General features: G+C 39.0%; 1 pseudogene; it reads right to left on the bottom strand.

The window, feature by feature from the left end:
- Positions 1 to 23888: 23888 nt before the first annotated feature.
- On the bottom strand, positions 23889 to 113466 carry LOC149163699 (serine hydroxymethyltransferase, mitochondrial pseudogene; annotated as a pseudogene).
- Positions 113467 to 144179: the final 30713 nt, after the last annotated feature.

Raw genomic sequence — 144179 nt, forward strand, 5'->3', positions numbered from 1 at the left:
GTCAATCCTTTCACAAAGTGGGTATTGATTTTATGACTTGTAACCTGGCTTTGGCGAAGGGTCACAAGTACATTATCGTAGTAGTGGACTAATTTACGAAGTGGGCTGAAGCTATGCCTACTTTCGGAAACGATGGTGAGATAACAACTCTTTTCCTTTTCAACCAAGTCATTTCTCATTTTGGTATTCCAAAGAATATTGTCATTGACCATGGCAGTCATTTCCAGAATAAGATGATGTCTAAGTTGGATTTAAAATTGGCATTTCGGCAGGAGCATTCGTCTCTGTACTATCCTCAAGCTAATGGTCAAGTTGAAGTCGTGAATAAATCCATCAAAATTATCCTGCAAAGGAAAATCAATAAATCTAGATCCAACTGGCACATCATGTTATATCTTGTGCTTTGGGCATACCAGATGTCAGTTAAGACCGCCACGGGTTTTACTCAATATCAACTAGTTTACAATTTGGAATCAATATTCCCTGTAGAATGTGACATTCCATCTCTTAAATTAGCAGTCGAACTTCTTCCAGACACATCTAGTTTTGAAGAACACCTTATTCATTTGGAACATCTTGATGAGAAGTGTCGAGATGAGGCCACAATAAACGAGGCTCATAAAAAGAGAGTAAAAACCCAATATGAAAAGACTCTGCATCCTATAGTTTTCTCTCAAGGTGATCTTGTCCTAGTCTATGACCAAGATAAAGACATCTTGGGGGCAGGCAAGTTCAAACCTATGTGGTATGGTCCATTCATCATTAAAAAAAATCTTGAAAAAAGGTGTCTATGATTTGGTTGAATTTAACATAAATATGTTGTTGGAGCCTAGAAATGGGCTCTATCTTAAGAAGTATTATGCCTAGGATATTGCCTAGCATTTTCTTTGTTTTGTAAATATTGTACATAGTTTTTTTCATTTCTGTCTATGGGTCTCATGGTGATGTTGGTATTTTGGTCTGTTTTGGCAGGTGCCAATGGGTGATCTGGTGTATCTAGGATTCGTCGATGGTGCTAGTAAACATATTCAAAACTTAGCTTTCACCACTTGGGTAATATATTATCCATCTAGTCAGTTGTTAGTCACAAGAGGCACATGTATCGGTCCTGCATCTAATAATATGGCTGAATACAGTGTTGTCATTAATTACTAACTAAGAAATTATCTTTTGGTATTGAATCATTAGAAGTTTATTTGGATTCACGACTGGTGGTGTCTCAATTAAATAACATATATCGTGTGAGAGATACTTTATTACATCGCCAATTTCTGAGAGTGAGATTATTACAAACATAATTATTTTTATTACTTTCATTCATATTCCATGATCAGAAAATTCATTTTATTATTCTATATCTAACCAAGCATTAGATTGGCACATTAATCATTCATCACATTAAAATAAAAGATACCATGAAATCATATGTATATATGATCAAACAATCGAGAAATTGTTTGTATATAGATAGGAGTAATATGTTCAAAATATTACAGAATGTGGACAAATGTCCTACAAAAATAGGGCTTAAGCATGATCATTTCCATAAAACATCAGTCATATAAAATACAAGTTTGTGGGCCTTGCCCTGGATGAGTGTCACGGAAGAAGACGATGGTATTTGCCACCCATTGGAAGAGTCGCACACACTCTCATGGTATGCCTACCACCCACGTCTAAATGACATTAGGGAGATCCTCTATGGCTACAATTGGAACCTAGTGAGTCAAACTCTCCAAGTTCCTCTGCACTGTATGTAGGAATCTCTCGGTCTTAGTTTTTGCTCTCTTCGTGTCCCTCCCACGATGCCTATGCTTAGGAAAAGCCTCAGGTCTCACTGGCCCAACATCTACATCATGATTAAATAATCTTGTAAGATTTTTGTTTCACGAAAATTATTTTTAACTTCTTAAATATCATATTAAAAAAAAAATCAAATAACATAATTAAAAAAATTATCCATCTCGCCCCATGCATTACCCTTAGGAAGGGCCACATTTGGGTCCTCTCGGTAGTCTATGCCTGGATAGGGATAGCCCTCTATAACTATGATTTGTTCCTCCCACAAAAGGAAGAACTAATCATCGAATGTTGCTCAAGTGACCTCGCCCACGCCTAGTCACCTAATCAAATCTGACTATCTAGGCATTCTTGGATCTCTAGGACTCTTGATGGTGGCAGACACTCTTGGTCGGAGTGCTAGTACTCTCTCAAAGAAGAAGGAGCAAAGTATGTGACCATATAAAAAATTCTTCATATTCCCTCGTTTCACTTAAGTTAGTTTCTTTTTCATACAGGTCAAGAGCCCTGTGCACCAATCAAATACCTTCAAATGAGGGCACTCTACTGCTAAGAATATGGTTATTCGAGATGCCTCGTGTAGATTTATTGAGTCTTCCACTCTAACAATGGTAAAGAGAATTATTTTGATTGGCAAGCTTCTCACCTCCTTCATCAGAATTTGAGATCTGACCTTGTCTGTCCCTAGGTTGCAGTAGATGTCTATGTAATCAGAGACATTTAGACCTCCTCGGGCCCTCTCTTTTAGATCAACTACATCCCCTTTTTGGTAAACCCTATAATGAATTAAATATCTTCTACATAAATTGGTAAAGGCATTTGATCTATCATAAATACCTCCTGGTTTGGGTCCCAGTAAGATAGGCTAGGGAATGTTATATTTTTCATTCCCTAGGACATATGACCAATGCTTTATCCTCGTGACTTGGAGAGGAGTGAATTATTAGAGAAGTTTCCTAATTTCTGTTCCCCTTATGCATCCAAATCCATTCCCACAAGGAGGCCAAAAGGTCGACTTATCCTCATCACATCTAAGGGGTCGGGATAGTTCTAGAATTCTATAGCCTAAGTTAGAGATTATTGTTTGATCCAGATATTTTACTTCAAGGATGCATATAAAATTTCTTTTTAAAAGACCATGTAACCAAGTGACATAAACACATAAAAGAAGTATAAATAAAAAGAAAAAATGAGATCAAACGAACATAAACAACTTGATAAAGAGTTCACCCAATGTGGGTCATGTCTTCGGGCCCTGCTCAATGTGGGAGGCCTCTTTCATTAATTAGCAATGAATCAAATTACAATAAATTACAAAATGACACCTTATACCTCCACTTCTGAGGATGGCCTAATAATGTAGACCTATGTTGGATAAATAGACTACATAGTTGGATTCCTTGCGAAAAATGGTGAAAAATGACTAAAAAGTTGGCCCAGTTCTGTGCAGGAGGCCTCTAGAGCTCTAGGGAATATTTTAGATTGCCTACAAAATTCCCCTACAAGTATATTCCAGGAATAATAACATAATATGCTAGGAATATTCTTGGTCTTGGTTACTGTGCACGCACGGTTCTAGCCACAGTTCCACCACCTGATTCCGCTCTGTCGTTTGGTTCCCCCGACACCGTGCGTTGAGTTGGATTAAATAAATGTTAGACGTGGAGTTTACAAAGGAATACCTAGAGGGCATGATGGTTATGGTGATTGAGTTAATATGTTGACCGGCCGGAGGTCATGGGTTAAACTCATCAGACCTGCCCGTCACATTGATTTTTATATGAAATAACGTTAACAGTCAGTTGGAAGTTCCACTAGCTTAATCATTGGCATTTGTTGTGTTTTGGTTGCATGTCATGTGTTGACCGTCGATGGGTTAATGGTTAGCGGTTTATCTGTCGGCGGGTTCGACTCCCACCAACCCAACTGCCAATTGTAACATAAAGTTGGTAGGTCTGCCAACTTGGTGGCCCACCAACCATACTTGGCCATACGTCAATCACTTGACACATTTCCGCCAAAATTCCTCTCGGTTTATCCCAACCATTGAATTGGTTCTCGCTAATTCCTCCACTAAGTTTGGCCCGATCTAAACCAACTGGCCAATCTCAGGTGCCATGTGGCACCCTATGATTGGGCCACGTGGTGACCCTTGATTGGGCCTTATCTGACCAATCTGAGCCTACCATGTGGTAGCATCAGATTGGTCCAGAATATTCTCCTTGATGCTCTGACTGAGTTGTACGGCTGTGCCATGAGGCACTATACAGGCAATCCATGTGGAACCCGTGTGTCCTACACCTGTAAAAACTTTATTGTTTCTCAAAAACTTCAGTGAGCCATAACTTATTCATACAATGCTGGATTTAGGTGTCATTCACGCCATTGGATTCATAACAACAAGGTCTTTGATTTTAGACTAGTTTTGTTGCATTTCAAGGACTCTGGAAACTTGGCCTTTTAGTATCCTCCTGGATCATTCCTCCCCACTAATGATATTTTGGGTCGCCAAAAGATTTATCATTCAATTGGATATCTTCACGAAGATACTCCACGTCTCACCATTTTGAAGTCATATTTCTCCTATCAATAATGATATCTTCAGGTAGCTTGTCCAAGTATTCAAGTGCAAAATCATCCAATGTAGGAATCTGTACAACCTCTACGGTGTCCATTATCAAAGGAGGCTCATAAAGCTTCAAGTTTTCAACGTTCACCATTGAGTACATCTGCATGTATGCTAGCAAATCGAGACAAAAATCATTGTCTCCAGTCTTTTCTAATATGGTGAAAGGACCATATCGGATTGGTCTCAACCTCTTTCCTTCCCCTTTTATTATGTCTTTGTTGATGTGGAGCCACATCCTATCTCCAACCTAAAATTGTTGATCAACCTGGTGCTTGTCATGTCGAGCCTTGTATTGAGCTTGACTTTTCTCCAATTTCTCCTGCAGGGCTTAGTGAATCATGTGAATTCGTTTAATGGACTTTTATGCTTTTTCCTTGTCACCTTGCTCACTAGAATCTTCATCTCTCCCAAATACCATGTCTAAGGGGTCCTTTGGAAAATATCCAAAGCATGTCTCAAATGGTGAGCTCTGAGTGGATGAATGCAATGCCCTGTTGTATGCATGTTTTACATAAGGAAGTTTCTCGTCCGACAACTTGGGATGATTGGCACAATATCCTTGGAGTAGATGTATCATTGTGCAGTTGACAACCTCTGTTTTCACATCGGTCTGCAAATGAAATTTCGTACTCCTCTTCATATTAGTGTCCATTATTCTCTACAAACTTGTCCATAACTCTCCAAGGAAACGAGAGTCCTGATCAAACACTATGGATGTGGGAAACCCAAAGTGGACCCATACAAATTAGAAGAAGAGATGAGAATTCTGCTCTACAGTGATCTATTTTTTACAAGGCATTAGGACATACATTTTACTAAATCGATCCATAACAACATATAAATAGTCAATACCTCTTCTAGACAAAGGAAAACAGCCAAAACAAATCCATTGACACACTTTCCCATGGATGACTTCAAATACGGAGTGGTGTGTAGAGCCCAAATTTTTTATTAGTGGGCTTGCAAACTAAACACAACACACATCCCTTTACATATCGTGTTACATTGCTTTTCATCTGAGGCCAATAACAAAACCTCTGCAAATGAAACAAAATTTCCCCTACACCAAAATGACTCGACACAAGAGAGAATAGAAAATTTTAGGGGCGAATCTTAGCCCATGGGAAAAATTTAAGGGGTTTTGAATTTTAGAAGGGCAAATTTTTTATATTAAATTCATTTTCTATAGTTCACCCAAAAAATATTTCAAAAATAAATAAATATTATATTTTAGACACCAATATTATGAAAAATAACAGAGATAAAAGTCGATTTCACCTCCCCAAATTTCATTTCAACCTTCCGATTCGCCATGTTTGTAGGTGGGATTGCTCCCAATTGCCCCTGATTTCTAGCAACCGTGTTTCAAGCTCCTGATTCACCTTGAAAATATGTTTTCAAGTGTCATTTCTCCCAGTTTCTCTCGATTTCCAGCAACGATGCCATGTTTGCAGGTGGGATTTCTCCCAATCACCCCTGATCTCCAGCAATCACATTTCAAGCTCTCGATTTATCTTGAAAATATGTTTGCAGGTGTGATTTCTCCCAGTCACTCTTGATTTCTAGTAACGGCACTAGTGAGGGGCTATCTCTACCATCGGTGTTTAAGAAAAGAAACAGAATGTCTCTTGTATTTGAACAGGATACAGAAACCCTTCTCCTAGGAATGAATAGGATGACATACTTCAACCCATAAGTGACAACAATAGAGACATAGCAAGCAAAGCCAGGCATCGGAAAAACAAGACAACAAGCTAGTGTCAGGTTCATCAAAGAGAAGAGAACGGAGTTGTTCACTTTTGGTTGTGCAAGAAGTTTCTTAGCCAGGAACCATAGGAAGGAAGGAACTTGATTACTGTCCCTATTATTTTCTTCTAACCACATATAGTTTACAAGCTCAATACTAGGGGCAATACCAAATTTCATATCAAGCTCTAGCTTTGCCTTGAAAATATGTTTGTAGGTGGGATTTCTCTCAATCACCCCTAATTTCCAGCAACAACACTGGTGAGGGGCTATATCTACCATCGATGTTAAGAAAAACAACCAAATGGAAAAAAACTAAGGGAATTACCAATGCAGTGAATGGAAAAAACTAGGGGTATTACCGAGACAGTGAATGTGGGTGTAGCAGTACAACCAGATTGGGATAATCGAGAGTTTTAGTCTTCCTTGGCTCTCAATGTTCATCGTCTTTTCAAATTTCTACTACAGTTTGGTATGCGGATTTTTATTCTTATCTCACTTTTTTGGCTCTGAAAATTTGGGGTTTTTTATATTTTGCATCTGGCTTAGAATGGATCTGGGTTTCATATCGGTTTCTATTATTATCTCACTTTTTTAGCTTTGAAAATTTGGGGTTTTTTTTGTTCTGCATCTGGCTTAAAACAGATTTTGGTTTCATATGTTTAGTATTAAATGTACTACTAACTTTTATCTATGAAGACAATTATGCAATGGATCTATAGAAATCATGTGTACTTTAAATACAAAAACCTATATTTTCCAATGAAATCCCATGTACTATAAATACAAAAACCCATATTTTCCATTGAAAGGGAATACTTTTAAACAGTCTCATCTTTGTCTTAGTTTATATATGACAACTTTACATGATGATCTCCAATATGGTCTTCAAGGTCTTAGTTTCAAGAACTAACACATACGCATCTAGACCTCCATTTTATGCACCTCAAGGCCATGGAGTTCTTGATTACAGATCTCTTGAATTTCAATATATGATATATTGCTCATTTTGTGAACTCAGATGTGCATTATGTAGCTAGAAAGTGTGAAACCTTGATATGTATATCACACGCTGGTTAAGATGGGTCTGTATTAGTGTTTGTATTCAATTCACACAATTCATCATCTAGATTCACTAAATCATTTCACATACAAACACATAATGTGTTGATATATCCCCTGCCTTATTCTGGAATGTTGAGTAATTCTGTATAGGTCAGTGATCATTGAAACATTGGCAAGAACTTGATTTTCAATAGAGGTGAAGAATTCATATCATAAAGAAAAACATACCCACAAAAACTAGGAACTTTTATCTTTCAAAAAAGAATTTTATGAACATGCCAATTCTCTTGGAACTTTCTCTGTGGGAAAGCTTAAACAATAGAAAACACATGGGGGCAATCCAAATTTTGTTCAATGTCACAGAATTTCAGGCGATGTTAGCATCCTTTTTCACATTTGGAGGATCCTAGAACTCACAAATTGTTGTTCCAAACCATTTAATCTCTGAATCAGTGGACAATGGATCCATAAGAACCCTATGCCTTTTTGCAGCAAGAGAATAAGAATGTAAATGGCCACACAATGCAATCACCGATAAGATTCTTTGTAATAAATGCATTAGGGAAAACTTGGTGGAACAACACCCAACACTAATAATCATAAGGATTTCATATAAATAGTCTCTCCTTTGTTTTTCCATAACAAGGGTTTCATATAAATAGGCTCTCCTTCATTTTTCCAGCACCGAGTTATGAGAATATCGGACTCATTTGGATTTGAGAACTCAGAAGGGGCTAGGACAACACCATCTATTGTACATGTGAATCAAAAGGGAGAGATACATGTAGGTATTCATGCCAAGGTATTTTCATAATATATTCAGATGGGTTTTCATTCCTTTTTACCCAAGGTCCCATGAAGTTCGAGCAATTACTTCAATTGATGATATAATGTCCTTTATATTTTAGCATTCTGCATTTGGATAAAATTCTTCATATTTACATTGACATCTATTTTACAAAAAAAAGGTGGTGAGGCAACCACCACAAGCTAAAAATGTAAGGAAAAAGGCCTATATAGTTAAAAAAGGCCATGCAAGGTCTCCAAAACTAAAGTTCCATAAAGCCCAAATCATAAGGAAACAAACATATAAAAAACTAGGTCATCGGGCAAGAGTCAGTGGATAGACCATGATATTGCAAGAATTAAACCCATTCGAGGAGGAGAGCCTTCATCCTTGGAAGGAAGCCCCAAACCTTCAGTTGTGGGCTTAGGATTAGCTATCCATAATTGTCATGTGTTGGTTAATCATGATGGCCAAAGGAATAGTCAGAAATTTGTCAAAGTGACAGACCACTTTGGGGCTCTTGTTGGGGGCCAATGTCTTTGTGTCTCTTGACATTCTCTTGCAACTTGACTTAATTTATTTTGATATCATTTCTTGAAGGTTGACATTGTGTAGAGTGGGCAAGATAATATCCTTGAGATGACATTTTATTCATTATGCATTGTCTAGTATCCCATTAGCTCATGTAGGTGGATTATTTCCATCTCCCCCTCCACATTTTCACTTGGAAATGCAGATTCAAATGTACACAAATGAGTGACCCTTCTTACAAAGTACATTGGCACCATGCTAAGAACTAGTTCATACACATATATTTCTTTAGTTGTGGGATTAGGATCAACTATCCATCATTTTCATGTGTGAGTTAATCATGATGGCCAGAGGAATAGTCAGAAAATTGTCAAAGTGAAAAACCACTTTGGGGATCTTGTTGGGGGTTAATGCCTTTGCTTATCTTGACATTCTCTTGCAACTCAACTTCCTTTATGTTGATGTAATTTCTTGAAGGTTGAGAGTGTGTAGAGTGGGCAAGATAATGTCTTTGATGTGGCACTTTATTCATTATGCATTGTCTAGTAGCCCATTAGCTCATGTGGGTGGATTATTTCCAACTCCCACTTCACATTTGCACTTGGATATGCAGATTCAAATGTACATAATGAGAGACCCCTCTTGCAAAGTACATTGGCACCACGCTAAGAACTAGTTTATACACATATTTCTTCAGTTGTGGGCTTAGGATCAGCTATCCATCATTGTCATGTGTGGGTTAATCATGATGGTCAGAGGAATAGTCAGAAATTTGTCAAAGTGACAGACCACTTTGGGGCTCTTGTTATGGGTCAATGCCTTTTCTTCTCTTGACATTCTCTTGCAACTCAACTTACTTTATGTTAATGTCATTGCTTGAAGATTGAGAGTGTGTAGAGTGGGCAAGATAATATCCTTGAGGTGGCACTTTATTCACTATGCATTGTCTAGTAACCCATTAGCTCATGTGGGTGGATTATTTCCATCCCCCCCCCTGCCCCGCCCCACATTTTCAATTGGATATGCATGTTACAGATCCATTTGGGCACATCAACCCCATCTTATAGATCAGTGCTTTAGAGCCCATCAAACCCTAATTCAGTTGTTACATGCCCTAAAGAAGTCAACCATCAAAATTCCTAGCTTCACAAGAATTTCTATGACTGAAATCATCCAAAAATTGTCTTTAAGAGGATCAGCATAGGTAGATACACTACCAAGGTGCGTTGCAGTGCAACCCAGTACACTACCAGGGTGCACTGTAGTGCAGCCTAGTACACTACCAAGGTGCGCCAGGAAAATTTGAGCAAAATCTGCATTGGGGTTTGGAATATTCTTATCCATAAGATGCCCCTATAAGTTTCCTAAGGCTATCCACTCCTTTGGGCTCAAAACTGGATGAGGGAGGGAGTTAAGGAACATCAATCACTTTATCCCTTCCTCCATGGAACTAAATCCTAAGTTTGGGAGGGCATTCATTATCACCATTTATGGCATAACTTCCTTCATTCACCTATAAAAATACCACTCATCTAAGTGATCAGGGGTTGGAAATCATTGAATTATAGGGAGATGTTATTACTATGAGACTTGAGTTGGTTTCAAGTATTCTAATGATGTCAAAATGTCTTTCTTGTTATGAGGAGAGTATGGGATTGAACTGGAGGAGTGGCACTAAATCAAGCAAATTGGGTTGTAACTCTTCCTTTTACTAATAAAGTGTTCAAAGCTTTTTCCATATGTTTTTATTGTTTATTGATGCTTTCATATGTGTATTATGTACTTCGGTTTTTGTCTTCTGTCTATGTGCAGGTACTTTTCAAGTGGATTAAGTATGGAAAGGGCGACAAAATTGGTCAAGGGAGATAAGGAGTAGGTGAAAGCTTCAAGTAGGCTTCTTTACTGTCTTATTTAATCTATTGGTTATAGAAAAGGTAGAGAATTCTTTGCACTATTGTTCTAGACTTAGCTACTAGTCTAGGGGTTTAGGCATTTATCCATAGACACTAAAACTCCCCAAAACAAATTGGCGACTCCGCTGGGGACCAATTATCAATCCTAGTAGCTAATCCACCTCCTTAGACACCTTGACATACTTTGCTTGTTGTAATTCAGCCTTTTGCATTGAATTTTGGTCAAAATTTGAGGTTAGATGACTCTTGAGTGACCTCAAAGGAATCATTGCAGGCTAGCCTTAGAGATAGTGCACTGAAATCCACCCCCTAGTTAGAGACAGTGCACTGCAGCGTGGTTACTCCCTCTTTGGCTTGTGCTGATCTTCCTAGGGTCAGATTCCAACCCTTGGAATTAAATTTTTAGCCAAAATTCTTCTGATTGCTTGTTTGCTAATTGTAAATGGATGTCATGTCTCAGAAAATATGTTTTCATCTCCTTAGATAGCCCTACCTAGACTAGGATTGATAAATGTTTCTTATGTATTTACTTTGTCATTTTCAGTCTATAGTCGAAAGTTAGTGTTTTGGTTGATTGATCTTTGTCGAAAGAAAGTGTTGTAAAATCGTCTTTTCCTTCGAAAATTGAATTGTCATAAAGTCTTAATTCATGAAAGATTGATTGATTGATGTGTGCATATGATTAGTATTCTTGTTGAAAGTGTCGTAATTCCTCATTTATTTGTAAATGAAAGTGTCGTAAAGTCTTCCTTTCCTTGAAAAGAAATTGTCACAAAATCATCATTTTTATGAAAAGAGTTTATTGATCGATTGTGCATTAGTTTTCCTTTTTGTTCATTCACATTAAGGGAAATCGAAAAGAAATACATGCATTTTGCATTATAGATATTGTAGTTTGTGAATGATTGAAAGGAATAGCTAGGGAAATTGCATTAGATGTACTCTTTGCTCTTTGTCAAAAATTTGATTGCTCTATCCCTACTAGCTAAGGATTTTGATTATTAAATTGAATGGAAAGAATGCTTATCATATTAGTTGCATTTTAGGAATTGCAAACATACATCACGTGGTGAAACTTGAAAGGAAAATTCTAAAGAAGATCAACTTAAAATTTATCTAAATTTACCTAATGGAGCATTGTCACCTAACGAAAAACATTTAGTGGTTCTAGGCTAGAGACGTGTTCCGGCATCATAAAACAAAGCAGCTGTCACTAACTTGTCTTCAATACATCCTGACTGTGATACCTCATTCCATGTACATGAGTATATCATAGCTCGTCGACATACCTTTGGGTATATAGGGTGGTGTTACAATACATAAAGTATATGGGAATGCTTTCACTGTGCAGTTTTGCATTAGACAGCACTTATATAGACAGGGCCTCCACGTACCTTCGGGTATGTATGGGAGGAAAACTCTAGGTTGCTATCCATCCTTAAGTAACTGAGTCGGTCACCTTGTAAACTGTGATACACCAAACACAGCATTTGGGGAGATTCTCTGCCTATACTTCATGGTTCACTAGGAGGTATTCTGCAGTTCACAGTTGCTTGGTAAACCTTTTGCCTAGATTATCCCTATTTTGTTTTGTTATGTTACTTTGATTAAAATAAAACTAATTTACCATGGATAACATCCTCCACGCTCACTCCTTAGTTGATCTTAGGTTGAAATATATGGCGATAAATCCGAAATCCACTAATCAAGGAATTTCTTTTGATGGGAATCCTAGTCCTTTTCTTCCTTTTGGAAATATTGGTGCTTATTATATGGCTACATTGTCCCTTCTGAGATTTACCATTGGCTTGCTAGTATGGTTTTTTTCAACCTCCTTGGTTCAAAGTATCGTGATTTCTTCGCAATCGATTACACCTGCAACTAGACAAAATCAACCTCCAGTTGATCCTAAAGTTGACCCTTTGCCTTCTTCCTCAGTTGTTTCTTCCTCCCCTTCTTCCTCTTCGCTTGGTGAAAGTATTGGTACTAGTAACCAGGTGGCTAAGAAGAAGAAGAAAGGGAAGAAGAAGAAGAAGAAGCAAATTTAGCAAAGGGGCAACCAAGCAACCATTGCTTTGAATGCAACATCTGATGAGAAACCATCCATCAAGCCTCACAAAGTTTGATATCCATGCAAACTTTGTATGGGAGACCATCTTCTTCGAAATTGTCCTGATATTCCTCAAATCTTAGAAGAATGGTCTTCTCATTCACATCATCCTGTGTCATCAACTTCTGGAGATCATGTTGGTGACACACCATCAACTAGTGGTAGTAAAGTTCATGGAACCAAGGGCAAAGTTAAGTTTCCCTGTAGGTTATGTGAAGGGAATCACCCCATTCACCTTTGTCTCTATCTAGACGAAGCCAAAAAAGTGTTGGATAACTATTCTGCTTCACCGCAGTGACTTCCATCTGGTTACAGGAAACTCTCCCTAAATCCTTCACTAGTTGATGAATTGACTAACCAAAATAAATCGTCGGTCAAACCCACTCTCTCTGAAAGTGAATCCTATGAGTCTATACCTGACCCAAATCAACAGGTCGAGGTAATAGTTGACCCAATTTCACCTTCATCCCATTGTACCTTTCCCAAAGAGAATGAATATGATACCACTCAAGTTCTTTTTATTTCTTCAGGTTCTAATGAGCTTGGGGGCAGTCCTCCTATTACATCAAGACAGAAGGAAAATCCTCTAGTTCTCATAACTCAATGGGTTAATTCTCCCATTTCTACGGTACCCCTCCAAGTAGTCTAGTCACTTCCTTTGATTAGAATCGACTAGCAGGATTCTGTCTTCCTTCTTATGTGTCTTTCTAGATCATAGTACAATTTTGTAATATGATTGTATCTGGCACTATTATAGATGAAGGCACATATGTGAGTATCCTTTCCTTAACTTCTTGGAAAGCACTTGGTTCACCGTCGCTTGTGCCTATTACCCAGAATATGTTGGGTTTTAACAGAGGAACCAGTGAGCCATTAGGGATCCTCCCTCAATTACCTATTACATTGGGAGGAAAAATCATTTATTTGAATGTGATGGTAGTCCCTGGCCCTTTAGATTACAATTTACTACTTGGGCGCGACTATGTTTATGACATGGGAGCTATTGTTTCAACACTCTTTCGAGTGATTTGTTTCTTGCATGAAGGCAGAATTGTCACCATTGACCAACTTTCCTTTCTCGGTCCAAATATGGCTCCCAATCAACCATCTTCCCTAAATGTTCCTTTTGTACCAATGGTATCATCCCCACCACGGGTTAATTATGTGGCAACCTGTTCCATACCTACATCAACTAACGATCAATTTGGTGATGTGTACATCATGTAGTGGGGGCATTGGAACCAGATCTCTCCTTCATGGCCTCTTATGAGTTATGATTGAAACAGTGCCAAAGGGTAAGAGGATAGTTCCTTATCTTGTCTCAACCTCGTTAAAAAATGAAACAAGGGACTATGAGGATAGTTCTTTTACTGTGTCAACCTCATTAAAAAATGAAACAGCTCTTATGAGGATAGTTCCTTTTCTTGTGTCAACCTCGTTAAAAAATGAAATGAAGGATATGAGGATAGTTCTTTTACTGTGCCAACCTCGTTAAAAAATGAAATAGGTCTATGAGGATAGTTCTTTGTCTTGTGTCAACCTCGTTAAAAAATGAAACAAGGAATATGATGATAGTTCCTAGTCTTGTGTCAACCTCATTAAAAAATGAAACCAAGGAATAGGAGGAGGGTTCCTGGTCTTGTGTCAACCTCGTTAAAAAATGAAACAAGGAATTTGAGCATAGTTCCTTGTCTTGTGTCAAGCTCATTAAAAATGAAACAAGGTCCCCTGGAGCAAAGTTCCAAGGCGGGTCTTTGACTAGATCTCGTAAAATCCCAGTCGAGTATTTCACTTGATCTCATAAAAGAACCTTCATTACATCCACCTGATAGCCACGAGTAGTCTACTTAGGTGAATGTAATGAAGCTTGGGGGGCATGCACCTAGTGATAAAGTTAAGTTTCCCTGTAGGTTATGTGAAGGGAATCACCCCATTCACCTTTTTTCCATATCTGGACAAAGCTAAAAAGGGTTGGATAATCGTCCTGCTTCACCACAGTGACTTCCATCTAGTTACAAGAGACTCTCCCTTTCATCATGCTGTGGGCATGGAAACCAATCTCAAGCATAATTTTTCATTTTAAGCTTTTGTAAAAATGAAACTGAATCCAAGCATAGTTTTTCATTTCAAGCTTGTGTAAACATGAAACTAAATCCAAGCATAGTTCCCTATGGTTCAAGCTTGTCTAAAAATGAACCCATTTTCATTTTCAACCCTCGTGATTGCCATTCTATCAGCCTTTTTTGTAAGATGAGCCTTTGTTGTTTTCATCCCATCGCAACCATCCCTTTGGCTGATGATACGCTTTCACTTGGTTGTTTTATCCTTTTATGAGGAACAGTTGCAATAAGTGGTCTTATTAGCCAGCCTCTTCACATCAATCAACATGTTTTGAGAAGTTCCAACATCACCATAACCAGTTGCTATCCTAGACACCACTCGTTCCTCAAGGTGGAGTCTTCTTTAAGCTCTTTTCAGACTCTCTAAATATGAAAAGATTGTTGAGCGCTTGTCCTTTCCAGCTCATTAACGGATTGGAAATGATATCTCTACTGTATTATTTTATGCTTTTTCAAGCTTGAGAGATTAATTTACAAAAAAGAACTTGTGGAGTTTCCTTTTCGTCACTTTTCAAACTCTCTAAACATGAAAAGGACCAAGTTATATTTATCATTAAACTCGTTAAAAACATCAAATAGTGAAAAACTTGTCCATCTAGACAAGACCGAGTTTCACCTTCGTTAGACTCATTAAAACATCAAATAGTGATAGATTCACCTGAAGGGTGGAATTATACAAAAAGCATATGTTATCCTCCTCAAGCTTGATAAAAATAAAGAGGTACTGGTAAGCAATGACTAGGGAAAATGGGAAAAAGGGGAGAACAATTTATGGTAGCAAGTCGCTCTTGAACATGACACTTTCACCTCATCACCATGACTATGTGGGTTGGGTCATTCAGCTTGATCGTTATCACACCGTTGGTCTATCATACCATCCATTACTTTGTTTTGGGTCAATGCTACCAATTCATTTTAGTGTCGTCGACATTTTCAAGAGAAGTCATTTAGTTCAAACTTCATCCTTTGCAATATCGTAAAACTTCATTTTCATGACCGTCGTTCTTAAACCTTATGTCATCAGTCGATTTTCATCTCCAAAATCATTTACCTCATTTTGTGTCATTGATGTGGGATACATCAAAGCCCTCCTGCGACGAGTCACTTCTTGTCGACATCAGCACATTATCCAAGAAGTTGACTTAGAAACACCCCTTCAGTACCTTGAGGCTTGCATATATCAATGGCAGGTTTCTCGCTTCTAGCAATAGGTTGACATCACTGGCCTTCGATTGAAAGACTTTGTATGGTGTTCAACATTAAATCATTTATTCACACCATGCGAAATGTATTGTAGTACCTTGAGGGTCATCATCATTATCGGTGATTCCTCTCACGTCTGTTAATGGATTACATCATTGGATGGTAATCAGATGATGTCTTCCCATGTTCAACTTCAAATCATCTATTCACATGGTTAGATTTGTACTTGAGTGAAAGATTGAACGAGAATGAAGACCCCAGATCTAGTTTCATCCATCCAGGCTGCAATATTTTCAGGAGTACTAAATCAAATGTACAATGGCCTTACATCCATGGTCATCCATTCATGGGTCTATATCTGTAGACGACTATATTTGTACATGTAATGAAAGTTTATAAGCTGAGCATGGGTATGCCTTCCCTCAACGAGTTCATGAGAAAAAAGCAAATTATCATGATATATGTACTGTAATTAATGTAGGTCACCTTCTACTTTGAAACCTCCTCTCCACATAGTAAAGCATTTCACTCGACATACATATTTATGACTTCGTGCTTTAGGGGGCAACTGTTACAAATCTATTTGGGCACATCAACCCCATCTTATAGATCAATGCTTTAGGGCCCATCAAACCTTAATTCAGTTGTTGTATGCCCTAAAGAATTCAACCATCAGAATGCCTAGATTCCTAAGAAGTTCTATGACTGAAATCATCCAAAAATTGTCTCTAAGAGGATCAACACAGGTAGATACACTACCAGGGTGTGTTGCAGTGCAGTCCAGTACACTACTAGGCTGCATTGCAGTGCAACCCAGTGCACTACCAGGGTGCATTGGGCAAATTTGAGCAAAATCTGCATTGGGGTTTGGAATATTCTTATCCATATGATGCCTCTAGAAGTTTCCTAAGGCTATCCACTCCTTTGGGATCGAAATTGGATGAGGGAGGGAGTTAAGGAACATCAATCCCTTTATCCCTTCCTCCATGGAACTAAATCCTAAGTTTGGGAGGGAATTCATTATCACCATTTATGGCATAACTTCCTTCATTCACCTATAAAAAGGCCACTCATCTAATTGATCAGGGGTTGGAAATCATTGAATTATAGGGAGATGCTATTAGTATGAGACTTGAGTTGGTTTCAAGTATTGTAATGATGTCAAAATGTCTTGCCTGTTATGAGGAGAGGATGGGATTGAACTAGAGGAGTGGCACTGAATCAAGAAAATTGGGTTGTAACTCTTCCTTTTACTAATAAAGTGTTCAAAGCTTTTTCCATATGTTTGTATTGTTTATTGATGCTTTCATATGTGTATTATGAAATTGATTCCATTTTATGTTTAATCAATAGATCATTATCATATGCTTTGATTGGTTTTTGTCTTTTGTCTGTGTGCAAGTACTTTTCAAGCAGATTAAGTACAGAAAGGAGTGACAGAATTGGTCAAGGGAGATAAGGAGTAAGCAAAAGCTTCAGGTAGGCTTCTTTACTGTCTTATTTAATCTATTGGTTATAGAAAAGGTAGAGAATGATTTGCACTATTGTTCTAGACTTAGCTACTAGTCTAGGGGTTTAGGCATTTATCCATAGACACTAAAACTTCCCAAAACAATGCATATTCAAATTTACACAAATGAGATACCCCTCTTGCAAAGTACATTGGCACCACGCTAAGAACTAGTTGAAACTTGATACACATATTTTTCTTGTGTTCCATACATGATGTAAGATACCGATTCTAATCTAGTACTATGTTGTGTGAAAATATATGGTCCCAGGGTGAGAATATCCCAATAGGGAAATCTTCTAAGGAATATTACATGAGAGCAAGGAGAGACAAAGCTTAAAATGAACATATTTTCAAAACTAGAACAAGTGCTTCAAGGTTTCATTATTGCCACATAGTTGACTTTCAAGGTTTATAATTACTAGGTGTTCAAGGATTTCCCTATGACTAAGTCATCATGTGTTAAAGACCCATCGAAGTAGGGATTTTTGGGTTGTAACTGCATATTTGAGATGGATTTAATACCACTTGAAGTAGGGTCTTTTGGGTTGTAAGTGCTAGTTTTAGATGGATTTAAAATATTAAAGACAAATCTTCTCCTTAGATTTCATTCTCTAGATGTTTCCATTTTGCTTATGTCAATGCCAATTCCAAAGCTATTTGTAATCATCAACTCAATTGTTGTTCAGAAAACGTTTTCTTTGGTTCCATCTCCAATCTTTCCACCAATTTAGCTATTGTAGAAGGTCAAGCATAAGAAAAAGGTGTTTTAAGATTGAGCTCTGAATTGTTTCTAGCATAATTCTATTTGTAAGACTAAGCTTGAATTTTTATATACGGTTTGCCAATCCTTCCAATTTCTAATTTTTTTGTCATTAAAGTCACCAGGACCCAAATGTGTTTCTTGTGCAGTCTCTTTGTTGAGAACTAGGAGATGCTCGCAAGCAGATTTCCTTGTTGAAGAACTACTTCGAAACATTATACAATGATCCTTGAAATAAATCCTGGCTTCAAGGAAGTCACTTTTCCACACCAATTTGACCTCCCAAGCTTCCCGAGTGCTTTTGGATACAAATGTCTCATCATTTGGCTAGATGTTGGGGTGGTCAATAGATTGTGAATGTTTATAACTTTATATTACTCCATATTTGGTAGCAGAGTAAATCCCCTGAGGTGATTTCTTATCAGATAGTCTCTTTCATGCCTCCTTCCCTTCCACTACTCCAATGGCCCATTTGGCATAAAAATCGTAGGCTTTCATTCAGGTGGCTAGAGCACCCAATCCTCCTTTATCCTTAGGGGTGTAATAGTGGTTGTAGCCAACTATATGAAAACCCTCATCTCCACTAGAGTTAGTGTAGAGAAAATTTTTGAAAAGATTTTCTAGATTGGCATAAGTTTGGGGAGAATGGACTTAATGTGATGAATAATATAAAGTTGGGTAGAAATCGACTTTTAGATACAAATTTGAATTTTCCTATGAGGAATAGAGGGTTGTAGATCTATTTATCGATATTGCTTCTTATAGTTCATCTGGAAAGGGTTCAAAAGAAAAGGGAATACAAAGGAATTTAACACTTGGCCAGATCCTAACCAATCAATTATGGGCATCCTTTTGACTATGTCAATAGCATTGGATTTTTCCAATTATAACTTCCACCTATAAGCCTCACTTAATATTTGAAACAAATCCATGGTGTTGTCTAAATTTTGATTCTCTTCAATGATGTTTATTAAATTTTATTTGTAAAGTGACTATCCATTCATTTATTTCCATATACAACGAGAGAAGACACCTTTGATGAGGTGATGTGCTATTCTACTGTGAAGAATATAGCCAATGGATTCAGTAGACATTACATAGAGGGTTAGGGTGAGTGGGAAACCTTACCTGATTAACTAGAAGAGGCCTATCTTATTAGACTTGGTATGATTGATAGAAAGACAAGTTTCAACATGTGGAAAGAAATTTTCTACCACTTTAACTGAATACAGGCCAAATCCAAGTGCTCTAAGCATGGTGAATATTAATGTCTACTCCACTTTGTTGTAGGCTTTTATCAAATCTATTTTAATGAATAGGGTCTTGAGGGATTTTCCTTGGTTTTCCCTAGAAGTGAATAATTTTATTTTTTCTTGGTTTTATATATAGTATTAGGTTTTTTCTCACACTTTCTGTGAATGACATGGGTGAATTTTATCCTACACCCAATAGGTTATCGATATGTAATTTCGGTAATTTTGATTTCAAAAGATATTTTAAAGAAATGCAATGATTTCATTTGTGTGTTCAATAACTAAAATATTCTAATGGAACTCTACATTTGTGGTTTACCTATATAGGTGCCATGGAGAAGAATCAGTGGTGTGACATCAATTGTCCTCAAGCAGAGGCTTTAGTTTTACTCTTTTCTGGAAGAAAATACTTTCTTCCAACATTTTTGAGTTCCATGAAAAATTTGAAAGTCCTAATAGTATTCAATTATGGGTTCAAGAGAGACATAGTTTTCAATTACGGGTTAAAGATATCCACACTAAACGATCTATCGACCTTATCTTCACTCAGTTTAAGACTATTTGCTTGGAGAGGTTGGATGTGCCCCCACTTCAAGAGCATAGTAAATTCTTGTAGAACTTAGAGAAACTATCTTTAAACTTTTAGTGAAGGGATTGGAAAAATGTATGGGTTCAATAACACCCAGTCAAGCATTAAGCTTCCAATAATGCCAGATTTTAACCTGGAGCACTTCTGTGATTTGGAGGATATGCCCCCTTGTATTTGTGACACGTCTTCAGTTTTGAATTAGACTATTACTAATTGTCATTTCCTTTGAAAGTTCCCTGATGACTTGGGGAACCTCAACTCTTTAATAATGTTAAGGAAGGAAAGAAAGTACATTCTACTAAGTTCTCTTATGATTTTCAAGTTTTTCTTGGATATCGATGACGTTTCAGGTAGGAAAGTATCTTTTGTTAATGAAAATTTGTCTTGACAGAAAGTCCCATTTTCAAATTCTAATGCTTTCAAAAAAATATGTATAGCTATAATGTTTCTGAAAGGACAGCATATTTGTTCAATTTAAGTATCATGATCCCATATTATGATGAAATATTATGGAATGCTATTATAAAATGTTTCCCTTCTAAAATTTATCAATATGGGCCTCAGGTCTCGGTACCAGAATTGGTGAAGGAATTTTTCTATAATTATTCTACAAGTGAAAATAGGGTTGATCATATGGGGAAGGCTATAGATTCAGACAACATCTTGGTTGGCCAACTGACATATTTAGGATCTCACCTGAAGCACCTGAGCAAATGGTGTGTCACTTGTAGGAAGGACCTTCCACCACTCTCTCGGTTGTGGTACTGTGATGAAGAATTATGGTATTCCCTCTCTAAGTCGCGTCTTTCTTTCAGATTTTCCTGCTATAGACTTCATTGTTATTTGTAGATTCCAGTTATTTTCAAAGAAAAAACCTCTCTATTTTTCTGGTTTGAAAATATGATCTTCACTAATTAGGTTTTGAACATGTGATCTTCATTAAGTAGGTTTTGATTTTGAGTCGGCAAAACTCAAGCCTCAAACTTAACTCTATGCTTATTAGGCGCCTGCATGCTCATTATGTCTTGGGAGTTCCATACTGTCCACTTAATTTTTTTTATCATCATGGTCTACCCATTTAGGATGTAGCTCATAGTGGTCCTAGCGAGCTTAGTCATTCTCCAAATCATTATTTCCGAAATAATTTGAATATGTAACTCAGATGGGTATCTAAACAGTAACAAACCATTAATCTGCCTCTACATGCTTGGAAGAAAGGGCTAGCTCTACTCATACCAATGTAAGTAGGCAACAAAGTATGGTAGAGAAGGTGCACTAGTTGTACTATATTACAATAATAAAACATAACTTATATGTTGTTTTACTCCTACAAGGAAATTTAACCATTTATACATATTTGAGAAGCTCGCCAGTGATGACTGAAAATAAGCAGGAGAACGACTCGGGGGACATCATCATCTTGAGGGTTCAGACTTTGATCTGATATTTGATATAAACCTAGAAACTGGAGTGAAAACACACACAACATTTCAATGGAGTTTTGACATTTCTTCTGTGTGTTTTTGTCAATCTAACTATGTTGCAACACTTATATGCCATTAACATCGCTACAGCTAACTCAGTCTAACCAAAAGAAACTTATAGGTGAAAATCTTTGCTATATACTACTAATGTTAGATGAAAATAGCAATGGTGGCATAAGTAAATGTATCCACACCACACAGAAAAATTTGAACTGGAGGAAATTTTTTTGGGTTAAAAATAACTCTATAGTTATATATTACTTGGGAGGAGAATGAAGCAAAGTTTCAATTACAAAGGACAAGGAGGTACAAGATGTCTTGCACCCTACCGTGGCAGCGATTGTTCCATCTCTTGTCCTACATGTTGGCTATGATATAAGGCTTCTCCCTTTCACAAATTCCCCTATCTATGTCACTCCTCTTACCACCATCTTTTCCTTCCTGACTCTTGTCTCCTTAAAAGGCCTAGAGGTATTTAGGTTAGGGCTATCTGTCTCACTCAGCGTGACCTATTCTTAAATTCTTTCTGACCTAATGCTTTAATCATCAAACCTACCCACTTTGGAGGGTTTTTTCCCCCAAAAGTCAATAATTTGAGGACTGTGGTTATTGTTAAGTCTTAATCTCTGGCTCTTGGCTAGGCTCTTGCTCAGCTTCTGCTCTGCCTCTGCCTCTGCCTCTGCTCAAGATTTTCCTAAGATACTTGTCTGCTGCCTAAGAAACAATGGAACACCCATCTTCTTTAAACTCTAGAAATTCATACCTTGCACTTTTCCATCAATTCTCCGGAGTTCGTACAGAGCCTCAGAATACATGTGCCCTAGGTACAGTTATTCAAGAACTTGGTGTTCCAACACTATTGATCTCCATTTTTTTCCGGATATAAACTCAGAAACTCAAGCAAGAGTACTAAAAATTCAACTGAGTTTTGACATTTCCTTTGTGTTTTCATGATCTAACAATGTTGCATCACTTCTTTTCCATTAAAATCACTACAGCTAACAAAGTATGAGCAAAGCAAAATCTTGTAGGTGGACATCTCTGCAATATAAAGGTAAATGTTGTGCATACGATATGTTGCTGATCCAGGTGGATCTCCAGACATGGTGGCATGGAAAAAGCTCAAAATTCAAAGTGGTGGAAAGACTATGAACTTGACATCAAATTTAAGTGCTCGTCACCCTGATTCCAACAGTGCAAGCGGCACTCAAATTCGAGTCCGGATGAAGGAGATAGAGGCAGTCAAAGTTGGGTTGACTTTTTTATGACTACGCAGGCTTAACAAAGACAAAATTTGGCCTTTTCCAATGGACGGAATCCAGCCAACTCTAGTGAGATTCTGGGCAAAATCGTGGCCTGGTTAAAATGGCTCCTTCAGTCCAAAACTGAATTTTCAAAATTTGCACAATTTGTTTTGTATAACAAAAAAATATATAAAAAAAGGGGGTGGCACGCCACCAATCCTACCACCCCAAATCTCATTTTCATATAAATAAAACATTGGTGGAGGGGCAGGCCATGACCCCCAGCCCCTCCCATGGATCCACAAAAGCTCATAATGGACCACCATAAATATAAAGGCGGGAGTTGGGAGTTGGGTGGTGGGCCGGCCCTTAGGGTACAGACCCAACCATGCCCAAAGGAATGCAACAGCCACATGCACAGTGGAGGTGGGTATGATGAGCGGGCCACCCAAGGCGGGCCCGACCCAACCAACAACTTAATTCAAAAATAAATTGTTTGTAATGTACAAAAAAAGGAGGAGGCAGGGTTTGACCACCCGACCTCCTCCATATTAACTAAACCTTCCACCAACTACACTATAACGGTTTCCTTGAAGAATCCACCATCCATTTTTTATTTAAACACAGTTTGTCAGTGCGCTGAGGAGGAGGTAGTGCACCAAGTTTGAGGCAGCATTTTGCAAGAGGGCTGAATTTTCTTTTTTTTTTGATCAAGTAAGAGTCGGACCTTCTATTAAACTAAGTCAAATATACATAATTTACGAGCCACCTGCTCTGTGAGAGTTCAGCAGTCAGTCGGGCAGTCCAAACCACACCAATCTCCCAAAACTAAGAGAACTTAAACTAGAAAACCGGGGAAAACCTCCAAACAAAGTACAAGGAGCATATTAAACCTTGGAACCACAAGAGGTCCCACCATAAGTCAAACTGACAAATAGACAGAGGGACCCGAAGGAAGTTAAAGCATAACGCTCTAAATATTTTTCTGGTTTGACCAACACGCACACACAATCACCACTGTTGATCCACTTATTAAGATCCAACGGTCATCTTGGATATCGGAAGGACAAGAAGCGCGAGAGTTAACTGCCCGATGAGGGCGGTTTTCTCTCTCCTCATTTCGCAACGTGTCACTCAAAGATTAGAATCGGAGCCAAACATAGAAAAACTGGAAACCGTTGAGACCCCACTTGATATATCGCTTGTGGTATTGGTCCGGTTGACTCACGTAAAGGTCCACCCGACCTTTCACCACGTGCTGACCCTTAATTCCTTCCAGAAGGTAGTACTTGGGCCAATCCCGTTCACCTGGATTCTTTGTCAACCACCACCTAAGCCAAATGACGAGGGATACCATTCTTCATTCAATACAAGGGAAACTTGACCTTAGTAAATCAATGACCAAAACGGGTTGGACTGTATGGAGTTCTCCAACCTCCAGCTAGTCTTTAGGTTTCCTCTGATCCTCCCTATTTGTCCATAGTTCCATATCCTGGGTAGCATTACATAGATAGTCCTCCTGCAATTTACCTGGGGGAAGCGAATCCCAAGCATGCCTAGAATCCTTGTCCCTATTTGTGACACCTTCATTCGCCAACCGATCCACTAACATATTAGCCTTCCTTCTCACATGAGAAAATCTGACAATTTTGAGGGTTTGCAGGTGAGAATAGATGTGGTAAAAAACCTACAGGAGCTTCGAGTGCTTGGAAACTTTATCTGGAGAGGTGCCATTACTAATCTTCATAGCCGCTCTAATAATTAATTCCGAATCCACTTCAATAATCACATTGTGTGAACCTGAATTCACCAGGATTTCCAAGCATTACTCTAATGCCATGAGCTCAGTGATGTTGTTTGTAGCCTTCCCCAAGTGGCCATGGAAGATAATCTATATTTGTCCCTGATCATCTCTTATGGCACCCCCAAAGCCCGTTAATCCTGGGTTGCCCTTAGCTGCTCCATCAATATTGATTTTTAAGAAACCAAGAGGAGGAGGCTTCCATATGGTAGCACTCGTGTTTAGAGGGTTCATTGTCTTCATTATTCCCAAAGGATTAATAGACTGGAGCCCTAAGTGAAGTAAAATTCTCTCCTCTTGGGGCAGGGGAGGATCTTTAGGAAGGGTCCTCAGCAAGCTTCTAACTGTGTCTTTGAGCTGCCTTAGAATTTGCTCAATAATGTGTTAGGGCTTGTGATCTTTGTTTTTGAAGATTCGACTGTTGTGTTCTTTCCCTACATTCCAGACGACAAAACCTGGAACCAGAATCCAAGTTTTATTAACTATCTCATTCCCTTAAAAGTTCTTCCTCTAGTTCTTTAGAGTGTTGGATATGCTAAGATTGTCCCTATCAGTTTGTCTAAAGATAGCAGCCACCCAGTCCCACACCTTTGAAGTGAAAGGACAGAGGTTAAGGAGGTGTTCAATCGTCTCCTCATGCACGCCACAAAGGTAACACCTAGAGGGACCAATGAAGCCTTTCTTGAGATTCCCCCAAGTTAAGATCTTCCTTTGATGCACTAGCCAAATGAAAAGCTTTATTTTCATCCAATGCTAACTTTGCCAAAGTTTCTTCCAGAGCTGATCAGGATTTACAAAGTTAAATCATGTGACTTCCCGTTTGGCCTCTTTGAGGTTAAAGTTGCCTTCAGTGTTCTTTCCCCATCTTAATTGATCCGTTGAGGAAGAGACAAGAATCCTTCTCTGCTCGAGCTCCTGGGTGAGGGCTTCTACCTTGGTTTTCAGCCGGTTTTCATCACTGTATCCTAGATCCTTCCAGTCCCTCCATTTTCCATTGTTCCTTCCCTTCTCCCAGAAATCTTTTACTAGAACCATACCTTTGTTGTCTATGTCATTTTTGAGATCTGCATATTCATCCCTATATAGGTTGGGTTCTTGTTGCCATTTTCCTCCCAAAATCTAGCAAGATCCCCTGCTCAAATTTCCCAAAAACAATGGTGCTAAACAATGTTTTTATTATCCTAGGTAAGGTTCCAAATATGGGAGCCCCTGATTTGCCCTGACATTCTAATATGATCCTTTTCATGCCAGTGCTTGGCATATTTTTGTTTCCAAAACTTAGCCTAGGGGGCATTCGGTTCCTTAATCCATCTCCACCAAAGCTTGGCTCCTGAGACTTTGCTAAGGGTCTCAGGATCATGAAGCCCCAAACCACCATGTCTCTTGGGCTTACAAAGCTTATCCCAGGCTAATAAAGACCACTTCTTTTTCTCTTCCCCTATGCCCCATAGAAATTCCCTTTGAATGCTTCTTATTATCTGCTTAATACCTTGAGGAGTAGGAAGAGATGAAAACATAAAAATGGGAATGGCCTGCAAGACCGCCTGTGTGAGCACAAGGCATCCTGCTAGATTTAGTGATATGCATGTCCATTTTTTGATCTTCTCCTGAAGTTTATTTAAAATGAGTTCCCACACTTTCTTTCTTAGCGGTTTGTCAGTAAGAGGAATGCCAAGATATTTGGAAGGTAGCTGTTCTCTTTGAAATCCAAGAATTCGGGTAATATTTCTCTGAATAGCAATATTAGTATTAAATAAAAAAAAATTGGACTTGCTAAGGCTTACCTCAATGCCTGCTGCCATGGCAAAGTCATTTAAGATATTTTTAATCGCTCTGGCCTCCCTGAAAGTAGGTATTCCCTGCAACATAGTATCATCTACAAATTTTGTATGAGTTTTTTCCTCTCCATCTGCGGTAAGTTTGATATCCTAGATTCTTCCTTCATCACTTGCCATCTTAATCGCTCTGCCAAGCCCTTCCATCATGAGGATGAAGAGGAACGGTGAAAGTGGATCTCCTTGTCTGAGCCCTTTGGATGGAGTGAAGGTCCTAGAAGTAGCGCCATTAAGCAGTATGGAAAAATTGGTTGAGGTAACTAATGCCATGACCCATCTTATCCAGTTTTGATCAAAACCATAGGCTTTTAGAATTTCTCTTATGTAAGCCCAGCTCAATTTTTCATAGGCTTTCACGAGGTCCAACTGAATGATCATGCCAGCTTGTTTGTTGCTTTTGAGAGAGTGTACCACCTCATGAGCTTGGATGATATTGTTGAGGATTTGTCTTCCCTCCACATAGCCTGTTTGTTCCTCCAAAATAAGAGAGGGTAGAAGTGGTTTGAGTTGATTGGCTATCACTTTGGAGATAATTTTATACAGCACATTACATAAGGTTATGGGCCGAAAACCATTTGGATTCATGGCCTTTTCCTGCTTTAGGATCAGTGCTATGAAGGATGCATTCAGAACCTTTAATACCTTTTTGGATCTTCTTGAGTCTTCCACCACCTCGAGGATATCATGTTTGACAGTTTCCCAACAGGTTTTGAAGAAGTCTACATTAAATCCATTCGGTCCTGGTGCTTTTCCACTTTGCATTTCATTAATCACTTCACTGACCTCCTCTTCTAAAACTGGCCTGTTGAGATTGTGGTTATCCTCTCTGGTGACCAGCTAAGGGATATATTGAGTGAAATGTTCAATGAACCTAGATCTGTCCTCCAGAGGCTCCTTTGCAATGTTACAGAAGTGCTGAACAAGGACCGATTCCATATCACTATGAGAAACTAGCTCAATGCCTTGAGAATCCTTGATCTTTGTGACTCTGTTGTGTGTCTTGTGAGCTATGGTAGTTTTGTGGAAAAATTTTGTGTTTATTTCTCCCACTTTAATCCATTTTATCCTTGATTTTTTCCTCCAAAAAATTTCTTCTTGTAAGCATCGATTCTCCCATTCTTCCTGCAAAGAGTTAGTTAATTTTTTCCTCTCTTCAGTGAAGCCATCTGTGATGATGATCTAATTGATCTCTTGGAGCTTTATTTTAGTTTCTCTTTTGGCTTTGAAGATATCTCCAAATTCATTTTTGTTCCAAACTTTAAGACGATATTTTATATGTTTAAGTTTCTGTTGGAGCATATACATTTTTGAACCCTGAATATTCAGCCTCCACCATGTCTCAACGTTATTAGTAAAATTAGGATGTGAGAGTGAGGAATTTTCAAACCTGAAAGGTATGTTCCTTGGAGTGCCCATAAAGGTGGCTTCCAACTATACAGGCCAATGATCTGATCCTCCAAAGGGCAGAATGGAGGCTGTCATGGCAGGTCCTTGAGAGAAAGAGGTCATCTAAAATCATTAATCTATCAAGTTTGGAAGCAACTTGATGGACCCCTCCCATTTTGTTGTTCCAAGTGAAGGTTCCATTTATTGTTTTAGTATCCACCAGCCTCATGTTCCTAATGAAGTTCTGGAAGGCCATGGAGTCTCTGCCTAACTGTCTAGTGCCTCCTTTTTTTCCGAAAGAGATCTTATCATATTGAAATCTCCTGCAACGATCCAGGGCAGTGTGGGATGTCTCTCTCTAAGTTCCTCCATGGAAGTGAGAAGCTTGAGCTTATCTGCTAGCTTTTGAGGTCCATAAATATTCGTAATCATGTATGTCTCCTTGTCCCCTATAGGTTGACAAATCATGGAAAGGTAGTCCCTGGATGCTTTAGCATCTAGAATTCCCAATTTTTGGGGGTCCCACAAAGTGAGAATCCCCCCGCCGAATGATCTGCCTTGACCTCTAAATAATCATAATTGAATAACCACTTATTATGAATATCTCTTATATTTTCTATCAAACTTTTTGTATCCTAAATAAAAACCATGTACAGTTTTTCTTCTTTCATTCTGTTACTGAGATTTATTTGTTTCCTTCTATTACCTATTCCTCTAATATTCCAGGTTGTGAACTTCATTAAGAAATATTAGTAAAGGTATTATCCAAAATTCCCAATTTTGGAGGGTCCCACAAAGTGAGAATCCCCCCCGCCGAATGATCTACCTTGACCTCTAAATACTCATAATTGAATAACCACTTATTATGAATATCTCTTATATTTTCCATCAAACTTTTTGTCTCCTAAATAAAAACCATGTCCAGTTTTTCTTCTTTCATTCTGTTACTAAGATTTATTTGTTTCCTTCTATTACCTATTCCTCTAATATTCCAAGTTGTGAACTTCATTAAGAAAGATTAGTAAAGGAATAATTGGTAATATCTTTCATCTTACCTGAGTTGATCAACACTTTTCCACATTCGCTCAGTGGTTCATTCTGCCTCTTTTTTCCTCTGTTTCTACCTGAGTTCTTTGGAGATTGGGCTTGAGGATTCTCCATCATCTTGACCCCACTTGGCTCCTGGCTTTCATGGTTTCTTTTGACTCCTGCTCCCTTCACTTGTGACCTCCAGAGAAAAATCTATTGTACTCTATCATAATCCTCTTTTGGCAAGGAGTCCACTCCTAGCTCTTTACCTTGTTCCAGAAATTTCTCTAGATCCAGATTTTCCTTATCCAGAATCTCATGTAATTCATAGTCCTCTATTCCTACTTCACTTGGAGTCATCTCCTAGTCCCTACTAATCTCCATCAGGCTTGGTAGATTATCCTTTTTCTAGTTTTCTACTATGATATCCTCCATATCAGCTACCCTATCCTACTCTTTTATTACATTATCCATGTCCTAGACTGTCTCCTTGTTCCATTCTTCTTCCTCTAGGATCTTGAAACTGTTGTGTCTTATGTGTCTATCCTCATTTGCCTTCTTGTGTGGATGCTTTCCTCCTTTTCTTTACTCCCAACTTTCATGAAACCCTCATGATCTCTCTCGACAGTGGTTTTTTTTATTATCTTCCCTGTTGATTGTAGGGCAGTCTCTATATAGATGCCCATGTTCATAGCATTTGCGGCATTTGAATGGTATGTGCTCATAGTCCACTGTCTGCACCCATTCTTCATCATATACTTCTAAAATGATTGCTTTTGATAGAGCTCCAGATAGATCCATTTCCACGCATATTCAGGAAAAGGAGGTATATCTTCCTTTTAGAGTTGCCTCTGAGATTTTTAGAAAATGCCCCAGCTTGTTGCCTATGGTTTTCAAAGATTCTGGCAACCAAAAATCCAGAGGAAGGGAATATAGTTTGATCCAAACCGGTACTGAAGTGAATGTTTCACGTTCCGGGACAAAGTTCATCATCCATGGCTGCATGTAGATTCCTGTTGCAGAGTAGAAATAGGGTCCCCCTTCAAACACTCTGTCTTTGTCTTCTAGGCTTGCAAACACAACTATGAAAAAACCCTTAGATCCCAGATGTAAATGTATTTCCCCCTTTGGTTTCCAATGGCTCCTTATCCAGACATGTAAATCCATTTCCATCAGCCATAGCCCCATGAACTTGCATATAATTGCATGCTCTGTCATATGATCTCTATGAGCTTGTATCGTTGGGTCACTTAATACAACCCGAGGAATAATGCCTAATTTGGGTTTGCAGACTCCCGTAGTCTTTCTGGAAGCTAGTTTTTCACTACTACCTCCAATATCCTTTTATTTTCTCATTTCCTATTGATCCCCTTCTTGATCCTGATCTTCGCTTCTTCCAGATGTTCCCTGACTTCTAGTTTCTGAGATCTTGTCCAGTGGTTTTTTGAAATGTTTCTTTCCCATGTTCTGACTTCCTCCTGTGACTGCCTGGTTGTAGGAGGGAGTAGCACTCCCCACCATGGTACCCTGAATCCAAAACCCTGTCTTCAACTCCAACCTTAGCTATCGACAACCGATTTCCCCCTGCCTTCACAATCAAGAGGGCCGAATTTTCACTTTGTCAGATTTTGACAAATTTTATATGGTTTCAGCACTTCTCAACGCCATGAACACAATGGCATTTTCCATTTCTCCATCAAATTTCTGCATTTTTCATCCATTTTTCAGTATGGAGGTGGAACCATGACTGCTGTAGAAACAGGGAGCAGAACCATGATCCTTGGAATTTTCCTGAGGAGGTAATTTTTCTCCATGTCAGAATATAGTCAACTTTACAGTCGTTTTTCATGGTTTTGCGTAGGGATTGTAATGGCGAGGTCAGATTCGCCTTTTGAGTTGCAAATTTCTAGTCCACACATGGAGCAGAATCTTTGAGGAATCTAGGGCGAATCTAAAATATTCCTTGAGCCCCAGATTCTCAATTTCTTAGAATTTAGAAATTCGACGACAATCGATTTTGCAATATGCGACGCCACAAATCTAATGGTGTGTTCAGATCTTTCATTGCTCATTCTATTCTTCAGCGACTTTCTAAGTGGAGTGTAGGTGTCAACATTCATGTGTGAGCAACCATTTGCATGCTATTGATGCCGTGAGATTGATGGCACAAACAGCTTCACCAATTTGACATCTGCTTCTTCAGATGGCCCTGGATGTGAGGTATATGCAGTGTATTCATGTACTTCTTTTGCTATGCACTATGCTGCACAGATCCTTGTTGATACTTGATGTGGGACCTTGTTTCTTACTCATTTTCATGATTCCTACTTGATGTGATGTGAATCATCTGTGTGATGTACTTGTTGTCATGATTCGTCATATTATGTTTTGAGATCCCTTTGTTTTATGTTGATGGGATACTCATGCTGTCATCATGTATGTTTTCATTGAGATCCCTTTTATGCCATGTTGGTGGGATGCTCATCACGCATGAGTTTGTGTCATACTAATAGGAGTCCTTTTTGACTGAGAGTTCCTGTAGTGGAACATATCTTAGAGCCACTCCTACATGAGGGCATTTTCCTTGTATGATAGCGACATCACCTCTTATGTACATCATCACTATTGACAACAATTAATTCAGCGGCCTACACCATCTTGACACCGGGGCCTGAAGATGTAGTCCCTCTTGGACGAACTCCGTTATCAACGGCTTATGTCTTTATGTTTCTAATGATTAACATGTTCCTATTCTTTACAGCATGCACATGTATTCATTCATGTTCTTTCAAAAAATGCAATTTAACACATTACAAAAGTAAAAGGTCTTGGAAGGGTCCTTTGTCACATCCAGACCTGGATCAATTGGTATCGGAGTGGTCTTTGCGTTGATGTGAATTGCAGCGTGAACAATGGAACATGTAGCAATAGAGGATGAAAAAGCGATGTACGAGACCATGCTCAAAATTTCCAAAAGGGTGGAAATAATGTATGAAACTCTATAGAAAGAAATAAAGGAAAAGGAGCGATTGCAGCTTCAGTTGCAAGCCACGGAAGAGGCCCTGGAAGAACTGAAGCACAACAAACATAATCTTCAAACAGAGAACGTTAAATTGAAGATGTGTCTACATGAAGAGAAAGAGGAGAAACAAAGTTTGCTATGATAGCTACAAGCTAAGGACGAGGCCTTGGAAAAGCTGCAGTGTGACCCATGTGAGGTAAAATGTAATTCTCTGAATTCATGTATGTGTCCTAATGATGATTTCATTGTTTTTGAAAATCATACCATGAGAATTGGCTCCAAACTATTAAAGAAAATGGGGTATGAAGGAAAAGGCTTGGGCGTTAATGGCCAAGGCATTGTCAACCCCATCAAAGTAGAAGAATTACCCCATCAGGTGGGACTTGGGTATATCAAAAAGGAATTTGGAGAATGCACCGAGATAGCTAGTGAACCACCAACAACAGATGATGAGAATCCCTATTTAGTTCTTTCTAAATCGACAGAGGAGATAAAAGATGTTGATTTCCTTTCGGTTTTGTCTTCACATAGTATGATTTCTGTTGGAGATTTGTAGATCCTAATTATAGGGACAAACATGAGGCTCCTTACCAGGACGAAGCATGAGAAGGAAGAATAACTTGGTGTTAATAACCAAGGCATAACTCAACCTTTGGAGGTTGTGCATAAACATTGATATGCAGGCTTGAGATACACCAAGGGAGAATGCTCGAAGGTGTCAGATTCTTCCTAGACATCGTCGAAATTGTCGAGGAAAGAGAATGATGGGAACACATTCCCATCATCCCATGGCAGTTCCCATTGCAGGGAAAGAGCTGAGGCAAGCTCTCATCGCCATACTTACACTAGAGATAGCAAGGAAAGGTATAACCACTCTCGACATTCAAATGTTCATTTCGATTATGATCATGTTGTTAATGATGAACGTAAAACATGGAATCAAAAAGCATGTACCTTTTGTGGATTACATAACCATACATTTTCTAAGTGTTGGAAAAGAATGGCAGCACACAAAAGGATGAGGTGTGAAAGACCCTCTCGATAGCAAGTAAAGAAACATGTTAAGCAGATTTGGAGGATGAAAACCTATTGTAGTCATTGCGACATAAGTGGCCATCAAAGAGCCGCTTGTTGGAAGCTCCATCCAAAGCAACACCTTAAAGACAAAGTGTCAGTGCATGAACCAGGTGAAACGATTGTTCGACAAGCAAAACCATCACAAGGAGGCGACCCGTTCACCTTGATAAGTGAAAAATGGTTTCTAGATATGTTAGCGTTTCATGGTCATACTTTTGTAAATCATTTGTTGCATTTTAAAATGTAAAAGTGATGATGTGTTTTCCATCACTTGTTCAACAACAATGATGTTTGGTCTTATTTTGAGTAGCATGATAAACTGTGAAAGTGATGTCGTGTTTCCATCACTTGTCAAAACAATAGTGTTTGGCCTTATGTTTTTAAATCATGTGTTGTAGTGATGATGAGTTTTCCATCACTTGTTAAAGCAACAATGATATGTTGGTCTTGTTTTAGTAGCTGGGGTGTTGCATCCATCTTGTTGTAAACTTGACCACCGAGTATGTGTTATAAACTCGTGGAAAGTGTGGGACACTTGGGTCATTAGTTGGTCATGAAATTAAGCATGTAATTTGCGAAACAATGTACTACAGGTTGCAGAAGTAGCAGGTGTCGGCTCGTCGCTTAAGGCTTTGAAGAACAAAGGTGAAGGAGATGGAAGCGAGACCTTCAAGACGCTTGTGATGCAAACAAGGTACAAAAAAAGTTGCAGATTGTTTTTCATGCTTTTGGAGGACCAAAAGCTCCTCAATTGGGAGGATTGATCCAAGTGGATCTCCAGACACAGTGGCATGGAAAGAGCTCAAAATTCAAAGTGGCAGAAAGATGATGAACTTGACATCAAATCGAAGTGCTCGTCACCCTGATTCCAACAATGTGAACGACACTCAAATCTGAGTCCGGATGAAGGAGATAGAGGCAGTCAAAGTTGGGTTTACTTTTTAATGACTCAACAGGCTTAACAAAGACACAATTTGGCCTTTTCCAACAGACAGAATCCAGCCAACTCCAGCCAGATTCTGGGAAAAATCGTGGCCTGCTTAAAATGACTCCTTCAGTCCAAAACCGAATTTTCAAAATTCGCACAATTTGTTTTGTATAACAAAAATATATATAAAAAAGGGGGTGGTGGTCCACCAACCCTGCCACCCCAACTCTCATCCGCATATAAATAAAACATTGGTGGAGGGGCAGGCCATGACCCCCAGCCCCTCCCACGGATCCACAAAACCTCATAACAGACCACCATAATATAAAGGCGGGAGTTGGGAGTTGGGTGGTGGGTCAGCCCTTGGGGTATGGACCCAACCACGCCCAAAGGAATGCAACAACCACATGCATAGTGGAGGTGGGTACAGTGGGCAGGCCGTCCAAGGCAGGCCTGACCCAACCAACAACTTAATTCAAAAATAAATCGTTTGTAATGTACAAAAAATGGAGGCAGGGTTTGACCGCCCGACCTCCTCCATATTAACCGGACCTTCCACCAACTACACTGTAATGGTTTTCTTTAATAATCCACCATCCATTTTTTATTTAAACACATTTTTTTAGTGTGCCAAGGAGGAGGAGGCAGTGCATGCATTTCGAGGCAGCATTTTGCAAGAGGGCCAAATTTTCACTTTGTTAGATTTTGACAAATTTTATATGGTTTCAACACTTCTCGACGCCAAGAACACAATGGCAATGTCCGTTTCTCCATCAAAGTTCTGCATTTTTAAGCCATTTTTCAGTATGGAGGTGGAACCATGACTGTTGTAGAAATAGGGAGCAAAACCTTGATCCTTGAAATTTTCCCGAGGAGGTAATTTTTCTCCATGTCAGAATATAGTCAACTTTATAGTCGTTTTTCATGGTTTTATGCAGGGATTGCAATGGCTAGGTCAGATTCACCTTTTGAGTTGCAAATTTCCAATCCAATCATGAAGCAAAATCTTTGAGGAATCTGGGAATCTAAAAGATTCCTTGAGCCCCAGATTCTCAATTTCTCAGAATTTAGAAATTCGACAATCGATTTTGCACTATTCGATGCCACAAATCTAATGGTGTGTTCAGATTTTTCATTTGCTCATTCTATTCTTCAGCCACTTTCTAAGTGGAGTGTAGGTGTCAGCATTCATGTGCAAGCAACCATTTCCATGCAATTGATGCCATGATATTGATGGCATGAACAACTTCAGTAGTTTGACATCTGCTTCTTCATATGGGCCTGGATGTGAGGTATATGCAGTGTATTCATGTACTTCTTTTGCTATGCATTTTGCTGCATAGATCCTTGTTGATGCTTGATGTGGGATCTTGTTTCTTACTTGTTTTCATGATTCCTACTTGATGTGTCGCGGAATCATTTGTGTGATGTACTTGTTGTCATGATTCGTCGTGTTATGTTTTAAGATCCCTTTGTTGTATGTTGATGGGATATGCATGTTGTTGTCATGTATGTTTGCAATGAGATCCCTTTTGGCAAGATGCTCATCATGCATGAGTTTGTGTCATACTGATAGGAGTCCTTTTTGACTGAGAGTTCCTGTAGTGGAACATCTCTTGGAGTCACTCCTGCGTGAGGGAATTTTCCTTGTATGATAGCGACATCACCTCTTATGTACATCATCACTATTGACAGCACTTAATGTAGTGGCCTACACCATCTTGACACCGGGGCCCAGAGACATAGTCCCTCCTAGACGAACTCTGTTATCAACGGCTTATGTCTTTATGTTGCTGATGATTGACATGTTCCTCTTATTTACAACATGCACATGTATTCATTCATGTTCCTTTAAAAAATGCAATTTAACACATCACGAAAGTAAAAGGTCTTGGAAGGGTCCTTTGTCACATCCAGACTTGGATTAGTTACTATCAGAGAGAAATAGTAATAGCAACATAAGTAAAGACTTACACACTACAGTGACTATACAAAGTTTGAACTGGAGAAAAACCTTTTCCAGGTAAAAAAAAAATTGAGACTTATATATTACTTGGGAGGGTAATGAAACAAAATTTAAGTTACAAAGTAGAAAGAGGTACTGGATTTCTTGCACCTATACATGGCAGCAAGTGTTCAATCTCCTGATCTGTGTCTTGGCTGATGATGGCTTTCTCCCTTCGGCTACTTCCCCCATCTCTGTCACTTCCGCACCTTTTCCTTGGATTTTATCTACTTAAAAAGTCCCAGAGGTAGTTAGGTTAGGGGTATGTGTCTTACGCAACATGGCCTCTTTCTAACTTGTTTTTGACCTGATTCATTATGGATCGTTCTTACTTCTGGTTAAGGATAATTATTATGTGTTAGCACTATGATATCTTCAATGGTTTGATATTGGAAACATTAATAGTAAGCTAAAAAGTTAAATCGTAGAAGCATATAGATATTAAATACCCGAGTATTTTAATATTTGTGATCATTACTAAAATCAAAATCCTTATTTGAAAATTGTTATGTCCCTATACTACTAGTGTAACCCCTTATTGTTATTAGTACAACCCCCTTATTATATTGTTGCGCCCATGTAGTCCCCATATTGTTATTATTGTGCCCCATAGAAGCCCAGTGTTGTTATTATTGTGCCCTTACATTATTATTGTTATGTCGGCTCTGATTATATTATGAGCCCTTAGACTCCTATATATGGAAAGGAGATCTTTCCATTTGTATTATCCAAGAATTTTTTCATTTGTGTAATGTAAAGGAGCTTTCCCCCTCGAAGAGGCTTATTTATAAGGTCTTTATCTATCTTTTTGTGAGCTGGTTTCATAACATTTGGTATCAGAGCTTTAGATTCTAGGGTTTCGTTGCTCCAAACAAGTCATCATGGAATTTTTGCTATAACATTTTTTCTACGACATTTCAGAAGCTAAAAACAAAACCCATTTGAGACGAAAGCTCGCTAAACCTCGGGTACAAATTTTAGATCTTGTCTCGCTATATTTTTGAAGATATGATCTGAGTAAGTTATGGTTTTTGCAAGCTCCCAAATTTCATCTAAAACAGGTCAGTGTGGAATTTTTGCTATAACTTTTGCGCTACAAAGTTTCAGAAGCTTAAACAAAAACCCATTTGAGAAGAATTCGGTTTGAACCTTGGGTCCAAATTGTAGACCTTGTCTTGCTATATTTTCGGATATATGATATGAGGAATTTATGGTTTTTGCAGACTTCTGAATTACATCCTAAACAGCTGACCTTGGGAAAATCATCATAACTTTCTCTCTAAGCATCAAATTGAAATTTCGTAAGAAGTTACAGAAACAGGACAGACTGTATCTTGTTTGGGTATAATTTTTAGAACCTAATGTTGAAACAGTGACACATGGCATGTCATACAAGTTCACTCTACTGAACTAGTCTATAATTAAGTCATCGCGTGAGATTGGGAAAGAGGACTCAGAGGACTATTACAGACCGAAATTTCAGAACTTAAAGATCTAAAAGTACAGGTTATAGTCGTTTCAAGATCTAGCTCCTAAAAGCAAGAAAAAGTGAGATGAGGAAGTTTGATGGCAAGGATCCGGTAAATTGGATACCACAAATAGAGAAATATTTTGATCTACATGGTGTACCACTATTACAAAAGGTACGTATTGCATCTAATTATTTAGAACCAAATCAATTTTTATGGTATAAAGGGCTTTTTTCCCATAAACCACTTGTCACGTGGTCAATTTTCACAGAGGAAATGATAGCACATTATGAGGATACAAAGAGAAACATCTTCTTTAGGCAATTGATAAATATTAAACAAAAGGGTTCAATGGCAGAGCACATTGAGGACTTCCAAAAATGGAATATAAGGGTAAATGATATTCTAGAGAAGAAAATGGTTGATGTCTTCATAGGGACTTTAATGGATAATATTCAACACAAGGTTCGTCTTTGGGAACCTGATTCATTGGAGAAGGCATTTAGGTTGGCAAGAAAAATTGAAAGCGAAATTATGGAAACAAGGAATCCCACCACTCACGACTATAATTATGGAAGTCTTTTTTCTCCTAGCCTTCCACAACCTACAAGGTTTACACCACAACATGTAGAATTTTGTAGAATTTTTCCTACAAATCAGCTAGCTTTGATACCATGTAGAACTTTTTCTACAAATCAACTAGCTCTAATACCATGCAGAAATTTCCCACCTGCAGATCAACCTAGTAATGCAATGTACTAAAGCAAAACACTTGATCTACTTCTACAAACAATTTAGCGGAAGCTTAATCAACCATAAGCAACATCAATAAGAACACATATAACTGATAAGAAGGAATCAATCACACATATAATAGAAGAATTTACCTGGGGAAAGCACCTGCCTAAAACCCCATCTATGTATTATCATGCAAGTGGAAATATAGCCGGATTACACAAAGCCTTAGATCAGAAGCTATTCAGCTCTCAGTACAATCCCTCTGCTTCTCATAGAGAGTCAAAGGCTTCTCACAAACCTTCTCCTCTACCCTCCAAGCCTCCTATTTCCTTGTGTAGTTTCCTTAGGGTCCAGTGTTGCCACCTGTGTGAATTGGCATCTTCACACACTCACCAACCTCTGATCTAACTGTACAAACTTGAAGGAGATAAATCCTCATCATGGATGAGCTTCCTTTATAGGAAAAATATTCATCCAACTGATAGTACACTATCTCTTCTCTGATCTCAACTGGGTCTCTGTCTGAACTAACATGCATCAGTTATCCATGAGTGAATACATAGTTATCTAAAAATAACAGTTGTCACATGCATGAAAGCATCATCAAACTGTATCTCATTAATTTAACAACTTGTTAAATTAATCTAACTGAGCTTGACTAATTTAAACTAAGTCAACTGATCCTCTCAATATAGAACTCATCCTTAATTCCTCAATCAGTGGAGCAAATCAAGGACACATTCCCCAATCAGTGGAGAAATTATTGCATGTTCTCACAAAGATTTCAAGTTTGATTTTCCTTAACTAATTAACTCATGGAGATTAATTAATTAATATTGTAAACTGCTGGTAAGACCAAATTCGTTTTTACTTCCTATAGTTAGACGAGGGATTGCTAAAAATAGGAAGGGACCCAGAAATGCTATTTTTAGAAGTTTCTATTTTTAGCAGTTTCACCTCTCACCCAAGGTGGCCAAAATGCTTATTGGCTAAACTGCTATTTTTAGACATGTTATTTTTAGCAGATCTATTTTTAGCACTTTCTAAATTTAGCATTTCTTGTTGCACATTTTTCAACACTCCCTCTAGAAAGGCTTCCACTCGAACCCGATCCTGTAACTCTGGAATGTTCTACATGCAACACATCTACCAAGTGTGATTGTTCTAGCAACACTCAAAAAAAAAAACTTCCAACTGACCACTCTGTTGGGCTAGAAACATACTCTAATGTTGAAGCTCTACCTGTTGCTGACAAGTGCTCCCTCTCTGACCTCTGCGCTACTACAACATCTCCATGCATCTCACACCGTTGCACCCTTCTCTGTGCTACCCTGCACTGTGCAACACACTTGTGCCTCTTGCATTGCTGCAGCCTGCATGCTCTGCGCTGTCCTGGGATTCCCTGCACTGTAGCTCTCTCTGCCACTCCATCTGCATCTGTCTCTACCCAATCAATCAGTTCCTGCTACTCCACATCGGGGCTCCCATAGCAAGGTCTCATCTAAGAGGTTTGGTACCTCAAGGATCCTACCCCTCCTCCATGGGATGATCACTCCACATCGCCCCACCTCCTACCTTGAGGTATGGCTGCATGTGATCCCTCTGCCCACCTGGCTCAAAATTTCCCGCTCCTGGAGGTCTCTTCATGAGTAGATGTCTCTACTCGATCTCCTCTCAGCTTCCCTTGTTGTGGCTGCTCCACAACCTCTTGAAGCTACTACACCAATCGTGGCTCCTCCACAATTGTCTGATACTTCTTCTGGCACTGCATGTTGAGAGGTAATATACTCTCCCTCTCAACCACCAAGTCTCTAACCTTTGCCTTTCTCCTCAATGCTTTGCATGCATCTTGTACCTCAAGTGCATACAGGTTCTTGGCTAGCACACCAATCTATTTCCACTTTCACGCCATCACGAAATTTTCTAGAAAAATAGTTGATTTTAAATCAGTGATATCTCCCTCATCCGAACTCTGATTCAGCAGATTTGTTTCTTGAATTTGGGTATTTTTCCACAAGGAATCCAAATCTGCTATTTATTTCTGAAAATTTTATACAGAAATTTTCAGATGAGCTTTGCAAACTCTTGGCCCAAAACTCAAAACTTTGAAATCTCCTCTCAGTATACTGTTCTCTCCTTGATCACCTTTGCTCCAATACCATGTAGAATTTTGTAGAATTTTTCCTACAAATTAGCTAGCTTTGATACCATCTAGAACTTTTTCTACAAATCAACTAGCTTTGATACCATGTAGAAATTTCCCACCTGTAGATCATCTTGGTAATGCAGTGTACTAAAGAAAAACACTTGATCTACTTCTACAAACAATTTAGTAGAAGCTTAATCAACCATGAGAAACATCAACAAGAACACATATAAATAATAAGAAGGAATCAATCACACATAACACAGAAGAATTTACCCAGGGAAAGCACTTGCCTAAAACCCCATCTTTGTATTATCATACAAGTGGAAATATAGTTCGGATTACACAAAGCCTTAGCTCGGAAGCTATTCATCTCTCAGTACAATCCCTCTGCTGCTCATATACAGTCAAAGGCTTCTCACAAACCTTCTCCTTTGCCCTCCAAGCCTCCTATTTCCTTGTGCAGTTTCCTTGGGATCCAGTGTTTCCACCTGTGTGAATTGGCCTCTTCACACACTCACTAACCTCTGATGTAACTGCACAAACTTGAAGGACATAAATCCTCATCATGGATGAGCTTCCATTATAGGAAAAATATCCATCCAACTGATAGTACATTGTCCCTTCTCTTATCTCAACTGGGTCTCTGTCTGAACTAACATGCATCAATTATCCATGAGTGAATACACAGTTATCTAAAAATAACAGTTGTCACATTCATGCAAACATCAACAAACTGTATCTCATTAATTTAACAACTTGTTAAATTAATCTAACTGAACTTGACTAAGTTAAACTAAGTCAACTGATCCTCTCAATATAGAACTCATCCTTAATTCCTCAATCAGTGGAGCAAATCAAGGACACATTCCCCAACCAGTGGAGAAATTATTGCATGTTCTCACAAAGACTTCAAGTTTGATTTTCCTTAACTAATTAGCTCATGGAGATTAATTAATTAATATTTTAAACTGCTAGTAAGACCAAATTCGTTTTTACTTCCTATAGTTAAACCAGGGACTGTTAAAAATAGGAAGGGACCCAGAAATGCTATTTTTAGAAGTTTTTATTTTTAGCAGTTTCACCTCTCACCCAAGGTGGCCAAACTTCTCATTGGCCAAACTGCTATTTTTATACATGCTATTTTTAGCAGATCTATTTTTAACACTTTCTAAATTTAGAATTTCTTGTTGCACATTTTTCAACACAACAATTGGAAGAAAAAGGAGAAAAAGGGCTTTGTTACAATTGTGATAGAAAATACACTAAAGGTCGTAAGTGTGTTGAGAAGAAATTATTTTACATAGATTATGAAGAGGAGGAATAAAAGGATCAAGAAACATCAAAAGAAGAGGATATACATCAGGAACCCACCCTAGAGAAATATGAATGAATCTAACCATACCTTGTAAATCATTGGAAAGAATTACCACTCCTCAAACTCTCAAGATAGAAGGACATATCAAGAAGAAAAAGGTTCAAGAAGTGAAATATCACATTGAGAAAGAAGAAATGAATCCGACCATATCTTGTAATGCATTGCCCAGAATTACCACTCCTCAAACTATCAATATAGAAGGACATATTAAGAAGAAAAATGTTCAAGATGTGAAAGATCACATTGAGCATCAGAAAATGAACCCGACCATATCTTGTAATGAATTGGAAGAAATTACCACTCCTCAAATTATCAAGATAGAAGGACATATCAATAAGAAAAAGGTAATAGTGTTGATTGATTCGGGCAGTACCCATAATTTTATTCATTGTAAAATAGCTAAGGAATTGAATTGCTTCCTATATCCAGCACCAAAGTGTCAAGTGATGGTTTCAAGTGGACGAACCATAAATTGCTTTGGAAAGTGCCATAATATCAAGATATCCATGGGAGAATATGTATTGAATAGCCCAATGCTTTCCATTCCAACGGGTGGTGCTGATGTTTTACTAGGAGTCCAATGGATACAATCTTTGGGTACGATAACTTTTAATTTTCAAGAACTTTTCTTGAAATTTTTTTAGGAAGGAAAGGAAGTTGAATTAAGGGGTATAGAAGGGAAGCTGGGAGAGATAATCAACTCTAACAGCATGACAAATCTTCTAAATAAATAACAACAGGGTGTAATTTCACAATTATGTTCACTAGAGGATCCCACATCGAAATCATGTATTTCTCCAGATCTCCAAAACGTTCTGGACAATCATTCCAAGGTATTTGAGACTCCCAAAGGCCTCCCACCTATTTGTGATCATGATCATGTTATTCATTTGATTCCAATAAGTGTTCCTCCAAACATCAGGCCTTACAGATATCCATGTGCCCAAAGGAGTGAGAACTCATTCAAAAGTTGCAGAATATCCCAGTTCAAACAGTATTGCGAGGACTTGACAAGGAAGGAAAAATCATATTGGAACCTAAAGCAGTCATAGAACCGAGAAACTGACAGCTATGAAATAGATCAATTTCATAGTGAAGAACTTACCCGCTGAAGATTCCACATGGAAGGACAAGAATTTATACAGAAGCATCAAGAACTACTCAAGCGTTGAGGACAACACTTTTTGAAGGAGAGGGGCATGTTATGTCCCTATACTACTAATGTAACCCATTATTGTTATTAGTACAACCCCCTTATTATATTGTTGTGCCCATGTAGTCCCCATATTGTTATTATTGTGCCCCATATAAGCCTAATGTTGTTATTATTGTGCCCTTACATTATTATTGTTATGTCAGCTCTGATTATATTATGACCCCTTAGACTCCTATTTATAGAAAGTAGGTCTTGTCATTTGTATCATCCAAGAATTGTTAATTTGTGTAATGTAAAGGAGGTTGCCCCCTCGAAGAGGCTTATTTCTAAGGCGTTTATCTATCTTTTCTATCTTTTTGTGAGATGTTTTCATAACAAAATTGTTGTGGAAAATTAGTTTAGTCGTTATTTTCTTCGTTCCTAAAGCTTGGGACTAACTTCGTGCTCTTGATTCCCATAATTGGCCTGTATAGGTTTGAATAGTTGGGTATTGGAGTATCAGTACTACGAGAACTTCAAAATCCAAAGTTGATTTATTTTGAGCTAAACCTCGTTGCAAATGCAACAGCAAGCCACCATGATGTTTTTGAACCATATCTAGCCTTTTTGCAAAGAACATGGGAAATTAGGAAGCACTTTGGATTTTTCAGCGACTATACATCTAGTGGAAGCATAGGAAGTCTAGAAGCAAGAAATTCAATGGACGTTAGAACCCCACAAGGAATTGATAATGCAGGGAATGGGCACGTGGATAATAAAAATTTGCAACTCTTGCACTCCTTAATACAATCATTTCCCTCAGTTGAAGAGATGCAAAGATGTATCGGTGATCCTTAATTAATGTTAAAGATTGGTGCATCATGGCTTAATTCCAATGGGAATAATTTCTCTGAAGAAGATTATGCTGAAAATATATGGCTTCCATACAATGTCCTTAGATATGTGTTGTTTACAAACAGGTTGTCAATGAATATCCTTAAGGGAAAAATCAGGTTGAATATGCCGAGTTCTCTCCACCAGTTTGCAGTATTTTATAACTCTAAGAGGGAGCATACTTTGATCATTGGAAGGCAATAGAAGGATCTAACTTTGCATTTCATGGAAGTCATTCATGTAACTGGTACTATATCATAAGGTAATTTAGTTCTGCTATTATTTTATGTTTTCTACATATACTCTATGAGATCTTGTTTCACAAATGAATAACAGAGGAAATAATTTTTTATGTTTTCTTTTATGTGATTTTTATGGTTTTCAAACAGAAGAGCAACTTGACATCCTTAAGAAAGAAAAATACTCCCCACGCTTGAAAATATATCAATTGTATAGACAAAATATGCCTTTACCATGGTGAAAATTGGGATTAAATAGCCTAAGAGATTGCTATCACCCTTTCAGGGTTATAAAACTTCAAAATAACATTTTTCAACTACTTCATTTTAAGAATGATATTTAAAACTAATTAATAGAGAATTCCTTTAATGAAGCCCTCATTAAGTGACTTGAAGCCTAGTAATGATATTTAAGGACAATTTAAGAGTATTTAGGACTTTTTAAACGGTATACATACTTTAAGTCAACTGAAATTCATTTTACTTTTTTGTTTTTCGAAGGAAACTTCCCTGTGGCTTTGCAGGGAGTTTCTATGACTACATGCCATTCATTTGGAGGTCCCCTCATCTGGGACAGTACCTATTTGTACAAGTGGCATTTTCTCAATGGCCATTCAAAATCCTTAGGTGGCTAAGCCCCATTGCTACATTTCAGTTGGGTTCTAGATTTGCAAAGCATAATTGGAGATGATGTAAAAATAGTCACTACAACTTAACAATCCTCACACCGAGTTATTATCAAGCATGCCATTATTTTTCCCCTTCCAGATAAAGTGGAACATTTTGATTCTGCTAAGATTCCATGTAAATTGAATTTCTGAAAATCAACAGCAGTTGCCTCCTACCAACACTGCCTTCCAACTGGTAAGAGCATGCATCATGGAATTGCAGAAACATGAAATTTAATTTTGAAGTACCATGGATTTCAGAAAATCAAAGAACAACTTCAGAAAATAACCTTTTCCAACCTAAGATGCACAAGAGGGTGAAATATGCCCATTTTAACAAGTCATGGACATGTTACCACCCAAACTAGCAGTCTTGTCAAGGCCCATACAAGATACTACGATAGCACTATTGACTCAAAATCTATTAGGTCTTGTGAGATGCCTCACAAGGCAAAATCCAGACCAAGACACAACAATGAGGTGGATGCTACTGTCACCTCAACAATCTACCTCTTGCTCTTTAATGAAATTTCACCACACGGGAGGCTTCCCAGTTTATGTTACCTAAAGTATCTTCTAGGTCTAGGGTTTAAAGGTGACACTTAAATAAGCTTACCCAAGGTACTCATGCTAAGCAAAAGCCTTGATTCCATTGGATAAGGAGTAGTGTACTTATGAAGTAGCCTATAAAGATGGACTTCTAGCCTGGGGTTTTCAATGCGTACTTTCAAAATTAGCCTAACTAGACATACAAGAGAGATAAAATGTTTTCTTAATGATATGATCACAATAGGAAAGTCAAACTTTCAAAATGACCCTAAGTTGAAGCCTTAATGCAGAATTAGTGTTTTTCGAGCCCTATAATTACCTAGGGTTGATGATGTCAGCCCTAAGGAAGTTCTTCCAATCATGTAAATTGCTAGATTTTGGTATTTTAAGGCTCAATTAGGTAGAACGACCTCCAACCAGCTCAACGTCAGGCCCTAGTTCAATTCAGCCTCAAGCCCTAATCCTAGTGGTTTACCTTGAAGGGTCGAAATTTTAGGAGGGAGAGAAAAAGTAAAAGTTTTGTGATTTTTCACCATCATTATGGATGCTAGTCCCTTCTATCTATTGAAAAATGTAACTAGGTTCAGTCTTCATAATGACATGTGTATTTGTGATTTTATGTAATTGATGTAAAGAAGAAAAATTAAATTATTATTGTAATGCTTGTCTCATGGGTTTCATGAGCAAGGAATTTTATTTTTAGTAATGTCTCCCATTGGGAGCCCTTATGATTGGTCATAAAGTAAAATTGAGTTAATGTCATGTATGAAGTACCCTTCTTGGGCATGTTACATTTGTATATGAGTCAATGAAAGAGTCAAATAGCCCTCCAAGACCAAGCTCAAGCATCTCCTTCAAGTCGACCTTAAATGAAATAATAAATTTTCTCCAAAAGATATGTCGGCTCACCCACAGTTCAAGTCATCTTATTATGGATGCTCCAACCACTATAAATAGGGCAACTCAGCCTCATTTCAGAGACAGAATTTCAGTCAAGGAGAAGTCTGCAATAGGAGGTGCAAAGTTCATCAAGGAAGCCTATAACCAAGCAAAGGAAGGAAAAATATAACCGAGGTCATTTTTTATTTCTTTTGGGTTGATCTACTCCATACGTGCGAAGAAAGGGTGTTTTCCACTGCAGAAGAAGCTGAGGTATCATAGTCTCCTTTGAAGGACAGATTAAGGAAGAGAATAAGTTCATTATCAATTCGAGTTGCCAAGGAAGCTACCTCCACCTAAAGCGAAGGGAATCAAGGTTCCAAAGTTGATAATTTATCTCATAATAAAGAAATACTCATGGTTCTCAACTTTTCAATATGAAAAACTACATTTTGAAGTTATAAGTGATTATAGCCTGATTATTGTAACTACCTTTGTTAACTAAAAATAAAAACTTACTTTACTTCGACCTATCAATTGTTAGGCGACAACTGCTAGTTCTAGATCTGTATGATTTAGTCACTAGAGTGGTGCACTTGATGGTAACTAGTCAAGCTCATCTAATTCACCAACAATGTTTTCAAGTTCTTTTAGAGTTTCTTCTTGAATACCCTCTTGGTGCCAAGATACTGCAACAACCCTTGTATTTCTTAGAAATTCACCATTTTGTACTAGTGATTCACCCTGATTTTACAAGATAATATAATTTGGTGGGAGATTCGCCAAAAAATTTATATTTACATATTATATTATTAATAAAATCGCCTTCCATTTTTCCTATGTGTCATGGGGATTCACCCACTTATTGTACATATAAATTTAGGGGGGTTCTTAAAATTTTCCCCGCAAGAGAGGTATACCGTATGAGCCTCTCTGATTACATGTATTCTTTCATTAGTGGGGATACAAAGTTTACCAAGGTGGGGTATGTGCCTCTCTAATTACATGTATTCTTTCATTAGTGGGGATACAAAGTTTACCAAGGTGGTACAACAATTTTCCCTACAAATGGTAATTGTCTACCTACGATCCATGAGTTAGTTTCGCATAAATCTCCTTAAAATATTCATCATCAACATATTGTTCAACATAAATTTCAAAAGATAAAGAGGAATTTTTCAAAACAATAGATGCAGAAATAGGAGGGCGAGAGATCATATTTTCCACTTTGTTGCTACCTCCCTTCTTGTATTTTATTACCAGATGAAACTGTTGAAGGAACCCCATCCATCTAAAATGATGTGTTTGTTGAAGCTTAGTTTGCGACTAGAGGTACTACAAGGGTTGGTGATATTTGTGAATGATCATTCTCTTTGCTAATAAAATAGTGCTTCCACTTCTTCACACTTTGAACCAAGGCATATAAATTCTTTTCATATGTGGGATAGTTCACAACATCTTTGGAGAACTTATTTGAATGGTAACATACAGGTTTCCTTTGCTGCATCAACACGCATTCCCATGGCATACCCGCTAGAATCTGTCTTGATCTTAGAAGGCTATTGGAGATTAGGTAAGGCCAAAACGGGTGCGATACTGATCTTTTATTTCAGTGTATCAAAGGCTTTCTGCTTCTTTCCTCCCCGCTGAAAGGTTTTCTTCACACTTGTCAATGCATGCAAGGGGGATGAAATGATGGAGAAGTTGACAATGCATCTTCTCCAATATTGTACTGCACCCAAAAAGCTATGAACCTCTGTAACATTTGTGGGTTTAGGCCACCTCACAATCACATGAACTTTAGAAGGATCTATTTTTAATTGTCCACCTCCAACAATGTGACCCAAGTAAACCAAAGAGGTCTTACCAAAGTCACACTTATGCATTTTGACATACAATTTTCTTTTTTCAAAACATCAAGAACCTTTTTAACATGACTCACATGATCTTCTCATGTTATAATGAAAACAAGAATGTCATAAAGATACAAAAATACAAAATCATTAAGAAACGGTCTGGAAATGTCAGTCATCACCCTCATGAATGTGTCCGAAGCATTGCACAGTCCGAATGGCATTTATAGCCATTCAAACAACACCTGTTTTTTCTTGAATGCATTCTTCCATACATCTGATTCTGCAATCCTGACCTAATGATAGCCAGTGTACAAGTCCATTTTTGTGACATAGACATGGTTTTTCAATTGATCTAATAAATCATCAATGTGAGGGAGAGGGTACCAATTCTTCACATTTATTTTATTGAGTGCCCTATAGTATACACACATAATCCATGTGTCTTCCTTGTTTGGCACCAATACAATGGGTGAGGCACACGGAGAATAACTTGGCCTTATGACCCCTCATTTCAACAATTCCTAGATGTGTTTCTTTATCTCCTCCATCTCAATGGTTGACAACCTGTACATACCAATATTTGGTAAAGGAGTGTCCTTCTGCAAGTGAATTTCATGTTGGATCTCATGCTTTGGAGGAAACCCACTTGGTTCTTGAAAAATCCCATTATAGTTAAAAATAATTTCATACAATTCTTTTGTATGAGTGGGATCACAACCATGGAAAGCTTCATATGCCTCCTCATCTTTTTCTCTCATAACCATGACCATGCATGTTTATGATAGATTTTTCGGCGAAAATCACATGAGAAATCATTTGTCGACGTGTTTCGAACCAACCAGTGTGGTTCATCGTCAGGACAAGTTGAAGAGCAGATCCAGCTTAGCCTGTTTAAATAGCCAGAGCAGAGACACCAACGGTTACATGACCATGCATCCTTTGCTGGAATTGATCAATATCTTCATCTGACCTGCACTTACAAGCCTTGCATTGATCTTGGCATGATGAGCCCTAACAATTTATTCCACCTCATCTTTCGTGAGATGATAATTTTTTTCATGGTGGAAGAAACTTGCTTTCCTGTCATAAAAATATGGACTCCCCAATACAATGCCACACATATCTAATAGTACAACATCAATATCAACCTCATCTATTAGTTTGGATGCAATCACAAATCGAGCCCTACATTGTTTGGCTACATGTAATTTGGATTTGTCACAAACCCAACCAAGAGGGTAGGGTTTTGGATGAGGCTTGGTCTCCAACCCTAATTTATTAACCAAGTGTTATGTGGGATTTATGACTGCAGACAAAAATATCTCCCCTAGGTCTGGTGGCTAGCCTAGAACAAAATAATGACAAAGGACCCAATGTTTTCCTTAAAGTAAGAAGATGAGGGGATGAAGCCTACTTGGAGTCTATCATATTTTTCTCTCCTTTGGATTGAATTCTCCAATCCTAGCTCCAACTCTCAAAATTAGAACCTAAACAACCAGACAACACAAGCTAAGAAACTATGAGATCTATGTAGCATCATCTATTTACTTTATTCAATAGATCAACATGGTATTGAAATATATGAAATAACGACATCACATATTGGAAAACAAAATAACTCTTTGTATTGATATAAATGGAGTGAGTTACAACCATAAATAGGTGTTGATCTTGTAGAAGATCTCCTCCAATTTATTTACTTTTCCTTCCTTTGTCATAAAGTGCACCTCCAATCACCCTAAATTCGTGAAAGGATAACTCCCACAACAACAACATAAGGGTAGAATCACTTTCCAAAAGCCAACCCCTTGCATATGGAAGGTTGTAAATATATATATGAGTGAGGTAAGTTGGGATTTCTTATCCTTTTACCAATCTTGGGATTGAGATCCACTCTTGATGGGAGGATGAGATCTAACGATAAGGGATGGAAACTCCAAGGTAGGATAGGATAGGATTCAAAAGTTTTATTTGAGGTAAATGATTACAACATATCTTGGAAGCTTTTGGAAATGGAGGCTTCAGGATTCTATCTTTTTTTCTTGAATTTCTAGACCCAATGCAAGTGAAAAGGGGAGCAACATGTAGTTGATCAATGCCGGCCATAGTGGAAAAACCTATAGGTGAACGTTGTCCAGTAAGACACCAGGGTGCATTGGTCCTAAAATTAGCTCAGATGATGGAGTTTGGGGAAAACACACTGGGGAATGAAATAGTAATGCATAGGGCTTTATGCAATGATGGTGTAAAGGGGGAATAGGATGTGAATTATCCCATTAGGAGGCTAATTGATCAGATGAGACAAAATAGCCTATAACACCAAGGACTCTGAAATCAAGTTTACTTGTGAGCCTGGATCAAATAAGGTTTCCACTTTAGTATGTTTCATCACAACTCTAATGTGGGAAAATTCTTTCCTCTTTCGTTCATTAAAAAGAGATGCATTTGAATAACTGGTACTTGCATGCAATTCATAATTTTCATTAGAATGAAGAGAAAAGTTATCTTGTAAGCCCACTTTTTTGATCTGTGTTTCATCATCGAAATCAGATCCAAGGACCCGTTGCACGGTTGCCACCACCTTTTGTTTGCCCTTTCCATCAAATCTCTTTGGCTTCAAATTTGGATGCAACTTCCAACAATGTTCATCATCACAGCCTTCCTTCTTGCAATGTGTTCAAGATGGATTTTCTCCTTCTTCCTTCTTTATTGTAGCTTCCTTCTTGTCTTTTCCCTTGCCTTTTCCTTTGAACTTGCCATTATGAGGTTTGAAACACAACTTATTGGCTTGATCCTCTTTGTCATTCTTGCCCCTACTTTCATGGTGAATGGCCTTCACATTGGATGCATCAATGATAGTAGGCTCAAACAATAACAAAGAATGTCTTAAGTAACTATGTAAAGCACCAATATACTTTGTTACAGTTTCTGGTGAATCAAGTGGAATGCCCAAATTTAAAGCTTGTTTTATAAACTCTTCTATGAAGATTTGTACATTTTGACCCTTTCCTTGTATCAAATATTTCCATTGCATTAAATCCTTTTTTCGATCACCCAAAATATAGAATTGATCTTTCAATGCAGAAACAAAATTGGACCATGAAGAAAGGAGATTACCCATGTTTTTGCTACCTTTCTTCAACTTGCTCTCTCACCAAACAAGAGCGATGCCACTCAACCGAAGAGGTGCTAATTAAATCATGGCCTCATCTTCCTCATTTTGTTGAATCCAGCAATAGACCTTGATTTTTCTAATCCAGTTATTTAACTTCTTTGCATTACATTCTTCATTATATGTGGGTAAATCAAACTTTACATCTAGCTTAAAAAATGGCTTTCTAGATGCATTCCTATGATGCCTGTTAGAATCATGTGAAGAGGAAGAAGAAGATTTGTCACTATAATATGGATAGGGAGGGGGCTCTTCTCCTCCACCTCCATGGTTTACCAAGGCATGATAATATGGCTCCTTCTTCCCTGTCTTTATTGTCTTCTCATATTCTGCAAACAATTTGTCCACTTTCTCTCCCATCGTGTAGAAGAGCTTGCAATAGTTTCGCTCTTCCTGTATTAGATCTTCCTCATTTTCCATGTTCCGTCTTCATGTTGTACACCCTACTTCGGGATCAAAGGATTTGAGTTTTCCTTCACCTCTTTGGAGCTTGTTCTTGGTTAGAATTCACTCATGCAACTCACATAAAGAAGACCTACTCTAATACCAAACTCGATCCATATCTTTTACTTCAAGGATGCATACAGAATTGTGTTTTAAAAGAGCATGTAACCAAGTGACATAAATACATAAAATAAGATGAAATAAAAATAAACCAAGACACCAAAGGCACACAAAAAACTTGCTAATGGAGTTCACCTAGTGTGGGTTACATCTTTGGGCCTTGCTCAAGGTGGGAAGGCCTCTTTCATTAATTGGCAGCGAATCAAATTACAATAAATTAAAAAGTGACACCTTATACCTCCACTTCCATGGATGGCTTGAAAATGTAAACATTTGTTGGAGAAATGGACTACATGGTTGGATTCCTGGCAAAGAATCATGAAAAATGATTATAAAGTTAGCCTAGTTTTGTGCAGGAGTCCTCTAGAGCTCTAGGGAATATTTTAGATTCCCTGCATAATTCCCCTATAGGTATATTCTAGTAATATTCTTAGAATATACTAGGAATATTCTTATTCTTAGTTATGGTGTGCACATGGTTCTAGCAACATTTCCACCGCCAGATTCTACTATGTCGTTCAGTCCCCCCAACATCACGCATTGGGTTGGCTTAAATAAATGTTGTAGGTAGAGTTTGAAAAGGCACACCCAGTGGGCATAGTGGTTATGGTGATTGAGTTAATACATTGGCAGGCCGGAGGTCATGGATTCGACCTGCCATACCCACCCCTCCCATTGTTTTCTATATGAAATAATGTTAATCGTCGGTTGGTGGTTCTGCTAGCTTTTGTTGTGTTTTGGTCACATATCATGTGTTGACCACCGATGGGTTAATGGTTGGTGGTTTATCTACCAATGCGTTTGACTCCCCCCAACCTGACCGCCAATTATAACTTAGAGTTGGCGGGTCTGCTAACTTGGTGGCTCGCCAACCAAACTTGGCCATGCATCTGCCACTTGACACTTGTCCACCAAACTTCCTCCCAGTTTAGCCCAACCACTGAATTGGTGCCTGATAATTCCTCCACTAAGTATAGCTTGTTCCAATCTCACTGGCCAATCGTGGGGTGACACGTGGGGCCTTGTGATTGGGCCACGTGGTGACCCTGGATTGGGCCTTATCCGACCAATCTGATTTTTCCATGTGGCAACGCTGGATTGGCCCAGAATGTTCTCCTTGATGCTCTGATTGAGTGTTATGGTCATGAAACATGGTGTTGCATGGACAATCCATGTCACACTTGTGGATCCTGCATCTGCAAAAATTTAATTTTTTTTCTCAAAAAATTTATTTGTTTATCAAAAACTGCGGTGGGCCATAACTTCTCCATATGATGTCACGTTAAGGTGTCGTTCGTGCAGTTGGATTCAAAATGATGAGCTCTTCAATTTGAGACTGGTTCATTGTGTTTTGAGGACTTCGAAAAATTGGCCTTTTGGGATCCTCTTGGATCATTGTCACTATTATAATCAGAGAAGAAAGGTTAAGGAGATCAAGTTGTGAAGCTAGATGAGAGGTTGTCTTTGTGTATTGAAATTATAATTATTTTTGTAACTCGTTTTGCTATAATGAATATTGATTCCCTTTCGATCATTTTATTGGTTTTCTTTTGTAATTGATATGTTGATTCATGTCATATATGTTGTTTATCGATCATCCATATTTGTTGTGTTCACATTATTGCAGGAAGGCTTGTGGTATAGTTTTGTTGTTTGTTCTATGCATGATATAAATAGTTTTGCATGGAAACCAAGATGGAACAAAGCTTCTAAACTAGGGCTTCCATGTACAGGTTAGTTGTACTGCCAAGTTATGGCGTGCATAAAAGAGATGGGTTGATATCACAACTTGATGGGATCAGAGCTAAGGCAAAATTAATATGGAAATGATAGTTAATAAAGCAATGTGAATCGAAATATGAGACATACCCCTATATTGTAGGTTCAAGAGAAATGTGTTTAAGGTCCAATATATGTAGCAATAAAAATGCCACCCTATCCTCTAAACACCATCCAAAAATATTGGAACCATGGTTAAATCACATAACGAAAGAAATAAAACATGGATTAGGTAAAAACAAGTTAATGTGTGCACACTATCAGGAATAGGCCAAGGATTCCCATAGATGAACTAATGGAGGAGTGGAGGTACCAAATGGCACACCATGAAGGGGGCATGCCATAAAAAGTTGAATTTCCTTATTCATAATAGTGTTATATGGAATGACCCAAGGAAATAAAAGGTGAGTGATCTCGTGAGCTAGTGCAGCTCCTTGATAAGGATTATCAAGACATAAAGGGGGTACAAGACACTTGTTGATAGGTGAATATGAGTTTGACAATTCATTTCCAAGTTCAGAATTAGAAACCCAATACTTAACTCAATCCATGGGTGAAACTTCCAAGGTTGGACAAGAAAATGCCCCCTGGTTCGATTCAAGGTTTTGTTTGCCAGTCTCTACCTTTCCCAATTTTCAGAGACTAGAGACATTGAGTGTAGAAATTCCTTGCAGATTCAAACTGCTAATTATAGTATGCTAAAACAATATACTTGAATCTACTCTACTCATCAGTAAAAACAATTAAATGGTCATGAAATAACGAAGCATACAAGAGAAAGAATTCAATCAACACATTACACAATAATTTCTTGGGGAAATCCAGAGCTAAAAGCCCATGTTATCTGTATATCAACATTATTCATAAAATATGAGAAGATTTAAGTGCTTTTCTCAAGCTCGAGCAACCTTTGCACATTCTCTATCTGTCTCACTGCTTCCTAGACAATCCTAGGTCAATACTTAACTAATTTTCTTCTTGACCAAGTTCCTATTTCCTTGCATTGTTACCTTGGGAATTAACCCCCTATTAATTAGGTAAGTTCCTCAATAGGAATTGCGCAATCCTCGTTGGCCTTCCTCTGACTGCATGCACCACCTATACAATTTGGATGATTATACAACTGATAGTACATTTTCCCTAAACTCCAATCTCAACTAGGTATTTCTCTCATATGACATGCATGAGTTATTTATGAGTGAATCATCAGTTTACTAGTTTATCATTGCAGGAAGCACCACACTACACTGCAGGCAACACCACACTACTAGGTCTCCCACTAGTTCATCCAACAGTTGGAACTATTTTCACTGAATTTAACTTATATAGATTAAATTAACTAATTACAACTCAAAATAAACTCAACCAGGTCTCATATAATGTAGGAGACACTCTACATTACTCGAGTTAGACTCTTAAATGGAATTAACTGGGCCAACTAAGTCAAATTAACTTAGTTAACTAGTACAAGTCGTCATGAGATGTGGAATTACAATTTTATTCCCAATTTAATTCAATGACAAAATTAAATTAGGATTTTCTTGTTGCATTTTCAACACTCCCTCTCAACAAGAAAGAGATTATCTGCTACCCAAATCCTACCTCTGTGAAACTCAATTTTTCATCTTGACAATGCCTTTGTCCAAATATCTACATCTTGTTCTTCTATAGAAATGTACTCAGCAACATGATTCTCCTCTACACACAATCTTGTAGATGGTGATACCGGATGTCGATATGCTTGGACTGATCATGAAAAACTAGATTCTCAAAGAGTTTGATACAACTTTGATTGTCACATTAAATCATTGTAGGATCCATATGCTAACCAAATAACCCAACAAGGATCTTCCTCATCCAAATAACCTCACAAGATGCTTGATTAGCAGCCATGTATTATGCTTTTGCCAAACTGAGTGAAACTGATCTCTTCTTGTTGTTGTACTAAGAAACTGCTATTGACCTAATACTAAAGAATCCCCCTGATGTGCTCTTCATGTCAAATGGAATCCTTGTCCAATCTGCATCTATGAAGCCTTGAAGCTTCACTCTCTGTATATTTGTACCAAAGACCAAACTGAGTGGTGCGTCTGAGGTATCTCAAAACATGTTTAGCTTCCTTCCAATAGAGTTTAGTTGGTTTAACCATTTCTTAACTAAGTTGGTTAAATGTTTAGTCATGTGTTCACTAAATACATAAGTGAACACATAAGCTGCCTGTAAATAGTAGCCTCCACTACTTCACCTGAGGTATCATCTCCCTTCCTCCAATTTCCTGCTAGACGAGTCTCGATGGGTTTGTTGCTCTCCATGTGTAATTCTTCAGTATCTCGTTGGCATACTTTCCCTAAGAGAAAAATAGTTCATCATCTCCTTTCCATACTTCCATACTAAGGAAATAGTGCATGAGCCCCAAGTTCTTCATCTTGAATTCTCTTGCAATATCCTCTTTGCAAGATTTTACTATCTTCTCATCACCTATTACAATTAAGCTGCTGACATATAATACTATTATCAATAATTTACCTTCAACCAAAATATGGTAAAAGTTCGCATGTACTTCACGTTTGGTGAAGCCTAACCTGGTGAAATAGTTGCCAATCCTGGTGTACCAAGCATGGGGTGCTTGTTTCAATCCATACATTGCTTGCATGATTCTGCACACATGTGACTCTCTATTGAAGGTCTCAAATCCTTTCGGTTGCTCAGTGTACACCTCTTCCTCAATCACACAGTTGAGGAATGTTGTATTCACATCAATCTAATTTATCTTCCATCACATTTTTGTTGAAAGTGATAGAATAGATCTAATTGAAGGGTACCTTGATAATGGAGCAAATTTCTCCTCGTAATTAATTCCCTCCACCTGAGAAAACCCTTTGGCAACAAATATGGCCTTGTGTTTCTCCACACTCCCATATGTTGCTTTCTTTACCTTGTAAAGCCATCTGGAACTCACCACTGACTTGTCTGTTGGTCTTGGTACCACTTCCAAAACATTGTTTTTAATAATGGAGTCATACTCCTCAACCATAGCATCAACCCATATTGATTTGTGCACTGCTTCCTCGAATCAAGATGGCTCAATCTCTACAGTCTCACTCATCAAAGCCATGTAGCCAGTGTACCGATTTTGTGACCTCCTCTGTCTGCGATGTGATGTGGGTGCTTCCACTCTCTTCTCCTCCACTTGTGGCTGCTCCACATAATCCTGAGGTTCTTCTTTTGGAGATAAAATATCCTCATCTCCATGCAACTAAATCTCCCTCTCAACGGAACATCTTATGGCCTTCTCTTCATCTAACTTCACACCTCTATGAACCACTTTCATCATGTGAGATGGTAGGTACACCTGATAGTTGTGAGTTGTATCAGTGTACCCCACAAATATGCCCAAATCAACTATTGGTTCTAGCTTTTTCCTTGTATCCTTGGTAACATGATAGTAGAATGATGAACCAAATATCTTGAAGTGTGCCACATCTGGTTTCTTACCTAAAAAAGCTTCTTCTGGTGTACTCATCCCAAGAATCCAATGAGGACTCCTGTTTTGCACATATACAACTGTGTTGCATGCTTCATCCCACAAGTGCAATGGTAGGCCCTAATCATGTAACATTGCCCTTGTAGCTCCCACAATACTTATGGTCTTCCTTTCAGCCACCCCATTCTACTATGGTTTATGGGGTGCTATTAAATCCCGACAAATTCCTTCTGATGCACATAAGTTCTTGAATTCATTCGACACATATTCTCCACCATTATTGCTCCTAAGAGCTTTAACTTTCCTGCCAGTATATTTCTCAACAAGTGCTTTAAATTCACAAAATTTAGTGAATGTCTAATCTTTCTTCTACATGAAGAAAATCCAGCACTTATGAGAAATATCATCTACATATATTACATAATACATGTCCTTGGTCGTGGAGGCTATTGAGAATAGTCCACACACATCTGAGTGTACTCTTTCAAGGATCACTTGCACTAGACTGTCTTTATCATGATAGGTAGCTTTGGTGTACTTCCCCAGTGTACACCATTTTTATGTGTCTCTTTGCTCTAGTGTACCCTTGGGAAGTTCTGTGGAAATTTGTTGAATGATATTCAAAGCTCCATGGTGTAAGTGACCCAATCTTCTATGCCCCAACTCACCGATGTATCGGCTCTACACCTTCTCTTCTTTTGTGCTCAAAGTATCACAGTCTTCTACATCCAATTTGTAGAGGTTCTTCACCCAAACCTCAATCTGCTTCACTTGTCTTGAGTCTATGTGACGAGATATAGCCTTTCCTTTGTTAAATATCACATCATAGCCACAATCCTCCAACGTGGCAACTAAAACCAAATTCTTCTTCAAACCCATAACATACATGACATATTTTAATGTGAGAGGATAACTAGACTCCCTCATAAAGGTAACAGTACCGATTTTGTTCATGCTATACCTCCCATCATCTCCCATTTCGATGTGCATCTAGAGGTCCTTCTCCTCCAAGTCACTGAAGAATTATTTGTTGTTATTCATATGGAATGAGGCTCCACACTATCCTGATACTAGACACTACCTATCATCAATGTCACCATGCAATGATGAGGGTGAAATCTAGCTCGAATTGTGAAGCAAGAGCTTCACCTATTGCTCCTCCTGAGGGCTTCTTGTCGACCTTCTTATGCGAACACTTTGTGGCATAGTGTCCCAACTCGTGATAGTGAAAATATGTAATCTTTGACATGCCCTTCTTCTTGCCACCCTCACTGGAATTTGATTTGGAATGGGATGACTTCCCTTTCCCTTTCTTTTCCTTTCCAGTTAAGGCACATTTCTCCTCATCATCATGCTTGGATGAGGATCCATATTTGGTGTTCTGCCAAATTTCTTCTTGCACAAAGTTGGACCATAAACTCTCCCACTCTGGTAGCTTCTCCCTCCAATTTACTAAGTCCTAGTAGTTGTGTCAGCTCTTTAGAAGGCCTATAAGTGCTAGGCTAACCAGATCATCTTTAGCAACTGTAGCACCAACAATTACAAGCTCATCCCAACATTAGTGAGCTTGGTCAAGTACTATGGTATTGTGTCGCCCTTCTCCATCTTGATTTTCCTGAGCATTTCCTTCAGTGCCAGGTTCATGTGGTCACTTTTGTTTTGAAACAGGTTTGTCAAGGCCTTCCACATTGCATATGATGCCTCCTTACCATGGAGTTTCGAGACAATATGATCTCAAACTCCTTCTAGGATAATCCTTCTCGCCTTTTCCAAACATTTTCTCCACTCTACCAAGCCTTGAGCATTAATTAGCTTAGGAATATATTTGTCTATGAATTCCTTCAGACTGTTGTCCTCCAACACTACCTCCATCCTATCCTTCTAAGAAATATAGTTCAGACTACCCTCGAGGGAATATTTGAATCTCAATCTGTAGAATGACATCTTGTTAGCTCCGAAGTATAATACTGCAAATTAGATTTCACCTACAAAAGACAAACTCATATTCTCCTCTTCTATAGTGATTTCAGCTCTGATAACATGTAGAAATTTGTTGTAGATTCAAATTTCTAATTGTAATATGCTAAAATAATAGACTTGAATCTACTCTACTCATCAGTGGAAACAACTAAATGATACTGAAATCATGAAGAATACAAGAGAAAGAATTCAATCAACACATTACAAAATTATTTCCTTGAGAAATCCACAGCTAAAAACCCTTTTTATTTCTATATTACATTAGTCAAAAAATATGATAAGATTACAATGCTTTGCTCAAGCCCAAGTAACCTCTGCTTTATCTCTATATGGCTCACAACTTCCTAGATAAGCCTAGGTCGATACTTAACTAATTTTCTTCTTTCCCAAGTACCTATTTCCTTACAATGTTACCTTGGGAATTATCCCCCTATTAATTGTAGGAATTTACAGGGTAAGTTCCTCAGATAGAACACCAAAGGACACCGCTCACTAACAGATCATAGATCAATACACCAGTATTCTTGACGTCGTTAAAACCCTCAAAGAGGGAAATAGTCCATGGCCTAAGTGTTATAGACATTTTTGGGCACTTCAACCCCAATCATAAATTTCCATAAACCAAGGGCTCTTAAGTCCCTAAAAGTGTTGATCCAACCTCTAAAATAACAAGGTCAACTGATTACATCTTCTCCCAGAAGTTCTCCATGAAAAATTGCTCAGAACTGGTCAAAACTGGACCATCTCACCTGCTCCATGGTCAAAGTGCACTGCATCCCACCTAAATACAGACAGGAGGTGCGATGCATCTTGAAAATCCCTTCTATGGGGTGCGATGGGTGAGAGTGGACAAATGGCAGGGTCAATCTGCAAGGTGGAGGATCATGGAATCTTCTAGAAACTTCTCCTGTGACACTTGCCTCTTTGCATTCGCCCAGGGATGAGTAAGAGATCATTAATCTCCAAGTGGAATCAAGAACTATTAGAGAGAGGACACTAATCAAATGTCAAAAGCTAACTCACCCCCCTTGCAAACATCTATATATGGATCCCTCATCCCAGAGATCCAGAGGCTGGAATTTTGTATCTTGTAAGGAAGTGCTACTGGTTTCTTGGTGCAATATCATAGTGTTGGGTGATCTAAGCTTTTCATGAGGTGAAGAAGGTTTTTCTTGCTGAGAGGATGATGTTGGGTCAGAACAATTGGTTGTAATCTTCTTTGCTATTTCTTGATTATCAATAAAGCTATTCAAGTTTTCCTCCACATTCTTGTATGATTGATGATATATGCATTTGTGTGGTCAATATATATCTGGTCCTATATTTTTTATGATAATAGATCTATGTTCTTGGATAGTGTTATGCTGCTTTGATTCTACGGGTGCTCTTTGAATCTGGGTAGACGAGGAAGCGAGTGGCAAAGATCTATCAGAAGGGAGAGGAATCAAGCAAGGAACCAAGCGCAAGACAGAGGTTGGTCTCCTTTATTCCCCTCTTATCTATTTCTCATAAAGGAAAACGAAAGTAGTTTTAGTTTGTTTGTTTCTAAGGTAGCTACCAGCCTTAGTGGGACTAGCAGCTCTACATAGACACTAGATTTTCCGATAACAAAATGGCGACCATACTAGGGAGTGAACAGATTGTTTGTTTATCTACATTTGTTTACTTTATAAACTTACAAACGGAGCCTAAAGTTAAGCCAGCTAGCCTTCGAACTGCATTTGCTATGCAAGTGCAAAGTAGATCAATGTTGCTTCAGTCTATCTCTGGGTTTTGTTTATGAACTGAACAATTGATTTACAAGCTCTCTAATTGCCCTTGTGGTGGCTCTAGTAACCTCTTTAGATCTACCCCTATGATTGATTTACTGATTACCACTTGCTCGGCCTAAATCCCTGAACTGAGCTGCAAACTGTGACCTAGAACCCAGTTAAAGTCTCGTCCCTGGTCCAGCGCACTATCTCTTCTGTGAATTCTGGATGCATCGCACTTCCCAAGTGTAGTAGGTGCGCTGCATCTCTTTTTCATTTTGTTACAGGTGCGCTGATCAGACAAGGCCTTTCCTGCTCCTAGATTTTGGTTTCTGTGTTCACTCTTTTCAGCTCTATTCAAGAGTTTTGCTACCTGTAGTAAGTACACCTCTGTTGAAACCCCCTTCCTTGCCATTATTCCGCCTCCATTGTGCAAAGAAATGTAAATTTTTTTATGTATTTTAAGCCATTTTCAGTTCTCTTTTACAAAGAAGTAGCGTAATTGTACTGTCGTTTCTTGATTTGAAAGTGTCGCAAGTGTCGTTTTCAGTCATAGAAGAGAATCTGATTGTTCTTGATAGTTGATTACACTGTTACTCTTGTATTTGATTTGAATTAGTAGTTTTTCAAGTGTTGAAAGCAAGTTTTCAATTCCAAATCGCAAAGTGTCGTCATTGTCCTCATTTTGTCTTGAAAAGAAACTTGCTAGTAATGTCGCTTTGAAAAATAATTCAGATTTGCACTTAGCTTTCTTTTTATCATTCACACATTAAGAAGGCTGAAAACAAATACATGCACGTGCATTTGCATTTAGACTGTTTGTTGGTTTGATTTAGGACAGTGCATATAGTGTGTGCTCTCTGCTCTATGTTGAAAGCAGGGAAAATTTTAAGAACCCCCCTAAATTTACATGTATAATAAATGGGCGAATCTCCATGGTATATAGGAAAAATGGAAGGCGATTTTATCAATAATATGATATGTAAATATAATTTTTTGGCGAATCTCTCACCAGGCATGGCGAATATTTTACTCAATTATAAAATCTTGTGTTTATTGAATACACAAATGAAATCATTTCATTTCTTTAAAATATCTTTTGAAATCAAAATTACCGAAATTACATATCGATAACCTAGTGGGTGTAGGATAAAATTCACCTGTGCCATTCACAGAAAGCATGAGAAAAAATCTAATACTATATATAAAACCAAGAAAAATTCAAATTCATCACTTCTAGGGACCTCGTAACCACCCGGCCAATACACAAGTATGTTCCTGTTTGCAATTAGAAAAATTACCCAAATTACAATCTGTTTACTCCAACATATGTTGGAAAGTTATAGAAGGATGACTAGTGCAATCAATCCATTCCTTTTAGCCCTGGATTTGTTTCAGTTTAAAACAGAAGTATACAAATATACTTGTCCAATGTCTATGCTTTAACCATTCACCTTAAGATGTTTTTACAATATAATTTCCTAAGTCTATTTAATATCTTCATTATCATAAAAGCAACCTATATCCATTTTAACTCCACATCTACCACTCTTAGGAAGATGAAATCTATTTATCCCTCTGAGCATTTGGTAGACCTAGAATTAAGATGGATCTAACATGATAGAATTTCCCCTTTAAATAGTCTATGCGCACATGAATACCATGGTATTACCATGGGTTATAAACTTGGAGCTTAAAAATTACTATTAGTAATTTATAAAAATTAATAAAGTTAATAGTTGATTTTTATTTTAACCAAGCTAAAATGTTTAACATGCATTATTACTATTAGTAATTTATAAAAATTAATAAAATTAATAGTTGATTTTTATTTTATTTTTTATTTTAACCAAGCTAAAATGTTTAACATGCATTAAATTACAACATCCATTTTTACTCTTGATCGAATCAAATATTTTTTCACTCTATGCTAGTTTGCATATCATGATATTTGATACCTCTCGGGGGTTAGTAGATCCACAGTAAAGATGGATCTATGCTGGTTTAATTCCCCCATTTAAATAGGCTACATTCTTGATGAATACCATGGGTCAATACCATGTGCCATTTTTATTTTTATTAATACTAATATTAGGGTTAATAATGTTTTTTTCCATGATATTAATAACAATCTAGTCCATGGTATTTGTCCCATAGTATTTTGCCCATAGGTTTCACCTAAATATAATGCATTTTTTGAGTGTTCGTAAATATAAGGTGACGTATGGAGTAAATATAAAAAAATGTTTTATTTGTTTACCATACCTCTCGTTTATTTATATTTTTATTAATTTACCATACCTCTTTTACAAATATGGTATTTGGCCATAGGATTCACTTAAATAAAACCTCTTTCTTGAGCCTTCATAAATAGAACGAGGGTTATGGACTAAATATAAAAAGAGGTTTTATTTATTTACCATGCGTCTAGTTTATTTATATTTTTATTTATTTACCATACCTTTTGAGTAAGTATAAAAAGACGTTTTATTTATTTACCATACCTCCACTTTACTTATATTTTTATTTGTTTACACCCTTGCATGTATATAAGGTGACTTATGGAGTAAATATAAAAAATCTTTTATCTATTTACCATACCTCTCATTTATTTATATTTTTATTAATTTACCATACCTCTTTTATAAATATGGTATTTATATTTTTATTTATTTACCATACCTTTTGAGTAAGTATAAAAAGACGTTTTATTTATTTACCATACCTCCACTTTACTTATATTTTTATTTGTTTACACCCTTGCATGTATATAAGGTGACTTATGGAGTAAATATAAAAAATCTTTTATTTATTTACCATACCTCTCATTTATTTATATTTTTATTAATTTACCATACCTCTTTTATAAATATGGTATTTGGGCCTTTGGCCCATAGGATTCACTTAAATAAAACCTATTCTTGAAAATGGGCGAATGGATTCACTTAAATAAAACCTATTCTTGAAAATGGGCGAATGGAAGGTTGTAACTCCTAATTTTCAAGGGCTAAATTTACCTTTTTTACCCTCTCCCTTAAAATAAGGTGGGTTATTTGAGGTGATTTGTAAAAATGTACTATGATACAAAATATTCGTCCACTAAAAATTTAAAACCCCTTAATTTCGCCAAAGGGCGAACATTCGCCCCTAAAATTTTCTATGGTTGAAAGAATATCATCTCTCTTTCCTTAGTAGCTAGGATTTTCATTGCAAATAAAATTTTCTATGGTTGAAAGAATATCATCTCTCTTTCCTTAGTAGCTAGGATTTTCATTGCAAAAAGAAGATTAAATGACTGTTTATCATCTTAGATTGCATTTTAGGAATTGTACATCTACATCACGTGGTGAACCTGAAAGGCAAATTTCTTAAGCAAGATCAACTGTAAAATAAATTTAATGAATCTAAGAACGATTTGGAACCTAATGCACAACATTTAGAAGTCTAGGCTAGAGACGTATTCCGGCATCGTAAAGCCTGGTAACTGTTGTTTTCATTGTTGGTTGGGTGATTCCTCCACTTTGAGACGATAAGTGCCAATACGGACTTCTGCTCCCACGTACCATCAAGTATATATTGGGAGACCACAATAGGCTTTATCCTTTATCCATAGGAAGCCATGTCTGCCGCCCTATCGATCGCAATGCACTGAACACAACATTCGGGAAGATTGACTGCCGTACCGTAAAAAGTATTCTGCAGTTTTGCAATTGGTTTGGTAATCCCTCTGTCTAGATTTCTAGAGCAATCTCTTTCGTTCCTTTTTAGACTCCTTAAAGGAAAAGGTCCATCTGAGCACTTGTCACTTTAAGCTCATTAAAAATCGAAGGCAACTAGAGTCATCTTTTGTTTTTTCTCGATTCTTAAAAATTGAAAAAGCAAGTTGTGTCAAAGCGTCTAAATTTATTTTAATCAGAATAAATATCACCTTTCCTACGTTGGTCTTAGGTTGAGAAAAATGGAGCCCACCAACCAAGGAGTTCCGCTTGGGGGAAATCCTAGTCCCTTCTCCTCTTGGGGAGATGTTGGTGCGCCCCATATGGCCACATTGTCGCTTCCAGGATTGAAAATCGGCTTGCCCGTATGGCTCTTCTCAACCTCTGTCATTCAGAACATTGTGATTCCTGAACAATCAAGTCAGAAACTAAACGATACCAGAGTTACCCCCCAACCTTCTACTTCATCCAATTCTTCCTCTCCTCCTTCCTCTTCACTTGATGAAGCTGGTAAAGCCAAAAATCAAGTAACCGAGAAGAAGGAGAAGAAGAAGAAGGAGCCAAAGGCGAAAAGGGGCGACCAGGCATCGTCTAGCGAAAATCCACACACTACACCATCCAGGCCTAAATCTCCATGTGTCATTTGCAAAGGAGACCACTATCATTGAGATTGTCCTTTCATCCCTCGGATCTTAAGGGACTGGTCTCCTCGTTTGCACAATCCGGTGTCGTCAACCTTTGATGATCATGTTGAAGGTACACCGTCAACTAGTGAAAGTGAAGCCCCTAGACAAAAAGGAAGATGTAAATTTCGTTGTAAATTGTGTGAAGGCGATCACACCATCCATGTTGTCCCTTCTTAGACGAGGCTAAAAGAGTTTTGGACGACCATCCAGTTTCACCATTACGGCTTCCTCCTGGATATAAGAATCTCTTGCCGAGTCCGTCACTAGTTGAAAATCCGGCAGACACGCCCTTGTGGTCGGCCGAAGCATCTATTATTGAAGATAAACCATCTGAATCCACACCAGAAAAAAGTCAAAAGGTCGAGGCGGCAGTTGACCCAGTCTTGCCTTCAGAGGAGCCATCTTCAGATGATACAGTCACCGAAGAAAACAAGAACGAAACCGTTCAAATTCTCTTCATAAGCACAGACTCCGATGAACATGGGGGTAGTCTACCCGTTCCTTTACCACAGGAAGGAAGTTCATCAGAGTCATACCCGGTCGTCTATTCAGTCCCACCTCCAAGCAACCTGGTTGTTTCCTTTGATTGGAATCTACTAGGCAGACCCCGTTTACCGGCTAGTGTACCATTTTGAATCATTGCTCAAAAATATAGAATGGTCATGGCCGGTACCATCATAGATGAAGGGGCTTCTGTGAGTATCCTTTCCTCAACTGCTTGGAAAGCGCTTGGTTCGCCATCGCTTTTTCCTGAGATGAGAAATCTAACAGGCTTTGACAAAGGAACCAGTCGACCATTAGGGATCCTTCCCAATGTGCCAATAACATTGAGAAGGAAAACTGTTCACATGAACGTAATGGTAGTCCAAGGACCCCTGGATTATAATCTACTCCTTGGACGAGACTATATTTATTACATGGGAGCCATTGTTTTCTCACTCTTTAGAGTAATGTGTTTTCCGCATGAAGGAAGAGTGGTCAAGCTCGTAGACCAGCTTTCATTCCCCGGTTCACACATAGCAAATAGTCATACACCAACCCTGAATGGTATTTTCACGCAAGGAATGTCTCATCAATCCCCAGTCCGTCCTCCTGATGAGTGCGAGTAATTCAGAGGATATGACTGAAACCCAGGGGGCATGCACCCTGGCCTATTTCGACAGGAAAACCTTGGGTATAGGGTAGGTTTCCCCTGAGGATATATGACTGGCTGACACACCTGTCCATTTTGGAAAATGGGATTAGACCAGAATAATACCTCCGTTAGAAGGTAAGCCTTTCCCAATAGAACAAATGTTTTGTCTGCAAATTGAAGGGTAACCTGAAAAGGTAGGCCTTTCCCGATAAAAAAAATGTTTTGTCTGCAAATTGAGGGGTAACCTCGAAACTCTGCTTCACTATACCTGGGGGCATGCAAACCTTTTGGCATGCAAGCGAAGAGCGACCATTTATTTTTTAAATTTATAGGTCCTCTAACCCTTTAAACTCGTAGGATTGGTCATTTCCTAACTTGCATAAAGAAAGGATGCAGGGAAAAGCTTTGAAAAAAATGTCGTTTTTATATGAGACATCCTTATTATACGACTGGATCGAGCAGTTTTAACACGGAATTCAAGCTCGTTAAAAAATAAACATAAGCAATGAGCAAATGTTCCCCTAGAGTTTAAGCTCATTAAAAAATGAACCAATTTCCGGTAAATAACCTTCGTGAATGTATTATCATCAGCCTTTGAAGCCTTGGTCATGTTCTCATCATCACCTCCACTCTGTATTGGCCGATCATTCACCTCCATTTGATTGTTTACCATTTTTTAGGAATAGCTGCAAAGAGGGATCCTATTAGCCATCCTTGTGACACTTCCGTGATTGGAGAATTCCAAACCTTACCGGGAATTAACTACTACCCGAATTTATCACTCGTTCCTCAGAAAACGAGTCTCCTTTAAGCTCTTTTCAACTGACTCGTAAAATATGAAAAGATTGCTGAGCCATTGGCCTCTCCAGCTCGTTAAAGGGACTGAAAGTACTATCCCTCCTTTAGATTTTAATCTTTTTGGACTTGAGGGATTATTACACAAAAAGATCGAGCGCTTGTTTTGTTCGGCTCGTTAAAAGTACCGAAAATTCATCCCTTTTGTATTGTTTTATAATTTTTCGGACTCAAGGAATTATATGACGAAAAAGGATTATTGGAGTTTTCTTTACGTCCCTTTTTCAGACTCTCTAAAATTGAAAAGGACCGAGTTATCCTTGTCGTTAAACTCGTTAAAACCGAATAGCGACAAACTTGTCCATACAGACAAGAACGAGTTTCATTATCGCTAGGATTGTTAAAACATAGCGATGGGTTGCCCGAAGGGAAAATTATAGAACAAGCATATGTTATCCTCCCCAAGCTTGACAAAAATAAAGAGGTACTGGTCAGCAATGACTGGGGAAAAATTGGGAAGAAAAGTTGAAGAAACTTTATCGGTAGCAAGTCGCTCTTGAACATGACACTTTCACTCCACATTCGAGTCGGGTTGGGTTGTTCCATTCACTGGTCACATCACCATGGTCCCGTCACACCATCCATATTTGGGGTTAATGCTACTGATCCATCATGTCAGTGTCGGCGATATGTTCAAGAGAAGTCGCTCAGAGAATTCACTTGTGTCTCACCCACTGCAATACATTTACGCTCCATTCTTTCATGACCGCCACCCTGAACCTTATATCACCAGATCGTTTTCACCTCTATTAAAATCATTTGCTTCGTTTCGTGTCATTGATGTGGGATTCACTAAGGCCCTCCTATGATGGATCGCTTCTTGTCGACATCAGCTCATTATCCAAGAAGTCAATCTAGGAACAACCCTTTCAGTACTTTGAAGCTTGCATGCCTCAATGGCAAGTTTCTCACTTCCAGCGACAGGTTTACATCAATGGCCTTCGACAAAAAGATTTTTCGTGGTGTTCGACGCCAAGTCCCTTATTCACACCACGTGAATTGTACTGTAGTACCTTCAGGGTCATCATCATTATCGGTGATTCCTCTCACGCCCGTTAAAAGCTTACATCATTGGCTAGTAATCAGGCGATGTCTTTCCATGTTCGACTCCAGAACATCTCTCACATGGATCGACTTGTACTTTAAGTGAAGATCGAATGAGATTGAAGACCCCGGATCTAGTTTCATCCATCCGGGCTGCGATATATATTCAGGAAAATAAAGGCATCAAATGTACATCATTACTGCACGATAATCATCCAACCTAAGGGATGATGGCTCTACCAGAATCATCAGTCTACACTCAGACGATTGTCTGTCTTATGTACATGAAAATTAATTTATAAAGCTGAGCATGGGAATGCCTGCCTCAGCTAGATCATGAAAATATTATGAAGATAATGTATTGTATCGTATCCTATTACAGGTCGCCTTCCAGCTTGAAAAACTTCAGATCCTCATGATAAAGCATTTCACCCGACATCAACAGATTAACGACCTCATGCTTTAGGGGGCAACTGTTATAGACATTTTTGGGCACTGCAACCCCATTCATAAATTTCCATAAACCAAGGGCTCTTAAGTCCCTAAAAGTGTTGTTCCAACCTCTAAAAGAACAAGGTCAACTAATTACATCTTCTCCCAGAAGTTCTCCATGAAAACTGCTCAGAACTGATCAAAACTGGACCATCTCACCTGCTCCATGGTCAAAGTGCACTGCATCCCACCTAAATACACACAAGAGGTGCGATGCATCTTGAAAAGCCCTTCTACGGGGTGCGATGGGCAAGAGTGGACAAATGGTAGGGTCAATCTGCAAGGTGGAGGATCATGGAATCTTCTAGAAAATTCTCCTGTGACACTTGCCTCTCTGAATTCGCCCAGGGATGAGTAAGAGATCTTCAATCTCCAAGTGGAATCAAGAACTATCAGAGAGAGGAAACTAATCAAATCTCAAAATCTAACTCACCCCCCTTGCAAACATATATATATGGATCCCTCATCCCAGAGATCCAGAGGCTGGAATTTTGTATCTTGTAAGGAAGTGCTGCTGGTTTCTTGGTGCAATATCATAGTGTTGGATGATCTAAGCTTTTCATGAGGTGAAGAAGGGATTTCTTGCTGAGAGGATGATGTTGGGTCAGAACAATTGGTTGTAATCCTCTTTTCTATTTCTTGATTATCAATAAAGCTATTCAAGTTTTCCTCCACATTCTTGTATGATTGATGATATATGCATTTGTGTAGTCAATATATATCTGGTCCTATATTGTTTGTGATAATAGATCTATGTTCTTGGATAGTGTTATGCTGTTTTGATTCTACAAGTGCTCTTTGAAGCTGGGTAGACGAGGAAGCGAGTGGCAAAGATCTATCAGAAGGGAGAGGAATCAAGCAAGGAACCAAGCGCAAGACAGAGGTTGGTCTCCTATATTCCCCTCTTATCTATTTCTCATAAAGGAAAACGAAAGTAGTTTTAGTTTGTTTGTTTCTAAGGTAGCTACCAGCCTTAGTGGGACTAACAGCTTTGCATAGACACTAGATTTCCCGATAACACTGAGCCAACGTGGCCACTTCAGGAAATTTATTAATGTAAAAGAAAGAAAATTTACATAAGCTTCTCTCATGAAAGGTCACCCTAAAAAAGACCCTCCATGCTCTTTAAATATAGATCATGGACCAATCAAGTGTTACGTCGTAGATCAAGCATCGGTAATACCGAGGAGAGAATGAACCATCGGATCACTTCATGTCTAGAACATATCATGACCATCGGATTGTAAGTTACAAAAGTACATAGTAAAGAAACACACTTTACCTAACTCTACACTAGAGCAAGTTATACTTAACTATTTCCCATGTGTCAGAATATCCTAACATCCCCCCTTAAGAACAACTTGGGATAGGATTGAAGGATGTACAAATATGACACAGTAGGAGAAGGAAGGAGGCATTAGAGCCTACCCTCCCTAGTGACAACTTCCTGAATGCCAACCATAAATCGAAGTTTAGTAAACTTCGCCTCTATGAGAGCCTTTGTAAAGATGTCTGCAACTTGATCATCGGTTGAACAATATTGCACTTCAAGAACATGGTCATGAATGAGCTTTCTGATGAAGTGCATGTGTATTTCAATGTGTTTTTTGTGCTAATGTTGGACTGGATCTTTGCATAGTTGAATGGAACTTTGATTATCACATCAAAGTATAGTCAGATGTTGTTGTTGAAAGCCAAACTCTGACAAGATCTGACGAAACCATAGGGCTTCCTTACTAGCTTCTATGGTGCCACGATACTCTGCTTCTACTAAAGAAAGAGAAATGGCACTTTGTTTCTTGCAAGCCCATGTAATAGGTCTAGAACCAAGAGTGAAGACATAACCTGTGGTAAAATTATGATCATCAGGGTCACCAGGCCAATCGAAATCAGTGAAACCAACCAATAGAGGAGATGCTTCTACACTGCAATGAATCCCAAACTGAACTATACCTAAAACATAATGAAGTATTCTTTTAGTTTTTTTCTAATGAATTTCATGTGGGTTTTGCATAAACCAAGCAATAAGGCCAACAGCAAAGGAAAGGTTAGGACAGGTATGGGTCAGATACAAATTTTTTTATACAAGCTGACGGTATAAGGTAGAATCAACTTCACGGGAACTACAAGTGACTGAAAGTTTGGATCCACATTTAAAGGGAGAAGGGGATGGATTATAGTCTTCCATGTTAAAGTGGTGTAGAAGATCATAGGCATACTTGGACAGAGAAAGGGAAATACCTTCCTTGGATTGCAAGACTTGAAGACCAAGAAAATAATGCAAGTGTCCTAAGTCTGTCATTTCAAACTTATTTTTAAGGTTGGACTTCACATGTTTTATAAGGTTGGGATCACTACCAGTAAGGATAAGATCATCAACATAAAGAACAAGAATGATAAGGGACTTACCCACTTTCTTGGTGTAGACAGTATTGTCAGAATGACACCTAGAAAAGCTAGTATCTAAAAGAATTCTATCCATTTTGGCATACCAAGCCTGAGGGGCTTTCTTGAGACCATAAAGGAATTTATTAAGTTGATATACAAGGCTAGAGTTTGTTTGTATAAATCCAAGAGGTTGTTCCATATATATTTCTTCATGCAAGTCCCCATGCAAGAAGGCATATTTAACATCCTTCTGATGGACTTCCCATTTGAAAGAGGTAGCAAGGGAAAGAACAAGGCAGATAGAGCTCATTTTGGAAACAGGGGAGAAGGTTTCAGTATAGTCAATGCCTTCAACTTATGAAAAACCCTTAGCAACAAGACGAGCTTTATGTTTATCAATTTTTCCATCTGGTCCAAACTTGGTTTTGTAAACCCATTTGCATCTAACAAGTTTTCGTCCCTTTGGAAGAGGAACAAGATCCCATGTATCATTTGCCAATAATGAACGATATTCTTCATTCATAGTTGCATCCCAATCTAGATGGCTTGAAGATTATGCAAAGGTGTCAGGATCATAATTCACTAAAGCTTGAGCCAGTAAAGAAGAAGCTCTATCAAACTGAAAACGTGTACGTCGTTGATCTATAGGATCACCTGCAAGAGCACCTACTGCATCTCGAGTAGCATGAACCCATTTTGGAAACTGAGGAGCTGAAGGAGGATCCTGAGTGTTATCGGGAAATCTAGTGTCCATACAAAGCGGCTAGTCCCACTAAGACTGGTAGCTATCTTAGAAACAAACAAACTAAAACTACTTTCGTTTTCCTTTATGAGAAGTAGATAAGAGGGGAACAAAGGAGACCAACCTCTGTCTTGCGCTTGGTTCCTTGCTTGATTCCTCTCCCTTCTGATAGATCTTTGCCACTCGCTTCCTCATCTACCTAGCTTCAAAGAGCACCTGTGGAATCAAAGCAGCATAATACTATCCAAGAACAGAGATCTACTATCACAAACAATATAGGACCAGATATATATTGACCACACAAATGCATATATCATCAATCATACAAGAATGTGGAGGAAAACTTGAATAGCTTTATTAATATCAAGAATAGCAAAGAGGATTACAACCAATTGTTCTGGCCCAACGTCATCCTCTCAGCAAGAAATCCCTTCTTCACCTCATGAAAAGCTTAGATCACCCAACACTATGATGTTACACCAAGAAACCAGTAGCACTTCCTTACAAGATACAAAATTCCAGCCCCCTGGATCTCTGGGATGAGGGATCCATATATAGATGATTGCAGGGAGGTGAGTTAGCTTCTAAGATTTGATTAGTGTCCTCTCTCTGATAGTTCTTGATTCCACTTGGAGATTGATGATCTCTTACTCATCCCTGGGCGAATTCAGAGAGGCAAGTGTCACAGGAGAAGTTTTTGGAAGATTCCATGATCATCCACCTCGCAAATTGACTCTGCCATTTGTCCACTCTCGCCCATTGCACCTCATAGAAGGGCTTTTCAGTATGCATTGCACCTCCTGTGTGCATTAGGTGGGATGCATCCCACTCTAACCATGGAGCAGGTGAGATGGTCCAGTTTTGACTAGTTCTGAGTAGTTTTTCATGGAGAACTTCTAGGAGATGATGTAATCAGCTGACCTTGTTCTTTTAGGGGTTGGAACAACACTTTTAGGGACTTAGGAGCCCTTGGTTTATGGACATATACGATTGGCGTTGCAGTGCCCAAAAATGTCTATAACGATTGCCCCCTAAAGCATGAGGTCGTTAATCTTTTGATGTCAAGTGAAATGCTTTATCATGAGGATCTGAAGTTTTTTCGAGCTGGAAGGCGACCTGTAATAAGATATAATACAATACATTATCTTCATAATATTTTTCATGATCTAGATAAGGTAGGAATTCCCATGCTCAGCTTTATAAATTCATTTTCATGTACATAAGACAGACAATCGCCTGTGTGCAGATTGATGATACTGGTAGAGCCATCATCCCTTAGATCGGATGATTATCTGTGCAGCAATGATGTACATTTGATGTCTTTATTTTCCTGAATATATATCACAGCCCGGATGGATGAAACTAGATCTAGGGTCTTCAATCTCGTTCGATCTTCACTCAAATTACAAGTCGATCCATGTGAGAGATGTCCCGGAGTCGAACATGGAAAGACATCGCCTGATTACCAGCCAGTGATGTAAGTTGTTAATAGGCGCGAGAGGAATCACCGATAATGATGATGACCCTCAAGGTACGATAGTACAATTCACGTGGTGTGAAAAGGGACTTGGTGTCGAACACCATGCAAAATCTTTCGGTCGAAGGCCATTGATGTAAACCTGTCGCCGGAAGTGAGAAACTTGCCATTGAGGCATGCAAGCTTCAAAGTACTGAAAGGGTTGTTCCTAGATCGACTTCCTGGATAATGAGTTGATGTCAACAAGAAGCGATCCATCGTAGGAGGGCCTTAATGAATCCCACATCTACGACACGGAATGGAGCAAATGATTTTAATGGAGGTGAAAACGATCTGATGATACAGGGTTCAGGGTGGCGGTCATGAAAGAATGGAGCGTAAATGTATTGCAATGGATGAGACACAGGTGAATTCTCTGAGAAAATTCTCTTGAACATATCAGCGACACTGACATGATGGATTGGTAGCATTAACCCCAAATGTGGATGGTGTGATGGACCAATGGTGATATGACCAGTGAACGGAACAACCCAACCCGACTCGGATGCGGAGCGAAAGTGTCATGTTCAAGAGCGACTTGCTACCAATAAAGTTCTTCAAGTTTTCTTCCCAATTTTTCCCCAGTCATTGCTGACCAATACCTCTTTATTTTTGTCAAGCTTGAGGAGGATAACATATGCTTGTTCTATAATTTTCCCTTCAGGCAAACCCATCGCTATGTTTTAACGAGCTTAGCAATAGTGAAACTCGTTCTTGTCTGTATGGACAAGTTTGTCGCTATTTGGTTTTAACAAGTTTAACGACAAGTATAACTCAGTCCTTTTCAATTTTAGAGAGTCTGAAAAGGACGTAAAGAAAACTCCAATAATCCTTTTTTGTCTTATAATCCCTTAAGTCAGAAAAAGTATAAAATAATACAAAAGGGATGATTTTTGGTAATTTTAACGAGCCGAACAAAACAAGCGTTCGATCTTTTTGTGTAATAATCCCTCAGGTCAAAAAAGATTAAAATCTAGAGGAGGGATAACACTTCCGGTCACTTTAACGAGCTAGAGAGGCTAATTGCTTGGAAATCTTTTCATATTTTACGAGTCAGATGAAAAGAGCTTAAGGGAGACTCGTTTTTCGAGGAACGAGTGATAAATTCAGGTAGCAGTTGATTCCAGGTAAGGTTTGGAATTTCCCAATCATGGCAGTGTCACAAGGATGGCTAACAGGATCACTCTTCGTAGCTGTTCCTCAAAAAGGGTAAACAATCAAATGGAGGTGAATGATCGGCCAATACAGAGTGGAGGTGATGATGAGAACACGACCAAGGCTTCAAAGGCTGATTATAATGCATTCACGATGGTTATTTACCAGAAATTGGTTCATTTTTTAATGAATGAGCTTAAACTCTGGGGGAAACATTTGCTCACTGCTTATGTTTAATTTTTAACGAGCTTGAACTCCACATAAAAACTGCTCGATACAATGGTCATTGATTACCTTTATTTTACCATTGACAATTTTGTTCCTTCAAAGGTTGTACTGCCTACTCATTTGCTTCATCAAACCAGTTAGAAACGAATAATATATGCTTGAAAAATGAGTTAAAACACTAATATTTTACTTGAATTACGTGAAAAGTAATTTAAAAGTTGTTTTTACCTCTCATTTTACCATTTCATTTGAACTTTGGTTTGTTGGAGCTTTGGAGGTGCTTTCCCCCTTGATTTTCACTAGCTGATTCCAGGAGATTCTGTGGACGATTCTTGGCGCCGTCTAGACCAGGTAAGAGCTAAACCTGAGCTCTTCAGTTTCATTCTTTCTTTTTTGAATTCTAAGCATGTTTCCCAATTGATTTTCACTAGCTGATTCTAGGAGATTCTGTGGACGATTCTTGGCGCCGTCTGGACCAGGTAAGAGCTAAACCTGAGCTCTTCAGTTTCATTCTTTCCTTTTTGAATTCTAAGCATGTTTCCTGGTTTTTCTGAGCCCCTGGGGTTTGAAGAATTCGCCCTGGCTCCATCGCACCTTTCCTATATCGAAAAGTGCGATGCATACTGGCCTGGCCATTGGCCAGTCAGCATGCATCCCACCCAGTACACTCTTGAGGGTGCGATGGGTGCAAGGAGGGAAACTTGTGCACAATTTTTCATGGAATTTTTTGCCTGTTTTTCACCAAATCAAGATCCTGACTCTTCTCTTGTTTGTTTTCAGAGATTCATCAGAGCAAAATGCCTGTTACATGGTGAGAATGTGAGCATGAAGAAGAGGACATGCTTGCTTTACATGATCCGGGTACAGTAACTGCACTGCGGAACTGTGGCCTGCTGAAGTTTTTTCGCATCTCTAGCATGAGCCAACAAATCAACTTGTTGCAATATTTTCTCGATGCATGGGATCCTACCGACTAGGTGTTCTAGATTAAGGGCAAATCCATCCCCTTGACTGTCATGGACATCTATTTTTTGACCTTTTTATCAAGGCGTGGTGCCCCTATCTCATTATCAGGTTCGGCCCGTGGGGGTGAATCCGTGAGAGATTACATTCGCTGGTATTGCAGAGAGGGATCTCAGTCGAGTAAGGATGGCAAGATCAATATCCGAGATGTCACTGACAGGTCCTTGAGGACCATTCTGTTCACTTTTGCTAGACTAGCTGTTAGTGTGGCTCTTCATGTGGCCAACAGGTCTTATATGCAGTATGCCTTGGAATGCCTTGAACCAAAGGTGTTCAACTAGTGTGATGCAGTACTCTCTGTGATGAAAGAACAACTGAACAAGGTAAAAAACGGAAGATTGAAGAACTTTGGCTATGGTTCTATTTTGACCACTTTTGCCTTGGAAAAGATCCCACTGATGTAGCCACAGTATATTCCACTTGGTTTACCTCCACCGACTGAGCCATGGATGCAGAGATGGGTTGACTTCATGGCCCAACATGTGGGTCAGTCCCGGATTTCTTTCTCTGATACCTTCTTTGAGTGGTTCAACCGTCAGAACATGGTTTTTTCTGAGTGTCCATATGCCGGTATGGATTTCTGGGGTGATCCGGATTTGGCACTACCGGCTGGTGAGCAGTGGGGTGTCATAGGTAAATTCTCTGACCATAATCATGTTTATTGATTTTCATAATGTTCTTATGTTTTCTTAACTCAAGACTAATCAAAACTCATGTGCTCATGCAGACATTGGACCAGTTTGACCAGCAGTACGTTCAAGAGCGCTAGCTGCCGCTCCAGCAGGAGAGGCTATAGGGAGGGCTATCCTTCGCGACCTTGATGTGGTTGAGACTCTTTCAGCATTGCAGGATCAGGCCGAGGGTCTCACTCTTGGTATTCTGGATGTGAGGACCGACGAGCTGCCTCTTAGGCTGCAGCGACATACTATTGGCTTGCCAAGTCGATGGACTCGGCTTTTACACATGATTGCATAGGTGGTGACTTGTTATCATCAACACCATTAGACTAGGGTGCCCCCTAGCATTTTGAGTTTTGGGTCATCTGACCAATTTTGTCTTGGTTACAGAACATTATGTGTAAACCACAAACAGTTATATATATATATAGATATATATATATATATATATATATATATATATATATATATATATATATATATATATATATATATTGATTTTCGGAGTTTTATTTTGGTTAAGTTACATGATCTTGATGCAAATATTGATGAAATGCTTTTTTAATAAATGTTGCAAATGTCTATCTAACACATAATTTGCCAATGAGTCTGTTAATGTGTTTAAGTTTCTGGAAATATGTTGATATTGAATAGAATCAAACTCTCTTTCCAAAATCTTGACCCTTAGGAACATGCGATAGATCGCTGGATTTCGAACGGAGTAGATACCAGTGAGTTGTAGGATGACGAGTTATGAGTCTAGCCTGACGACAAGTCGGTGTATGACATGTGTGATGGCATCAGAGAGGAGTTCTATCAACGCGCTATATTCAGCGATGTTATTTGTTGACCGACCAATACATAGCCCTTTGAAACTTACTAACTCGCTGCTTGGATCAAAAATGGCCCAGGCCGCAAAAGATAGGTTCTGCGAACTACGACTCGCTCCGTCAGCATATCCAACAAATGATTCCAATAGGTTCGACATCTGCAACAAATGTAAAAAATGGATTACCTGACCAAAACAATTACCCTTAGCGAAAACAAAAATTTAACAAAAGCATAGGGGTTACTACACTGAATCATGCGTAGTAACGCTTAAGATACAACCCGTTATGCGGTTGCGCCAGTGGAATCCCATCATAATCCACTAAATCGTAGGCCCCTTTTGCTAATACACACTTAACAATATAGGGGCCCATCCACAAAGACTTGAATTTACCTGCTCCCAATTTATCGGATTCCTGGTCGTAAAGTAAGACCAAGTCACCTTTTGAGAAGACACAGGGTTTGACATTCTTGTCGAATTGCGCCTTGACTCATTTCTTATGGGCTTTGTTAGCCAAAGCACCATCACAACGGGTTTCATCCAATTGGATTAGTTCCAAGAAACGAGCCTCCTCTTCTGAAGTTCCGGGGAGAAGGTCGACTGTGAGTTTGAGGGATGAGATTTCACACTAAACTGGTAAGATTGCTTCTAGGCCATACACCAGTTGAAAGGGTGTAAACCCGGTTGCATTCCTTACCGATGTTCAGTATTGCCACAAGGCTGAGTACAGGATCAGGTGCCAACTCCTTTTGTGGACTCCAATCATCCTTTGCAGCATCCGCTTCAGGACCTTGTTGATTGCTTCAACTTGTCCAATGGTCTGTGGGTAATATGGAGTAGAGTTGTCGTGGGACAACCGCAATTTGGCAGCCAATTCAACCATCATGTGATTGCGAAAATGCGATCCATGATCTGTGACTATGGCTTGTGGAACGCCGAATCTGGTGACTAGATGATTGAAAAAGAAAAGGGCAGCTGTTTCGCCGGTGTTGTTGAATGTAGGCATCGCCTCAGCCCATTTGGTAAAATAGTCTACCACGACTATGATATACCCATGCCACCTAGTCGAGGTGGGGTTACATGTCATGAAATCTATGCCCCATTTGGCGAATGGCCCAATAGCAACTACTGGTTGCAGGGGTGTGGGTGGTCTTCTGGTTTTTCTATCGAAAATTTGACATGCATGGCAACTTCTGACTGCGGTTATGCAATATTTGAATATTGTCAGCCAGAAGTATCCTGCTCGTAAAAAAAATTGCGTCATAGCGTAACCAACTTGATGCCCCCCACATGCGCCTAAATGGAAATCATTCAGGACTTTTCAGCCTCCTCATGGGTGAGGCACCTCCTCAGAACTGTATCGACACCACGACGGTAAAGCGTATCACCGACGATCATGTAGTCTTTTGATTGGTATCGAATACATCTTTGTTCCAAGCGAGAGGTACTAGACCTATATTTTTGGGTTTGGAGATAGATGATTATATCTCCATACCACATATTGCTTGAAGATATCAGAAACAAAGATTCATCCACGATGGTTTCTTTGGATGTTTCATTGTCGGACGACGATGGGAGATCGCATAGTAATTCCGCGAAAACCAGGGATTTCTTCGATTTGGATTTTACAAATTCCATATCAAACTCTTGAAGAATAGCTATCCATTTTGAATATTTGACCCGCAGCAACTGTCGCGACAATATATAAGTCATGGGGTTGCAATTTGACAAAATGGTAGTTTTTCGAAAGAGGACATAGTGTCGAAATCTCTATATCGCTTGAACAGCTGCAAAAGCCAGCTTTTCAACGTAGGAATACTTTACTTTTTGTATCATTTAAGTTTCTACTCAAATAATATATAGGATGTTCAATTCCATTGTTTTCTTGAACTGAAACCATTGCGATGGTTGTATCCGCTGCAACCAAATACAGGTTAAAGTCTTTTTGATAATCAGGAGCGTACATTAATGATGCTTTTATTAGTGATTCCTTTAAAGCATCAAAGGAAGCTTGCACGACCTGATCCTAGACGAAGGGTACTTCTTTTTTCAATAGACGTGTATAACCTTTAGCAAGTTCAACATAATTTGGAATGAACCTCCTCAGGAAGTTTGCTTTCCCTTGGAGTTTCTGAATCTGAAGAAAATTCGAAGGTGGAGGCAAATTTATGATTGCCTGAACCTTACATGGGTCGAGACGAATCTCGTCCTTTGAGACTACAAAGTCAAGCAAACGACCAGAACTGACACAGAACACATATCTGTGTGGATTGAGTCATACATTGTAGTGTCGGCAACGTAGAAATATCACTCTCAAATGCTGCGGATGATCAGTCTTCTTTCGCGAATGAGCTGAAAGATCATCGAGATATGGTTGAACGATGTTTTTGATGTCATGGAAGGCATAATTCATTGCCCTCTGAAATGTTGCCCCTGCGTTCTTTAAATCAAAGGGTAACTTGCGATATGCAAATGTGCCCCACGGACAAATAAATGCAGTCTTTGACTAGTCCTGTGGGCGGATATTTATTTGATTATACCCGAAGGATCCATCCATAAATGAAAAGATTTCACATCCGTCACATTCATCAATTATCTGGTCAATAAAGGGTGCAGGGTAGTTGTCTTTTGGACAAGCTTGATTTACATCCCTATAATCGACGCACACTCTAATCGTTCCTTGTTTTTTCATTACAGGAACAATGTTCGATACCCAATCGGTTAGAGGAACCAGGTAAATAAAACCAGCATGGAGAAGTTTTTCAACTTCTGCCTTGATGGCAACAGCTTTCTTGGGGTGCACCTGCCGTAGCCATTGTTGTACTGGTTTGACATCTAGATGCATCTTTATTTCGTGTTCAACTATACTCAAGTCAATGCCTGGCACTTCATCATATGACCAAGCAAAGACATCTCTGAATTCGCGAAAAAGAACTTTGTATATTTCCAGTTCTGAAGGAGAACAACATTTGCCAACATAAATATTCTCTACAACCTCTGTTTTGGTCGAGATATTTATGGCGATAGTCTCTTCGATATTGGACAAGTTTCGCTCGGAATCCACCGTGTTTACAGTATTTGATAGGAAATCAAAAACTAAAGGATGATGAAGGTCATCAGGAGTATATTCTTGACAATCCGGAAGATGGGAACGATGGTGGTAATCTTCCCATGGCGCCCTGTCAATTATCATTGACTGAACAATTCTTTCGTCTATGTAATGTACTTGCGACCAAGGATCTGAAGGGGTGCCATATTCCTTAGACCTACCTATCCAAATGCTTGATGAGCGTTGATTTGGGTTTGCCTCCCATGCCAAAAACATTGATTGCTACAATATTTCTATTGGGCTTGGAGGCAATACATGCAGATGATCCTTGCTAATATCATTTTCTGAGATCTTTTGAATAGAAGATATCATATTGCAGGTTCCTATTGTCGCCACTTCTGCTAGATTGATTGGAGGTGGGAGGGAAAAAGTCCCCATTAATATAGGGTCTTTTAGTAGGCCTACTCCGATATTTTGAAGCGAATGGGGGCTTCCATGGATCATCGGAATGATTCCCATAACTTGGGAATTATTGGGGAGAAATTTTTGTTGGTCGACGATTGTAATTCCCCCGTGAAAGGGAAATGCAATCTTCCTGAAGTAGGTCGACACAACCGCAGCCATACCATATATCCAAGGCCTTCCTAGTAGGATGTTGTAATCGAGGTTTCCGTTGATTACTTCAACATCTATTTCTACTGTTTTCCCCCCCAGTTCAACTTGCAAGTTACTTAAAATCCCATATGGGGTATATTTTCGTCCATCAAATGCTTTTAATGTCATCGAAGAATGTGACAAGGTTGGAGATCCTAAAGTTTTCCAGCAACTCATCGACATAATACATGTAGACGCCCCCTCATCAACAATTGTTCGATGAACAGTTTTGTTGAGGGCTTTCACCTGAATGAGGAAAGCTAGTTGAGCTGGTAACTGAGGATCATATCCTTTGTGATTAAAGGACACAAGATTAGAATCCTTTGGGTCAATCCCACTATTGCAGATAATAAAGCCTGCTTTTGGGAGGGGCAATTTTGTAGTACCTCAAATGTCGACATAGCGGATGGCGATTGGGCCAGATCTTCCACTATATTATAATGTTGTGCTGCTCTGGCACGAGGATTAAATTTCGACTTGTGTACTACTCCTTTTGGCGGTTTTATGGTTAGCTCTGGAATGATGGGCGGCACAACTTCTGTCGAAGTTGTTGTCGGACTACTAGATTGATCTTTATCCTTGTTGTTTGACAGCTGTGGATTCCCATAATCTTTATTCCTTGTCGTTATCAAAGCATCATTTTGCTGCTTCGAAACCGACAACATCAGTACTTGTGACGAGGAAGCATTGTCACTGGCAACCAGATTTGTTCCTGGATTTGGAAACGGATCAATTAATACCGCCAAGGTTTTTAGATGTAGCCTTTTTTGATTTCGTGTTTGTCGTACCAATCACGCCATCGCCTGCATGAGAGTTGTTGTTCGATTTAGGAGGAGGAACAGAAAATTCCGGTCTGGGAATGTCAGGGATTTTATCGTAGAGCGTGCCAGACTGAGTATAAATCAAGTATAAATATTGCGCACGAGCAATAACTTGCACTTCAGTGACGACTCCTCCCTTTGCCACATCTTCTATAATGGAAGGTAATAATGACTTAATAAACCATTCAGCTAAAAGCTGATCAGGAACGTACGTTTTTACCATTCTACGACGACGTTGCCACTCATGAATATGATCGGATATGTGAGTGGCCGTCGTTTGCTTGAAATTGGTAAGAAGTTCTGTTCCCATTTCGTACCTTATGGGTAATTGAAAATGGGTTAAAAAGGTTGTGGCTAGGGTACTGAAGTTATCAAACGAAGCTCTAGATAATTCGATATACCATTTTTCTGCTAGACCAGTTAACGTTCTCCGAAAAGGCGAAGCCTAATCGAATCATCGTTTAGGGCGTTTGATGAGCACCACAGATGAAAGGTCATCACATGATTCGATAGGTCTTCACCCGGATTTCCATTAAATTTAGGAAAATCTGACAGAAGTTTATGAGGAATCGCTGGCCACCAAGGGGCGTAAGCAATTGGATCATTCATTAGCCGATTTAGATCCGGTAACTCTAAAGTCGCCACGAAGGGTAACTGTTGATTCAGGTTTGGTGAAGCATACCTAGGATAAGATGGAATTTCCTGAGCAGTTGGTCTTTGCATACCAACATAATGCATTTGATGCTGGTAACTTTGGTAAGGTTGATGGGCATAACCATTATAGAATGGTTGATTTTGACCATTTTGAATATACGGCTGCCCATTATTTACAAAGATTTGTTGCTCAGATCCTTGGTAAACTTGTTGGAATTGCGGTTGTTGATATTGCACCAGCCATGGTTGTGAAGCCATGTGCTGTTGTCCAATACTGGCTATTTGACCAAGATGAGGGGAAATTGTACCCGTTTGGGCCTATGTCATTCCACTAGTTTGCGATTGTGGTTGAGTTGCAAGGATAAGAGGTTGTTGCAATACGACCCAAGAAACCTGAGGTTGACATACAACAGGCAACGCTTGTACTTGCGACACCGTCACAATAGCTGGCGTAGTTGATATATTTGACATAGGTAAACATTATTGCATCGAGTATACAACTCTTGGTTGTTGAGGCAGTATTGGCACCCAACCGCTAGACGTAATTCCAGCATAACCTGAATTTTGTTGTGAATTCTCGTATGGTTGTTCTCCCGAAGGAGACAATGAAAGGGTATATTGCCCCCCATACGGTGGTAATCCGGTACTCAAAGGAATGATTTTCCCTTGAGGACCAGACTGCCCAAATTGACACCGTGAAGGATCAATTTGCTGAGACTCAACATAAGAGCTCTCGGATATTATTCTGGATGAACAAACGGGAATGGACCATACTGTCAAAATAGCCCCTGAGTGGGCCCCATCTAGCGATTGAGAGCTAGTTGGGACAGATGGTATGCTGGCGAACATTGTTGGAGTGACAGCAGGAAGTTTTGTCGTCACTGTGTTAGATGACACAGTCCTAGATGTCGACGGTTGTTCAAACATTTCTAGTCTATCCAAAAGATTTCCTAGCAATTCTACAGGAGCTTCCGATAATGGTAGACTAATTTCTAATGAAGAAGGATATAGGGTGATCCCGACTCCAAATTGCGATGGAGTACTAGATGGAGGATCCTCCACAATCTCTTCTATAGCAATCAGACCAGGTGGAAGAGGTAGACCGTCAGGTCCGTAAAATATTTCTAGTGTCAAAGAAGGTATAGATTCTACAGCGACAGATGTTTGGGGAATAACACCTTCCGAATCAGCTGTAGATGGAGCTGGTTCAGTAATACAAGTGTTTACCTTCACACTAGGATCAACTCTACTATCCTTTGGTGGCTGCGGAACTTCTTCTATAAAGGTAGGGATACCAGAAATGTTTGGAGTAACCGGAGTCTCCGATGGTGTCAGAACACTTGTTCCAACTTTACCAGGGGACTTTGAACTGGTTAAACGAGTTCTCTTTGTCCGTAACAGTTTTGATTCTGGAGACAAAGATGGTTTACTCATAAGCCTCCGCAAATGACGGGGTTTCAATTGACTTTCTTCCATGATTGCGGATTACTCGATCAACTAAAAATCAGGGTGAAATATGTTTCCGAATTAAATGAATTTTAGATGCTTTGACACAACTTGTTTTTTCAATTTTTAAGAGTCGAGAAAAAACAAAAGATGACTCTAGTCGACTTCGATTTTTAATGATCTTGAAGTGACAAGTGCTTGGATGGACCTTTTCCTTTAAGGAGTCTGAAAAGGAATGAAAGAGACTACTCTGGAAGTCTAGACAGAGGGATTACCAAACCAATCGCAAAACTGCAGAATACTTTTTACAGTATGGCAGTCAATCTTCCCAAATGTTGTGTTCAGTGCATTGCAACCAATAAGGTGGCAGACACGGCTTCCTATGGATAAAGGATATAGCCTATTGTGGTCTCCCAATATATACTCGATAGTACATGGGAGCACAAGTCTGTACTGGCACTTGTCGTCTCAAAGTGGAGGAATCACCCAACCAGCAATGAAAACAACAGTTACCAGGCTTTACGATGCCGAAATACGTCTCTAGCCTAGACTTATAAATGTTGTGTGTTAGGTTCCAAAGTGTTTTTAGATTCATTAAATTTATTTTACATTTGATCTTGTTTAAGAAATTTGCCTTTCAGGTTCACCGCGTGATGTAGATATACAATTCCTAAAATGCAATCTAAGATGACAAACAATTGTTTAATCTTCTTTTTGCAATGAAAATCCCAGCTACTAAAGAAAGAGAGATGATATTCTTTCAACATAGAGCAGAGAGCACACACTATATGCACTGTCCTAAATCAAACCAACAAACAGTCTAAATGCAAATGCACATGCATGTATTTGTTTTTAGCCTTCTTAATGTGTGAATGATAAAAAAAAAGCTAAGCGCAAATCTGAATTATTTTTCAAAGCGACATTACTAACAAGCTTCTTTTCAAGACAAAATGAAGACAATGACGACACTTTGCGATTTGGAATTGAAAAACTTGCTTTTGACACTTGAAAAACAATTAATTCAAATCAAATACAAGAGTAATAGTGTAATCAACTATCAAGAACAATCAGATTCTCCTCTATGACTGAAAATGGCACTTGCGACACTTCCAAATCAAGAAATGACAATTCAATTACGCTACTTCTTTGTAAAAGAGAACTGAAAATGGCCCACAATACATAAAAACATTTACAGTTCTTTGCACGATGGAGGCGGAATAATGGCAAGGAAGGGGGTTTCCACAGAGGTATACTGACTACAGACAACAAAACCCTTGAATAGAGCTGAAAAGAGTGAAGAAAAACCAAAGTCTGGAGGCAAAATTATCCTTCTCTGACCATCGCACCTGTTACACAGGGATTCCAGTATGCATCCCACCTACAGCACATGGGAAGTGCGATGCATACTGATATCCTTGAAGAGAGGGTGCAATGGTATAGTGCAAGCCTTTTGATCCAGTTCTTGATCACAATTTGCAGCACATTTCAGGGGTTTAGGCCGAGCAAGTGATAATCAGTAAATAAATCACAGGGGTAGATCTAGGGAGGTTACTAGAGCCACCATAAGGGAAATTAGGATGTTTACAAATAAATTGTTCAGTTTATAAACAAAACCCAGAGATAGACTGAAGCAGCATTGATCTACTTTGCACTTGCATAGCAAATGCAGTTCGAAGGCTAGCTGGCTTGACTTCAGGCTCCGTCTGTAAGTTTATAAAACAAACAAGTATAGAAAAGCAAACAAGCTATTCGCTCCCCAGTGGAGTCACCATTTTGTTATCGGGAAATCTAGTGTCCATGCAGAGCTGCTAGTCCCACTAAGACTGGTAGCTATCTTAGAAACAAACAAACTAAAACTACTTTCGTTTTCCTTTATGAGAAGTAGATAAGAGGGGAACAAAGGAGACCAACCTCTGTCTTGCGCTTGGTTCCTTGCTTGATTCCTCTCCCTTCTAATAGATCTTTGCCACTCGCTTCCTCATCTACCCAGCTTCAAAGAGCACCTGTGGAATCAAAGCAGCATAATACTATCCAAGAACAGAGATCTACTATCACAAACAATATAGGACCAGATATATATTGACCACACAAATGCATATATCATCAATCATACAAGAATGTGGAGGAAAACTTGAATAGCTTTATTAATATCAAGAATAGCAAATAGGATTACAACCAATTTTTCTTACCCAGCGTCATCCTCTCAGCAAGAAATCCCTTCTTCACCTCATGAAAATCTTAGATCACCCAACACTATGATGTTACACCAAGAAACCAGTAGCACTTCCTTACAAGAAACAAAATTTCAGCCCCCTGGATCTCTGGGATGAGGGATCCATATATAGATGATTGCAGGGAGGTGAGTCAGCTTCTGAGATTTGATTAGTGTCCTCTCTCTAATAGTTCTTGATTCCACTTGGAGATTGATGATCTCTTACTCATCCCTAGGCGAATTCAGAGAGGCAAGTGTCACAGGAGAAGTTTCTGGAAGATTCCATGATCATCCACCTCGCAAATTGACTCTGCCATTTGTCCACTCTCGCCCATCGCACCCCATAGAAGGGATTTTCAGTATGCATCGCACCTCCCGTGTGCATTAGGAGGGATGCATTGCACTTTGACCATGGATCAGGTGAGATGGTCCAGTTTTGACCAGTTCTAAGTAGTTTTTCATGGAGAACTTCTGGGAGATGATGTAATCAGCTGACCTTGTTCTTTTAGGGGTTGGAACAACACTTTAGGGACTTAGGAGCCCTTGGTTTATGGACATATATGATTGGGGTTGCAGTGCCCAAAAATCTCTATAACTCTGAGAAGGTGGGGGAGGATTGTCATCATCTGAAGAAGAAATATTTTCAGAAGTAGAAGGGATACAGAGAGGTGGCACATCCAACGAAATAAGCTCATAGGCCGATATATTTTCAACAAACTTTACATCTCTTCTAATGATAACATTTTTGGACTTAGGTGAAAGAAGTCTATATCCTTTGACATCTTTATAATATCCAACAAAAATACATTTTTCACTCTTAGGTTCTAAAGCTTTATATTTCTCATCTGGAATATGGGTCCATGCTTCACTTCCAAAAACACGAAAGTGACTTACATTTGGTTTAATTGAGCTCCATGCTTCTTCTAGAGTGATATTCTTTAAAACCTTAGTAGGAGTATGATTTACTATGTCATTTGCACAGTTAATTGCTTCTACCCATAAATTAAGACTAAGTCCTTTAGATTGAAGCATACAATTAGCCATTTCCTTTAAGGTGTAATTCTTCCTTTTATCTACACCATTTTGTTGTGGAGTATATGGAACAGTATGTTGCATTTGAATTCCATGCTCAGCAAAAAAGTTGATGAATTTGTTGTTAACATATTCTGCACCATTATAAGATTTTAGCTTAATAATTTGATGTCTAGATTGTTTCTCAACAAAGGCCCTAAAGGCCAAGAACATGTTAAATACTTCACTCTTGAGTTTTAAGAAGTATACCCAAGTGTGTATAGAGAAATCATCAATGAAAGTTAAGAAATACTTGTAGCCAGAGAATGAAACAACTGAAAGTGGACCACATAAATCACTATGCACAAGTTGTGAAGGGGTTGAGGCATGCCAAGAGGCACATTTTTCAAAACTATCCCAATAATTTTTTCCGAGTACACATTCGGAACAAACACCATCTCTACAAGATACCATAGGAAGACCTGTCACATATTTTCTTTACATAGATTTTGAAGGGAGCGATAGTTTAAGTGACCAAATCGCTCATGCCAAAGTTTGCTCACTTCATCATTATGAGTAACAAATACTGAGGGAAGTGTTGATAACCCAAAGTTGTTAAACTTATACAACCTTGTAGAATTATCAACAATGACAATAGCTAAAATCTGTTTAGGATCTCTTATGTCCTTAATTACAACATCGTGAGGTGAAAATTCAACAATTTTACCTTCACCTGAATGAGTTAACTAATATATAGATAGAAGGTTGCAGGATAAGGTTGGAACACATAGTAAATTATTAAATTGACCATTGTCTAGATGAATAGTTTCAGTCCCTACAACACTAAGAGATCTATCATCACCAACATATATATTTTTGGTGTTACAATCATTTAACGAAGAAAACATGGCTTTGTTTTTGGCCATGTGATAAGAAGCTCCAGAATCAATGAGCCACTCATGAGAATGAGAAGAAAAAGATACATTTAGTGCATAACCAGACTTAGATGCTTGACAACCACATGCAAAAAGTGTTATTCCTGAAAATGAATTTGAAGTTGAAGAGTGCTCCAAATGGATGTTATGCTTCTTCATTGTTGCTTCCAAGGCTTCCATCTTCTTAAAGCATTTGGATTCGAAGTGGCCATCTTGATTACAAAAGCTGCAATGTCTATCAGTCTTCTTCTCTTTGCTTTTACTTTTCTTATCATTTTGTTGAATTGATTTTTCATTTTGAGAATGAAATTTCTTAAGACCCTTGTTTGGTTTAGGACCATTCTTTTTAGGATACTAATCCTTAGGATTCTTTGAATTTGGTTGTTGCTAGGCAGCTAAGGCTTTCTTAGAAGAGTTTCCAAGATTAAGAAGACCAAGATGTAATAGTTTTTCTTGTTCTCTTATTAAAGAATCACAAAATGCATCAAAAGAGGGGGACTTGTAGTCTTTTCCTTGAGAAATAAAGGCTTCTCTAGTAGAATGGAAGGTGGAAACAAACACAGAGTAGGTTGGTCCCAACATAGTAAGAATGGAATAGATAAGGCTACCATCTTCTTTCTTAACCTTAACACCTTCCAAGAGAAGTCTAAGGGTCTTGAACTTCGAAAAAAGATATTCAATGGAAGAAAAATTATTTGGATCCAACATAAGAAACTCATTTTCGAGTTGATGGGCTCTAATTTCATTTTTAATTCCAAAAACTTTAGTGAGTTGTTTCATTGCTTCATTAGGGGTATCAAGTTCTATGATATGGAATCTAAGGTCTGGAGAAATAGACATCCCTATCATCCCACATGCTTGATCTTGCCTATTTTCCCATTTGGCTACCTTATCTTCACCTTTAGGTTTAGTTTCTTGGCCTGAGGCTATTCTATAAAGACGTTTACTTCTAAGTAAATCCACAATGTAGGACCACCATTGGAAGTAGTTGGTGCTGTCAAGAATAACTTCGCATGGACTTTCCATTTTAACAGAAACTAAAGCTGTAGATGTTGAAAATAAGTGTTCCAATGGAAATATATCGAAAAATTAGGCTGATTAAACAAAAACGGGTCTGAAAATGGATTTTGGATGCAGAAGTTATTGTTGTTTGAAGAAAAGTTGTTGAAGATGCCGACGAAGTGCGTGAATGTGAATGTGTAGAATTGGTCGATGGTAGATAGTAATCTAACTGATCTATTGTGACAATATTTCCTCCATGGGGAAAGTGAAGCACATGAAATGTTGAAGATAATAAAACTGACATGGCATAAAACCAGTTATGACCAAGGAGCATATTATAATCTAAGGTAGCATGTACCACTTCAAAATTGACATAGGTAGATTTTCCCCCTAGCTTGATGGCAAGCTTTGGGAGAATGCCATGAGGAACAAAATGATGTTCGTCAAAGTCCTATAAGGTAGTACTTGACTAAACAAGTGCTAGAGAACCAATATCTTTCCAACATGACACTGACATGATGTGGGTGGAAGATCCTTCATCCACTAAAGTGTGGTGTATATCATGATTAAAAATATGCACTAATATTTGAAAGGCAACCTGATGAGAGAGTCTAAAATGAGGGGCATCAGTGTAAAACATTATCATACTATAATTTGAGGGATCCACCTCTTTGATAAAATTCAACAAGGCTTTGTGTTGCATGGGGAAGGTCTACAAAACCTCCAAGGAAGACATGGAACATGGTGCTTGGGTTATGTATTCAATAATACTATAATGTTCGGAAACCTGCGCATTGAGATTTTGTGTTGACTTTCAAACAACACCCTTAGGTGGTCCAGTCGAAGCTATAGGGATGGTTGAGTCCTTAGAAACAGAACTTGATTTAGAAAGGTCATAGATTTCTCTCTTATGGTCAAAATCAATTTGAGAATGTAACATGAGTACAGGTGCATTGTTATTAGGACCATAATATTATTGCCCTTCATTACCCCCAAGAGGATGTGTAGGGGTTTGTGCAACCATTTGTTGTTGTGGTCGAGTGGGAATTATTGGGAACTGGATCCCCCAAGGACAATTCTGGGGCTAAAAGCCCATTTTTTGGGTCGAATTTTGTAATAAAGTTGTAAAGTCTCTGCATTTTGTGGTAGCGGAGTGCGAAGGTGTCATGAGTCATAAAGGGTTGTCCGCCCTTTTTTTTGTAAAGTAAAGTCAATTGTAGAGATCTACCCATGGTCTGCGGACCATGGGATTGTATAAAAAGAGCTAAGTAAGTAAGCTCTAAGGAGCGATAGATAGTCATAGTTTTGAAGGAGGAAGTCTAAGTTTCGGGTCGTAGCGTAGGTAGAGGCTCTGCAGCTGAGTGCGCAGAGGCCTAGGTTAGAAGTCCACAACTGAGTGCGCAGACCCCGGCAGCTGTGTGTGTAGGGCGGATAGAATCTGTAATAACTTGAAATCAATAAAGAGATTATTTTGCAAATTCTGTGTCTTTATTTCCAGTTAATGCATCTTGTCATATTGTGTATGAATTTCATTTATAATGTTATATGATGTGCGAATGTATGTAACTACATTGGATAAATGAACGCAAATAAGTATATATGTTTACGCAGCACTAACTGTGATTGTTTAATAAGATAAGTAAGACACTTAAACTAGTTTGGGAATCTACACAATATGCTGCCCTAGCAACGTGAAAGTACCTGAGCCACAAGTTAGGGTTGCGCAAAGGTCAATCGTACATTTTCGCGGAGGTACTGAAGGGTGGAATAAAGGGATAGTCTGGCAAAGCCCTAGAACTAAGTGACCTACGCGAAAGCATGAATAGAAGGAATAAACCGACATCACAAACATTTCAGGGTGTGGAAATTTGGTTCCAGCATCCCCCCATACTACTTCAGGTGAGACTTTGGTCCGCGCTCCGCGAGCTGATACCGAAAGGGCCAGTAGTGTAGGGATTTGTTTGCCTAACTAATGTTGAACCTGGGTCAGGCCCCACCAAGCCAAAAAATGGTTTTGTTGCCAAGACTAGAATCTGCATAAGATATATGTGATGTCGTATCACTAGAATCCAACTAAGAAAGAGATCGGAGACTGGTTGTATAGGAAGATCCACGAATTCACGACGCAAGAGAAGAGAAACCTACAACTGAGAAAGGAACAATGGCTGGACAGGTATCTATATACAAAGATCCACGAGATCTTTTTCTATTCCTCTCCAGTTGAGCTATACGAGTGGATCGCGAAGCTAGCAGATAGCCAAGGAAGGTGGAGATTTGATGGTCCTATTGTTTGGACCCCAGAGATAGTACAGAGATTGGAAGCATCTGAGGATAAGATCGTCTGTGTTGTCGATCATTAGCTCGATCACATCATAGGAGGATTTGTGACTAAAGTCACGGTCAATACCTTAGTCAGCTACAGTGAGGCGGAGCGGCACTTTTTCAAAGGTCAACAAGGTAAGTATTTGAACTCTTTGAATACATGGATTAAAATGTTATTGTTTGAAAAACGATTTATGCAACTTCCTTTATGTTCGTAGGTACGTGAAGCAGAAAAACTTACAAGAACGAAGGAAGAAAGGGTCCTGAATATAGTCCACTAATTTCACCTCCACGAGGTGACGAAGAGGGAGTAGTGCAGGCTTCTCCGCGAAGTGCTATTCAGTTAATAAGACAAGGATTCCTGCGACTGCCACCTCCAACTTCACCACCATCGCCTGCGACTTCACCTGTACCACCTCCACCTCCACCGCAGTTCAGCATGGAAAATTTAGTGAAGTTTCCTTTGTTCAAAGGCTTGAGAAATGAGGACGCAGACCAATTCTGGTTCATCGTGAAAGCTGTATGGGAAGCTCAAGGTGTTATGGATGATCACATGAAGAAGGCAACACTGGTTAGTGTTGTTCAGAATCGCGTCCTAACCTGGTACATCAAGTACTCTAATGATAACCCAAACACTGGAATGGAAGACATCTAGACCGCATTGAACAAAGAATTCAATAGGCCTAAATCTGAAGCACAGTCAATTAACGGGTTCAAGGAAATTGCAATGCAACCAGGAGAGACACCTTGGGAACTAGATCTTAGATTGAAATGCAAAATCTGTGAAGCTAATATGAACTTGACAGATGGACAGCACCGCGAATGGTTCGTGGCTTCACTCCTACCACACCTAAGGGTTGCGTTGTCACAACAGAAGATAACGACTTAGGCAGAGGCATTGGAGATTGCAATGAGACTGCATCAAACACCAATGCAAGATTTGAATATGGGGGTTCAGTAGATCCATGCACAATTGAAAAATCTTTGCCTGGAGATGCAAGTTTTGAAGCAGGATAGAACCATTCGACCACAGGTGCATGAAGAGGTATGGTGCCTAAAATGCAAGGGTCAAGGGCATGATAAAGACCATTTCTCGATCTTTGCGAACTATATTGCGGGAGGAGCACTGATTCCTTTGAGGTTGGAAGCTCAAGCACGACCGAGCGTGGGGCTTGCATTGTGGTGTGCTATATGTCAGGTAGCAGGAAAACATGCCACGGATAACTGTCATTTGTTGCAAAAGTTTGTATAGACACCACAACAAATGTTTTGCAACTTTTGTAGGTCAGTAAGGCATGATGAGCGTAATTGCAGAAGCGATGAATTGATGATGGATAAAACTCCCACCTATAGGTTAGGGAGAAACACGGCCCCCTGACCAAAGCACAGGGATGGCGTGAACAGGCTTTCAGGGGCGCGGACGAGGCCGAGGAAGAGGAGGACCTGGCAGAGGCCAGGGATGGCTAATCTGTTACAATTGCGGAGGACCAGGAGATTATGCCCACAATTGCACTAACCCAATGATCTGAAATGAGATCTAAGACAATTAATAAGGTATTACAGACTTATGTGCATGGATTAGTCTATGTCATTATATGTAATAGATCGATAATATTGTGAAATGCATAAACTATGAAGAAGTAGACAAACATAATAGATAACACATGACACAACAAATTTAATAAGGAGTTCACCCAATACTCCTGGGCTATATCTCCTGGTCCAGCCTTCAGTGGTGGCCTCTCTATTATGTCTTCAAGCAGAGTTTTGTTTACAATAGTGAGCTCAATTTGAGTCTCACACACAAACATATTACAATAAAAATATCTTCACTTGAATCCCTCAAGCTTCCTCCGAGTACACAGACTCCCACACAGCTCTCAATTTTCTCTAAACTTTGTCTCGCATTTGCTTGCAACACTGCTTTCCTATTTTCTCTCTCTCTATGGCTTTTAAAGCCACTGCACTACCTGTTCATTTCACATCCTTGGCTCTCAGTCTCCCTGGCCTCTAAATGCTTAGAATCCCCCTGCCAACGTTTCTCAATCATTGTTTAACGTATGGAGGGGAGGTGGCCACCTATCCATAATGCCAGAGTGCCCGGGTCTCTGAAATTCTTAAGACAACCGTGCTCTATTAAAACACAGGGAAATGTATTTGAAATGGAGAAATCCACCAAAAACTCATATATCAGACTTTAAAAGTCCTTAAATATGTTTCATTTCTCTATCGGGTCCGTTCATAGATCGGCAATCGCATATCGGAAGGGCTCTGCCTCTATGTATTTCGTTTAATATGAAACTACACTAAGATGCTGTAAATACCGACATTCCAGACTTGAAATATTGTTTAATGTTTTTGATAAACCCTTTCGGGTCCACAACATCGCATCAACGCTTTTCCCTTTGCTTTTCGTTTGTTCGCAGAAATGTGATTTACAAAAGAAAACATAGTTTTCCAGACTTCAACATATATGCAATCCCGCCTATTAGATTATCGGGTCCGTAATATTGATGCCCTAATGGGTATCGGCCCCACCCCACTACATAGTTCCGATGCGATGCGGCGATGTGATATATCGCAATTTCTCATCACAATAACCCTTGGGCCATTAGAAAGTGCTCCTATACTCCCCCGATAGCGATCCGCCGATCCAATACGGGTCATCGATCTGCGCACTTGATCGACGGTCCTGAATCACTCCACCAATCTCTATCACAATATGTGCATACAAAGCACCAATATCCCGCCTATGGTCTCCACCAATAGCGATCCGCCGATCGGATCTGGGTTGTTGATCGACCAGATCCGACAGCTATGATTTAATATTGTATTAAAGCGCCGATATCGTTGTTCGCCGTCGCAACTATTATGTGGACCTCGCCGATCTCTGCTGAAGGTCACCGCCGATTACAATTTCCAATCCAATCTGGATCGTTGATTGGCCAGATCGGACGGCTACTGTGCATCTCTTTTTCCTCTTGCAATTACTCTGTTTTTTTCACGATTTCACGGGTTTTGGGCCTCCCGATAGTGTTTCTCCGCCCTGCTAAGGGTGTCCCTCCTATGATAATTTTGATCTTTTAAGGTATTTTTTAACCTTGGGCATGATTTTTAAAAGATTCATGAAGACTTAGAGGGCGTTCTTTGATCCATTTGGATCACGCCTTCCCACTGAAAAGGCTTTTGGACCACCAAAATTTGGGTTTCAAGCATCAATCAAGTGAGGATATTGTTGCCTCACTTGTCCAATCTCTATCCATTTTGCATTACTAGGTTTTGAACCTTTGAGTCCAATCCTTAGGTACTCAATATCTCCTCTACGCGTTGTCCTCACCTTCCTATCCAGAACTATATCTTCTTGCAGCTCATTGAGGTATTCAGGGAATAGATCATCAATGGAAGGAAATTGACTTTTCTCTTTAGGATCTTCAATTAATGAAGGTGCAAACAGTCTTAAATTTTCTGTATTTACAACTGAATAGATGTGCATGTATGCTGGCAGATCAAGGTGGAAAGCATTCTCACCAATTTTCTCAAGTACCTTAAAAGGCCCATTCCTTATTGGCTTCAGCTTCTTTCCTTCACCTTGCATTCTGTCCTTGCTAATATATAGCCATACTTGATCACCAACTTGGAAGATGTGCTCCACCCGGTGTTTATCATGCCTTGCCTTGTATTTGGCTTGGCTCTTTTTTAGTTGTTCCTACACTACCTAGTGAATCTCTTAGATCTGTTCAACAAATCTAGTTGCTTTATCCACATCACTGTGCCTAGCAACTGCTATAACTTTTTCAAAGACAAAATGCAAAGGAGACCTTGGTATAAAAAGAAAACAAGTCTCAAAAGGAGATCTCTATGTAGAAGAATGTTTAGCACGGTTGTAAGCATGTTGCACATAACATAAATGTTCATCCCAAAGCTTGGGATGCTTGCTGCAATAACCCCTGAGCAACTGGATCACTGTTCTGTTGAATACCTCTGTTTTGCCATCTGTTTGTGGATGAAAATTTGTTCTTTTCTTTAGTTTGGTGCCCATTAATTCCCACAGACTTGACCAAAACTCCCCAACAAATCAGGAGTATCGATCAGATATTATGGAATTGGGTAACCCAAAATGCACCCAGACATGTTGAAAGAACAATTTCGTTGTTTGTTCAACTGTAATCTGCTTATTACAAGGTATTAAAATACACATTTTGTTGAACCTGTCCACAATAACATACAAATATCATGACCATTTCTAGATTTGGGTAGTCCTCCAACAAAGTCCATGGAAACACTTCCCCAAGGATGGGAAGGTACTAGTAGTGGAGTGTACAAGCCTAGTTTTCTATTGCTGGGCTTACTTTTAGCACACATGGTACACCCTCTTACATATCTAGAAACTATTTCATGCATTCTTGGCCAATAGCAATATCTTTGTAGTTGTGCAATTGTCTTTCTTACACCAAAATGACCTGATATCAGAGAAGTATGTGCTTCCCTAATTATATTAATTCTCTCTATTTGTGGAATGCATAGCTTTCCCAAATGATACAAGAGTCGGTCCTTAACATAGTAATCCAATTCTTCTACCTTTTTTCCATTACTTAAAGCTGCATATACATCTTTAAAGTCTATATCTTGAGCATATTGTTCAATGTAGCTTTCATGCATTACTGAATTATGCTTAAGTATAGTAGATGCATTTATAATTGGTCTAGACAACATATCTGCAACTTTATTGTGTATGCCCTTTTTATATCTGATGACTAAATGAAACTGTTGTAGGAAACCCATCCACCTATAGTGTCTTGATTGTTGCAACTTAGTTTGTGAGTGTAAATATTGAAGTGGTTGATGATCAGTATGTATAACTGTTTCTTTTCCCATTAAGTAATGTTTCCACTTTTTCACACTCTCAACTAATGCATACAATTCTTTATCATATGTAGGATAATTAACTACTGCAGTATTAAAAGTATCAGAATGGTAGCATATGGATTTACCATGTGGCATCAACGCTGCTCCCATGGCATAATCATTAGCATCTATTTCGATCTCAAATGGTTGTTGAAGATTTGGCAATGCTAGTACTGGTGTTGTACTAATTTTTTCTTTCAAGGTGTCGAAGGCTTTCTGTTGTTTGCCTCCCCACTGAAACACCTTGTTCAATCCTGTCAAAGCATGTAAGGGAGTTGCAATTAAGGAAAAGTTAGCAATAAACTTTCTCCAATATTGTGCTGCCCCTAGGAAGCTTCTAACTTTTGTAGCAGACTTGGGTTTAGGCTAGTTTACAATGACTGCAACCTTAGAGGGATCTATCTTCAATTCACCACCCCCTACAATATGACCCAAATAATTCAAAGATGTTTTACCAAATTCACATTTTGATAATTTAACACAAATATTTTCCTTTTTCAAAACATCTAAAGTCTGCTTCACATGCTTTAAATGTTCTTCCCATGTTTTACTGAATATAAGAATGTCATCCAAATATACAATCACAAAATCATCAATAAAAGGCCTGAGTACATCATTCATTACTCTCATGAAAGTGGCAGGAGCATTAGTTAAGCCAAAAGGCATAACTAGCCATTCATACAGCCCTTGCTTTGTTTTGAAAGTAGTCTTCCATGCATCTTGCTCTGCTACTCTGACCTGATGGTAACCACTACGTAGGTCCAACTTGGAAAAGTAAATAGCCTCTTTCAGCTGATCCAATAGATCATCTATGCGAGGAAGGGGATAACGATTCTTGATCGTTATTTTATCCAGTGCTCGATAATCAAAGCACATCCTCCACGAACCATCCTTCTTTCTCACCAACACGATTGGAGATCTGCATGGTGATGTGCTTGGTCTTATGAACCCTTTCTCAAGTAGCTCCTGTACCTACTTCTTGATTTCTACATTCTCAAAAGCGAATAACCTGTACATTCTGATGTTAGGCAATGGAGCATCTTGCTGCAAATTAATATTTTGTTGGCAGACCTTTAGGTTCTTGAAATAATATATCATATTCGGAAACAACCTTTTCTAAATCAGCTTGCTGTTTAGCATCACAACCCTCAAATATATTGGTTTTTTCAGGTTTCTTTTCCTTTACAACCATCAGTAAAAATTGCTTGCATGAATTTACAATTATTTTCATCTGCCTTGAGTTTATGAGAGTATAATTATTCTTGAGTTTATGAGCTCTTACAATATATTCGATTCCATATTTAACGAGTTGATACTTATTTTCAGCTCTATAGAATATGGCTTTTCTATCATACAAGTAAGGACTTCCTAAAACAATCCCACATATATCCAAGGGAACAATATCTAACTCAACCTCATCCACAAATGCTGACCCAAAAGAAAACCTAAGTTTACATTGTCTAGTCACTTGTAGTTTTGCTTTATCACATACCCAACCTAATGGATATGGCTTCTTGTGAGGTGTGGTTAGCAGTCCCAATTTCTTTACAATTGCTTCAGAAATTAAATTTACTTGTGAGCCACTATCAAACAAAGTATCAATCTTTTGATGCTTGGAAATAACTCTAATATGAAAAAGCTCATGTCTTCTTCTCTCATTTTCTTCACTATCAATAGTTTGGGCAGAATTACTAGTAGATGCTTCAGAATTTTTACCTTTTATACATGTGGCTGCAATTGTTGTTTCATCACCTGAGTCTAACCCCAAATCTTTTTGTATGGTTGCAGCAGTCTTCTTCTTCTTGCCATCGAACTTCTTGGGTTTTAGTTCCGGACGCAAAGACCAACAATGTTCATCATCATGTCCATCCTTCTTGCAGTGAGTGCATGAATTTTTGGCCTTTTGTATAGTATTTTCCTTCCTCTCTTTCCAATTCTGCTTCCTCTTTTCCTTGTTTTTGCTTGCAGTGGGTTTTGAGATCCCCCAATCTCTGGGTTCACATTCTTGCCTCTAGCCTCTAGATGTGTAGCCTGAACAGATACCTCATCTATGCTAGTAGGGTTAAACATGAGAATGGTATGTCTCAAATAACTGTGTAGACCACCTATATCCTTCAACAAAGTTTCAGGTGAGTCTAAGGAAATTCCTAGATTCAAAGCTCTCTTTCTAAACTCTTGGGTGTAACTTTGTACACTTTGCCCTTTTAATTGGCGAAGAGTTTGCCAACTCATCATAGCTTGTTGCGTATAAGCTAGTGGATAGAATTATTTTCTAATTGCAGAAACAAATTCACTCCAGACAGAAAGAATTTTACCATTCTTCTTAAAGTCATCTTGTGTTCTGCCTTCCCACCATACCAAGGTAGTTCCTCCAAGGCGTAGGCTGGCCAGCTGAATCTTACTTCTATCTGAGTCAATGCTCTACACCCTACAATACACATCAATCTACCTAATCTAGTTATCCAGCTTCTCTGCATTTAACTCTCCATCATATATTGGAAAATCAAATTTAACATGTAATTTAATCAAAGATTCTTTCTTATTTTTATTTTCAGGGCTATCAGGAGGTGTGGGAAGCTTTTCTTCTTTCCCTTTGCCTTCAGAATGGCCATCTATAAGAGATTCTTCTATTCCTTTGTCTTGTTTGGAAGTGGAAGAATCTTCACTTCGACCTTTCTTAAATTCTTGGTACATTTCCTCTACCATGGCTCTCATGGTCATGAAGCTGTCCATGAACTGAGAGTCTGATTCCAAGGGAATTTCCTCTGTCATTTTACTTTAGGATAGACTCTACCAATTCCTGGGTTAGATTCAACCAATTCTCCTTTTCCTAATTTAAGCTTTGATCTAGTTATCATTCACAAACAGTCCAGCACAAGCCTGTCTAACCTTAGCAACCTAAAGCTCTGATACCACTTGATATGAAATGAGATCTAAGACAATTAATAAGGTATTATAGACATATGTACATGGATTAGTCTATGTCATTATATGCAATGGATTGATAAGATTGTGAAATGCATAGACTATGAAGAAGTAAACAAACATAATAGATAACACATGACACAGCAAATTTAATAAGGAGTTCACCCAATACTCTTGGGCTACATCTCCTGGTCCAGCCTTCAGTGGTGGCCTCTCTATTATGTCTTCAAGCATAGTTTTGTTTACAATAGTGAGCTCAATTTGAGCCTCACACACAAACAGATTACAATAACAAGAGCTTCACTTGAATCCCTCAAGCTTCCTCCGAGTACATAGACTCCCACATAGCTCTCAATCTGCTCTAAACTCTGTCTCGCATTTGCTTGCAACACTGCCTGCCTGTTTTCTCTCTGTCTGTGGCTTTTAAAGCCACTGTGCTGCCTGTTCATTTCACATCCTCAGCTCTCAATCTCCCTAGCCTCTGAACGCTTAGAATCCCCCTGCCAGCGTTTCTCAATCATTGTTTAACATATGGAGGGGAGGTGGCCACCTATCCATAACACCAGAGTGCCCGAGTCTCTGAAATTCTTAAGACATCTGCACTCTATTAAAACACAGGAAAATGTATTTGAAATGGATAAATCCACCAAAAACTCATATATCAGACTTTAAAAGTCCTTAAATATGTTTCATTTCTCTATCCGGTCCGTTCATAGATCGGCAATCAAATATTGGAAGGGCTCCTACTCTATGTATTTCGTTTAATATGAAACTACACTAAAATGTTGTAAATCCCCGCATTCTGAACTTGAAATATTTTTTAATATCATTGATAAACCCTTTCGGGTCCACAACATCGCATCGGCACTTTTCCCTTTGGTTTTTCTTTTTTTCACGGAAATGCGATTTACAAAGAAAAACATAGTTTTCTAGACTTCAACATATATGCAATCCTGCCTATTAGATTATCAGATCCATAATATTGATGCCCTTATGAGTATTGGCCCCGCCCCACTGCATAGTTCCGATGCGATGCGGCGATGTGATATATCGCAATCGCTCATCGCAATAACCCTCGGGCCATTATAAAGCACTCCTATAATCCCCCGATAGCGATCCGCCGATCTAATACAGGCCATTGATCTACGCGCTTGATCGACGGTCCCAATTCACTCCACCAATCGTTGTCGCAATATGTGTATACAAAGAACTGATATCCCACCTATGGTCTCCACTGATAGCGATCCGCCGATCAGATCTGGGCCATTGATCGGCCAGATCTGACGGCTCTGATTTAATATTGTATTGAAGCGCCGATATCATTGTTCGCAATCATAACTCTTATGTGGATCTCGCCGATCTCTACCAAAGGTCACTGTCGATTGTGATTGCCAATCCAATCTGGACCATTGATCGGCTAGATCGGACGACTACTGTGCATCACTTGTTCTGCTTGCAATTACTCTATTTTTTCACGATTTCACGAGTTTTGGGCCTCCCGATAATGTTTCTCCACCCTGCTAAGGGTGTCCATCTTATGATAATTTTGATATTTTAAGGGATTTTTTTACCTTAGGCATGATTTTTAAAAGATTCATGAAGAATTAGAGGGCATTCTTGGATCCATTTGGATCACCCAACATGTCTGTCATGCAAATATTGCACTCTGTTCGATCATCAAAGGGAATATTGTCCTACGCTGATAGCGAGGATGCGTGACAAAGGGGAGTTACCACCTCAGCCGACTTAGAACTTGCAGACGATAAGGTCTGATCCTCGCGAAGAGGATCCGAATGTGAATATAGTGCTTCGAAGTGGAATCATAACAAGAGATGACAAGGGGAAACAACCCAAAGACAACACATGGGTTCCCAAAGCTCTGGCGAAGGAGGTTGAATTTGATTTGGAGTGCGCACGCGAAACATTCATGGAAGCGAAGAAGAGCTTTGCTAAGGCCTCCACCTTAGGGAGCATGGATAAGCCTAATCAAGAGATGCACCCTTCTATGCTTACTACCTTCCTAGAGACCTACATGAAGTTACTACGCGATAGCAACGCTGTGAAGGGATTACATGAGCTTATAAATAGATGCACCGGAAACACTCTGGGTGAACCGCACATGGTACGAAAGATTGGTAATCTTAAAACAAGAACCGGACAAGAGATGAGGCTGGATCCATAGATAGGAGAGTACAAAATGGATCAAGTAATTTTTGACCTAGGGTCAAACACGAACGTCCTACTGAAGCAGACTTGGGAATGGATGGGGAGACCCACGTTGTAGTGGTCTCTGATTTAGCTAAGGATGGCGAATCAGCAAAAGATCATCTCCATGGGGTGGCTGTAAGGGGTGACTATAGATATTGAAGGCGCGAGCATGCTCGCTGACTTTGAAGTAATAGAAATTGTGGATGACAGCAACCCCTACCCTACGCTCCTTAGCATTGACTGGGCTACTGATATGAACGGGGTAATCAACCTAAAGAAGAGAAAGATGATATTTGAGAAGAAATCGCTCCGTGTAATTGTACCCCTAGATCATGTTGAAGGATCTCGCTATACTGAGCCAGTCCACAATTATGAGAGCAATGACGATCTCGACTGTATCTATAAGATAATAGCGCGACACCAAGATTGGGTGAATCCAACAGCGGATGGAAGAATTACATGGGATTGCAAGAGTTCCTGCACCTCAGACTCTGATGAAGAATTAGAGTGCTGGTAGAATCGGTTACATGAAGTAACCACGCTAAGTTGTAACATGATGACCAGGTCGCTACACTCTGTGTCGTCAGAGGTAAGATATCAGCCCACTTATGATGGCCTGAATTATGTAGATATCGTTTTGGATGTATTTGAGAGGGAGGTACCAGAAAAGCAGCGCTTCTAGGCGTTGGACTGGGCACTACGTGCTACGCCCGCAAGATAGTGGGGTACGCACAAGGGTAGCTTTGATGATTGGCGCGAGTGTAGAAGGATGATGAGAACACGCTTTGGGAAGCTGAAGGTACGAATCACGAAAAAATATGATGGGCAGGATGATCTACACATGCACTTAGCCAAATGGGCTCAGGTTTATGGAGAGAAGCCCCAAACTGAATGGGTGCACTTGTTCTATCACACCCTAGATGTCATCTCGATGAACTGGTATGTAGAAGCAGAGCTTTTCCATGGTACAGGTGAATGGGATATTCTGCACGAAGGATTCATAATGACATTCAGCTTTGAAGATAGGTTTGACTGTATTGATGAGGTGCTACAAGAGGTGAAAGTGGAAATATTTAGGATACTGTAGGATCCCTTGGACTCGATTCAACCCGATTGGACTACTCAGTTGAGTCACGCACTGGAATGCTATAATGTACCACTGAAGAAGAGGATGAGGATCCGCAAAAGATTAACATCCCTGAAACAAAAGGTCACTGCGAGATTGAAGGACCGCGGATTGAGAATCCTTATATAACCACGCCACTGAAAATGAAACAAGTAAATATTGGTACGGAGGCAGAGCCCAAATTCATGAAGATTGGAGATTACTGGGACGATGCAATGGTGGATAAGGTCGTTGAATTGCTCTATGAATACCAGGATTTGTTCCCTACCAAGTTTACGGATCTAAAAGGGATAATCGGATACCTAGGTGCTATGAAGATAATGTTGAAGCCCAACGTGAAGCTGGTTAAGCAAAGACCTTACCATCTCAATCCGAAGTATAAGGAGAAGGTCTGCTTAGAGCTAGACAAGATGCTTGTGGCAGGCATCATTGAGCCTGTATAGGAATCTGATTGGGTAAGCCCAATGGTGGTACAGGAGAAGAAGCAGAAGGATGAAATAAGGATATGAGTGGATCTCAGGAAGTTGAATGATGCTTGTGTACATGATCCTTTCCTGACTCCGTTCACTGATGAAGTGTTGGACAATGTAGGTGGCCAGGAAGCATATTCCTTCATTGATGGATTCTCTAGGTACCATCAGATCAAAATCACGTCGGAGGATAGGAGCAAGACAACCTTCGTCACTGAGTGGGGGTGTTTTCAGTACACTGTAATGCCATTCAGATTGAAGAATTCACCTATGATTTTCTCAAGCATAGTCATTTCTACGTTCAAGGAATTCATTCATAAGTTCCTGGAAGTGTACTTTGATGACTGGACTGTGTTTGGGCTAGTGAAACGCCATGTGGAAATTTTGCGCCTGATGCTAGATACCCGTTGAAGATACCAGATCACGCTCAATCTGAAGAAGTTCCTGTTTTGTGTTCCTTTTGGAACCCTGCTGGGTCATGTGGTTTGTAGACAGGGACTAATGGTAGATCCTACGAAGATAGTAGTGATACTTAACTTAGAAGCGTTAAGGGGTGTTAAACAGTTGCGCGCTACCCTACGTCATACAAGATATTACAAAATTTTTATCAAAGGCTATGCCCAGATCACCGCACCTATGGAGAAATTACTAAAGAAGGATGTCACATTTTGCTAGAATGAGGACTGTATGGGAAGCTTGGATGTATTGAAATAAAAGATGGTCACCGTGTCGATTCTAGTCTTCTCGGATTGGAAGAAGGAGTTTCATGTACATGTCGACACATCGTGTGTAGCGTTGGGAGCAGTACTAATGCAGGCTGATAGAGGAGACTTGGACCATCCTATAACATTCACAAGTAGAAGGTTACCCAAGGCAGAGAAGAAATATTCCATCACCGAGGGCGAACGGTTAGCCATGGTATACATGCTCTAGAAGTTTAGGCACTAGTTGTTGGGAGGCCATTTTAAGATGTATACATATCATTTCGCACTGAAATACCTAGTCAATAAGCCTATGTTAGGAGGGAGAATCTGCAAATGGTTGTTATTTCTCCAAGAGTATGATTTTGAAGTTATTGTGAAGCCTAGACGACTAAATGCGGGACCAAACCATCTGTCGTGCATCGAAACAGGGGAAGAACCCACTAATTTGGAGGACGGATTGCCTGACACGCAGCTATTTGTAGTGTGCGTCGTGGATGGTCATTTTGAAAATATCATACACTTCCTAACAACGGGAACTGCCCCAAAAGGATACACTGTCCAATAGAAGGAGGAGTTAGTAGTACACACGGTAGATTTTTCTATCATTGCAAGGCATCTATACAAAATGGGTCTGATGAGATATTGCGACGATATGTACCAGAGTTTGAAAGGAGAAGTATCCTCGTAGATTCCCATGGGGGCACCACAGGAGGACATTATGCAGGGAGAGTGACCGTGCAGAATATTCTATGCGCAGGGTTGTGGTGGCAAACCCTCCATCAGGATTCAAAAGCATACTGCAAAGCCTATGATGTGTGTCAAAGGACTGGCAGGCCATCGCGGAGGGATGAACTGCCTCTGAATCCATATATGACGTTACAACCCTTTGAGAAATGGGTGATAGACTTTGTGGGACCCATTCATCCCCAAGGAAAGAAGACGGGAGCGAGGTACATTATCACCGCGATAGAGTATTTGACTCGATGGGTGGAGGCACAACCTATGAAGGATTGCACAGGGGTGACTACTGCGAAGTTCCTCTTTGAGTATGTGTTGGGCATGGGATCCCCTAAGGCAAGTTTTGGGGCTTAAAGCCCAAGTTTTGACTGAGTCTGATGTAAAGACTCCGCGAGTTGTGGGCATGGAGCGCGAAGTTCTAACTGAGTCATAGGGTTGTCCGCCCTTACTTTTGTAATGTAATGTTAGCTTGAGAGTTTACCCATGCCCCGCGGACCATGGGATTATATAAATAGAGTGAGGCTCTTATCGTAAATGGAGATCAATCCATGTAAGATCTGATGATGATGAATTGAGTCTTGGTGAAAGTGTAAAGTCGTGTTTTGGGTCGTAGAGTAGGAGAAGGCTCTGCAACTGAGTGCCCAGAGGCCTAGTAGTCCATAGCTGAGTGCGCGGACCCTGCAGCAGAGTGCGCAGGGTGATTCGAATCTATAACCATTGGAGAAAATAATAAAGAGAAGTTCCTTATCATTCTACGTGTCTTTTTCATGTTTTATGCATTGAAGTATATTAGGTATGAATTGCAAGTTTACTATTTATTTGATGTGAGAACTTATATGAATGTGTTGAATAAGCGAATATAAGATAAGCATCTTTTTACGTGAAGTTATTTAACAGTTATAAGAAGACAAGTAAGATCCGCATTGTAACTTAGGAAAAAAGTGCAGATCGCTACCTTAGCAGCGCAAAATCACCTCAGCGCCTGATTAGGGTTGCGTGAAGGCGAGTATAACAAAGCGTGAAGGCCTTGTAGGCCAGGAAAGTGCACGAAGTGCCCTACACAAAGGCATTCACAGTTGGACTAAAATGACCCCTCATACATCTCAAAGGTGCGGAAACTTGGTTCCAGCATCCCCCCATACTACTTCGAGTGAGACCTCAGTTCACACTCCATGGGTTGTTGCCGAAAGGGCCAGTAGTATAGGGATTTGTTTGCCTAATTAACTCCGAACCTAGGTCAAGCCCCATCAAGCCAACACTATGTATTGACACAATTTGGGTGTCCAAAGATTTTGATGAGTGATCGCAATACGCACTTTCTGAATAAGACGATTAGCGTGCTGATGAGGGAATTTCAAGTATATCACCAGAAGAGCACACCTTATCACTCATAGGCTAACGGGATAGTGGAAGCATTCAATAAAGTTCTAGAGAACATGTTGACCAAGGTTTTCAATGCTTAGCGAAGTGATTGGGACCTACGCATACTCGCAGTACTATGGACCTATTGGACAACATGCAAGAAGTTGACTGGACAAACACCCTTTAGGCTTGTTTATGGTGTTGAAGCAGTAATGCCCATTGATAACATTGTGCCTAGTCTGCACATAGCGGCACTCATGAGTATGACGGATCACGGAGCCCTGGAAGAGAAGCTTGCACAACTGGCTGAGCTTGAGGAAGAAATATTTCTAGTTGGATTTCACCAACAGGTCCAAAAGCATCATGAAAAAGCATGGCGTGATTGATACATTAAGCTACGCACCTTTAAGGTAAATGACCTGGTTTTGTTATATGACAGTAAGTTTGACAAATTTTCAGGGAAGTTCAGAATGCAATGGTTATGGCCCTATATCATCAAGGAGATTATCGACGAAGGAGCAGTTCAGCTGGTCAAATTGAATGAAGATACCTTCCCAGGAAAGGTGAATGGCAGTCGATTCAATCCATACACCGGTGGTCCAACCATGTGACTATATGCAGGTAGCACAGTCTTAGCACTCCAGGTAGTTGAAAGGAGGCACGGGACTATAAAATACATTGCCCAGGTTGGGGAGCTATCCGATGTTGAAAATAGCAACAAGAAATGATAAAAATAGAATCCAGAAATTCCAATTTTAATTTGTCCTTGAATTAAAATTGTGAATTAAAATCAAATTTAGTCTCACTAGCTTCTTGGAAATAATTAATTAATTCATTATGGATTAATTAGTTGTAGAAATTCAAGTTAGAATTCTTTCTGAAGTCATGCAAGAGTCATCCCTTAAATTAAGGAGATTATCCCTTAATTAAGGAGACAAGATTGAGTTATATTTGAGTTGTAATTAGTTAGCCTAGTTTACTGAGTTAAGTCTAGTTAAATTAGTTCCAAACTATTTGAGGAACTAATTGTGAGTTATCAGTCAGTTGATGCATGCATGCACTCAACCAGTGTACTCCAGATAACTGAAGATTCCCTCATCAGAAACTCATGCATGTCTATTATGAGAAAGACCCAGTTGAGCTAAATGTCAAGGATAGTGTACTATCAGTTGCATGTGTTTTCCTATAAAGGAAACTCATGCATGCAGTCAAGGTAAGGTTCCTTGAGGATTGCGTAGTTCTGACAGTGTGTTAGAGCAGTGTGTGAGAGCAGTGTTCCACTAGGTGAAGGAGAATCATCCTAGAGGAACTACGCAAGGAAATAGGAGCTTGGAGGGTAGAGGAGAAGGCTTGTGAGAAGCTTTGATTTCCTGTGAGCTTCCAAGAGGATTGTACTGAGAGCTGACTAGCTGTGAGAGCTAAGGATTTGTATAATTCTGATGTATTTCCACCTTGTATGATAATACAGATAGTGGGGTTTTTAGTTGAGGCTTTCCCCTAAGTATTTTCTGTGTTTCATGTGCATTGATTCTTCTTCTATTTATATGTGTTCAGCTCGATCTTGCTCAATCTTTTAGCTTCCGCAAATTGATAGTAGAATTAGATTATAGTATTTTTCTTTGGTTATATTGCATTATCGGGTTAATTTATAGTCATATTTTCTACATGGTCTTAGAGCGATATTTGTAGAGAATTTATAGAATTTCTACATGGTATCAGAGCTAGTTGATCTATAGAGAAATTTCTAAATGGTATCAGAGCTAGGTTTATCGGAGCAAGTTTATCGGAGTTGTTAAGAGTATACAGAGAAGAGAATTCGAAGTTTGAAGTTTGGGGTTGCAGGTGCAAATCGAATTCTTATCATACTTCAAGGTTGGCCAATGGCTTTCTATGGCTTGAGACTCGAGTATGCCTTAGAAGGTAGCTCGAATTACATAGCATAGAAAGATCGCATGGAAGCTGTATTAGAAGACAATGGCTTGAAGGAATTCATTGATCAAGAAATCCCAAAGCCAGGTTCAACTAATGCACAAGAGTTGGTTGAGTGGAAGAAGTGTGTGGCGAAGGTGAGATGGATCATCCTTGAGGGATTCCAAGACCATATTGTCTCAAGTCTCCATGGGAAGGATACTCCATATTCAATGTGGAAGACATTGAAGGACCCCTACCAGAACAGTAGTGACCAGAGGAAATTGGCACTCAAGCATAAGCATCGAAGAATCAAGATGGAGAACGGCGATACTATTTCCACATATCTGAACAAGCTCACCACCTGTAGATATGAGCTTGGAAGTGTGGGAATAACTACTTCCGATGATGATATGGTGAGCCTCGCTCTCCTTAGCCTTCCAAAGAGCTAGAATAGCTACCAGGACTTTGTGAATGGAAGGGAGAAACTGCCGGATTGGGAACGCCTGTGGTCGGATCTCATGCAGGAGGAGATCAGGAGGAGCACATGAGATGGTTCTTCATCCAAGGATGATGATGAAGAAAAACTGGCCTTAGAAAGTAAGGCAAGGAAAGGGAATGGGAAGACTTCCCATTCCAAATCGAATTCTTTTCATGGAGGGAAGAAGGGTGACAAGTCTAAAGTGAGATGCTTTAATTTTCACGAGATGGGACATTATGCGATTAATTTCCCATCAAAGTAGTCCAAGAAGGGATCCTCGAAAGGATCGGAAGGTGAGGCATTAGCCTCTCAGTTCAAAATGGACTTTACCCTCATCGCATGCATGGTGTCATCGATGATGGGTTATGGTTGGTATCTTGATAGTGGAGCCTCATTCCACATGACTGGTGATAAAAGTTTATTCAATTCCTTGGAGGAGAAAGACCTCAAGATGTGCATAGAGATGGGTGACAAAGAAAGGTATAGTGTTTCAGGAGTGGGCACGGTTGCTTTTCATAGGGAGCATGGAGCTCCTATCACCTTGACATATGTGAAGTATGTGCCTGGACTGAATAAGAGCTTGATATCGGTCACGATGTTGGAGGACAAAGTGTACGATGTTGTCTTTAGTAAGGGAAAGGTTTTCCTTAGACACATCACCACGAGACAGGTGAAACAAATCAATTCACGAGTTAAGAACCTGTATGCTCTTGAGGTTCAAGATGCATGCAAAGCCTTGAGGAGCAAGGAAAATGTTAGAGACTTGGTGGTTGATAGGGAGAGTAAATTACCTCTCAACATGCAGTCCCAGAAGAAGTCTCAGAAAATTGTGGAGGAGCCACAATTGGAGAAGTGGGCAAAGGGATCACATGTAGCCATACCTCCAGGTGTGAGGTGGGGCGATGTGAAGTGATAGTCTCAAGAAGGCTAAAATTGGGTAGGGTCCATTGAGAGGTTTTATCTCATGGATCGTACCTTGTTACGGGAGCCCAAAGTGCATAGTAGCGAGTCAGATTGATGCAGTTAGAGATAAAAGTGACAGAGGCTAGAGCAGTCAAATACTAAAGATCACAGAGAAGGATTGACTACAGTGCAGAAAGGCAGAGTTAGCTGAAGCGCAAATTTTTCAGTTGACAGAGGCAATAGCAGTCAAAGACTTTGATGACAGATGCATCATACTGATTTAGGTTGGATGTTTTTTTTGTTTCTGGAGTGGCTGGATCAACAACACTATAGAGAAGTGTTGCATGCATAGCATTCCAAAGGTTCACGATCAGGATCAAGTTGAGTTTCTTTCTTGTTGAGAGGGAGTGTTGAAAATAGCAACAAGAAATGATAAAAATAGAACCCAGAAATTCCAATTTTAATTTGTCCTTGAATTAAAATCGAATTTAGTCACACTAGCTGCTTGGAAATAATTAATTAATTCATTATGGATTAATTAGTTGGAGAAATTCAAGTTAGAATTCTTTCTAAAGGCATGCAAGATTTATCCCTTAAATTAAGGAGATTATCCCTTAATTAAGGAGATAAGATTGAGTTATATTTGAGTTGTAATTAGTTAGCTTAGTTTACTGAGTTAAGTCCAGTTAAATTAGTTCCAAAATATTTTAGGAACTAACTGTGAGTTATCAGTCAGTTTATGCATGCATGCACTCAACCAGTGTACTCCAGATAACTAAATATTCCCTCATCAGAAACTCATGCATGTTTATTCTGAGAAAGACCCAGTTGAGCTAAATGTTAAGGACAATGTACTATCAGTTGCATGCGTTTTCCTATAAAGGAAACTCATGCATGCAGTCAAGGTAAGGTTCCTTGAGGATTGCGCAATTCTGACAGTGTGTTAGAGCAGCGTGCGAGAGGAGTGCTCCACTGGGTGAAGGAGAATCATCCCAAAGGAACTGCGCAAGGAAATAGGAGCTTGGAGGGTAGAGGGGAAGGCTTGTGAGAAGCTTTGATTACCTGTGAGCATCTAGGAGGATTGTACTGAGAGTTGGCTAGCTGTGAGAGCTAAGGCTTTGTATAATTCTGATGTATTTCCACCTTATATGATAAAACAAATAGTGGGGTTTTTAGCTGAGGCTTTCCCCTAAGTAGTTTTTGTGTTTCATGTGCATTGATTCTTATTTTGGTTATATGTGTTCAGCTCGATCTTGCTCAATCTTTTAGCTTCCGCAAATTGATAGTAGAAGTAGATTATAGTATTTTTCTTTGGTTATATTGCATTATCGTGTTAATCTACAGTCAGATTTTCTACATGGTCTTAGAGCGAGATTTGTAGAGAATTTACAGAATTTCTACATGGTATCAGAGCTAGCTGATCTATAGAGAAATTTCTACATGCAATTGGAGGATTATTCGAAGCAAGGAAGTGTCATAGGGTTCGTGGTAGCGTGAATGGAGTTGCGCTACCCAAGGAGAAATCGCGCAAGTTGGCTGGAGGAAGTTGAAGCCCAAGGTACTGACCATATCACTTAGTTGCTTGAGTATGTCCCTCCACACAAGGGCAAGACCAAGGTTCCAAAAGATATCGATGAGAGAAAGGTCCCATTGCAAACCCCTACTGCTGGATGAAATTTTTTTTGAAGGACCGTGCATGGGGTGGTTTCCTCTATTAAAACTTGAAGACTGGGACTTGGCCAGCCACGAGAAGTTCCCACATCTGGTGACCGAGCAGCTGATGTGTCGTATTATCAATACAACCACTGGAATGACCACATTGGAGTTGCGGAAGTGGCTCAGAGGAGTAGACAAGGCAGGGTTTCTCAACTTTCTTTGGGTGCCACACTACAACTGCATGTCGGTTATAGTATTGGTCATCAAGCAGTTGTTATGCTTGGTGCATAATGGGTGTCTATGGCTAGAGGAGCCAATACCTATCACTGACAAATTGATCCATAGGATAACGTGATTGCCTTACACAGGAGAAAATATGGCCATGATATTTGGCGAAAAAGGTGGTGAGTAGGCCCTCGCGGAGGCCATGAAAGAGAAGTTTAAGTTGGTAAAGAAGCCACGTGGATATGCCATATCCAACATCTGTGACCCTACTGTTATCACAAAATCAGTACTAAGGGCTGCAGCCAAGCAAGATTTCATGTAACTCTTTCAACCAGACTTTAGACTAAGGATTAGCCTCCTTAGTCAGAGAGGGCTCTCTCACAAACTTTTGATAAAAATCATTCACAACAACAGATGGCTAACTCTTCACACATTCATAAAAACAAAGCTGGTTGGACACATATCAAATTGGTCTTCATTGGGCTATGGAGTCTCACACATTTAATAAACAAAAGCACAGTCATTTCATGGAAGTCAAGGCTCTTTGCATTAGATGTTCAAACATACTTCACATAAACCACAGCTTGCTAAACATACAGGAAGTCAGAGCATTAAAAATGAATTCTGAGTGATTATGCTATAGCAAGGCTGTAAAAGAACATTAAGAGAATAAACCACCATCATATTTGAACAAAATAATCCATTGAGAATCTTGAGAAGAAACAACCACTATTTTACTATTAATGTAATAAGTCTTTCCATTAGCCCAAATAAACTCTGTTTTTGTATAAAATCTCCAACCCCTATTACATCCTAGTTTTCACCATATATAGGAAAACCCAAAACTATCACTATCTTGAGTCTCCTCAACAAGCATGAAGGGAGAACTCGATGATCTACCATTAATTACCCTTATCTATTTCTAAACCAACTAATTAAATACATGAAGTGTTGGGCTGTAAATACATAGAATCCCAATTATATTTCAAATCCAACTCCATCTCCTCGTATGCATGATTCTCCTTGGATCCTTGACAGCTGTACAATTTCTGTTGTGGCTGAGACATGTTGAGCTACAGATGCAAGGAACGCTGACTTTGGATGCTTGAAAGCGCTGATGGCTCATTAATTGACCAAAAGATGTGCTCTATTTTAACGGTCTCTGTCTCCCAACATTCTCCGAAAGTGTAGCAGCATGTTCCCAAATCTTTAATAACTCAAAGTATTGAACGCTGCTACCAAATACCATACCATGTCTCCAGATGAGTTGTAGTCTGCGTTGATGTACAGGTGTCTCTCTTCTAACATTCCCGGTCAAACTGTTTATTTTGCATTGAAAACATCACCTACAGCAGTTTCGTAGCGCGCTACGAAACTGCTGTGTGATTTAAAAGCACAGTCTTCCTCACTGGTTTCTGCTAACACTGTGCTTATGGCTGCACTTTTTCCAACAGTGGCATCCAATGAGACTTGTAACACATCAGGAGGCCACTCCATCCCTCTTACTTTATCAACAACTTGAATTGCATGCTGAACTTGTGGTATTGCCAAACCAATGCTGGTAACATATAGCTGAGGGTAGGCACTAAAACTTGGTAAAGAAAAAGCATTGTCTTCTTCAGCTGACGTCCAGATTGCCATTCTAAATACATCTTTGATCCTTTGCCGAACTTTTAATATCAGAACCTTATAAACAAGTTCATAACCTTTTTCACTTAGACACTTAGCAAAATGAGCACAATTACTGAGAACCTGCCCTTGATATGCTTTATACTCTGAGGTAGTTGCCTGTTTAAGAGCAACAGCTAAGCCAGTTATGGTATGATTGTGAGGACCACCTTGAAGACCAGGAAACACAGCTGCATTAATCTTTTTCTCATAATCATACTTAACCTCTTGCCCCTGCTTGTTAATTTCTTTGATGCCCTTTCTATAAAATATCATTGCACCACGAGGACCACGGAGTGACTTGTGTGTAGTAGTGGTCACTACATCTGCAAACTCAAAAGGAGATGGAACTACACCAGCTGCAACAAGTCCACTTATGTGTGCCATGTCCGCCAACAACACAGCTTTTTGCTTGTCACAAACCTTGCGCATCTGAGCATAGTCATAATGGCGTGCATAAGCACTAGCACCAGCAATCATAAGTTTAGGCCTGAATAGGACTGCACTTTTCTCCAGCTGGACATAATCAATATAGCCTGTAGATTCATCCAATCTATAAGGCATTGTTTCAAAAAAATTGAAACTGCTGAGATCTTTTTAGTATCGGTCTGGTAACCATGAGACAGATGACCACCATGTGGAAGATCAAGTGCCATGATACGATCATGGGGCTTCAACAAAGCAGTGTAAACTTGAAAATTAGCCGGAGAGCCTGACAAGGGTTGTACATTAACTCCCCATTTATCTGGATCCAAACCAAATGCTTCCAATGCTCTTTTCTGACATAACGACTCTGCCATGTCAATGAATTCATTTCCTCCATAGTATCTTGCACCAGGATAGCCTTCACTGTATTTATTGGTCATGACTGATCCTACAGCCTGCATGACTGATAATGAAGTAAAGTTCTCTGAAGGGATAAGTTCAATACCCTTCCATTATCGATTTTTTCAAGTTCTATGATATTCGCAATCTCGGGATCGACCTCCTCCAGTGGAGCATTCAGCTGCTTTGGACAAGTGACATGGGACTTTTGTTTTTCGAGACGAGAGTAGTCGGCCTCGTTGGAAAGAGCAACAGTAGATTACAGAGCTCTTTATAGCATAGCCGATCCGGACCTAAACAAGGGTGAACTGGAGATTTTTCGCATGGTCGCCATTTCCATAGCCATGCTTTGCACCCCTGCAACTCCAAATATCAAATGCCCTCTGTCCCCAATATAACAGGCATTCAATCATGAAGCCACGCCAACGCCTTAGAGGAACGTGTAGTCAAAATAGTAAATGTAAAGAATATTCCTCCTTCAGAAACTTGCCATGTGTCACACAGTTAACACGTATGTTGTCACTTGTCCACTCACATGCAAGATTTTTTGTGAGTTGGCTCATTGCTCCTTTGCTGGCTGCATATATGGTACCAGAGAGTAGCTACAACACCAACAACCGATGAAATGAAAACAATGCTTCCCCTTTTTTGATGCTTTTAGTAGAGGATGTGACAGCTGAGATATATGATAAGCATCAAACTGCAGCCCAGATTCCTTCCACTGAGTCAAACATTCATTAAAATCCTTCTCTGTACGCGAACATGTCATTAACAGTGGAAATCCTTTGTTCATTTATCTTGAAAATGTATATAGAATGGTTGCTTCTTCGCTCCATCCTTTTTCCACTCGTAAAACCCTTCAACTGACACAAGGCAATGATAACTTGGAATAAGTCGACGAACAGAAGCCTTCTCATAACCGATTCTGATCGAGCATTGATTTCAAAAAGGACCACAGTTTTGAGACTTGAGTATGAAACAGAGTTTTGATGGACCTTCGTTGGTGATCATGAGAACCTGCCACAACAGCTGTGAGCGCAAAGCAAAATTACCACTGGAATGTTCCCCTTCAATGGAGTACAAGCCCACATATAACAGCTTGACAAACCTCGTTTCCTGCAGTGTTTCCATCAATTCACTTTAAATATCTGTCATTTCCCAATTTCGCAGCGCAGCCAGTGCAAGGTCAGTGTTTTCGCTACGAAATCACTAAAACAGATGGCGCTGCGAAACTGCTAACGGATTTATGCGCTGCGAAAACACCCTGACTTTAAGCTAGGCTAAATTTTTTTTGGCAACAGACTTTTCAGTGATAACACCTGCTGTAAAGGTATCTACGCAAATTTTAGTAGGGAAGGTGATGAGGAAGTGTCGTGCCGATGAGGTGCAGGTGCTTGTCGTCACCCTAGCAGCCCAGTGCACCAAAGGTGTTCAGTCCAATTGGGTGGACTATCTACATGGTAAGTTCCTTGTGAACTGTCGCGAAGCATAGGAGCTCAGTAAGACGTTCCCATACACGTGGCTCTTACTATCGATTATGCTGGTAGCATGGGAGCTGCCAGAGGATAGCCAATTCCCTTCGGTCGCACCAGACCTACCAGAAGCAGTGAAGTACGCTTTGTTGTGGCGACCAAGGATGCGCAACACATCAAGGACAGCAAGATCTTCTGGATCTTGATGGAGATGAATATCTACATGGCCATCAATCGCAAACCGCGATTGTCGCCTACGATGTATTCCAACCTGTAGGGCTATGCAGAGTTTAAAGCAGACTTTCACCATGTGTCCATCACGGCGCGTTAGGACCCTGCACAGAAATGGTATGACTTGCCTTACCTGGCAATGGATGATTCCATTGATGCAGTATTTGATCGATGGCCGACAGATTTGCACACTATAGGAGACTTGGCGGTGGTAGGAAGAAAGTTCGCTGCGTAGAGAAAGAAGGAGGAGGCCAAGCTTAAGCTGACACAGTTGGCCAAAAACAGGAAAAAGGAGGCCACTAACAAGGCCAAGGCGAAGCGCGATGCCGCTCAACAAACCCAGAAGCAAACAGGTGGAACAAGGTGGGGCTCTAACAAAGATGTGAGTTCACCTTCACCTAAGACAGAGGAGGAAACAGACGAATAGATAGAATATCACGGCGCAGACCCATAGGCATTGTCCGCCCACATCAAGCATCTAAGGGAGTAGGAGAAAGGAGTGTCCAGGAAGAAATCCAAGGCTACCAAGACATCACTGGACCCAATCACCCTCACAGAGGGAAATTTGCATGACAACGGTGACACGGTGCGAGATGTCACCACGAAGGCCATACAACAATCTGAGTAGCAACAGCAAATAATCTTGGGGGTTATCCAGACAAGTTTGCAGGAGCTACAGACTCGCGTGTCATAGGCTAGCACAGTGTCTACGAGCCTTGGAATCAGCACTTCAGAAGCTACTGAGATGCTACGTGCAAAGGCCTCCAGCACGATAGTGCTGCCTGATGGAGCACTGACCATGGAGAACGAAGCTGACAGGCCCACTGTCAACGCCCTAAAGGGAGTAGGGTTGAATCTGGTAGTGCTCCTTAGTGAAGCACTCCACCTTTCACAGGATGGAGTGATTGCGGAGTTGAGGGCCCGTGAGCATCGTGCCCTCTAGGTGATTAGTGAGCAGCGGATTAACAATGAGCAGATGGCACTATAGCAAGACTCTACCATCGTTGTTGTGACTGAGGTGACCAATCAAAACAAGCGTATAATACAGGTCGTCGAGGAGTCATGTCGAATGGGCCCAGAGTTGGCCATTCCTAAGGAAGAACCAGTCGAGGTGCGCGTTTGCAAGCTGGCCACATGGGTGCGTGACGCTCATACAGAAATGGCACGAGTTCAGTTGGAGTTGAACCTACAGATCACTGAGCTATAGTTGAAGGCCCAGCCTTCAACTCCGCCAGAAGTAAAGGAGTAGTGGACGACCGTTGTCACAGAGGCAATAACAGCAGTTGATAGTGCAGTAGCAGACTGCATGCAACTTTTTGAGCAGTCACTCGAGGTCCTGACAAGCTTACAGGAGGCCCCCAATGTACAGCGACTAGAGACAAAAGCACGCAAGCTGCAGCAGCGCTATGATGAGATCAAGGGCACAGTGTGAACCATCACACTCACGCAGAGACTAGCAAAGCTGCAGGAGGCCAAGCAACTGAAAGAGCAGGTGGATGAAGCACTGCACAAGAAAGAAGCGTTGAAGGCATGACTGAAGCCCTGGATGGATGAGGCTTACACGGTGAAATCCTCTATTGAAGGAAATCTTGTGACTCTGCAAGTAACTCAGTAAAAGCTTCAGGCTGGCAGTTCAAGAGCAGTGACCCTGCAGATGGTTGAAGACGCAAAGCAGGCAGCCGAAAAATGCACTGCCGAGGTTGTGGTCATCCGAGTCGAGCTGGGAGGTCTTCATGCTAAGATCTCCATGCTTGTCGAGTGACTCGAGGGCAAGTCACGATGTTTGTGTTAGGGGCTTGTTGGGAATAGGATCCCCCAAGGACAATTCTGGGGCTAAAAGCCCATGTTTTGGGTCAAATTTTGTGATAAAGTTGTAAAGTCTCTGCATTTTGTGGTCGTGGAGCGCGAAGGTGTCATGAGTCATAAAGGGTTGTCCACCCTTATTTTTGTAAAGTAAATTCAGCTATAAAGATCTACCCATGGTCTGTGGACCATGGGATTGTATAAAAAGAGTTAAGTAAGCTCTAAGGAGCGATAGATAGTCATAGTTTTGAAGGAGGAAGTCTAAGTTTCGGGTTGTAGCATAGGTAGAGGCTCTGCAGCTGAGTGCACAGAGGCCTAGGGTAGAAGTCTGCAGCTGAGTGCGCAAACCCCTGCAGCTATGTGTGTAGGGCGGATAGAGTTTGTAATCACTTGAAATCAATAAAGAGAAGTATTCTGCAAATTCTGTGTCTTTATTTCCGGTTAATGCATCTTGTCATATTGTGTATGAATTTCATTTATAATTCTTATATGATGTGTGAATGTATGTAAGCTCTAAGGAGCGATAGATAGTCATAGTTTTGAAGGAGGAAGTCTAAGTTTCGGGTCGTAACGTAGGTAGAGGCTCTGTAGCTGAGTGTACAGAGGCCTAGGGTAGAAGTCTGTAGATGTGTGCATGGACCCCTGCAGCTGTGTGTGCAGGGTGGATAGAGTCTGTAATCACTTGAAATCAATAAAGAGAAGTATTCTGCAAATTCTGTGTCTTTATTTCCAGTTAATGCATCTTGTCATATTGTGTATGAATTTCATTTATAATGCTTATATGATGCACGAATGTATGTAACTACGTTGGATAATTGAACACAAATAAGGATATTTGTTTACGCAGCGCTAACTGTGACTATTTAATAAGATAACTAAGACACTTAAACTAGTTTGGGAATCTGCACGATACGTTGCCCTAGCAGCGTGAAAATACTTGAGCCACAGGTTAGGGCTATGCGAAGGTCCATGGTACCTTTTTGCGGAGGTATTGAAGGATGGAATAAAGGGCTAGTCTAGCAAAGCCCTATAACTAAGTGACATGTGCGAAAGTAGGAATATAAGGAATAAACCGACATCACGAACATCTCAGGGCGCAGAAACTTGGTTCCAGCATCTCCCCATACTGCTTCGGGTGAGACTTCGGTCTGCGCTCGACAGGCTAATGCCGAAAGGGCCAGTAATGTAGGGATTTGTTTGGTTAACTAATGTTGAACCTGGGTTAGGCCCTACCAAGCCAACCAGAATGGATGAGTTAAAGCGACCAGATGATGTGTGGATGTTGGTGTCGCAAGGAGGCAATGAACTTCATCCATACAAGGGCACTTGTGGGTTAAGTGTTCTACCTGGAAAATCTTGCAAGGAAACTTGATCTTTCAGTGATGTTCCCTAGTGCACCCCATCTGACTAGGTTGGTTTTGGTTATTCTCCTGAGTAGGTTCATTCTTTTATTTATTATTTGTATCGCCAAGTTGTTGAGTGTTCTTAAGTGATATGGACTTCACTGTAAGAACCTCAGCAGACTGCTCAGAAGAAGAGGGTTCTTGTTGAGAGACAGTGACACTTGTTGGGGCTTGATAAGTAACCATAATTTTCCCTAAGTGAGTAGCTAGATGTCTCATAATATTAGATGAAATAGAAATAATCACACCATTAGAGTGTGGTCCCATATTGGGTCATTGTGGATCTATAGAAGGTCGAGGATCATTGGGAATAATATTGTATAATGTACCTGACTGACAGTAAATCATATCAAGATACTAAGCATGTAATATGTCTTGCTCCTCAGTAACTTCCCCAATCATAGTGACATCCCTATAGATTTGTGGCAAAAGGAATCGGGTGAACCGGTCTCTAAGGCATTCATCAAGAAGCTTAGTTCGTGCTAACCTTTTATGTTTATTATGATAAAAAAATATGAGTGGCATTATCATGTTTGAAATTTGACAAAAGGTTTGTCCTAAGATCTTCCCTAGTATGTAACTGAAATTGGTTCAGGAAAGTATGAGCCAAGGAATAAAATTCATTACAGGATACCCAATCGAGTTAGATATACCATTTGGCATCAACCCCGGTCAGGTTTCATTGAAAGAGTCTCACATTCACATAATCATCCATCAAAGAGTTAGATGAACACCATAAATGAAAGGTGGTGATATAAATAGAAGGATTATCTATTGGCTTCCCTTAAAACTTAGTAATATCATAAAGTAACTTGGTCAGCATAGGTGTCCACCTAGGATTATGACAGATGGGGTCATTTGTCATCTTATCCAAGTCCATCAAATTAATAGGTGTCAGAAAATGAATTTGTAGTTGAAAAAATGAATCAGAAGGGTCGTAACCCCTTTAGAAACCATAAGGTCCCCCCATATCGTAGCTAAAGGTAGAAGAATGTGGGCCAAGATTATAATTCATCCCATTATATTTATATCTTGGGCCAACATATGAGGTGTAAGGATTATTCTCCCCATTTTAAGTGCCCCTATAGAACTAAGGACTCCTATAGGCTTGGCTACCAATAGGATTATACCCAACACTAGAGAAAAATCCTCCATGTATAGAAGCACCAACATAAACATTCATAGGCATAGTGGTATTAATAATGATAGTTCCCCTAACTATATTAGTCCCCCCAAAAGAAAAGGAACCTCCAAAGTAGGGAATCCCACCAAACGTAGAACTAGATCAAGTTTGAGGAATATTTCCAAAACTAAAGTTGCCCTCGACCCGGCTAGAAGCAACAAACGACCCTCCCATCATGTTCCCAAAAGTAAAAATTCCTATGCTAAGTGTATGAATCGTAGGTTGACATGAGCTAGGAATAAATGCCTCATCTCTTGTCGATTGACCAGGGTTTGTCCCTGCACCAAACACAAAGCTACAAGAAGGCATAAACACATAAAAGGTAGAAAACATGACAGAGTCATAGACGTAACTAATGGAATGCCCCAGGAAGATGTGAGAGGTGTAGAAGGACGAAGGGATCCTGCCACATTAAGTGGTGGTAAAGATGAAATGGCTATAGAGATAGCCGATGTAGAGGGTAAAACGGGACTTGTCTCCTCCATAGAAGAAGAAGTATTTTCACTAGACATATAATTAATATGTATGTAAAAAGGTTCATTGTGGTTAATATTAAACTAAACTAAGACTGGGTCGAGAGGGTCAATCAAGGGTGGGTTATAGTGTGGCAAATTACTTTTTTTAATTACCTCAAAAGTGATATGATCTTCTTTCATAAGATAAATATTATCCCCCCCAACCTAAGTATGGTCTAATTTTTCCGATACTAGAACTAACCTATGTCTATGAGGTGATAAACCTTCCTCTTTGGGAGAAAGACCTAATAGTCTATGAGAACGTCAGTTAATTTTTTCAACCACGTTGAATATATGTTTATTATCAAATTAAGACAATTAATACACCCTTATGGCCAAACTATGACACGAACCAAACAACACTCTCTAAAAGAGACCTAAGAGATAAGCACACACAAACTAGAGATAGAGAAGGGATCTCCTAGATTTTTGTACCTGCTTGATCAAGGAAATGGTCAACAATGAAGATATGGTTGGAATATTTATAACATTGACATGCTTAATGGACCTTTTAGAGCTAGCACAAGTACCCTCACAAAAAGTGGAACACCCTCCAAGAGGACCAAGTGAGTTTGGTTGAAATTTGCCTTGAGTATAATGAGGATGACCCCCTTGTCATCACCATGTGTAAGCTGACTAGGAAAGGCCACTAGGGCTATCACCTATAGCATACACCTTAGGGGAATAGTATTAAGTTAGATTCACACGCAAGGGCAGGGAAACTAATCCTGAAACCCCCTTGAGAGATTCCTCAAATTGAGGTGTAGTCCTCCCAAATGGTCCCCAAGTGCTACAACAAAATATGTTAATAACATCATTTGTAATATGTGTAAACCATGCCACAAAGACTAATGAAGTAGGTCATGTCACCCCACTAGCCTTAATGTGACCTCATGCATGACCTCTCATTAGAAATTCTTTCGAGGAAACATGGAACAACAAGTGGATTTCCCCTCTTGTTGGTTCCTAAATTGTTCTGATGACTAAGGAACAATTGGAAAGAAAACCATTGAGGATTGAGTCCTCCCACTTCACGCTATATGGTTGGTCTCATGTAGCCTTAAGGGGTATTCCTTGTGTTTATACATAAAATATATTCTATTACATCTTTATGATTTGGCCAGCTTATGAATAACGTGTAAAAAGAACCTTAAATTATAAGATTCCAAGTGTAAGAAACGTGTATGTCGCATAAGATCTCAAATTATGTATAAATATCAAAGACAAGTCCCACAAATGGCATATCATAAAGTAAACAGAAACATTACAAATAAAAAACAAATGAAAGAAATTGTAAAGAGAGAGAAAATTAACTAAGGCTATGTTATACAATTAATCGCTTACCAGAGACAAAAAAAAAAAAGAAGAAGAAGAAGTTGAATTATGCAATATCATGTATTGTTTATCTCATAAGTCTACACCAGGGATAAGCATAATGAATTTAAAATTATCCAATAATATAATATCAAAAACAATTAAACTCATAAAAAGATGATAAAAAAGATCTTGATCATGTCAATAATCAAATTTTTATTCACACATGATAACATAATCACACAAAGGACATTAGTAAATACAAATGCTACCAAAGTAATTAATGTAACAACTTGCAACGAAGTCGAAGCATCAAGCACCTTGGCTTTCCCCATAAGGAGTTTCTTGATTTGAAATACCTAAGACAGTATAATGTTGAGGGAAACAAACCAGATATTATAATAATTGCTTAAACTATTGATCAAGTCAATAACAGTAAGCCATTGATTTTGTTTCACGGTGATCAAATAGAAATAACACGAATAATACAAAAATATGCCATACATATAAATTGCGCTAATTTTAAAAATTATAAAACATGAGATCAGGTCGGTGCAAAAAGTGCAACTAGACTTCCTTTCAAAAAGGATAAGTCTCTTTCACCTCAAAATCAACCCCCTCAAAATGAGAAACGAGGTGCTTTATACAAAATTAAGTTAACTATTTTTGAGTAATTGTCTTTAAACCAAAAGTAATTGAATAAATAAACAAAATAAACAAATTCATCTTCTCGGGTAGTTAGTGATACGCCCTAGGGATCCTTTACATTTTTCTTCTTCGGGTTAGGAAAAATCCTTTACATATTTTTTTATGGTTTATTCTCCTAATGAATTCAAAAATTCTACGATTTTATCAAATTCTTTCAACATTTCCTTGAGTAGAGGAGTAAGATTTATAATTTCAATGTTAACATTTTTTATTATTATTTTCTAACACACTGATAAAATCTTAACATATGGCTCGATTTGTGAGGTTTTCTAATTGATATTCTCCCATATTTCATTCTTTGATTTTATCATAACTTATTTACATATTGAAGTAATCTTTATTATTTCCTAAACGGATTTAATATATTCTTTCTTTTATTTAAGAGTGGTATGTATTTCCTCGATGACTTCAATTTTTATTTCCACCTAGCATGATCACCCCTTTACAGCTTGTTCCTTTTCCAATTATTGATCCTTAAGTTTATGCTCCAATTGTGAGATTTTGAGTTCAGAAATATTTAATTTATCTAAATCAGTTGTTTCAGTTGTAGTCTTCTTTAAAGCATTATCCATGGTGACCTTGTATTCTTCAATTTATTGATATGCCTTTTCTCATTTTCGTCAAATTCCTTGCTCAATATATTTTTCCTTTCTTCTTGTTATTTGAGCCGAGAATCCTTCATATTAATGGCTTCTTTCATTTCATGTAATCTTACTTCCATTTTTCTCAAATTAGTCACATTATGGTAAGGAATCTTCACAACTCATTTTTAGGCTTTTTTTCCCCAATCCTTTTCCTCCAATAGTTTTATGGCAGAGCTCCCATCCTTAGGATGGCCTGATTGTCTTATTAGCTTGTCTTCTAGCTCTTTGATTCAATTAGCTTTATTTATTAATGAAAATTTGGCATTATTGAGATTTTCTTCAACTTTGCTAGGCATTGCTCATACCTTCCTATTACTAGCAATTGATTCCAACAACCTCTTGGCCACAACCTCTCTGGTTTGTTTGTGCCAATTGATCATGTTAAAATCAGACACCTTACTTAAGTTGATACTATTATCACCCCAAGAAGCTCACCTAGGTTGTATATCAGTGATGCTAAGGAACATTACAAACTCAACACAATGTTGGACAAATGGTGGATGAATGAAAGAAATGATGCATATTCAAGCCAGATAATCACTCCTACTATGATTGACCCCAGACATGGGTGAACACCCTCAGACTACAAAGCTTTTAACCACCACTTACTCACAGGTTTAGAATAAGGTGATAATGGAGAAGACTGACCACACCAGCACATGCACAGGACCCAGCGATGGTCGGCTACAACCAATTAAAAGGCCTGTAAATTTGTTTTCTAATACACAGACAGGATGATAGCTCTCTGGCATTAAAATAACAAAAACTTGCAAGCAGATTCAATGATACATGCTAAACCCTAACATAGAGGTGGGATGATAGCCCCTCTAATGCCAAACATTAACAACTCATGAATTAGTGCAAGACAGGCACAACCTGGAACAAGAAGAAGTGAAAAGTGAGCAAATGACAGAAAAAGAAGCTTGTATTAGTTGGAAATGAAGACCAGACGCTGCAGGTATCACAGCAGTTACAATCTCCAGAAGTTGAACCTTACAGCAAAGTAACACTCATCCCCCTTCATCCCCCCATTACATCTTTTTTTGAGTATATATAGAATCAGTTTACCAAAATTGCTCTGCTAAGCTATGCGTGGAGGTGTTTTAATGGACCACCAACCACATTTACATTCAGATATGGGTCTCTGCTGTAGATTGACTGTGTCTGCAAATGAATTTGACCTTCTCAGATGTTCTGCTGTCCTTCTTGAGCAGGTGGCATATAATATGGAACATGCCTCATCACTGATAAATGGTTGAACTGCTCGAGGGCGTCCTGCTTGTCCTTCGGCCATTCTCTTCTTTAAATGTAGTTGGTGAGGAGTAATAGCGCAAAGTGCTGGATCTGGCCTTCTTCCTCCTTCGGGAACATAAAACAGGTTAAAGGCGTAAAGACAGTATGGTGAAGGCGTGCACAGGGCGAGAATAAATAATGGTCGTCGGATCCATAGATGAACGGCAAAGATCACATCAGAAGAAGCTATTGGGAGGTGACAAGGATGGAGCAACCAGGGCCATTGGATCTGACGAATTGAACGGCGAAGATCGGCATATGAGGGTTATCGAGAGGCATATGCGCGGGAAGAACGAGGATCGTCGGATCATGGGCGGGGATGATCGGACGGCTAAGATTGCGATCGCGATATCGCGTCGACGGATGACAGGGAGGCGTAGCCTTACCACACATGGGTGCGATTTGCAATAGCGATCAGATCGCATAGCAATATCGCAGCGGAGAAGACACAGGGCGTAATTTAAAACACATATGGATGCGATATGCAATAGCGATCAGATCGCATCGCAATATCACAGCGGCAGAAGATAAGGAGCGAAAGGAGGCAGCGGGGTTATTGTGCGATTGCGATCAGATCACATCGCAAGGGGAAAAACAAGGGTAACGGGATTGATGAGTGTAAGGAGAATACAGGGAAGAAGGAAGGAGGGGAATATTGCTCCAAGCACCCCTTTCTGAGCATAAACACATGGCCAAGCTGGTATTTGGTCCTCCAAAGCTGAAGTATGTAGCAGAGCTAACACTGACTCCTTCTGGGGATGAGATCCTCCCTGTGAGGTCTCAAGAACTACAGACCAATGCCTTCATACAAAACAAGCTTAAAAACATTGCCTAGTATTCCATTGGGCATGGAAACTAACTAAGCATATACTAAAAACTGAACAAGAAACTACTTACAATCATTAAAACCTAGAAAACTTAAACTTCAAAAATTGCCCATTTGCTGAGCCACCAAAATTGTTGCCTGTCATCCGGTTCATCATAGATCAGCAAGATAGGATTTATTTGATCCTCTACCTCAAACAGTTTGGGAGATTTGAGATTGGTGGGTAGATAGGGATCAAATTTGATTCCCTCTCTGTGTATTTTCCTCCTTGGATGCTTTTTCTACTGAAGTCCGAAAGGGAAATGAATAGCAAGGAGCTGTATGAATCTCTGAAGGTATTTCTACACTGGCAGAGATACATAAAAATTCTTTAAGGCTTACCTGACCTTGATTCTCCTTTCTGCAAAGTCTTTCTTCTGCTTAACGATCTTCTCAGGATCAGGCATTGGTTCAGCTGATGGTTTCTAAGGATTTCTTCGAGCATACCTCACAAACTGCGCTAGAACCTCAATGTGGAGTCGCCAAAGCTTGGTCTTCCTCCAATGGAGTCGCCAGATAGATGATTACAACCAGAATATGTGTCCAAACCTTGTCTATCATCAAAGCTTGGAACTATGTCGTTCTTCCAGGGAAGTTGAGCTTCAATTCTCCTCTCCCCGGCAATGGCGCCAATTAATGTTATCACCCCAAGAAACTCACCTAGGTTGTATATCAGTGATGCTCGGGAACATTACAAACTCAACACAATGTTGGACAAATGGTGGATGAATGAAAGAAATGTTGCATATTCAAGCCAGATAACCACTCCTACTATGATTGACCCCAGACATGGGTGAACACCCCCAGACTACAAGGCTTTTAACCACCACTTACTCACAGGTTTAGAATAAGGTGATAATGGAGAAGATTGACCACACCAGCAGATGCACAGGATCCTGCGATGGCCGGCTGCAACCAGTTAAAAGGTCTGTAAATCTGTTTTCTAATACACAGATAGGATGACAGCTCTCTGGCATTAAAATAACAGAAACCTGCAAGCAGATTCAATGATACATGCTAAACCCTAACACAGAGGTGGGATGACAGCCCCTCTAATGCCAAACATTAACAGCTCATGAATTAATGCAAGACAGGCACAGCCTGGAACAAGAAGAAGTGAAAAGTGAGCAAATGACAGCAAAAGAAGCTTGTATTAGTTGGAAATGAAGACCAGACGCTACAGGTATCGCAGCAGTTACAATCTCCAGAAGTTGAATCTTACAGCAAAATAACACTCATCCCCCTTCATCCCCCCATTACATATTTTTTTTGAGTATATATAGAATCAGTTTACCAAAATTGCTCTGCTAAGCTATGCGTGGAGGTGTTTTAATGGACCACCAACCACATTTACATTCATATATGGGTCTCTGTTGTAGATTGACTGTGTTTGCAAATGAATTTGACCTTCTCAGATGTTTTGTTGTCCTTCTTGAGCAGGTGGCATATAATATGGAACATGCCTCATCACTGATAAATGGTTGAACTGCTCGAGGGCGTCTTGCTTGTCCTTCGGCCATTCTCTTCTTTAAATGCAGTTGGTGAGGAGTAATGGCGCAAAGTGCTGGATCTGGCCTTCTTCCTCCTTCGGGAACATAAAACAGGTTAAAGGCGTAAAGACAGTATGGCGGAGGCGTGCACAGGGTGAGAATAAATAATGGTCGTCGGATCCACAGATGAATGGCGGAGATCACATCGGAAGAAGCTATCGGGAGGTGACGAGGATGGAGCAACCAGGGCCGTCGGATCTGGCGAATTGAACGGCGGAGATCGGCGTATGAGGGTTATCGGGAGGCATATGCGCGGGAAGAACGAGGACCGTCAGATCATGGGCGGGGATGATCGGACGGCTAATACTACGATCGCAATATCGCGTCGACGGATGACAGGGAGGCGTATCCTTACCACACATGGGTGCGATTTGCGATAACGATCAGATCGCATCGCAATATCGCAGCAGAGAAGACACGGGGCATAATTTAAAACACATATGGATGCGATATGCGATAGCGATCAAATTGCATCGCAATATCGCAGCGGCAGAAGACAAGGAGTGAAAGGAGGCAGTGGGGTTATTGTTTGATTGCAATCAGATCACATCGCAAGGGGAAAAACAAGTGTAATGGGATTGATGAGTGTAAGGAGAATACGGGGAAGAAGGAAGGAGGGGAAGATTTCTCCAAGCACCCCTTTCTGAGCATAAACACATGGCCAATCTGGTATTTGGTCCTCCAAAGCTGAAGTATGTAGCAGAGCTAACAGATACCTAACGAGGTTACTCTGGAGCCTAGAAAATTTTTCATTGTCATATTTTTATATATGTATTAAAATAAGATTAAAACATTATTGTCAAAGGTAGTTGAGGATATAAATCATGGACCTAAAGTATGGGTCATATCCCCAAGCACACTCTCATGTACAATATGTGGTTCCTGAGGTAATAACATTACTTCACTTATGATACCTTTTATGTCATTTTCTTTAATAAAATTGTTCCTGACTAACAATGCTCCTTCACTTGAATCTTTTGGCTATGATTCTTCAAGTGTTTGTCAAACTTCTTTAGATAACTCTTCTATACTTATTTCAAAGGCTTGGACTTCATCTTCTTCATATTTTCTCACTTTAACTATGCGTCCTACTTCCCCCAGTTGCAATTCATTTGTATTTCTCTTCAAGGCATTCTTAGTTGGTGCAACTATGGATTGACTAGGATTTGGATTCTTAACTTGAATGGTCCCTGAAGTATTATCTTTACTCAACTTTGTCTCAGTTTGAATTCCTTGATTTTTCTTCTTCTAGGCTACCTACATATCTACTGTATTTTTACTTCATAGGAAAAGGAGATAGATTATCCAATTGTTCAATCTCTATTTTGGATTCATGAACATAAGCAAACAAACCAGGTTGTTTCCTGATACTATAAATAATACCATGTAGATCATATTTCCAGCAAACATCCCTTTCCAAGCCAAAGGATTGTTAATTTGGCAGCTTAGTGACATATTCCAGACATGGGATGAGATTCCTCTTTTCAAGATGACCAATTTTTACTATTGAAGCACTCAATTTGGATAAGGGAAAGTGTATATTTGATTAAAACCCCACATGTGCATATTTGATCATGTCGACCCTAAAGAAAATTGGTAACCCTTGGAAGCCTATAAATATAAGTTAAGTGACCCTCATTTGTACAAGCATCTTGGATCATTCTTCTATTCTCTTCATTGGTTTTGGCTCGCACAAGTCTAAGGCAAGAGTACGGAGAATTAGTTCACATGAAGGTGAAATTGCAGGATCTGAAGCTCACAACTCAGTTTTAGGGTTTTGGGTCTCAACCAAAGGCATTTCACGGAGAAATCTCAACTGTGACCACACAAGGGTTGCCTCATCCATGTGGCTAAATCCTTTAGCCGCACGCACAACACTTCTTCCCTGTGGTTGGAAAGTAGGGTTTGTTTTTTGTTAATTGTCACAATTGACCATAGATGGCTAAATTTACTATAGTCTAATGAAGTGATATATGATGAGTACTCTTGCTAGAATCACTTTTTGGATCTTGTTAAATTTATTTTTGTTGGGATCATCTTCATGTATATTGTGTAGTTGTATGGATGAAGATATGGATCAATGTACTCCCTTTTTTTGAATCATTCAATGACAATCTAAGAAGAAGAAGAATTTGAAATGGTTTTCCCCATAGTGGGTTTTTCCCTAGTCTCTGACCAATCCTGGTTTCTCTATGTGTGAATACTTTTCTTCTATTGTTGCATTATCTTCCACTGCATTGATGATGATGTTGTTCTTTTTATATAATTTCATATGTTGTTGAATATTGTTATGATTCTATGGGGAGAATTCTATATGTAAATGATGAAATGGAATTATCAAAGAAAAGAACAATATAGCCCTATGAAAAAAATTAGCATGGTATCAGAGCTGGGCAAAAGAAAAGTCATTGAATATCACCCCTATGAAGACATTATTGATGGAAACAAGAGAAGATGGTGGAGACCTAAAAGAATACTAGGGTTTGAAGGAAACCCTAAGAATTTTGGTCATTAGGGTTTGATGTATATCATGAGGTTAAGGTTTGTAAGAAACCATGGATTGTGACAAAGATTGGAGATATGCACTTGCATAATTAGCATGAAGATGTTCAGGCACTTATGATATATTTGATGTAGCAGTAGATGGGTTATTCTTTATTCGGCCTGTTTGCTGATGAGTTGGTTGAAATATTGAAGGCAACATTGTTATATGGTCAATGGAAAGTCATGACTCTTGAAGGTTGGTTCAAGAGGGAGAGCTCACCTCTCATTAAGATAAGTACCTTTTAGATTTATGTTACCTCTTTGTGGTTCTATTCTTGTTTGAGTTTATTGCTTTGATTATTACTTATATTTCTTGCATGTATATTTGAGTATTTGGATACTTCTAACCTCCTGATGACTTTTGATAAGTGGATCCTTCTTGAGGACCATGGATAATGCAGGAAGAGAATAACTAACACTGGAAAAGAAAAAGAGGCACTTGATGAAAAGTTGACAAAGTGCTACAACTACCTATGTGAAATAAGAAGGTGCACAGGTATTTTGAGACTATAAAGTATGTATGGTGCTTTATTTCGACGTTATGTTTTAGCTACAATATTGGATGGAAAGGTAAGACCTAAGGTATTATGGGAATGTCACCTTCACTGTAGAAATTCCTTATAGATTCAAACTGCTTATGTAATTTTCTAAAACAAAAGACTTTAATCTACTCTACTCATCAGTGAAAATAATTTTATCGATTGAGAAATCATGAAGCATACATTGAGAGAGAGAATTCAATCAACACATTACACATTGATTCCCTAGGGAAAGCCATGGCTAAAAAAACCTTGTTATTTGTATATTTCAATAGTCAGAAAATATGAGAATATTACAATGCTTTTCTCAAGCCTGAGAAACCTTTGCACTATCTCTATCTGTCTCATAGCTTCCTAGACAAACCTCAGCCACTACTTAACCAATTTTCTAGTCTCCCAAGTCCATATTTCCTTGCATTATTTCCTTTGGAATAACCCCTATTAATTAGGGAAATTTCTCAGTTGGAATTATGCAATCCATCATAGGCCTTCCTCTGATTGCATGCACCACTTGTACAATTTGGATGACTATACAATTGATAGTACATTATCCTTGAAATCCAACCTTAACTAGGTAACTCTTAGATTGACATGCATGAGTTATTTATGAGTGAATAATCAGTTAACTGGTTGAACACATGAAGCAGCACCCCACTGTCTGACCTCCTAATAGTTCCTCCATCAGTTGGAAATAGTTTAACTGACTTTAACTCAATTAAACTGAAATAATTAATTACAACTCAAAAAAAACTCAATCGAGGCTCCTATAAAATAGGAGACACTCTACATGACTCTAGTTAGACCCTCAACTCAAATTAAATGAACAAACTAATTCAAATTAACTTAGTTAACTCGTATAAGTTGTCTTCTGATGTGGAATTACAATTTTATTCCTAATTTAATTCAAGGGAAAATTAAATCAGGATTTTTCTTGTTGCATTTTCAACACTCCTTCTCAACAAGAAATGGATTCACATCTACCCCGATCCATCACCTTTGGAATGTATTGCGTGTAACACTTCTCAATGTTGTTGTTTCTACTGCAACATCTGCGACTAAAGATCATACCAAAAAAAAATCACTAAATCAATCTACAATTGTCTACTAAGAGAATTGTGTTATTGTTGACTCTGTTATTGAGCCTCCTTCTCTGTTGTCAACACTACTCTGCAATCCTCAATATCTGGCTGACATTGATCCTCCTTCTACAGAATAATATGGGATCCCGTAGAAAGGTAATGATCCATGAGACAAAAGCACCTCAATGGACCATGCCCAAATTTCTGCAACTTTTGGGGCTATTTCTTCACATCACCCCACCTCACACCAGGAGGTATAACTACATGCAAAGTGAACTCTGATCTACTCATACTGTTGTTTCCACTGCTATGTTTTTGTTTCTTCACTACTGTTGTAACTACTACAATATTGAGTCTGATATTCCCATCTCCTGAATTACTAGCTTCCATAGGGTTGCTCCCTTTGAAACTAGACTCCCTCTGAGTCTCGATATCCCTATGGGAAATCTCTCTGCTCCTCAATCTACCAATGTCAATGATCACAACTACTTTTTTTGTCACTGAAAATTGGCTCATTGATCTTCCCACTAGCAGCCTTCTAGCTCCATTAAGAAGTATGTGCATAGGGTCTTCTGGATCTGCCATGAACTAGAACTCCATCAATCTGCAATTCAGAATTCATGGTCTAATGTGAATCCTACTCTGATAGTGATTCTTTCTCTAATACCATGTAGAAATTCCTTGTAGATTCAAACTGCTTATGTAATTTTCTAAAACAAAAAACCCTAATCTACTATACTCATCATCGAAACAATTAATCGATCAATAAATCATGAATTATAGATGAGAAAGAATTCAATCAACACATTACACACTGATTTCCCGGGGAAATCCATAGCTAAAAACCCCAGCTATCTATATATTTCATTATTTATAAAATATGAGAAGATTGAAATTCTTTGCTCAAGCCCGAGAAACCTTTGTACTATCCCTATCTGCCTCACATCTTCCTAGACAAGCCTAGGCCAATACTTAACCAATTTTATGCTTGCCCAAGTCCCTAATTCCTTATGTTTTTCCCTTGGGAATTAGCCCCTATTAATTAGGGAAATTCATTAATTGGAATTTTACAATCCATCATAGGTCTTCCTCTGACTGCATGCACCACCTGTACAATTTGGATGATTATACAATTGATAGTACACTGCCCTTGAACTCCAATCTCAACTGTGTAACTCTAATATCTAGCATGCATGAGTTATTTATGAGTGAATCATCAGTTAACTTGTTGAAAACGTGAAGAAACATCCCATTGTCTTACCTCCTACTAGTTTCTCAATCACCTGGAACTAGTTTAACTAATTTAACTCAGTTAAATTGAATTAATTAATTACAACTCAAAATAAACTCAACTAGGGCTCCTATAAAGTAGGAGACACTTTACATTACTCTAGTTAGAACCTCAACTCCAATTAACTGAACCAACTAAGTCAAATTAACTTATTTAACTCGTACAAGTTGTCTTGTGATGTGGAATTACAATTTTATTCCTAATTTAATTCAAGGGAAAATTAAATCAGAATTTTTCTTGTTGCATTTTCAACATTCACAAATAGCTTATGCATATGAAAGTTTGATTCATGGTACTTAAGATGAGATGGTTCACTTAGTATTGGACAAGTATCTTACATTCTATTAAGTCATGGTAAAGCTACATAGAAACATTTATTTTTGATATATTGGTGCTCTTGATATTTCAAAAGCATATTTCATTTTAGACATGATCTATTTCTTGATCCCATAAAGAAGACTAGCACATTGATTCTTATATATGGTAGCTTGATACTATTAATAGTGTTTGTGACACGCATGATAACCACAATGATGGAAGTGTAACAATAATATTATTTCTCAAGATCTCCTTGTAGACCTTGCCTTAGTAATTATGACATATGGTAAAATTGGATGCCCCGATTTGATGATTGAATGAATGTAAAAGAAGTGATGAAGTGATTATGATCCTTAAAGTATGATGAAGCACTTGACAACTTCCCTAATCATATGACTCTAACCCTTGATGAAAATTCGATTTCATGTTCATATGTGATGATGAAGTAGCTAATGCTAACATGATTCTGTCCATGATGAATATATATAGTAGAACTTGGTATAGTTTCATTTCAAGGTTGAACAGTTTTGTTAAATGCATGATAGCATTATGATAGAAAGGTTGATGTTTTGAATGATTATGATTGAAGTAGCTTCCCATTCAGAAGGAGAAACTCTCCATAAAATCACTACAACTATTATCATGTGCATTAAATGTATAGAATATTCCTTACTGTTGAAGTTTTCTTATATAAATAGACAAATATATGATGTTGTTGGTTTGCAGTAATTCCTAGTCTGAGAAGATAGGGTTTTCCTTAGTCTAAGCCCCATTCGCATGAAATCAAGCCTATCAGTGTGGTTATAGGCCTACAGTCACATGGAAGAAGGTCTATGGGTGTGGTTGTGCTTGTTGGTCAAAAAAACTGAAGCCTTATGCATGAGATCAGGAGTGCACCAAGAGTATGACAGTCCTATAGGTATGGGGTAGACATCATAAAGTTCTATAAGTAGGGAATTTTGAATGTTTGACTTACTGTAGAGAATGTAAATTTGTTGACTAAACTTGTGTTTGCAAGGGACCATAATATGCATATTACTATCTTATCTAGATTTGATCATTGAATCTATTGTAAGATAGTATTTGATAACAATTGCAAGGTTTTGACAAGATTTGGCTTGTTGGCTTAACTTAGTGAGCATATTGTCTTGGAGATTGATGATGCTTTAAAACTTTGACATGATGCTTGATGGTTCATAGATAATTTTTGGCTTATGGATTGTTTGAGTTCAGAGTGATAACAAGTTAGATTTTTTATCTGATTCAGTATTTGATGATTGATGATTTTCCTTGATAACAGTGCTATGTGGGCATAGTGACTTTTACAGATTGATGTTGACACTGATTTTGTATTGGCTTCATTGGCTTTGGCACATTGGTTGAAATATAAAAAAATTGTGACTTATCCTTGGTATATGCATTTTCATTGAGTGAAAATTCGTGTTATGATGGCATGATGGAATTTGATATTGCTTAATAGCAATTTTTTGACATGACAATAGATGAAATCATGACCTGGTATTTGGATGTGAGCTATAGCTTACATTTGGTCTGAAGAATTTTGTCATAGTGATATTGGTAGAAACTTTTATGATTTTGATATTAGTTTTGATCTGGCATCTAAGGTTTCATACGCTGACTTGGTTGATTTGATTGTGTAGTATCGATTTGTGTAAGATTGAGCATATTGGTTTGGTCAAGTGTTATATTTGCATAAAGAAATGTATGAAGCAAGTTGCCTGAGCCTCATATGTCTGCATTGGCATTTACCCCATGAAGCCAGGAAGATGTGCAAATCCAAACCTCTACTTCAAAAGTGGTCCAAGGTATGGCTTTGATTTCGTTTTTATTTGTTGATGGTATATTCTTGACAGGTAATGAGCCTCTCATGATCAAAGCAATAGGGAGTTGGCCTCTAAAGTTCAAAATCAATAATCATGGCATGATGAGTTACTTTTTGAAGAGAAAATATATATCGTGAAGCTATTGAAGAGTTTTTGGAAAGTGAAAATGCAAATCCTTGGACACTATGAATGAATTTCAAGAAGTTATGAAGATATATTATTGAACCTAGCTTGGTAATCGATAGTCAATTGAAGCATTGATGTTTCATGTGAACACCCATCTGTACATATACATGTGTGTGTGTGTGTGTGTGTGTGTGTTGCATAGAACCTAAGTGAATTCATGATTGAGTTGCTTCATACAAATTGAGTTGTCATCGAGCACCCTTCGAGATATTTGCATGAGACAATCAATTTTTGGTCTCAGATATTCTTCCTATGATATGTAATTGCATGGATGTATTGATGTTGTTTGGGATCATTATTGATAAGATGAACACATATGGTTGATGCCTTAGTATGAGATCTACCATGATATTTTTATGAAAAGTTTGTAGCATTAAGCACAACCAAGGTTGAGTACGATGATGGTGGCATGCCTAGCTGTGAGACAGGTTGAAGAAGCTCTTTGGAGAGTTGTTTGAGCAAGTTGTGGATATGATAGGGATACATTGTGATAATAATGAGTGGGATATTATTGGTAGAGAATCTCATATATAGATGGGACTGAGATATCTTCATTCGATGTTATTGTAAGAGACAAGCTTAGTCTTTTGGTTGCTTCCTCTATGAGAGGGAGGATGAATAGGGTATCCTTTTTGTGATATATATTTGTTCTAATATAATATTTGACTTGATGTCCTGTATGAGCAGGAAATTGCTGCTATTGAGACATGATGATTGAACTCTTCAGTAAATTATTCAAGTTGATACCATATATGAGTACGATGATATGTTTCTGATCTACATAAAGTAGGAATGATCGAGAACACTGAGCCAGCTCTTCCCCCCAATCTAAGCTCCCAGGGTGAGGAATTGAGATGGAGGTCTCCTACGGTTGAGGGATCTCTAGAAAATATGGTTGTAGATATTGCTCCCCTATCTATCACCCATAGGGTGTGTGATCCTTGTCTATTGTGATAAGTCAGGTATCTACCCCAATCTTGGTCTATGCAGAGTATACCCTAGTTGGCATCCTTCCTGCAAGTTGGGGTTATTCGAAATATTGTTCCCCATTGTGCCAATGGTTTGAGAGTATACTTCGAGCTGTACATCCCAAGTTGATTATGATGCAGGTGTCCTACCACATGAATATTGAAGGTCATTGTTGGGAATATCATTGGTAAATAGTATGCATTGATATCTTCTCCCCTATATCACCTATTGATTGATATGGGGTTGAAGATGTTTTGCTCCCCCGTGATATTCTAAGTTGATATGTGCTTTCCAATGTGATTTTGGGTTGATATGTGCTCCCCTATCAGGTTTAGGATTGATACTAATCTCCCCACTGTGGTTTCAAGTTGATATGTTCTCCTTGATATTGTTTCGGATGGGGATGTGCTCTCTGATGTGATAGGGGGTGGTAGATTAGGATCCCCTCCGATGTCAAATTATTCTTCTTTTAGACTTGATAATGTTCAAGATATGAGTAGAGACAATCAAGAGATAAAGTAGGAATATGCAGAGATGAACCAAGATGAGTAGTGACGACATTTGATGTCAAGATACTTCAAAAAAGATATGATTTGATGGCAGGATACTTGTGATTATTACTTGATGCAATTCAAATTTATCCTTAACTGGGAGGGAGTAATTTGGTAGCTCAGTGACAAATTCCAACCATGGGACGATATTCCTCTTTTCAAGAGGACCAATTTTGACTATTGAAGCACTCAATTTGGACAAGGGAAAGTGTATATTTAAATTAAAACCCCACATGTGCATATTTGATCAAGTCAGCCCTAAAAAAAAAATTTCACCCTTGGAAGGCTATAGGTATAAATCAGGTGACCCTCATTTTTACAATTGGATCATTCTTCTATTCTTTTCCTTGGTTTTGGCTCACATAGATATGAGGTGGGACTACGGAGAATTGGTTAGCACAAAGGTGAAATTGCAGGATGTGAAGCTTGCATATCTATTTTAGGGTTTTGGGTCTCAACTACAAGCATGTCACGGGGAAATCATGGTTTCAAATGCATGCTAGCAAGCTCATTCATGCGTCTAATGCCTTTCAACTGCATGCACAACACGTCTTCCCTACTGTTGGAAAGTAGGGTTTGTTTTTTGTCAATTGTCGCAGTTGACCGCAGATGACTGAAGTTGACTACAGTTTGATGAAGTTATATATGATCAATACTCTTTCTAGAATCACTTTGTGGATGTTGTTAGATTTATTTTTGTTGGGATCATCTTCATGGATATTTTTTAGTTGTATGGATGAAGATATGGATCATTATATTTTCTTTTGTTGAATCATTCAATGACAATCTAATAAGAAGAAGAATTGAAAGGGTTTTCTCTGTATTGGGTTTTTCCCTGGTCTTCGATCAATCTTGATGTCTCTATATGTGAATGCTTTACTTATATTATTATTTTATGTTCCGTTGCATTGATGATGTTGTTGTTCTTTCAAAATAGTTGCATATGTTGTTGAATAATGTTGTAAATCTAAATAATGTTATGATGTTATGGGGTGAATTTGATATGTAAATGATGAAATGAAATTATCAAAGCAAAGAACAATATAGACCTAAGAAAAAAATTAACAAGGATAGAAATTCTTTTTCAATCATTTCAATTGTTGTTTTATGTTTAGAAATCAAAGAGAAAACTCCATAAGGAAAATTAAAAAGTGCCTTTTTATTTTTAGGAACAAAATGAGATTCATTTATATAGAGTCTATGTCTTAAAATTTGTATGCAAATACTTGTGGAATGATAAATTTTGGGAGGTGAAAAGGTTTCTTATTGAAATCATAGATTATAATTATCGAATAATCTAGAAATAGGAAGCAGTCTCCAATGTTATCTTCTTTAGTCAAACACAAAAATATTCTAGCCTCCTCTGATATCGTATGAGGTGTTTTCCCCAATAATTTGATCCAAAGGTAAAAAGAGAAATGATTGATATATTGAACATAACTTCCTAAGATTATTAGCCCCAAGGGTTAGCTCAGTTGGTCAAATCAATGCCTTGCCGTTCAGGAGGTCACAGGGTCCATTCTCCCCAAATCCCTTGGGGTTAGGCCATGTTATTGGTCGTGGGGCTAGATTCCCTTCAGCGTCAATCAGCCCAGATTTTTCCGTGGATGTAGTGGCCACTCGATGACCAGGGTGTCCGTGAACCACAACTAAAAATAAAAAAATAAAAAAATCCTAAGATTCGTCATGGATATAATGTTTCATTACACATGTAAATATCATTTTCTCTCCCTCCCCATTGACGATGATGGATGCTTCCAATAGTCAAGGGGTCTCCCAGATATGAAGTCCCAACTAGACCTCACATCATTTGGAGTAGGAGCCATGTCTAAGAAATAGGCCTAGATACCATATTCTTAATGATTTTCCTTGGCTACAATGAACAACACAAGAGAAATGCATATACTTTCGATGTATTCAATTGCAAAGTGTATAATGGTTCTTTCACGAAAAGGAAGAGAAAGTGAGTTTCTAAGATAAAAGTAATAATACTATCCTTGTAAAGGCACACACATATATCTGGAAGAATTATTAGTTATCTTGTGAAATAGTTCACAAAGGAATAATGATCGTGAAAGAAAGAGACACATAGTTCAAAGATGCATACTAAAGACAACAAAATAGTTCATTTTCATTAGTATGTATAAACATAAACATACACTGCAAACAATGAAATAATAGTCTTATAATCATTCATGACATATGCATGAAAGTGTGTCGGTTGCAAGCGATTCAAATTACAAAGTGAAAGTCCCAAGATACACCATTAGAAAATACAACACTCATTCCAATAGTGAAACATTAAGTAACTACTTGCTTCTCAAAAGACTAATCTTATCTCCTATGCCTAACTTGATAAGCCAAGGTGAAAACACCAAAATCCTTTCTCTTGAGATATGAGGGTATATTTATAACAAATAAGGTGACTCTCCACGTCCCATGTGACTCTTGACCTCCCTTATGACTCTTGAGCTCCTACAATAACTTTTTGAATTCCTATGTGACATTTGAGCTTCTGCATGACTTTAGAACTTTCTAGTGACTTTTCACATTCCATGTGGGACCCTTGGGCTTCCACACATTATATTTTCTCATTTTTTGAAATTACATAATTACATTCCATGAGTGATGTGGCAAAATAGATTGACAAAAAAGGACTTTTGTCGTGACATTTTGAGAATCCATGACTTCGTGATGGTGACATAAGACTCCATTTCATCAATGGCATACTCTTTTATTTGTCGATATGACTTTTACTTCTTCATTATAGATAGATCTTTGCTTGTAATCCATCTTCACCCTCTAAAGGGTCTAGATGAGTGTTGGAACCTTCCAAGTCAGCATGATTTTCCATCTCTTTACCTTGGTCCAAGATTCCTTCATGTCTTTCATGATGGTTCCTCCTTTTGCTTCTTCTTCTTAAGTGCCTTCTTGCAACCTCTCCTTGATATCCTCCCTAAAGCATCTCCCTACCATGTTGAGATTATAACACCTACAAATGAAGTCCACTCATGAGAAGCCAACATCAGTCTAAAAACCACATATTCTACCTTTTCTTGCTCATGGAATATTTTGACTGTGATGGTACAATGGGCAAGGTTTTTGAGAGAGAGACTAGGAATTTCGCATTAGAGCTCAGCAGTGATGAAGGGATTACCATGTTTTCCACTAGTACTATGCAATTCACAATAAGGAGAGGCTCTTCAAGGTTTTGCACAGTGAGAAAACCAAGGATACAAGGGTGATGAGCTTTTTGATTAAGGAAGAGGAGGTAGGGATTTCATAGTTGAGCTTCATAGGGATTGAGAGATGACCCCACTATCCATTGGAATTGTGCAATGCATAGTTGAGGATGGATAGGTTAAGGTACTGCATAGTGAGGGGCTTCAATCTGTAGGAGAGGCAGGACTAGCCACTATAACTTCGTGATGTGACATGATTGTGTAGTTGAGGGCTGCAGTGGCCTAGAGATAGACCTACTATCCACTATAATTGCACATGTGTTGTAAGAGGCTCACTTGGTGAAGGGATTGCGCAGTTGACTGGTGTGAATAGTAGAAGGCTAGGTCACTGTACCTTAAGGATGATCACTTCACCATGAAGGGGAGAGATAATTTTTATTGTGTGTTTCTCTTCAACAATGATCAATAGGAGGCTCCATTATCCACTAGAACTACACCGTGTGCAATGGAGGCAAGTGGGAATCAATCTTGGGAACAGTTTTCAAGGGTAAGAAGGAAGAGACTGAGGGACTGTAGTTCAACATTATGCAATGTATTTGTAGAATAGGTTTCCTTTAGGATGGCGCAATGTGCAGTTGTAAGAGGTAAGGGATGCATCCTTGCTAGCTAATAATGTGCAGTTGTAAGAGGTAAGGGATGCATCCTTGCTAGCTAATAATGTGCAATGTGCTCATCCAGTAGTTGGGATTTTAGGTATGCAAAGTGTGAAGACAAGGGAAAGCCCAAAAATGGCTAAGTGTTGGATCAATGGAACAAGAGAGAACACATGATATAAACAAGTTCCAAAATAGAATCACACACATGTATACCATCAAACACAATCCAAGAGAATGCATAGTACTCAAGATCCACATGCATACCTTGAAACGACAGCAAAGCGACACTTATTTCTAAGTGTGATAGTTGAAACATAGCTTTGCAACACTTAGAATACAAGTTATGACACAAGTTTCAACTACAACTAGTAAGAGCACTAAGATGAGGGAGAGTATCCAACACATATTCTTATGATGTATAAAATTAGCTAATGCAAAAGAGATCACTAGGGATGCATCTAGTCATGCGCCAAGGTGAAACACATGCAAGAGTGAAAACAATCAAAATCGACACTTGCAACAATAAGAATGAGTGAAAATGACAATTGAAAAAGCTAAAGAAAGTGAAAGTGACTCATGCAAAAGAAAAAGTGACACTTAAAAAAATGAAATCAAGAGAAAATGGAAGTCATTAAAGTGAAAGTCACACTTATGAAAGAAACATCACACAAAAGTGACAATTGAGAAATTGACCTAGATGATGGTACATTTGCAAATACGAGTGATAGAGACTGTCAACTAGAATCATGCACTGACTACCCATAGGGATTGCACTGTGCACTATCCCTATCAACAACACAAGTACTATCATCAGGGATAGTGCAATTTTTTCCATTAAGGACTTCACAATTACTATTTCTAGATATTACACAAGTATTGTTCTCAAGGACTATGCAATGCGTATCTTCCCAGGCAGACACTGACCACCGAGCTTGCTAGGAAGAGGTGTGCTTGTGAATGCATCAAAAGATAAGCATCTGTAAGAAAGCAACTTCAACTGTTAGAATCTCAAAAGAAGGCTTGAACACTTAGCAAATCATCAATTGACCATGAATTGACTATGATCAACTTGGAACAAAATATCATAAGATCACAAGGAGGCTCCAAAATTCAAGTATAGGAAAACATTTGGAGGGTGTTTGTCACAGTGACAACACTTCCTTATCTTGGTTTCCTTTATTTAATTGTTTTGAACAAAAATATGTGGGATAATTAAATAGAATCAAGTGCACCAAGTAGGTACAATGATTTTTGTGGGATAATTAAATAGAATCAAGTGCACCAAGTAGGTACAATGTCTACAAACCTTGAAGGGAGCAGTCGTGCCGAGATCTAAAATTACACTTCGAGCCATATATCTAAGAAAATTAGTAGTAATTTTATGATGGTTTGACATTATCAGTCTAATATTCATAAGCATAGTCTCTTTCATCTCTAAATCGTTTGAGAGACTTAGTATTACCGCCAAGAGGGATGTCATTGTCTAAAACAAGGGTTTTAGTAGCCTAGTCGGCGTGGGTATTTCCACTCTTAGTTTTTTAGTGGGATTTTTAAGTAGATTAAAAAAAAAAAATCATCCTCAACTGAAGTCATAAAATTTTCATTATATTCCTTGTCCAAAATATCTACACCTTTGGAGAGCAAGTTCAGCGTTTTAGCAAATGCTTGCTCAAACACTTCCACAAAGACTTGGTTGGTTACAGTTGAAATTATGTTTCTAGTTTCAGAGTTGAAAAATATAGCTATAAGTTGGATAGTATCTGGTTCAAAGTGGGTTACAATAGGGTGGCCCTAAGGATTCCTGATTTAACTAAATATTTGTCCTGCAGAGAATTTTTGGAGGTGGGTTCTAGGCTTTTCTCTAGGGTAAGGATATTTGGGTTTTGAACCAGGGTATCCCTTATCTAAGCTAGGGAATTTATAGATGCCTATTTAGATTATTCCTTTGCCATCCTTATGACTAATTCTCTTAAATTTCTTTAGAAATAAAACAATTCAAACGGTTAATGACCTAGGGTACTTACCTAGTCCTAACTCATTGTGCTATTGAGAGGGAAAACTCTCAACCTGGTTAAGTTGCATGCAGGTGAAAATGGATCTTTTGGAGGGTGTGCATGGTATGTTATCATGCATGGTGTTAATATGTCATTATATTGCATTCCATTCTTATTTAAAGCGATTCAAATCATTGTTAAATGCAGCCATGAAATTCATGCCCTGTCATATCCATCAGACTGAAATTTGTATTTAACTCACTCATAGGTCTATACCCAAGATTGCATGGTTGTTTTCAATCCATTTTAAAAGGATGATTCGATCTCATTGGGTAACTGAAGAGGCATTAACTAGAGCACACCTTCCAACCTAATATGAAACAAGCACTGCCAAATTAGATCAGATTGCATTGTTGGATGATATCAGGCTAGGGAAGAATGTTTAAAAAATATTTAGTTGTGGGCCTAATGAGTCATTACAGCGATTAGATTGAGTTTTAAAAACTCTCACATTATAGTAGTCATGTAGTTTATAAAAATTTAAAATTACCAATGCAGAGTGTGTATTGGAATACATTTCAACTTTAATGGACTTTGGATCTAAACACTTGTAGTAAAGGAAAGACTAAAATTTTTACTATAAATAAAAGGTCAGATTATAACAGTCATGTCCATCTGGGGATACCGTTTCCTCGCAGAATGGTAAGAACCGAGACCAGGTTCCTTTGGTTGGGATAATGGAGTCAAAATAGGAAGTAACGACATTTAGTTATTCTGCTAAATATATTTCATGCATGTGCACTGAATTCGTCATACTGGTCATGATGAGAAATTTTTTTAGAAAAGACAACCTGATGCAAATCGACCTAATCACGATGAATTATAGGATGGAAATATAATTGTTCATTATATTTTATTTTCACTATTAAACACTTCAGACTTCCTCACTTAGATGTAGAATAGAATTTCGCTAGAACGAAGCTTACAATGGGAGAGACTTCTAGAGCTAAGAGAGCTCAACATGAGACAATTCATGAAAAATTGGATCGGCTTTTAAAGGAGGTGGAAGAAATAAAGATGCAGTTGGTTTGAATAGAGGAGAAGCTAGTTATTTTTTCATAAATTCATGATTTTTTTGTGATCTGCACCCTGCAACAAGCCAAGGGAGCAATGCGTCGTTTGACTCCAACAAATATCCTAAGGGATTGATCGTCATATGTGACAAGTATGCTTTTTGGTCTAGGAGCTTTTTTACTAGGTAATTTGTAATTAGTTCTCCAGTTCAACTAAATTAATCCTTAGGGGAGAATTGTATATTTTGGATAAAGAAAATATATAAAGTTTTGATACTTTCATAAAATTGTTTCGTTGTTCATTTATTGTGTGTATGATATGATTTTCAATGAACTTGATTGTAGTTACTTTGTTATATAGATGTAGAACTATCTTTTAATCATGGTACTTGGCCAACCTGAAATGTCTCATAATTCAAAAGATAGAGTAGATCTTGTTATACATTATTACACTTTTAATTTAAAAACATAGGACATATCAAGAAATGGCACTATTAAATTGATAGATATGTTTAATTGATAGTCATCATGCTGAAAAATTGATGTCAAGACTATAAACAGGGGGATTGAGCCCTTTTAGAAACACCTTATCCATGAGTTTTCATGTTGGACATTGCTCCACTACCAGTAAGCATCCATAGCCCCAACAGAGTAATTCACCATCCCAAAGTACACGAAACCTATATCTTTATTATTTAACTTTATTAGAGGTCTCGCGTCAAGTGTATTTTTTTTAATATCAATTGAGTTAATTTTTTTATTGGTGGACACATGAATTTTTCTTTTTATTTTGCATGATGGGAAGATTATGCACTAGGAAAACCTAATGCCACTAGCATTGCTTCATTGCCAGTGAGTGTCCATAGCCCCAATGTTGTTGTCATCATACCCCATCGGAAGTAACCACTGCATAAAGAGGTGGGAATATTATGCATTAGCAAAACCCAATGCCACTAACATTGCTTCACTTCCAGCAAGCATCCATAGCCTCGGCAAAGTTATTAGCATGCCTCACCCCAAGAAAGTATAAGTGACTATCTCAGGTATGGGACATGTAGTAATGAAATATCCCATGCGGGGAAAAAATAGTGCCTTACAATCCTTGTTAAACATTTCAAGCAGTAAATGACAAAAGATGTTAGCATTAAATATAGAATTAGTGAATGGAATGTCCCAACAGAATAACATAATATAAAATTGTGAAACTAAATTGAGCTATGTCTAAATAATGAATTTGAAAACAAGGGCCAATTATCAGTCTTGTGACTGTTAGCTTAAGGGGGCTTGACCCAGGTTCAAAGTTGTTCGCGCCAACCAACAAAACCCTAACTGTTGGCCCTTTCGGCAACAACCTGCATAGCACAGGTTATAGTCTCACCTGAAGCAGTATTGGGGGATGCTAGAACCAGGTTTCTACATCCAAAGACAACGCGATAAGTGGTCTTAAGCCCTTGAAGCTCATATCTGCCTTCGCGTAGATCTATATCCTTCTTGTTGGCATTATGATTCAGGTATTGTCCTTGATGGCAACCCTTTCAGGTGATAGATCACTATTCTTGATGATCAGCTCTCTATTTTTAAGAAGGACGCAGGCAATCTGTTCAGAAAGTGCGTCCCCGCAGGTATACCATGCAGAACCCGCGTCCAGGGACGCAGGCCAGCCGTTCAGGGGGTGCGTCCACCCAGTGCACACATTTCAAGACAGAGAAAAGCACGTGGGGGTTTCTTGTGTGGTTTCTAGCCGACGGTTTTGTGTTTCTATGGT

Source organism: Pinus tabuliformis, chromosome 5_1 (assembly GCF_031772625.1).
Source record: "Pinus tabuliformis cultivar Carrire ecotype Pingquan chromosome 5_1, CPIR1, whole genome shotgun sequence".
Classification (NCBI taxonomy): Eukaryota; Viridiplantae; Streptophyta; class Pinopsida; order Pinales; family Pinaceae; genus Pinus; species Pinus tabuliformis.